The sequence below is a fragment of the Mesoplodon bidens genome, assembly GCF_964165515.1.
Source record: "Mesoplodon bidens genome assembly, contig: HAP1_SCAFFOLD_432, whole genome shotgun sequence".
Classification (NCBI taxonomy): Eukaryota; Metazoa; Chordata; class Mammalia; order Artiodactyla; family Ziphiidae; genus Mesoplodon; species Mesoplodon bidens.
Window position 1 is genome coordinate 10,440 of NW_027671653.1, and position 144,179 is coordinate 154,618.

Genomic DNA, 144,179 nt, shown 5'->3' on the forward strand with positions numbered 1-144,179 from the left:
TTTTGACTTAGCAGAGGGGTTGAGCCTCTGTGTTGGTGAATTCTCCCCAGATGGTGCGTGTGGAGAGGGTCAGGCATATCTCTGTGCTCCTGAAGTTTTCTCTGTGAAACTGTCAACCTCCAATATCAGAAATAACTTCCTTCGTGAGAAGGGATTTTCAGACATGAAAAGTTTTCTCTTAAAGTGCAAGTATTTTTAAACTCTATAAAATATAGAGCATTATAAATTTTCTTTAGTTACTACAAGCTGAATTTTAACTGAGAAGACTGGGAAGTCCATGTATGTGTACATGCATGCATGCATGCATGTTTGTGTGCTACACGTGTGTGTGTGTGTGTGTGTAGGTCTACTGAGGATACAGAACATATTCTGGACATGACAGAGCAGTGGTGTATCAGAAGGGAAAAGAGTATAAAGGACCAGCTTCACCTGCTTAATTTGTCCCCTGACCTGGTGTCGTCTTATTTTCCACCATCCTTTGCTGATCTGTATACTAAATACCCAGGGCTCCTGGGTACCTCCAGGTACCTCTGTAAGTTTTACAAGCCTATCAATATCCCATGTACAGTGGATGGAACCTGGACTTTTTGCCCATATAGTTTTCCTTTCCCTCAGAGTTTTCGTCTGAGCTATGTCATGGGGTAGGTACTGTTGTGAAAATTTGTGCTCACTTGTTAAATAGAAACTACTCATTGAACTGTTTAAACAAATAAACAGTATCTTGAGTCAATTGCAGGGCACCTCCAGTCTCCACAAAGCAGAGTTACTTTGGGACAGGAAGTTCGTTTAGTTTCCCCTTAAATCAAAATACAAAGTTACTGAGCAATTGTAGGACCAACCCTGTAGTTGCAAACTTGGGAAGAGATCACAGGATTCTGTCATCGTCTGCTTATCCCCTTATTGGGACAGCAAATAGCTCAATAGTTCTTATACTGAAGTCAAAACGAAGAATAATACCGGAACAAAGTCTGCATTGAAAGTCTGTGTCTTATTTTTATTTTCTCTTGGCACATAGTAGGTAACTGTTAAATGTTCTCTTGATAAATGTGAAAAACACACAAGGTACTTCATCTACTAGGGGTCATAAAATTTCAACTTTTCTTTTGGTGTAGGGGTTGATGATGAAAAGTTTGGAAACTTCTGATCCATGTTAATGTTCCTGCTTTGAGAACTGCAGGGTGCAGCTTTTAGATGGAAAAAGTTGCCAAGAGGACCAGAAGTAGAATAAAGGCATTTATGTAATTCTTCCTTATAGTTTCATTTATTGGTTTTCAGCATCTAACTTTGAAAAGTTGCCTGAGGCTGCCTAGGGTCTGCAATAAGGATCACAGCTGTGCTGTCCTACCCCCTCCCCACACGTGGGAACAGAACCTACCCAGCAGTGCTAATAGAGGCCCATGGCTTTCCGCCCACCTCCGCCCACTGCTCAAGGCAGTGGCTTTTTTCTACCAGCCTCACCCTTCTCCATGTGAATCTTTTTCTTCTTTCCAGTTTTATTGAGATGTAATTGACATGTAACACTGTATAAGTTTAAGGTGTACAGCATCATAATTTGATACATGTATATATTGCAAAGTGATTACCACAATAAGGTTAGTTAACACATCCATGACCTTACACAATCAATTACCTGTGTGTGTGTGTGTGTGTGTGTGTGTGTGTGATGAGAACATGTAAGATCTACTATCTCGGAAACTTTTGAGTATGCAATAGAGTGTTGTTAACTATAGTCACCATGCTGTACATCAGACTCCCAGGATTTATTCATCTTATAACTGGAAGGTTATACCCTTTGACCAACAACTCCCCATTTCCTCCACTCCCCAGCCCTTGACGGCCACCATTCTACTCGGTTTCTGTGAGAGCAGCTTAGATTACACGTAAAAGTGAGATTATGCAGTGTTTGTCTTTCTCTCTCTGACGTATTTCACTTAGCATAATGCCCTCAAGGTTCATCCAAGTTGTTGCAAATGGCAAGATTCCCTTATTTTTTAAGGCTGAATAACATTCCATTCTACATATGTGCCATATTTTCTTTATTCATTTGTCTGTCAATGGACACTATAGAAACAGAAACTCACTCAGTTCCTACAAGTGTCCAAGGTAACAATAGACAAAATATGGATGTTGGTGGGTGTAGATCCAGGCAGTAGGTTAGACTACATCCCACAGGCAGGAAGGCCGCTATTTTAGGAGGAGCTGCCTTGAATATGAATCAAATAATAATTGATTTATATATCACCAGTTCAGAACTAACTCATCTGTTTTCAACACCTCACCATAGATATGAAATGAGAATGAGTGGAAAAAGAGGCTTCTGAAGGCAAACAGTCATAAAACCCATTATTATTCTGTAAAAAGGAGACTATACAGTCTTACCTTCAGAACCTCAACTCAAACAAAGACATGTAGCAGCCTTAGTAGGATATAATCGCAACAGAAAAAATACAAGCAGAAGGCAGAGGAAAAAGAAGTGCCATTTGGTATGGGAATAAATAGCTCTGTATGTCTCAAAAGCCTCCTATAAACATGTCTGGGTGTCAATATAGTGTAATAATTAATATCCATAAACCCTGAGTCTTAAGAAAAAAGAACTGTATCTTTTGCTTTCTTTTAGAAAGGGACAGAAAGGTAACTATATTTGCTTTAATAAATACAGAGACTTAGTGCACTTAAATATTTGATCAACTAATTTAAAAAATGTTTCTTACAGTATACATCATTTTCTGATGAAACGGGTAAAATAAGGTTCTAGGGTGTGAGGAGGGCATGCGGTATTCTACACATTTTCTTTTCTGTCCTTTTGTAGCTGAATATCCTTTTCCAGGCCTAAAGAAGTAGTAAAATTATGCACCTAAGATTGAATAAAAGGTTTCATAGACATATTTTACATATATGCCATTAGATTTCCACAGAGTTATTTCAGGCTGCTGACAGGTTGCTTGCTTGAGCTGAGACCCCTCTAAACAAAGCCCAGGAAGAAGCTAACAACTGTGAAAGCCAACTTATTTATTCTGTGAGTAACTTGGCTGCAGAGCAGACTAATTACCCCTTTAACCACACTGTTTGAACTCATTGTACTTATCTGGGAATCACTATTCTGAAAGTAGAGAAGGGGACTAGGGAAGTTAAAAGAGACAAAAGATCTAAATATGGTCTCTTTGCAGAATCTCAAAGGTCAGGCAACAGGCTTCTTTCTGATGGTTTTAAAAAGAGAAGATGAGCTGTGGTTTAAAGGTCCACTTTGGAATTCAAATTCTACCTCAGGTGTAGCCTGAATGCTAGTCTCCACCTTGAGTGAATCACTGAAGGATCATTTCTCAGCACATAGTCAGTGTTTGTTAAATTTTCATATTATTTTATCCCAGTGAATAATATTGCTGAGGGATTTTGAAACTATTAAATTCCGCCAAAGGACTTGATTCTGTAATGATACCAAACCTTGGAAAATAAAGGAAGTAGAGATTGGTGAATCCTTGACAAATTATTAGAGTTGTAACTGATTGTTTCATAAGGAAAGATAGGGAATGGATCACTTAGGAAACTGAATGAATACTTTGAATCTCATCTATTTCTGTTAAAACTACAGGTTAGTTGAGCTCAAAAATTGTAGGTATAAAAATTGTGTTTTTTGGTAATAAAATTTGTTTTAACCCTTGTCTCAATTATGCATTTAAATGTTGACCAATTCACAAGTAACTGTTTACAGTCGATGGATTGGCCAGTGGCTTTGGGATCATTCATTTTATAGTCTGGGATTTCCAGTGTGATCTTTATTTTCCCATTTATACTCTATTTCATACATTTTATTAGCAGTAGTAGTAGAAATAGTAGTAGTAGTATCATTATTATTTAGTTAGAGTAGAAATGTTTCTATAACTTCTTACGATCAGACATATACTAAACAACACACATTTTGAAAGCACTGGTGTTGGAGTAAATTCGATGTTGATGAGACTAGTCACTGCCCTTAAAGGAGCTTGTCTTCTAGTTGGAAAGATGTGACATATACAATAATCTGAGGCATTAAGTAAATACATGGGTCTGAGGGCAGAAGATCCTGAAGGAAGCAAGCTACAAAGAACTCATTTTGAATCCTGGCATTAATATTGGCAGATCTCCTCACACCTTTTTACGACAGTTATAGACAAAGCAAGTAAGACTGGAGAATACACTGCAATGGCCCAACTAAGATTTAACGTCATTTCAGCCTAGGGGATTCTTTCTAGGCTTTGAGTATATGATAATTTAAATGCTACCTAAATAGTAAATTTACTTTAATGCTGACAACGTAGAAAAGATACTTTGCTGCAAAAGTATACACAGTAGTAACAGGTGGATTTTGGAAGAAACTAATATTTTGTCTTATACTGGTAACTACACTATTGCCCCAGACCTAGCAGCAGCCTTTACTCTTTGTTGTTTTCTTCTAAGACTGAAGAGCCTCTTTATTGTTTGTGCTGATTTTTTCCCACCAACAGATCTCAGAGCAATCTGAGTGCACTGGCCAGTTGGGACAAAATTATCATTAGAATTCTTGGCTAGAGAAGAAAGCTCCTAATTTAAGAATGGCTTTTTGCCTTCTGAGAGCTCAGAAGAGCACATTGCAAGCCATCTACATTTATAAAACATGTTTTAGTATGGAAAATTTCAAACATCTACAGAAATAAAGAGAAAGAAGTAGAAACTTTCATCCATTGTTCTCATCAAATGTCCATTTCAGGCCAATAGATTGTCTCTGCACCCTCTCTTACTACTACCACCATCATCCCCAGCAATTTTAAAGCAAATCCCAGATTTCTTTTTCTCAGTGAAAACGTCAGTATCCATATTTCTAAAATGCAAGAACTGCCCTTTTTAAGCTCAACTATGTCATTATCACACATCCGCAAATAATAATGATTCCTTAATATCAACAAATAGCCAGTCAGTTCATGTTTCCTTGATTGTCCTCTAAATGTATTTTTATTTTAATAACCATTATTTATTTGATTGCTGATCCAAACACAATTTCTTTTAAAGTATAGGTTTAAAAGAACTCAGTTTGCTCATTTTTCTTGCAAGTATTTGTCCTTGAATTCAAAGCATTCATCCAGTAGGGTTCCCAACTGTCTGGATTATGCTGATTGCATCCCCTTTCTGCTTATATGTTTATCATGCTCCTTTGGTCCATGTATTTACTGTCAGTTGGTAGATAGATCTAGAGCACTGACATAATTCAGGTGTGATTTTTTTGTCAAGTTTACTTCATAGATAATACTGATGAATTCCAAAAGGAACTATAAAGTGTCTGTCTTACTGTGACGTTGCAGCCATTAATGATCAATGTCTAGATCCATTAATTTATTAAGGGTACCAAATGGTGATATTCTACTAACTAGATGATTATTCATTTACTAGCTAGAACATTATTTCATCAACTACTTGGTTGCCCTGAGTTACAGTTTAATTAGGAAAGGAAGAATAAATGTTTCTTTTATTTTATTTACCAGTTTTACAAAAAAAGAAAAAACAAGAGAGAGAAAGGTTGACTCTTCCAAAGATGACTAATGAGGTATTTTCTTGCTTTGTTGTTGTTTTCAGTGAGGTTGTTATAAATATCGATGCAGAGATTGTCCCCTCTTAGGTTCACGGATCCTGTTCAAGTTGGCTCCTGAGTCCTTTCCACACAACCACAGTAGTCTTTGAAGTCTTCCCAGCTCTCTTATATGACAAGAGGTACCAGGAACATCTTGTTCATTTCTTATGCTGGATTTGAAATCAGCTGTTTCTCCAAGGAGACATTATCCACTGTGTTTATTCAAACTTGTGTTCCTTCTAGTTTAACCTTCTCTCGAGACATGATTTTTTTTAAACAAATTACTTACTGAATTTTTCACCTTTTCAAATCTTGCTATTCTCCAATCACTTCATTTCTGAATTTTTCTAATTTCTTTTATGTTTTTCTTAAAACCAGTTTCTATTCCTTTGAAAATTTCTTTTACTTTTTCCGCAATATCAGGCAATAAATTTCATTTGTTCTGTGGACGTGTCTTTCTGTGACGTTTTCAGGATTTGCTGGAACTTTCTTTTCACCCCTCTTTTTTCTTTTTTTTTCTCACTGATTTTCTACAGGATGTGAATGGAATACTCTTCTGTCGCTCATTTTTAAATGAAATAAGTTTCCACTTTAGGAGGGAAACATAGATCAGAATATAATTTCTAGCTTCAGAACTCCAGGGCTCACTATCTTCTATTATTTTCACAACATAATTTTTTTTATTTATTTATTTTTTGCGGTACGCAGGCTTCTCACTGCTGTGGCCTCTCCCGTTGTGGAGCACAGGCTCCGGATGCGCAGGCTCAGCGGCCATGGTGCACGGACCCAGCCGCTCCGCGGCATGTGGGATCTTCCCAGACCGGGGCACGAACCTGTGTCCCAGCAGGCGGACTCTCAACCACTGCGCCACCAGGGAGGCCCCACAACATAATTTTAAAAAATGACCTTAAAATTTCTAAAATCTTCCTCCTCGGCCCTCCTATGCCCATTTACCCAGGCCTCCTCTTTCCTGTCCTTGTTGAGTATGGGGATTTGTTCTGGAATGGTGCTTTGGTTTGATAGGTGTCAAGGTTTCACAGACCCCAGAACACTTGGCATCCTCAGAACATTTCAAAGTTCTTGCACTCAGCTGCAAAGTGGAGCCTGCAACATTCACTCCCGGTTTCTGCCGCTGTTCTCAGTGAGTTTTTCAATCTCAGTGAGTTCGTGAACCATAGTAACCTTTGGCTCTCCTTAAAGAGAGAGAGAGTCCTTCCCTCGTCTTCCTCCCACACACCTTGGGATACACATATGTAGGTCTTTTTCCTGTTGTTGGTTTGTTCCTACCTGGCTGTATGTTGCAGTTAATGTGGACACCTTGTTGTAGATGTTGTCTGTGGGTTTTTGATCTTGCTATCCTAGATGCTTTTCTTTCTTCTTTGTGGGGGTGGGGGGTTGTGTATTTAGGGGAGGGGTGGCATATTCAGGGATAAAAATCTTCTCTGTAGCCACCACCATTTCCCCAGAATCCTCTGCCATTAATATTTAAAACAAAATCATGGGAATCATTATCCGGATCCTTAGGATAATCATTACACTGTATCTGTCTTTTTTCCAGGCTTCAAGCTGCCTGTGGCTCGCCACGTTAGTATACTGACATGACTGGGCAATGCCTAATTTGATGGGCTCTTTCTGTACTACCTTCCTCCTAATCATGACAGTCTTGTACGCTATACATAGTCTTCTTCACTGATAGGGAATTTAGAAAATACAGGAAGCCATGGGTTTAATAGCTGAAAGTGGAATTAATGTGTTCTTTTTCTCAGGTAAAATATCATAAGACTCCTTAGGCCAAAGTTGTAAAATGAAATCGCAACTTTCCTGGAATCATTTTGCAAACGTGAATGCCCACATAAAGTACACTAGGACTTGAATCCAAGGAATAACACATTTTTAGAGCCTCCAAATGTATAAACTTAGTACAATTCTGCATTACTTCTTAAGGCAACTGAAGAAAATAATTTTGTGATCAAATAAATATTGATTTTATTAACAGTTATTTTAAAAGTTTACAAAACTTATAAAAAATGTTAAGGCTCTATCAGCCTCATCAGTTGTTAATTTCTTTTCTAGAATCTTGGATTAAGGAACAGTCGTTTGAGGGGAAACATGGTATAAAATGGGAAGATAATCTAACAGTAAAGATAGTTATATCTCTTCCTGTGTGATGAACTACTCCTAAGCTTGGTGGTTTAAAACAGCAGGCACTTTATCTCCTCACAATTTGTGAATCAGCAGAATGGGCTGGGATCTCCTGGGTGGATCTATCTTGCTTTCACCTGAGGTGACTACTGAGGCTGCCATCATCTGGTTGCTGGACTGGGGCTGGTTGCTTTCACATGTCTGGCCATTGGTGCTGGCTGTGGCCTGTGCCTAGTCTCCACTAGGTTAGCCAGGCTTCCTAACATGTCAGGTTTCCATGAGGACAAGCCCTAAAGCACGAGTGCTCTTCAAGCTTCAGCTCTTGATATGCCATTGGGCCAAAGCAAGTCACGTGACCAAGCCCAGGTCAAGGTGGAACAAAACTACACAGGGTGAGAAAACGGGGGGAGGGGCATTTGCACTGGGGGTCAGTAGTCTAACAAACTGCTGCAATAACTCTATAAAGAAAAACACCCCGGAGGACAACTGGTAAAAAATGAATGTGTGCGGGGTGGGGTGGGGTTTGGCATAGGGGGGCAAAGGCAGTAAACAGAGGCTACCAAAATCTGAAGATTCTGGAATTTTTGGAAAATCCACTGGGATTAAAGGAGTTACACAACCATGTTCTGACACCAGAAGAAAGGTGCCAGTTGAGCATCAGGGAAGTCTAGCGCTCTTCCTCCATCGCATCAATTTTCACGTTTCTTTGACTCAGCATATTTGTAGAATGAATCATGACTTTCTATAAATTTTTAATTCAGTTTTTCAAAGAAATAGTGACCTCGCTTCTATCTGCTGTGCCGCAAAAATGCCGTAGAAAAAAATTCCTTCTGTTAAATCGCTCACTAGGTGAAACTGTATGTGTAACCTAGTACCAAAGAGGTATTAAGAATCGCCACAGCCGAGCCGGCCCTCCGCATCACGCACCCTATAGCAGCCAGTGGGTGAGCCGGGAGTCGAGGAGGTCACCGTGGGAAGGAGGGGCACGGGCAGCGTGGCAGCCTCCTTCCGTCTCCGTGGAGCCACCTCCGGCCTCCGGTACAGGGAGTCGTCTGCAGCAACCAGTGGTGGCCAGCCTTGCAGCGCTGTGTTCTAGGTCAGTAGCTTCCAAGACTCCAGTTGGATTCATTGGAGTAGGCAACGTGGGGAGTCCAGTGGCAAAAGAGCTCATGAAACATGGCTAGCCACTCACCATTGTTGATGTGTTCCCTGATTCATGCAAAGAGCTTCTAGATGCAGATGAACCCTGTAGTGTCTTCTGCAGGGGATGTAGCCGAAAAAGGTGACAGAATTATTACAATGCATCAATGCACTAGAAGCTTATTGTGGAGCAAATGGAATTCAAAAAAAAGTGAAGAAAGACTCACTATTAATAGATTCCAGTACTGTTGATCCTATGGTTTTCGGAGAATTGGCCAAAGAAGTTGAGAAAATGGGAGCGGTTTTCACGGATGCCCCTGTTTCTGGTAGTGTGGGAATGGCTCGATCTGGCCACCTCACACTTAGGATGGGAGGGGTTGAGCTGCTGTGGTGCATGGGCTCCCATGTGGTGCATCGTGGAGCTGTTGGGACTGGCCAGGCTTCGAAGATCTGCAAAAACTTGCTGCTGGCTATTAGTAGGATTGGAACTGCTGAAGCTATGAATCTGGGACTCAGGTTAGGGCTTGACCCAAAACTCTTGGCTAAAATCCTAAATACGAGCTCAGGACAATGTTGGTCAAGTGACACTTATAATCCTGTACCTGGGGTGATGGATGGAGTTCCCTCGGCTAATTACTATCAGGGCGGATTTGGAGCAACACTAATGGCTAAGGATCTGGGATTAGCATGAGACTCTGCTACCAGCACAAAGAGCCCAGTCCTTCTGGGCAGTCAAGCCCATCAGATCTGCAGGGATGTTGTGCGTGAAGGGCTACTCAAAAAAAAAAGACTTCTCATCCGTGGTCCAGTTTTTGCAAGAGGAGGAGACATTCTGAGTTTGCCCTCTGGCTGTGAACACTGAAACATTGAAACCAAACTGTGTCTTGGAGCCCCTTATGGCTCACTCCACAGGAAAATGGGCTTAATCAAAGGTCAGCTGTCTGCTTTTGAGTGTGTAGGTCAGGGGTTCCCAACCCCTTGGCCTTGGACGGGTACCAGTCCACAGCCTCTTAGGAACCGGGCTGCACAGCAGGAGGTGAGTCGCAAGCAAGCCAACTAAGCTTCATCTGCTGCTCCCTATGCCTCACATTACCGCCTGAACCTCACACACCCCGCCCCCCCTCCCTGGAAAAATTTGCTTCCAGGAAACCGGTCCCTGGTTCCAAAAAGTTTAGGCACCTCTGGTCTAGGTCACAGTAGATCCTGGGATTTTTCACCCATTCTAAACTGCTTATTCTTTTTATCTATTTAGCAAACATATCATCTGTAATTTTTTTCTCTGCAAGCCACTGATGGTAACTGCTAGCTAGCTAGCTGATTGGCCTTTTTCAAAAGTTTGATTCCTAAGCATCTTCAGCTAAAACGCTGCCTACTTCACTCAGGATATTATTTACTCCACTTTACAAATAAAACTAAAATTGTTTTCAACAGGATAAAATCTATCCTCGAGGAAAGAAAAGAAATTGGTGTGAGAAAAGATATTAGAGAAAGGGGAAGTATAGTGAGTTACTACCTGTGTCCCTCAGAAAATTTGTCCTGTTAAATAACCCAGTGGTGATATTCTTGCATTGAGATTACTGGTTTATTTTCTAGGAGTTGTTAAAGCAAGAGAACTCCTTGCTGCATGTTATGTAATTTGGACTCTGTTACATTATCTTGTTGTGCCCCTCTTGTAACAACTTCCCATACTCAGCAAACTTGTTTTTTCATATTTTTGCTTCCTTGTCCATTTTTACTGCATATTTTTTGACTTCAAAAGAATGACATCTTTAGAACTGTTTCAGAGCCAACGATGATATGTGCTTTAGATAATTATTACACTATGCTAAATATAACCATATTCTTTTGAATTCAAATAGATTTCTATGCTGATAAAAAAAGAGAGGCACATTTCATCAATGTTTAAATAGTATCCTTCTTCCTCTAAAACTTAAAATAGGATTCAGTCTGATTGCTAAAGGGTTATTTTCTTCAACAACAAGAGCTGACTTAGGCCATTTCTTGGCAGTGGAATCTGAGCATAGAGGTCCCTGTCTGACTGCCCTTTGTTTCTCACTCACAGTATCCTGGGTGAGTGTAATGGACGGGCGTGCCCTTATGACTTAGCCCACTGCTACTGCTCCTGATGAGGGCTAATGGTGTGGGCCACTTTAAATCTTGCCCAGCAAAGTGCTGACATCTGGGGTTTCCTATCAAGTTTACCAGATATTTCACAGTAATTTCATAATTTACACAACATAAAAACACTGATTTTGAGCTTAGGAAAGCATTTCATTTAAACAGATAGAGAACACTACTCTACAAAATGGTTTAAAATTTGTGAGCAATTGCATTAAATAAACTCTAATATAAATTAATCTAATACAAGTAAACTAATAGTTGCAAAGCTACTGGTTGCTTCAGAAGCGGTGGCTACGGATAACTTCAAAGTTGTTTCCTCAATTCATTAAGAGGAGAAACTATTTGCTGTCAGCTTCTTCTTGGGGAAGCTTAGTTTGATGCTGATTCGCGTTATGAATGTATAGGAACCATTACTGGTTCTTCCTTTCCATATTCAGTGCACCATTATACTTCTATCCTCTTAAGATCTGGATATCTGTTACTGCTCCTGTTGGCTGGAGCCTGGGAGGAGGAAAGCTATCAAGAAAAAAGGTCAACAAGTGTTAAAGATTTTTAGCATACCACTGAGCCTTTTTATCAACCATAATCATAAGAAATAATAATTAAAATTACTTATAGCCTGGTCAGTGAGACCTTGAGTAAATTGTGGAAGCATCCATGTTTCATACAGTTTCAGGGGATGGATATTTCCTGTTATTAACTCTATATCCTCTTCAACTGGAACAGAGAGACCTTTCTCTGTTGAAGCAGTTTTGTCTTTTTCCTGGGCATTTTCAGTTTTCTCTTAGGAGAGACTTGTAAAGCTTACATATACAAACTTACACATACACGTATAAAGCAAAGAAGGGATAGGGCAGTCTTGAGAGGACACGGTTTTGTAGCAGGCACACAAGACAGAGCTAATACTCCCTGATTGCATTTGCCTCCCTAGCCCCATCTCCTTTGTGGAAAGCATCAGCATTCTGACTGGTCTCTGCACCCCACTAACTGGACGGAACACTGCATTGGCATTCTTAGGGAGCACTGATGGTCCCTCCGGAAACTGTGGTTAGAGCTTGTGCAGCCAAAGTGCACAGGAAAGAATCAAATATACTTCAGATAACATGCTTACTCTGTTTTGCTTAATTAGCACTTACTCCCTGTAAGAGGCTGATTTCTGCTTTGACAGGGAGTAATCGAACTCGGTATTCACGCAAACCATAAAATTAAAGTTAACATACCTCAGCTTTTCATCCTACTGGAAGAAATGTATGAAATCTAAAGTTATTTTTTAATTGCTGCTGTTTAGAATGCCTGAAGCCCATTTGCTGAACTTGTTAAAGAGCAGTGTTAATGAGGGTATTTTTCGTTTCTTTCTTTTCCGACCACAGCATGAATTCTCAGCCCAAAGTGTGCCCTGTTTCCCACAATAGAGACAGGGGAAAAAGTGCGAGTCTCTCACCACAAAGCATGAGACAACTACAAATACTTCTCTCCCAGAGTTAACATTGATGAGAGTCTTTGTGGAAAAGAACTTCCTCTTTTTGCGGGAATACAGTAGAAATGCAAGATGTATTCTCCACAATTTCACTATTGGAAAAATAATTTCATAGTCTCTCTCTCTCTCTCTCTCTCTCTCTCTCTATATATATATATATATATATATATATATATATATATATATTTTTTTTTTTTTTTTTTTTTTGCGGTACGCGGGCCTCTCACTACTGTGGCCTCTCCTGTTGTGGAGCACAGGCTCTGCACACGCAGTCTCAGCGGCCCTGGCTCACAGGCCCAGCTGCTCCGTGGCATGTGGGATCTTCCCAGACCGGGGCACGAACCCGTGTCCCCTGCATCAGCAGGCGGACTCTCAACCACTGCGCCACCAGGGAAGCCCCATAGTCCATATTTTTTATTGGTCTTCTTAAAAACATACACAGTGTTTACAATAAGGAGTAAAAGAGAAGATTTTCAATGTGATATTTCAAGGAGCATTTTGTAAAGGCAGGATCCAGTGCCAACTTTGGAAAATTAACACACACCTATGAGATCAAAGAGTCACCTGCAAAAAATTTTATTATGTTTTTCTTTCATACTAGTTTCCTAAAGGTGCATTGTTACTTCTTGGTAATGTAATAGTCAGAAAATACAGCAAATAGTTTCTCCTCTTAATGGTGGCCATTTGAGGAAGAAGTAGCTCTTACATAAGTGTCTAGTGACCTTATCTCTTTTGATACAATACCTCTTGGTTTCAGAGGCTTGCACAGATTTCCTCTAAATGAATAAACTTAGTAAGATTTTTCTAACTATCAGTCTAAAAGTAGATTTAGAAATCTACTTCTGAAGCAGTTTTGTTAAGTAATTATTGGTCAGTTCTCTTTCTGATTGGTACTTCTTTCTGCAAAACAAATCCCTGTACTTAGAACAATTAATACCACCATCCCTGGCTCCTTGATTATTACACAGTGATGTTTCTTGAGAAAAAAGCTTACCCTTTTTGGGGGGAAACTTCAGTCCCTGAAGTAATACTTCATTAAAACTAGATCTGCTTCTAATGCCAGTGTGATGCAGATCAGTATCCCCTTTCTTTTGACTTTCCAGGATGTGTGAAGAGAATGGTATGGTTTGGTTTAGGAAGGGTTGTAGCTTAAGAGGATTGCATTATGTTTCTGTGTCACTTTGGGGGATTTTATTTCAATATTATATCCTGTTCTGTAAAAACACCCTAGTCATTCTCTTACTTATTATTAAATAATTAAACGCTGCCCTTTGTTTACTTTCCCCTTCTGATCAGAAGACTCCTCTCCACTCTAGGCCTTGATCTGAGTTCCCATTCATCAGCTTGTAGTAGATACACTTCTGGTTTCTGAAGTCAGACAGATATGGGTCCCATTTCTGTCTTCATCAGTTATAATTTAGCCTCTGATATATGCATACCAGAGCTGGGAGTGACAAACATTTTGCTTCTCCTTATTTTCCCAGGGTTCTGTGCATTTTAATAGAGGATCACAATATTTGAAGTAGAGCTGGGATGGGGTGGAACGAAAGAGCAGGAAAACATGCTTTTAGGAAGGTCTGATATACAAATCACATGGAGGTAACTGCTTGAGGGAAAACCACCCCTACCTGAGTATTGTCAATAAAGTAGCACAGGGAGGCAAACGAATCAATTGTTCACTAAAAATATTCTTCTTTAGAGGAATAAAATTCACAAGAAAGCCTCATTGCAAATAAAATATATTTGTTTTCCTAAAGGAAGATATTTGGAAAGTCGTAGTAAATACCTCTTTTGACCTTCTGTGTCCCTAGTGTTCTATCTCCACTAAGTTTTATGAACACTACATAGAGGAGGAGGCTGAGTCTCAAAGGCCATAAGTAAGAGATGGATTTCAGAGCCTTTGCAAGGTCCTTTATGCCCCATGACTTCCCATTGCTTGTGCTTTTCATCCAGATAGGTGCTTAGGATACCAGAATGAATACATCTCTTTCGAGAGGTTTTTAACAGACATTAGATCTTAAACAAGTACAACACCTAACAAATAGAACAGAATGCTTTATTTAAAGCAGAAACAGAATAAATGCTCACCTAGTATCATTTAAATCCCCATTAAATTATTTTTTGAATCAACATGTTTATATTTGAGGGTATTTTCTTATTTTTTCCTAGTTCCCTTTACTTGCACCTCCTTTCTTTTTCACTTTTCCCAACTGAAATGTTTATGGTTTCAAAAGTAATTACTTCTTGAAGAAAGTTTTCATGTATACTAAGTGCTACCTAATGGAAGCCATAGCATAGAGTCTGCTAGCGTTTAGAGTGGTATAATACATAGCCAGGTTGAATCAAGTGGGAGACAAGGTTCATCATTCTTTTAAACTGGCAGTGTTGCCAGAGGTGGATTAATATGCTCTTTGAATCTCTTATGTGCTGTAAGTCTCCTTGATCACAATCACTGTGTTAATGGTTGAGGTTTTGAATTAGTGGTGTCTCCTGGGCTCAGCTGGGCCAAGTCCCTTCACCTCTCTGGCCATATTAGGTGATGGTTTTCTCATTTCAATACATGATCTATGTTAGAGGGAGTGTTGACTATACCAGACTTTTAACGTGGGCACCCAGAAAGTGGAAGAATCTCTCTACTGGTGATGAATCATAACTCTTTTCATTGTGAATATAGTCCTTCCCTTAGGTAAGGTAGGAACACCATGAGAAATAGAAAGTTCTCGGGTGTCTGTGGAAGCTGGAGTGCTCTCGACCTGTCAGCTCACTGGCAGAGCAGGCTTCGTCCAGACACTAGAGAACAAAATGTGAAATTGGCACCAGCCAGCCTCTCCATTGCACAGGATATCCCTATTTAAATTTGACAATCGGGATATTTTATAATTTGAAATTCTTGTCATCTGGTTTTCTTTAGTTTTTTCTTTGGGTTGAAAAGACTGAGAAGCTTGTTAAAAAATCTGGAATTCTGACGGTGAGGCTTAACCAGATCTATTGAGTCATCAATCAGCAAACATTGACCAATGCTTACCATTCCCTCAGTTACTATACTAAGGACCCAGACACGTCTCAGATAGTGGCCTTGCTCATTCACTGTATTTACAGTACTTTTTTCTAAATGTAACCAGAGCTCAGGTAAAGACAAGACATTGATTTGAGTCTGAAGTAAACAAAGCTGACTGGTCTGACCCCTTCAGTTTCCAGAATTCTTTTGTTTCAGGTAGTAATTTTCCCAGACCAATAGAACAAAGTCCTATCGTCTATTTATTTAATATTTTATCACAATAGTCCTTGCCCCTTTGACCTCTAGTGAGGAAACTTGCATAAGAAACTAAAATATGCTTAGGTTCTATGGGTAAGTGCAGATAATGATATGAATGAAATTGAAAATGAAAGCAAAGGTAGAAAAGCCAGTTCTGAATAGATGAAGTAAGACAGAGGTATTTGAAAAATCAAGTAGAAAAGATACAATAAGGAATGGAGAGCTTCTGGAAGTTTTCCAATAGGTGAGGGGTTGGTACATCATTTTCTTTTAATAACATGTCTGGCAGTTGTATGCCAGAGAAAGTTATAAGGGGGTTGACTATGTGCATGAAGTCCAGTGAGAACACTGTTTCTGTAGGCCACTGACGGTGTTCTGAGTGTACATTCTATAGTACTAGAAATTAAGTTAGGAAACAAAGGGTAATCTGATGTCATTTTAAATGACATTTCACAAATGATTAGAGAGCTAAAAGGTGTCTTTTTTCACTCAGCCAACACGTTGAGCACGTACTATGGGGCAAGCACTGTGCTTATGGGTAAGAGATAAAAGAAAAAATAAAGGCCAGAGGAACTCAAAAGAGAGTGTGAGAGATGCATAAACAACTCATTACAATCAAATAGGGAGAGGCTATTAAATAAATAGATCATAAAAATGTAACTTTGTAAAACAGAACTTAGAGTCACTAACCCTGCTAATAGGGGATATTAAAGAGAATGCCAACAATGAGGGGGTTTGGAATTAGGTTTTGAATGTCAGTAGGAATGTTCCACGTGGAGAGAAGGTCAGGGGCATACCAGGCAGAAGGAACATCCTGGACTTGAGAACCAACACAATATGTTTAAGTGATTGTAACTGAGATTTTTTTGACTAGAGCGTAGGGTATAAGTTGCCAAATGGTAGAAAATAGAGTATAAAAGTTAGGCTGGAATAAAAGTATAAAGTGTCATAATTCTTATGATGAAAGTTAGGTGTTTTCCTACAAAATGGGTTACTTATAAATATTTTAAAAATAGAGACTGCTGTGTAAGGCTTGAAAAAGCACTAAATCAGAGTTGTACAGAGCTCAGGCTTAGTGGTGAAAATTTCTGTATTTTGTTTTCCAGGTTGGATACTGTTACAATTCTTCAACATTTCTTTTTCCTAAGTAAAGGCATCTGGTGAAAATATGGGATCCATTTTATCCTGGGGAAGTTTTGTCTTAACCTTTCTTCTATGTATTTTTCCTATTTAAAATGCTTTTGCAGAATCAAATCGTACGAAGTTCGGATACTTGAAGTACCTGCTCATATTCTCTCTTGGACATAATGGGAATAATTGGGAAGTCTTCTCTAATTTTGAGACTACCATGACTACTCTCTTATGTTGGTTATTCCTGTAGATGAACCAATTTTAGGTTCATCTGAGTGATTAGTTAAACTTACTCCTCACAGATTGATTCAGCAGGTCTGAGAAGATATCTCAGAATATGTATATAGAGAGATAAACAGTAAGAAATTACAGTAAGCACAAAAACAGATAAAGATCATTCATAATTCTTCATAAGATCTTATTTTCTCTCATTTCTCTCTTATTTTTTTCATAACTTTTCTTTAATCATATGAAAAAGAAGGGAATTTACATGGAATAACAAAAGATATGCAAAACTTAAGGAAACACAATTTTCTTAAATTTCTCAAACTTATTTGTATAGGATTCAGAATGCACTTAAAATGATTAAATGACTTAAGCTAAATCTTTTTTATTGCAAACTGTTTTAACCCAATTAACCAAGCAAGAAACTGAGAGTCATTCTTTACTCTTCTCCCCACCCTTAAACTCTGGAACAATCCCTAAGAATCGTCATAATTATACTATATATATATATATATGTGTGTGTATATATATATATATATATATATATATATATATATATACACATACATATATATATACACACACATATATATACACACATATATGTGTGTATATATGTATACACACACACACACACACACACACACACATATGTCCATTCTTCTCTATGTCCATTGTCATATCTTTTACATTTCTTACTCGGATGTAACATCCCAGTTCACTTTTTCCCTGACTCCAGTATTATTTCTGTCTTGTTTATTCTCTGCATTGCAACCTAAATTTCACTCAACGGCTTAGAGCTCTTTGATAGCTTCTCTTTAATTTTGGGGAAAAGGCTTCAAGCACTGTGCTCTTGCCTACTAGTCCACCCTCATCTGCTTTCTCTATCCTTACTTAGCATCTCCTTCTTCCATAAATTTTCAGCAATACTCAGTAGACTTCAGGGTTAGACTTCTCTTACTGATGAACTTTCTCCAGGTAATGTCATCAATTTGTATCATACTTTACTCATTCAATCCTTGGTTAATGCACTCTCATCATACAAGTTTCAAAATAAACATTGAATCTCTGGCTTTTCATGACTTCCATTAGAGATTAAATTCCCTTTCTACGTGTTCTTATAAAACTTGGCTGTCCAGTTACCTATGAGAGGTAAAGTTCTATTTTATAGTTCATTGCCCCTACTACATTGTAAACTGCATGTGAACAATGTCCTTATTTACCAGTGTTGTAGGTACTCAATGAATATTTATTCTGTTAAAAGATTTATTCTGTTAAAAGTTAAGAGACTGTTTATGTTCCATAAATAAGAGAAAATGTAGCTCAGAACCAAGTAGTGGCAAGAGGCTTGAATAAAAGTAGACAATATTGAGAGAGAGTAGGAATTTAGGTTAGAGAGTACTTGGTTACTGAATTAATTGTGAAGGTGAGGGATGATTATACAGCGTCCAGAGTTTTATTATTCCTTTAAATTAATTTTTATTAGAGTATAGTTGCTTTACAATGTTGTGGTAGTTTCTGCTATACAGCAAAGTGAATCAGTTATACCTATACATATATTTCCTCTTTTTAATATTTCTAACCATTTAGGTCACCAGAGAGCATTGAGTAGCGTTCCCTGTGCTGTACCATAGTTTATCATTAGTTATCTATTTTATACATACTGGTGTATATATGTCAAACCAAATCTCCAAATTGATCCCCCCCTTCCCCCCGCCTTGGTATCCATGTGTTTCTTCTCTACATCTGGGTCTCTATTTCTGCTTTGCGAATAAGTTCATCTGTACCATATTTCTAGGTTCCACATATAAGTGATATTATACGGTATTTGTTTTTTTTTGATATTGATCTGCATGAGTTGCTTATCTAGTTTACAAATTTATTTATGTTTATATTTTTTGGAGATGAATCCCTTGTCAGTTGCTTCGTTTGCAACTATTTTCTCCCATTCTGAGGGTTGTCAGAGTCCAGAGTCTTCAGTGTTCCCCCAGTATCCAACTTGGACAAGTGTACAAATAGTGGTGGTCTAAATGATGTAGAGAGATGAATAGTGGAAGTAAGTATTGAAGGTAAAATTAATCGTTCAGTAACATCACATAATTAATTTTAAGTGCCCATGTTATATTTGGGCAGAGTTGTTCAGTTGGCAATTAGTTAAGTTTGTAAGAGACTCAGGAGAGAGAGATGTACGTTTTAGGTCAAGATCTGTGATATATATGGTGGCTGGAATCACAAGAGTAGATGAGACCATCTATCAAGGGCAGAAGAGAGCTTCTGAGAAATACACATCTCTTGGCAGAGGGCAAAGTGAGAGTGCCCAGTGAAAGAGATAAGGATGTCCAGAGGCAGGAGGAAGAAGTAGCAGGTTAAGATGCTACTGTTGTTAAGGTGAAAGATTTTTCTGAGATGACAAGTTTGATCAACAAAATCAAATATTGCTGAAAGGTGACATAATGACCAAACAGCATTCACTCAATTTAATCACAAATTAAATGTTGGTGAATGCAATTCCAGTGCAGATAAGTAAGAAGAAAAGAGCAAAATTGTGTGAGTCACGAGGTACATAAAGATAAGAAAATACAGACAGTGAGAATAAATACAATTTTTGATAAACTGCACTGTGAAATTAGGAAGAGAGAAAAGGTAACTAGAGAATTACTTGGCATCAAGCAAGAGTAATTTTTAATGGGAGGAGGGCAGCTTTTTAATGGGAGGGGGCCAAAATAAAATCGCTAAAGAGGAAAACCTTAACAATCCCAGTGAGGTGGGAAAATGAATGGAAGATACTGAGAAAGTGAGAATAGGTATTGATAAACTATGTCGAAAAGCTATTCATGGACGTAAAGAGAAAAAGTTAGTTTGGGGTGTTTTTGCTTTATAGTCTGTGTTTTCTCTGTGAAATAAAAGTTTGATGGGAGGTGATGTCACCTCGAGATAGCACTCATCAAATATCCTATGTGCTTATCTACATTTTTCATCCTCCTTTGTAGTTCAACTGTTTTCCTTTGATTCGTTGTGGCCAGTGGCAAAGAAGCAGAATCAAGTGTATCACTTCTGAGCTGAGGTCATTAGGAGCCAGTGTCCCTCTTGTCTGGTCCTCTGCTATTGTGACATGGGAGGTCAGATAGTCCAGATGACGTGGCTGCAAGATGGATCAGGACCATGTGATCTGTAAGGGCTTTACTCAGTAGAGAAATAACGTACTCGTATTTTCCACTGAGATTCCTGTGTTCAATAGATCTGCCTGTGAGAGCTCAGAGAGCATAGCGAAGGCTGAAATGACAAAGACAGAGGGAGAGATGTTGGTAACAGATGGAAGGCGCCTGGCAGATAATATATTAAATGGTAAACAAAGCTGCTGGAGTAAGAGAGAGAGTATATAAGAGATGAGAAGAAGGCCAACTGTCTGTAGTATCTAACGCTAAGGAGTGAGGAGAGAAACAACTGAAAAATAAAAATAAAAAGAATGATGAGAAAGAAGCTAGGTGGTATGCCAACAGAAATCATAAGATGGCTATAAAACATAAAGGAAGGTAGTTTTCAAAGAAGCGCCATTTAATGGAGTCAGTTGTTTCCCAAAGGCAAAATGCTATGGGAACTGAAAATAAAGCATCTGATTGGATGGCTAAACTTTTATGAACAAAAGTGGAACCATTTCAGGAAAGTCATGGGAGAAGATGCTGTGTTACAGTGGGGAGAGTAATCAATGTATTGTGAGGAAAGTTGCCTTCATTTGCAAGAAATGCCAATTAAGAAGTGAAGAGAGCCTTTAAAGGGAAGGGATAATGTAAGAAAATCAAAAAAAAATTTAAGGAAACTTGAATAATTCGTAGACAAAGAGGGAGGTATTAGTGAAAGACTGAAAATCAGAGAAAGCTATCTTAAGTTGTTGTTATGGACTGAATTGTGTCCCCCGAAAAATTATATGTTGAAGCCCCTCCTAATTTGACTGTAGAAGATAGGAGATAGGTCCTTTAGGGAGGTAACTGAAGTTAACTGAAGTCATAAGGGTGAGGAAATAATCTGACAGGGACTGATGATGCCTTTATAAGAAGGGGAATAGATTCCAGAGATCTCTCTCCCTCTGCTCGTAGAGGAAAGGCCGTGTGAGGACACTGCAAGAAGACAGCCATCAGCAAGCCAGGAAGATTGTTCTCACCAGGAACCAATTCTCATGGTATTCAATACCTTAATCTTGGACTTCCACCCTCCAGAACTGTGAGAAAATAAATTTCTGCTGTTTAAGTCATTCAGTCTATAGTATTTCACTATAACAGCCCAACCAGACTAATACAGACCTTCATGTACACTGCAATATACAGAAGCTAAACAATGATTGTGAGCCAGAGATTCCATCTTGAACAGAAGTGTAATGACGCTTGAGGTACTCACAACTTCACGAATTTTGTCAGAAAGATGTGAAAAAATGTCAGTCAACCAACGGTTCTGATAGTGGATATTTTCTTTATGTGTTTGACATAAAGCAGTGTCTGACAGCCTCCCTGATACCCATCAGTATCGCAGTTTTGATTCTGTGGCTCCAGTTCCACATGGCACCAAGGTGCTCTGTACTGTCCATTCTTGGGTTTTTGGGTGCTGTACCTATTGCCAATAGGTGGGTCAAACCACTGGGGCTCTTCTGAAGTCCTCCCTAAATTTGGACCCAGCTTCAGCTCCAAATCCGAGTCTTCAGAGAGCCCAGGCTGAGGCTCGCCTGCCACAGTAGACACATTGGCTAACGGGTTGCACTGCAGCACCCGCTCAGACAAGGGCACCATCACGTTGCCACCGTTCTTCTTCTGCAGGGGTGGACCCGTGGACAGTCAGCTTGGCCCCCAGCACAGCCAGCTGCCTGTTCACTCTCTCGGCCCCTGTGAGGAAGGTGTTCAGCCCTGGCTTTGAGGTCAGAGTCGTCTCCTCTCTGGGTTTGTGTGAATGGAGGAGCCGCAGCCCTGGTCTGGGTGGTGTGTTGGCCCTGGGTTTCCGGGTTTGGAGGAGTATCTTACCACCTAGACCCCCACCTAGGGCTGAAGAGTTCAGGGGCTGTGGACCGTGGGTTTTGGGGGCAGAAGATATTTAACCTGGCGTTTGAGGAAATGGAGGGAGAAGAGGCTCAGGTTCAAGGGCTCCTGGTTTGAATCTCTTGCTTTAGGTTTGAGGGCCAGGGCAGTCTCTCACCAGAAGCTGCAGGATATCATCAGGAACATTGCGAGTGTTCTTGCACATACCCCGGGCAGCTGAGTGGGAGAAGATGACCGGTGCCTGTGACACTTGTAGGGCTCGCCGTGTCACAGCATCCGAGACATGGGCCAAGTCCACCATCATGCCCAGGCGGTTCATTTCTGCCACCACCTTCTGCCGGGACAGGATGGGGAGAGGGCATGAGGGCTGCATTTATCTTGTGTGTATTTATCTGTAGGGAACAGGCGGGGCTGTACATCCATGTGGGGCAGGGTATGGAAGCCGGGTCCTTACCTCGCCAAAGCCGGTGAGCCGACTGACATTGCTGTAGAAGGGGTGGATACCCTTTGCTGAGCTCTGTGCCCTGCAGGATGGCCAGGAGGCAGTCTAACTGGTGGCCATGACTTGGCTACAAGAGCGTAGAAAGAGGTTCTGTCGAACCGTCTACACCTGCAGCTCCCTGGTGCAAGAGGAGGGACCCAGACTGGACTGTGCCTGGCAGTAGGAGGGCCCTTCTGGGGATTCAGTCTTGTTCTGCAAACCTCCATTCCCCTCCCGACCCCAGGTTCAGGGCTGGATCCCAGGGGTAAACTTGCTTTGGGCCCAGCGTGATCTTGGGCAGATCCCTGCCTCACTGGGCCCTTACCACCTGCACTGTGCTCACCAGGGCGTGTTGCAGGTGTGGGTGAGTGTCACGTAGTGCACACCCAGCGCATAGAAGGTACGCAAGATGGAGAGGCTCCTGTCCAGTGAGTGGCCGCCCTCCACACCAATGAGGCTAGCCAACTTCCGGGTGTTGTTGAGAGCTGGGGGCAGGTAGGTCAGATGATCATTTTCAGAGGCAGGGGTAGCTAACTGAAGTCCCTAACACCTACCACCACCAGTCTCTTTACCATTTTTTTTTGTTTTTTTGGCCGTGCCGCGCAGCATGAGGGCTCTTAGTTCCCCCACCGGGGATCAAACCCGAGGCCCCTGCAGTGGAAGCGTGGAGTCTTCACCTCTGGACTACCAGGGAAGTCCCCCGTCTACCTTTAACTGAGGTCACAAGCTCCAGCTCAGAATAGGAGGCACACATGAGGCAGATGAGGTGAACTTGCTCCAGGGTGAGGCGCACAGCATCGCGTTCGTGGGTCCGGCATGGGACGTAGGCTCACCAGAAGTGAGGGAAGGCAAGGGCTTAGTTTGGGCTTTGGAGCTCCTTGGGCTTCTCATAGCCTCCTCAGCTGGCACAACACTCACTGTGCCCAGAAGTCACATGTAATGCGTTGCTTTTTCTGTGGTACTTGGATGCCCGTCAGGTTGGCTCACTGTGACCCCTGTTCCCCCAGCATCCATGGCATGGCACTTTCTAGGTCACTATGGTAACTTAGTTCCAATGTGACTAACCTGTGGTCTCTGAGGCCCCCAAACTGCCCCACATTCCCCAGCAGCCATGGTGGCACCTTGTGTGTCCCTTTGGTACATGGGCACCCACGAGATCATTTTTTCAGCCTGTCCAAGCTGGTCTGGCCATGGCTGAAATTGCACAGATTAACATCCTGTAGCCCGTGGTGGTAAAACTGCCTCAGGACCAGGGGCATGTCGTTGTGGCTGGAGGGAGGTCAAGGCAAATAGGTGGGCTCCTTAGGTCTTGGGATCAGGCAGGACACATTGCCTGGCCTGGGCCAGCCTGTGGGTCCCCCACCTCCCACTGTCACACAGACTATACTAGGAGCAGCTGAGGCCTGGGCTGAGGGGTTCCCACCAGGGAGGGGATGACAGAGAAGGGGAAGGGCATCCATAGATGATGGAGAGGACATCCAGGGGTGGTGTGAGGGAGCCTCCCCACTAGCTCTGCATGCTCCGGACCTCCTGCCCTCCCCGGGGCCAGGCTAGGCACCCAGCGGCCCCCAGCAGCCTGCACACACTGCAGCCACCCGTCCACAAGCGCGAAGTCCCGCATCAGGGCCCGCGTGCGCTCCCGCGGACTTGGGGTGCTGGAGGTGCCCGGCGTGGTCTTCACCGGTAACCGGCCGCAGCAGCAGACCCAGCAGGAGCAGCAGACACAGCAGAGGCCGCTGGCTGAGTGCGCGGGGACCATCGAGGCGGGCAGAGGTGGGTCTGAGGGGGCGGGCAGTGGGGTTCTGCCTGTCGACACAGGGCACCCAGCGGCGCGGCCTCGCGAGGGGGGCGGTTTGAGGGAGGGGATACAGAGTCACAGGACCCTGCAACCCGTGCGCAGAGAGCCGCGATCCGGGAAGCCCAGCAGCCACAGGGCGGCAGTGCCCTCCCGCCCCCTGCTCACAGGCAGCTCCTGCGGGCTAAGCTGGCCTCTGCGGAGAGCCCACTCACCTCCCATCGTGGGTTCCCTCCACCCCTGCCTCTCTTCCCACTCTCACTGCTCTGAGGGGGCGCCCTAGGTTGCTCTCCCCGGCCTGTAACCTTCCTGTCCAAGCTGGGGTGCTTCTCTCAGAGGGCCACCTTCAGCCCGAGGCCTCCCGGGAGCACACCTTGTCCCCATCTGCCTGCAGCCGGCCCCGCCCGCCCTGAGGGCTGCGTGCCAGTGTCTCTGTGGCCACAGGTGCTCTGGGCTCCCGGTTTCCCGGGACTGGGCCATGAGGGCTTGTGTGGGGAAAGAGAGAGTTTCTGGAAATGGGGGGGTAACCATGTGAGCTGTGGATTCAGGAAGGGGCCCTCTGCCCCCGACCTTCTCTCTCCACCTACTTGACTCCCCAACCTGCATGACCATTCTCTGGGGACTTCAACCAGCACCTGGGAACTATTAGGAACCTCCCCCACTTCTGTCAGCCAGCCTCAGGAAAGAGCGCCCTCAGGAGCCGCTACACCTCCCCAGGGCCTGAATAGAGGGACTTTGGGGATGTGAACTGAACGACCTTCTGGGGAGAGTCAGCGACCCTTTTACTCAACAGAGCAGGAACCCAGTCAGCAGGCTATTTGACTGGAAGGAAATGAAGTGATTTCCATGGCAGCAGAGCCCCCACCGCAGCAACCTTCCTCCCAGAGCTGCTGGCTGACCTTCTGGCCAGGATCCCTCCTACCTCAGCGTGGAAGGCCCGGCCTCGTGGAGAAGTATAGGTTCTGAGGAAAGACCTGGCACCTGGGTTCTGCTGCTACACTTGCCTTATCTCGTGGCCCTTGTGGCTCTAGCTTTCCCAGAAAGCTCAAGGGCTTAAGTGCCTGTGCTTACTCAGAGGCCACACGCCATTCCCCATTTCCAGCCTCAGGCCCTCCCCCTAGCTGCCTCCTCTAGAGACCCCTTCTCCTCAACACACACTCTCTCTCTCTCTCTCTGTCTCTCTCTCTCTCTCTCTCTGTCTCTGGGGATGTGCCTTCTCACAGAAGCTCAACCACAGAGATGCTTTAGGGACTGTGCCCAAACTCCTTCATCCCCAGCCTCTCAAGTTTTTGCTCTGATCCCTGGCACCCCCTGGAGCTGTTCCACCTTTGGAACCTTTCCCAGGTGGCAGGAGTGCCTAGCACAGGGGTAGTGACCTAAGTCTGAGCACTGGCGACCCTAGAAATCTGTAACACACAAACATTTTATTGAGCAGTAAGGGACCCCAGTGGGGACAGAAAGGGCTGGCAGTAAAGGAGCATGTGAACCTCGGGGCAGGGTGCATGCTGCTTGACTCTCCATCCTGTTCTTGCTTCAGGGAGCAGGTCCACCATGCTCCAATCGCCGGTTTTTGGGTCTGGAGCAGCCCAGCTCTTCGTCCGAACTTTCTGAAGAGTGCTTTCGTTTGGGAGCACGTCTGGGGACTGGCTTCACTGCTTCCACCTTTGCTGGTGGGGCCAAAGGGACATCCCCGTAGGCCCGGTAGCCACCAACCAGGCAGTATGTCTCCCCATGCCAGCCCAACTGCGTTTCTCCACACCCTCGGTAGAGGACATGGTAGTGCCCGGGTGTGGGAGGAGAAACGGGAGCCACTGCTGCTGCAAAGAAAATCAGAACTGATCAGTCACTTGTGCTGTGCACAGTCTCCTGCCACAGTTTCCCCCTCTCATGTCTCTCCCAGTTTCTGGCTGAAGACCTTTAATGTACTTGACATCCAAAACACAGCCTTGGCCCATCACCTCTATGAGTCCCTAGAGAAGGGACACTGGCTGCAAAAGCAACCCCTAGAGCCTACGGCTGCAGCAGATGAGGAAGTCTCTTCACCGTTTCCAGGGAAAACAGTAGAACCCGAAAGAAATTGCACTCATGATGCTCTCCATCTCTGCCTTCCACAACAGAGAAAACATTTCTTGCCGTCTGTCACTTCTGAGGCTTCAATGGAAATGTCTTTCAAGTTTTGGAAAGAAATAATCTAATACAAATCTGTTAAGAACCCCTCTCACTTTGGCAATCCCTCTTGGGCCCCAGTTATACTGCCTGTTTCAACCACACTGAACTCTAGCCCTCTGGTACTTTTATCTAGATGAGAACAAGGCTAAATACTGAGGCCGAGTGATCAGGAGACTCAGAACCGGGGTCTGGGTACCAAGTCTAGGCTCACATCAACGCAGCCTCCTGGGACACCATCCCCTCAGCCCTCCAGTCTCATTAGCACTTCACCACCCCCCCCTTCATTCTTCCGGTCTTCCCATCAATATGGCACCACCCTGTCCCCGAGTACTCAGCAACTCAGTACGGGATGTGTCTGAGGGGACCGCTAGCGATGTCTGCATGACAACACAGAGGTGCCTGGGTTTGAAGGTGTGCTTCTAATTGTGGCCCCTCTTCCTCAAACGGCTCCATTTACCGTCTGCCAACAAAAATGCACTTGTCTTTTGCTGAGAGGCCACTCAGGAAAGGGTCTGAACGGAAGCATCCTGTAGCCCAAAGGGGAAGGCTACTTTATAAAGCTTAGAACTGTCCTGCACACTTGTCCAGGGATGACCTTTCACTTGTCCTCAGCAGTGAGCCCTGTGGGTCCCTGAAGGTGTCCCAGGTCACTGGTATTACTTACATGTGGGAGTGTGCTCAGTTGTACATGGTTGGCAGGCCCCACAAAAACATGTGCCAGCCAGGTGAGGTGGATTGTATCCCACACCTCCTGTGGAGGTGGCCGGTCCGGGTGTACCTGCTGCACTGCCCACCCAGGGAACAGAGCACAGGGTTGAGTATCTATAGCCTATGACGTCAGACATGGGCTCTGACCGTCAGAGAAACTTCCCACCAGTTCTCCACCAGGTACGAATCTGCTCGGTTGTCAGCTACCATGGAATCTGTTACCACGGAATCTGTGAGAAGGCCTGCGAGGGCATCACTACCCAGTGAGGTCATATATGGAACCTGTGACTTGAGGGGCAGGCTTCAGGAGGAGGGGCAGTTTTTTGGAGGAGAACAGGGTAGAGGCAGAGGTACTCTGCCTGGCCCCTCACAGCTGGGCCTCCCCACCAATGCCCTAGTCTAGTAGACACCCCAGGTGGGGCGTGCTGGTGGTCTGGCACAGCCCCAGGGGCCACAGGAGGGCAAGAGAGACCCGCATTCTGTGATTGGCTTGAGAGGCAAGATTAACGTAAGAGACAGCTAGGTTGTATGGCGCTTACCCTAAGAGGCAGAGATTTGTGTGGACTGGGGAATCAGGGAAGGCTCCTTTGCAGTGGGCCTGAAGGACAAGTGAGATTTGGACCCATGGGGAAGAGAGGGAAGACATTCCAGTTTGGAAGAATAAAAGCAAAGACACACTCTTCTCGACCTTGTCCTGCCCCCAATATAAATTCCTAGCACCCTGAAATTTTTACAACTGAGGACTTAAAAAAACCAAGAGGTTAAGGGGCCTTCGCAGTGGTACACAGGTAGTGGAGAGGTGTTCTGCTCAATGGTTAGGTTCATGTCGGGGCTCCAGGTTTACAGCTGATAGGAATGTGAGGACAAGCTCCTGCCATTTCAAACATTTCCAAGTGATACTGAGAGAGATGTTAAAGGTGCAAAATGCGGGTGCTGAATGACCTCACAGAGTGGGAATGGTGGGCCCATTTGAACATGAAATTGAAAACAAATTCATGACAAAAGGACATAATACAAAATGACAACATAATTACTACAGGCCCCTCTCCCCTAGAAGTAAAAGTCATTAGAATCCTCTCTCTCTCCACCATGAAAGAATGAGATAAAGACTCAGCAGCAGCCCCCGTGAGAAACATGGTCAACAGTGTGAAGAGGTGTTACTAAGACGATTTGGTCCACCTCAGAGAAGGAAAGAGACAACTCTGCCCTTAGCCTGATCAGGCCCACAGGAAGCAAGCACATTTGGGGCAGCCTCTGATAGTGTGGCAATGAGAGAGAACCTTCTTTAGGAGGGGACTCCCTGTTGCCGACCCTGAAAAAGCAAAGATGGGACATTCGTTTAATGGGACTGTTGCAGAGGCGTTGTTCCCAGGAGGTAGAGACTGCTTCGACTACCATTTTAGAGGTTGGGCCACCGTGGTTGAGAAGCACAGCACCTTCTCTTCCTAAACTGCTTGAATCAGCGGGTACACGTTAGGACAGACGAAGTCAGGCCTCATTGGAGCGGACTGCCTCTGGGAGTGGTAGAATGTAAGCTGTGAAGGGGCATGCTCTAGAGGAGGTTTGTCATGGCAGGTGGGCCAGCATGAGACCATTCAGATTCTCCACGGCTCCAGAGATCACTTGACTGGGAGCATCCCTGTGATGTGGCGGGGGGACTCCTACCTTAACAGGACCTGGCTGGGCATCTGGGGAAGGCGGAATAAATGGTTTTATTAATTTACGAGAGCGAGAGACTCACAAAAGCACTGAAAAAGACTTGTACCTGGATTCTTGAGCCAACCCTAAGAAAACTTATCTAGATCTGGAGTAGGGCTCTGGAGGCTGCACTTTTAAGCTTCCTGGGCAGTCCCACCACAGTGCTCCATGGATAGAGTGACCAAATTATTGTGTGTTCTCGGTTGCTTTGGGGAGTCAAAGTGGGCAATATTAAAAACTGCAGCAGGCATACGTATAAACGGAATATTCAAGGCAAACAGAGGTGTATAGTTATTCTATGCATGAATCAGGTTTGGGAAAAGCTAGCCTGGTGGTTAAAAAACACAACCCTTACGACAGGCAGACCAGATTCTGTCCTACTTGCTTGTGTGATTTTGACCCAGTTCTTTTATCTTTCTGACTGTTTCTTCATATGGAAAAGAGCTATGGCTGTACATTTAGCACAATATTCTCTTTTGGCAAAAGTTGCTCTGGGTCCATTTGTGTTCTCTGCAACTGAATCCTTTCCAGTGTGCAAGCATTTTTAAGTTGTTTGGTGAAGTATTACATTTGACTTTCAACTGTTCATTACTTTGGGCAAAGCTTATGTAGTGCTGCAGAGACTAGAACCTATGCAGAGATAGTGAGAGGATGTTATAAGCTTATTCTGCCGGTCGATACAAAAGTTTAACCTTTTCTCCTCTTCCTCCACCTGCCGCTAAGACATGAGAAAGAAGGCAGAGCCTGGAAATGCACACCAGGCAATACTTCTGTGTCAGTTTGCCTTTTATTCCTCTGCCAGTACTTCCCAGAGAGATTTCACCAAAAGTGCCTAAGCTTGCCATGGCCATTGTTGGGAAGAAAGTTTCTCTCTATTGCTAGTCACATCCCCTTTTCCTTCTTCTGGGGGCTTAATGGATGTTTGGGGGCAGGAACTAAAATTTAAACTAAACGGTAAAAAAACACAGAAACAAAAAACAAAACAAAACAAAAAACATGTGTTCTTTTTTTTAACATCTTTATTGGAGTATAATGGCTTTACAATGGTGTGTTAGTTTCTGCTTTATACCAAAGTGAATCAGTTATACATAAGTTCCCATAACTCTTCCCTCTTGCGTCTCCCTCCCTCCCACCCTCCCTATCCCACCCCTCTAGGTGGTCACAAAGCACCGAGCTGATCTCTCTGTGCTATGCGGCTGCTTCCCACTAGCTATCTATTTTACGTTTGGTAGTGTGTATATGTCCATGCCACTCTCTCACTTTGTCATGGCTTACCCTTCGCCCTCCCCATATCCTCAAGTCCATTCTCTAGTAGGTCTGTGTCTTTATTCCTGTCTTACCCCTAGGTTCTTCATGACATTTTTTTCTTAAATTCCATATATATATATGTGTGTTAGCATACGGTATTTGTCTTTCTCTTTCTGACTTCCTTCACTCTGTATGACGGACTCTAGGTCCGTCCACCTCATTACAAATAGCTCAATTTCGTTTCTTTTTATGGCTGAGTAATATTCCACTGTGTATCTGTGCCACATCTTCTTTATCCATTCATCCGACGATGGACACTGAGGTTGTTTCCATCTCCTGGCTATTGTAAATAGAGCTGCAATGAACATTTTGGTACATGACTCCTTTTGAATTACGGTTTTCTCAGGGTATAGGCCCAGTAGTGGGATTGCTGGGTCATATGGTAGTTCTATTTGTAGTTTTTTTTTTAAGGAACCTCCATACTGCTCTCCCTAGTGGCTGTACCAATTTACACTCCCACTAACAGTATAGGAGCGTTCCGTTTTCTCCACATCCTCTCCAGCATTTATTGTTTGTAGATTTTTTGATGATGGCCATTCTGACCGGTGTGAGGTGATACCTCCTTGTAGTGTTGATTTGCATTTCTCTCATAATTCGTGCTGTTGAGCATCTTTTCATGTGTTTGTTGGCCATCTTTGGAGAAATGTCTATTTAGGTCTTCTGTCCATTGTTTCATTGGGTTGTTTTTTTGATATTGATCTGCATGAGTTGCTTATCTAGTTTACAAATTTATTTATGTTTATATTTTTTGGAGATGAATCCCTTGTCAGTTGCTTCGTTTGCAACTATTTTCTCCCATTCTGAGGGTTGTCAGAGTCCAGAGTCTTCAGTGTTCCCCCAGTATCCAACTTGGACAAGTGTACAAATAGTGGTGGTCTAAATGATGTAGAGAGATGAATAGCGGAAGTAAGTATTGAAGGTAAAATTAATCGTTCAGTAACATCACATAATTAATTTTAAGTGTCCGTGTTATATTTGGGCAGAGTTGTTCAGTTGGCAATTAGTTAAGTTTGTAAGAGACTCAGGAGAGAGAGATGTACGTTTTAGGTCAAGATCTGTGATATATATGGTGGCTGGAATCACAAGAGTAGATGAGACCATCTATCAAGGGCAGAAGAGAGCTTCTGAGAAATACACATCTCTTGGCAGAGGGCAAAGTGAGAGTGCCCAATGAAAGAGATAAGGATGTCCAGAGGCAGGAGGAAGAAGTAGCAGGTTAAGATGCTACTGTTGTTAAGGTGAAAGATTTTTCTGAGATGACAAGTTTGATCAACAAAATCAAATATTGCTGAAAGGTGACAGAAGGACCAAACAATATTCACTCAATTTGATCACAAATTAAATGTTGGTGAATGCAATTCCAGTGCAGATAAGTAAGAAGAAAAGAGCAAAATTGTGTGAGTCACGAGGTACATAAAGATAAGAAAATACAGACAGTGAGAATAAATACAATTTTTGATAAACTGCACTGTGAAATTAGGAAGAGAGAAAAGGTAACTAGAGAATTACTTGGCATCAAGCAAGAGTAATTTTTAATGGGAGGGGGGCAGCTTTTTAATGGGAGGGGGCCAAAATAAAATCGCTAAAGAGGAAAACCTTAACAATCCCAATGAGGTGGGAAAATGAATGGAAGATACTGAGGAAGTGAGAATAGGTATTTATAAACTATGTCGAAAAGCTATTCTTGGACGTAAAGAGAAGAAGGTAGTTTGGGGTGTTTTTGCTTTATAGTCTGTGTTTTCTCTGTGAAATAAAAGTTTGATGGGAGGTGATGTCACCTCGAGATAGCACTCATCAAATATCCTATGTGCTTATCTACATTTTTCATCCTCCTTTGTAGTTCAACTGTTTTCCTTTGATTCGTTGTGGCCAGTGGCAAAGAAGCAGAATCAAGTGTATCACTTCTGAGCTGAGGTCATTAGGAGCCAGTGTCCCTCTTGTCTGGTCCTCTGCTATTGTGACATGGGAGGTCAGATAGTCCAGATGACGTGGCTGCAAGATGGATCAGGACCATGTGATCTGTAAGGGCTTTACTCAGTAGAGAAATAACGTACTCGTATTTTCCACTGAGATTCCTGTGTTCAATAGATCTGCCTGTGAGAGCTCAGAGAGCATAGCGAAGGCTGAAATGACAAAGACAGAGGGAGAGATGTTGGTAACAGATGGAAGGCGCCTGGCAGATAATATATTAAATGGTAAACAAAGCTGCTGGAGTAAGAGAGAGAGTATATAAGAGATGAGAAGAAGGCCAACTGTCTGTAGTATCTAACGCTAAGGAGTGAGGAGAGAAACAACTGAAAAATAAAAATAAAAAGAATGATGAGAAAGAAGCTAGGTGGTATGCCAACAGAAATCATAAGATTGCTATAAAACATAAAGGAAGGTAGTTTTCAAAGAAGCGCCATTTAATGGAGTCAGTTGTTTCCCAAAGGCAAAATGCTATGGGAACTGAAAATAAAGCATCTGATTGGATGGCTAAACTTTTATGAACAAAAGTGGAACCATTTCAGGAAAGTCATGGGAGAAGATGCTGTGTTACAGTGGGGAGAGTAATCAATGTATTGTGAGGAAAGTTGCCTTCATTTGCAAGAAATGCCAATTAAGAAGTGAAGAGAGCCTTTAAAGGGAAGGGATAATGTAAGAAAATCAAAAAAAAATTTAAGGAAACTTGAATAATTCGTAGACAAAGAGGGAGGTATTAGTGAAAGACTGAAAATCAGAGAAAGCTATCTTAAGTTGTTGTTATGGACTGAATTGTGTCCCCCGAAAAATTATATGTTGAAGCCCCTCCTAATTTGACTGTAGAAGATAGGAGATAGGTCCTTTAGGGAGGTAACTGAAGTTAACTGAAGTCATAAGGGTGAGGTAATAATCTGACAGGGACTGATGGTGTCCTTATAAGAAGGGGAATAGATTCCAGAGATCTCTCTCCCTCTGCTCGTAGAGGAAAGGCCGTGTGAGGACACTGCAAGAAGACAGCCATCAGCACGCCAGGAAGATTGTTCTCACCAGAAACCAATTCTTATGGTATTCAATACCTTAATCTTGGACTTCCACCCTCCAGAACTGTGAGAAAATAAATTTCTGCTGTTTAAGTCATTCAGTCTATAGTATTTCACTATAACAGCCCAACCAGACTAATACAGACCTTCATGTACACTGCAATATACAGAAGCTAAACAATGATTGTGAGCCTGAGATTCCATCTTGAACAGAAGTGTAATGACGCTTGTGGTACTCACAACTTCTCGAATTTTGTCAGAAAGATGTGAAAAAATGTCAGTCAACCAACGGTTCTGATAGTGGATATTTTCTTTATGTGTTTGACATAAAGCAGTGTCTGACAGCCTCCCTGATACCCATCAGTATCGCAGTTTTGATTCTGTGGCTCCAGTTCCACATGGCACCAAGGTGCTGTGTACTGTCCATTCTTGGGTTTTTGGGTGCTGTACCTATTGCCAATAGGTGGGTCAAACCACTGGGGCTCTTCTGAAGTCCTCCCTAAATTTGGACCCAGCTTCAGCTCCAAATCCGAGTCTTCAGAGAGCCCAGGGTGAGGCTCGCCTGCCACAGTAGACACATTGGCTAATGGGTTGCACTGCAGCACCCACTCGGACAAGGGCACCATCAGGATGCCACCGTTCTTCTTCTGCAGGGGTGGACCCGTGGACAGTCAGCTTGGCCCCCAGCACAACCAGCTGCCTGTTCACTCTCTCGGCCCCTGTGAGGAAGGTGTTCAGCCCTGGCTTTGAGGTCAGAGTCATGTCCTCTCTGGGTTTGTGTGAATGGAGGAGCCGCAGCCCTGGTCTGGGTGGTGTGTTGGCCCTGGGTTTCCGGGTTTGGAGGAGTATCTTACCACCTAGACCCCCACCTAGGGCTGAAGAGTTCAGGGGCTGTGGACCGTGGGTTTTGGGGGCAGAAGATATTTAACCTGGCGTTTGAGGAAATGGAGGGAGAAGAGGCTCAGGTTCAAGGGCTCCTGGTTTGAATCTCTTGCTTTAGGTTTGAGGGCCAGGGCAGTCTCTCACCAGAAGCTGCAGGATATCATCAGGAACATTGCGAGTGTTCTTGCACATACCCCGGGCAGCTGAGTGGGAGAAGATGACCGGTGCCTGTGACACTTGTAGGGCTCGCCGTGTCACAGCATCCGAGACATGGGCCAAGTCCACCATCATGCCCAGGCGGTTCATTTCTGCCACCACCTTCTGCCGGGACAGGATGGGGAGAGGGCATGAGGGCTGCATTTATCTTGTGTGTATTTATCTGTAGGGAACAGGCGGGGCTGTACATCCATGTGGGGCAGGGTATGGAAGCCGGGTCCTTACCTCGCCAAAGCCGGTGAGCCGACTGACATTGCTGTAGAAGGGGTGGATACCCTTTGCTGAGCTCTGTGCCCTGCAGGATGGCCAGGAGGCAGTCTAACTGGTGGCCATGACTTGGCTACAAGAGCGTAGAAAGAGGTTCTGTCGAACCGTCTACACCTGCAGCTCCCTGGTGCAAGAGGAGGGACCCAGACTGGACTGTGCCTGGCAGTAGGAGGGCCCTTCTGGGGATTCAGTCTTGTTCTGCAAACCTCCATTCCCCTCCCGACCCCAGGTTCAGGGCTGGATCCCAGGGGTAAACTTGCTTTGGGCCCAGCGTGATCTTGGGCAGACCCCTGCCTCACTGGGCCCTTACCACCTGCACTGTGCTCACCAGGGCGTGTTGCAGGTGTGGGTGAGTGTCACGTAGTGCACACCCAGCGCATAGAAGGTACGCAAGATGGAGAGGCTCCTGTCCAGTGAGTGGCCGCCCTCCACACCAATGAGGCTAGCCAACTTCCGGGTGTTGTTGAGAGCTGGGGGCAGGTAGGTCAGATGATCATTTTCAGAGGCAGGGGTAGCTAACTGAAGTCCCTAACACCTACCACCACCAGTCTCTTTACCATTTTTTTTTTGTTTTTTTGGCCGTGCCGCGCAGCATGAGGGCTCTTAGTTCCCCCACCGGGGATCAAACCCGAGGCCCCTGCAGTGGAAGCGTGGAGTCTTCACCTCTGGACTACCAGGGAAGTCCCCCGTCTGCCTTTAACTGAGGTCACAAGCTCCAGCTCAGAATAGGAGGCACACATGAGGCAGATGAGGTGAACTTGCTCCAGGGTGAGGCGCACAGCATCGCGTTCGTGGGTCCGGCATGGGACGTAGGCTCACCAGAAGTGAGGGAAGGCAAGGGCTTAGTTTGGGCTTTGGAGCTCCTTGGGCTTCTCATAGCCTCCTCAGCTGGCACAACACTCACTGTGCCCAGAAGTCACATGTAATGCGTTGCTTTTTCTGTGGTACTTGGATGCCCGTCAGGTTGGCTCACTGTGACCCCTGTTCCCCCAGCATCCATGGCATGGCACTTTCTAGGTCACTATGGTAACTTAGTTCCAATGTGACTAACCTGTGGTCTCTGAGGCCCCCAAACTGCCCCACATTCCCCAGCAGCCATGGTGGCACCTTGTGTGTCCCTTTGGTACATGGGCACCCACGAGATCATTTTTTCAGCCTGTCCAAGCTGGTCTGGCCATGGCTGAAATTGCACAGATTAACATCCTGTAGCCCGTGGTGGTAAAACTGCCTCAGGACCAGGGGCATGTCGTTGTGGCTGGAGGGAGGTCAAGGCAAATAGGTGGGCTCCTTAGGTCTTGGGATCAGGCAGGACACATTGCCTGGCCTGGGCCAGCCTGTGGGTCCCCCACCTCCCACTGTCACACAGACCATACTAGGAGCAGCTGAGGCCTGGGCTGAGGGGTTCCCACCAGGGAGGGGATGACAGAGAAGGGGAAGGGCATCCATAGATGATGGAGAGGACATCCAGGGGTGGTGTGAGGGAGCCTCCCCACTAGCTCTGCATGCTCCGGACCTCCTGCCCTCCCCGGGGCCAGGCTAGGCACCCAGCGGCCCCCAGCAGCCTGCACACACTGCAGCCACCCGTCCACAAGCGGGAAGTCCCGCATCAGGGCCCGCGTGCGCTCCCGCGGACTTGGGGTGCTGGAGGTGCCCGGCGTGGTCTTCACCGGTAACCGGCCGCAGCAGCAGACCCAGCAGGAGCAGCAGACACAGCAGAGGCCGCTGGCTGAGTGCGCGGGGACCATCGAGGCGGGCAGAGGCGGGTCTGAGGGGGCGGGCAGTGGGGTTCTGCCTGTCGACACAGGGCACCCAGCGGCGCGGCCTCGCGAGGGGGGCGGTTTGAGGGAGGGGATACAGAGTCACAGGACCCTGCAACCCGTGCGCAGAGAGCCGCGATCCGGGAAGCCCAGCAGCCACAGGGCGGCAGTGCCCTCCCGCCCCCTGCTCACAGGCAGCTCCTGCGGGCTAAGCTAAGTGGCCACTAAGAGGCTAAGTGGCCTCTGCGGAGAGCCCACTCACCTCCCATCGCGGGTTCCCTCCACCCCTGCCCCTCTTCCCACTCTCACTGCTCCGAGGGGGCGCCCTAGGTTGCCCTCCCCGGCCTGTAACCCTCCTGTCCAAGCTGGGGTGCTTCTCTCAGAGGGCCACCTTCAGCCCGAGGCCTCCCGGGAGCACACCTTGTCCCCATCTGCCTGCAGCCGGCCCCGCCCACCCTGAGGGCTGCGTGCCAGTGTCTCTGTGGCCACAGGTGCTCTGGGCTCCCGGTTTCCCGGGACTGGGCCATGAGGGCTTGTGTGGGGAAAGAGAGAGTTTCTGGAAATGGGGGGGTAACCATGTGAGCTGTGGATTCAGGAAGGGGCCCTCTGCCCCCGACCTTCTCTCTCCACCTACTTGACTCCCCAACCTGCATGACCATTCTCTGGGGACTTCAACCAGCACCTGGGAACTATCAGGAACCTCCCCCACTTCTGTCAGCCAGCCTCAGGAAAGAGCGCCCTCAGGAGCCGCTACACCTCCCCAGGGCCTGAATAGAGGGACTTTGGGGATGTGAACTGAACGACCTTCTGGGGAGAGTCAGCGACCCTTTTACTCAACAGAGCAGGAACCCAGTCAGCAGGCTATTTGACTGGAAGGAAATGAAGTGATTTCCATGGCAGCAGAGCCCCCACCGCAGCAACCTTCCTCCCAGAGCTGCTGGCTGACCTTCTGGCCAGGATCCCTCCTACCTCAGCGTGGAAGGCCCGGCCTCGTGGAGAAGTATAGGTTCTGAGGAAAGACCTGGCACCTGGGTTCTGCTGCTACACTTGCCTTATCTCGTGGCCCTTGTGGCTCTAGCTTTCCCAGAAAGCTCAAGGGCTTAAGTGCCTGTGCTTACTCAGAGGCCACACGCCATTCCCCATTTCCAGCCTCAGGCCCTCCCCCTAGCTGCCTCCTCTAGAGACCCCTTCTCCTCAACACACACACTCTCTCTCTCTCTCTCTCTCTCTCTCTCTCTCTCTCTCTCTCTCTCTGTCTCTGGGGATGTGCCTTCTCACAGAAGCTCAACCACAGAGATGCTTTAGGGACTGTGCCCAAACTCCTTCATCCCCAGCCTCTCAAGTTTTTGCTCTGATCCCTGGCACCCCCTGGAGCTGTTCCACCTTTGGAACCTTTCCCAGGTGGCAGGAGTGCCTAGCACAGGGGTAGTGACCTAAGTCTGAGCACTGGCGACCCTAGAAATCTGTAACACACAAACATTTTATTGAGCAGTAAGGGACCCCAGTGGGGACAGAAAGGGCTGGCAGTAAAGGAGCATGTGAACCTCGGGGCAGGGTGCATGCTGCTTGACTCTCCATCCTGTTCTTGCTTCAGGGAGCAGGTCCACCATGCTCCAATCGCCGGTTTTTGGGTCTGGAGCAGCCCAGCTCTTCGTCCGAACTTTCTGAAGAGTGCTTTCGTTTGGGAGCACGTCTGGGGACTGGCTTCACTGCTTCCACCTTTGCTGGTGGGGCCAAAGGGACATCCCCGTAGGCCTGGTAGCCACCAACCAGGCAGTATGTCTCCCCATGCCAGCCCAACTGCGTTTCTCCACACCCTCGGTAGAGGACATGGTAGTGCCCGGGTGTGGGAGGAGAAACGGGAGCCACTGCTGCTGCAAAGAAAATCAGAACTGATCAGTCACTTGTGCTGTGCACAGTCTCCTGCCACAGTTTCCCCCTCTCATGTCTCTCCCAGTTTCTGGCTGAAGACCTTTAATCTACTTGACATCCAAAACACAGCCTTGGCCCATCACCTCTATGAGTCCCTAGAGAAGGGACACTGGCTGCAAAAGCAATCCCTAGAGCCTACGGCTGCAGCAGATGAGGAAGTCTCTTCACCGTTTCCAGGGAAAACAGTAGAGCCCGAAAGAAATTGCACTCATGATGCTCTCCATCTCTGCCTTCCACAACAGAGAAAACATTTCTTGCCGTCTGTCACTTCTGAGGCTTTAATGGAAATGTCTTTCAAGTTTTGGAAAGAAATAATCTAATACAAATCTGTTAAGAACCCCTCTCACCTTGGCAACCCCTCTTGGGCCCCAGTTATACTGCCTGTTTCAACCACACTGAACTCTAGCCCTCTGGTACTTTTATCTAGATGAGAACAAGGCTAAATACTGAGGCAGAGTGATCAGGAGACTCAGAACCGGGGTCTGGGTACCAAGTCTAGGCTCACATCAACGCAGCCTCCTGGGACACCATCTGCTCAGCCCTCCAGTCTCATTAGCACTTCATCACCCCCCCCCCCGCTTCATTCTTCCGGTCTTCCCATCAATATGGCACCACCCTGTCCCCGAGTACTCAGCAACTCAGTACGGGATGTGTCTGAGGGGACCGCTAGAGATGTCTGCATGACAACACAGAGGTGCCTGGGTTTGAAGGTGTGCTTCTAATTGTGGCCCCTCTTCCTCAAACTGCTCCATTTACCGTCTGCCAACAAAAATGCACTTGTCTTTTGCTGAGAGGCCACTCAGGAGAGGGTCTGAACGGAAGCATCCTGTAGCCCAAAGGGGAAGGCTACATTATAAAGCTTAGAACCGTCCTGCACACTTGTCCAGGGATGACCTTTCACTTGTCCTCAGCAGTGAGCCCTGTGGGTCCCTGAAGGTGTCCCAGGTCACTGGTATTACTTACATGTGGGAGTGTGCTCAGTTGTACATGGTTGGCAGGCCCCACAAAAACATGTGCCAGCCAGGTGAGGTGGATTGTATCCCATACCTCCTGTGGAGGTGGCCGGTCCGGGTGTACCTGCTGCACTGCCCACCCAGGGAACAGAGCACAGGGTTGAGTATCTGTAGCCTATGACGTCAGACATGGGCTCTGACCGTCAGAGAAACTTCCCACCAGTTCTCCACCAGGTACGAATCTGCTCGGTTGTCAGTTACCATGGAATCTGTTACCATGGAATCTGTGAGAAGGCCTGCGAGGGCATCACTACCCAGTGAGGTCATATATGGAACCTGTGACTTGAGGGGCAGGCTTCAGGAGGAGGGGCAGTTTTTTGGAGGAGAACAGGGTAGAGGCAGAGGTACTCTGCCTGGCCCCTCACAGCTGGGCCTCCCCACCAATGCCCTAGTCTAGTAGACACCCCAGGTGGGGCGTGCTGGTGGTCTGGCACAGCCCCAGGGGCCACAGGAGGGCAAGAGAGACCCACATTCTGTGATTGGCTTGAGAGGCAAGATTAACGTAAGAGACAGCTAGGTTGTATGGCGCTTACCCTAAGAGGCAGAGATTTGTGTGGACTGGGGAATCAGGGAAGGCTCCTTTGCAGTGGGCCTGAAGGACAAGTGAGATTTGGACCCATGGGGAAGAGAGGGAAGACATTCCAGTTTGGAAGAATAAAAGCAAAGACACACTCTTCTCGACCTTGTCCTGCCCCCAATATAAATTCCTAGCACCCTGAAATTTTTACAACTGAGGACTTAAAAAAAACAAGAGGTTAAGGGGCCTTCGCAGTGGTACACAGGTAGTGGAGAGGTGTTCTGCTCAATGGTTAGGTTCATGTCGGGACTCCAGGTTTACAGCTGATAGGAATGTGAGGACAAGCTCCTGCCATTTCAAACATTTCCAAGTGATACTGAGAGAGATGTTAAAGGTGCAAAATGCGGGTGCTGAATGACCTCACAGAGTGGGAATGGTGGGCCCATTTGAACATGAAATTGAAAACAAATTCATGACAAAAGGACATAATACAAAATGACAACATAATTACTACAGGCCCCTCTCCCCTAGAAGTAAAAGTCATTAGAATCCTCTCTCTCTCCACCATGAAAGAATGAGATAAAGACTCAGCAGCAGCCCCCGTGAGAAACATGGTCAACAGTGTGAAGAGGTGTTACTAAGACGATTTGGTCCACCTCAGAGAAGGAAAGAGACAACTCTGCCCTTAGCCTGATCAGGCCCACAGGAAGCAAGCACATTTGGGGCAGCCTCTGATAGTGTGGCAATGAGAGAGAACCTTCTTTAGGAGGGGACTCCCTGTTGCCGACCCTGAAAAAGCAAAGATGGGACATTCGTTTAATGGGACTGTTGCAGAGGCGTTGTTCCCAGGAGGTAGAGACTGCTTCGACTACCATTTTAGAGGTTGGGCCACCGTGGTTGAGAAGCACAGCACCTTCTCTTCCTAAACTGCTTGAATCAGCGGGTACACGTTAGGACAGACGAAGTCAGGCCTCATTGGAGCGGACTGCCTCTGGGAGTGGTAGAATGTAAGCTGTGAAGGGGCATGCTCTGGAGGAGGTTTGTCATGGCAGGTGGGCCAGCATGAGACCATTCAGATTCTCCACGGCTCCAGAGATCACTTGACTGGGAGCATCCCTGTGATGTGGCGGGGGGACTCCTACCTTAACAGGACCTGGCTGGGCATCTGGGGAAGGCGGAATAAATGGTTTTATTAATTTACGAGAGCGAGAGACTCACAAAAGCACTGAAAAAGACTTGTACCTGGATTCTTGAGCCAACCCTAAGAAAACTTATCTAGATCTGGAGTAGGGCTCTGGAGGCTGCACTTTTAAGCTTCCTGGGCAGTCCCACCACAGTGCTCCATGGATAGAGTGACCAAATTATTGTGTGTTCTCGGTTGCTTTGGGGAGTCAAAGTGGGCAATATTAAAAACTGCAGCAGGCATACGTATAAACGGAATATTCAAGACAAACAGAGGTGTATAGTTATTCTATGCATGAATCAGGTTTGGGAAAAGCTAGCCTGGTGGTTAAAAAACACAACCCTTACGACAGGCAGACCAGATTCTGTCCTACTTGCTTGTGTGATTTTGACCCAGTTCTTTTATCTTTCTGACTGTTTTTTCATATGGAAAAGAGCTATGGCTGTACATTTAGCACAATATTCTCTTTTGGCAAAAGTTGCTCTGGGTCCATTTGTGTTCTCTGCAACTGAATCCTTTCCAGTGTGCAAGCATTTTTAAGTTGTTTGGTGAAGTATTACATTTGACTTTCAACTGTTCATTACTTTGGGCAAAGCTTATGTAGTGCTGCAGAGACTAGAACCTATGCAGAGATAGTGAGAGGATGTTATAAGCTTATTCTGCCGGTTGATACAAAAGTTTAACCTTTTCTCCTCTTCCTCCACCTGCCGCTAAGACATGAGAAAGAAGGCAGAGCCTGGAAATGCACACCAGGCAATACTTCTGTGTCAGTTTGCCTTTTATTCCTCTGCCAGTACTTCCCAGAGAGATTTCACCAAAAGTGCCTAAGCTTGCCATGGCCATTGTTGGGAAGAAAGTTTCTCTCTATTGCTAGTCACATCCCCTTTTCCTTCTTCTGGGGGCTTAATGGATGTTTGGGGGCAGGAACTAAAATTTAAACTAAACGGTAAAAAAACAAAGAAACAAAAAACAAAACAAAAAACATGTGTTCTTTTTTTTAACATCTTTATTGGAGTATAGTGGCTTTACAATGGTGTGTTAGTTTCTGCTTTATACCAAAGTGAATCAGTTATACATAAGTTCCCATAACTCTTCCCTCTTGCGTCTCCCTCCCTCCCACCCTCCCTATCCCACCCCTCTAGGTGGTCACAAAGCACCGAGCTGATCTCTCTGTGCTATGCGGCTGCTTCCCACTAGCTATCTATTTTACGTTTGGTAGTGTGTATATGTCCATGCCACTCTCTCACTTTGTCATGGCTTACCCTTCGCCCTCCCCATATCCTCAAGTCCATTCTCTAGTAGGTCTGTGTCTTTATTCCTGTCTTACCCCTAGGTTCTTCATGACATTTTTTTCTTAAATTCCATATATATATATGTGTGTTAGCATACGGTATTTGTCTTTCTCTTTCTGACTTCCTTCACTCTGTATGACGGACTCTAGGTCCATCCACCTCATTACAAATAGCTCAATTTCGTTTCTTTTTATGGCTGAGTAATATTCCACTGTGTATCTGTGCCACATCTTCTTTATCCATTCATCCGACGATGGACACTGAGGTTGTTTCCATCTCCTGGCTATTGTAAATAGAGCTGCAATGAACATTTTGGTACATGACTCCTTTTGAATTACGGTTTTCTCAGCGTATAGGCCCAGTAGTGGGATTGCTGGGTCATATGGTAGTTCTATTTGTAGTTTTTTTTTAAGGAACCTCCATACTGCTCTCCCTAGTGGCTGTACCAATTTACACTCCCACTAACAGTATAGGAGCGTTCCGTTTTCTCCACATCCTCTCCAGCATTTATTGTTTGTAGATTTTTTGATGATGGCCATTCTGACCGGTGTGAGGTGATACCTCCTTGTAGTGTTGATTTGCATTTCTCTCATAATTCGTGCTGTTGAGCATCTTTTCATGTGTTTGTTGGCCATCTTTGGAGAAATGTCTATTTAGGTCTTCTGTCCATTGTTTCATTGGGTTGTTTTTTTTGATATTGATCTGCATGAGTTGCTTATCTAGTTTACAAATTTATTTATGTTTATATTTTTTGGAGATGAATCCCTTGTCAGTTGCTTCGTTTGCAACTATTTTCTCCCATTCTGAGGGTTGTCAGAGTCCAGAGTCTTCAGTGTTCCCCCAGTATCCAACTTGGACAAGTGTACAAATAGTGGTGGTCTAAATGATGTAGAGAGATGAATAGCGGAAGTAAGTATTGAAGGTAAAATTAATTGTTCAGTAACATCACATAATTAATTTTAAGTGTCCGTGTTATATTTGGGCAGAGTTGTTCAGTTGGCAATTAGTTAAGTTTGTAAGAGACTCAGGAGAGAGAGATGTACGTTTTAGGTCAAGATCTGTGATATATATGGTGGCTGGAATCACAAGAGTAGATGAGACCATCTATCAAGGGCAGAAGAGAGCTTCTGAGAAATACACATCTCTTGGCAGAGGGCAAAGTGAGAGTGCCCAATGAAAGAGATAAGGATGTCCAGAGGCAGGAGGAAGAAGTAGCAGGTTAAGATGCTACTGTTGTTAAGGTGAAAGATTTTTCTGAGATGACAAGTTTGATCAACAAAATCAAATATTGCTGAAAGGTGACAGAAGGACCAAACAACATTCACTCAATTTAATCACAAATTAAATGTTGGTGAATGCAATTCCAGTGCAGATAAGTAAGAAGAAAAGAGCAAAATTGTGTGAGTCACGAGGTACATAAAGATAAGAAAATACAGACAGTGAGAATAAATACAATTTTTGATAAACTGCACTGTGAAATTAGGAAGAGAGAAAAGGTAACTAGAGAATTACTTGGCATCAAGCAAGAGTAATTTTTAATGGGAGGGGGGCAGCTTTTTAATGGGAGGGGGCCAAAATAAAATCGCTAAAGAGGAAAACCTTAACAATCCCAATGAGGTGGGAAAATGAATGGAAGATACTGAGGAAGTGAGAATAGGTATTTATAAACTATGTCGAAAAGCTATTCTTGGACGTAAAGAGAAGAAGGTAGTTTGGGGTGTTTTTGCATTATAGTCTGTGTTTTCTCTGTGAAATGAAAGTTTGATGGGAGGTGATGTCACCTCGAGATAGCGCTCATCAAATATCCTATGTGCTTATCTACATTTTTCATCCTCCTTTGTAGTTCAACTGTTTTCCTTTGATTCGTTGTGGCCAGTGGCAAAGAAGCAGAATCAAGTGTATCACTTCTGAGCTGAGGTCATTAGGAGCCAGTGTCCCTCTTGTCTGGTCCTCTGCTATTGTGACATGGGAGGTCAGATAGTCCAGATGACGTGGCTGCAAGATGGATCAGGACCATGTGATCTGTAAGGGCTTTACTCAGTAGAGAAATAACGTACTCGTATTTTCCACTGAGATTCCTGTGTTCAATAGATCTGCCTGTGAGAGCTCAGAGAGCATAGCGAAGGCTGAAATGACAAAGACAGAGGGAGAGATGTTGGTAACAGATGGAAGGCGCCTGGCAGATAATATATTAAATGGTAAACAAAGCTGCTGGAGTAAGAGAGAGAGTATATAAGAGATGAGAAGAAGGCCAACTGTCTGTAGTATCTAACGCTAAGGAGTGAGGAGAGAAACAACTGAAAAATAAAAATAAAAAGAATGATGAGAAAGAAGCTAGGTGGTATGCCAACAGAAATCATAAGATTGCTATAAAACATAAAGGAAGGTAGTTTTCAAAGAAGCACCACTTAACGGAGTCAGTTGTTTCCCAAAGGCAAAATGCTATGGGAACTGAAAATAAAGCATCTGATTGGATGGCTAAACTTTTATGAACAAAAGTGGAACCATTTCAGGAAAGTCATGGGAGAAGATGCTGTGTTACAGTGGGGAGAGTAATCAATGTATTGTGAGGAAAGTTGCCTTCATTTGCAAGAAATGCCAATTAAGAAGTGAAGAGAGCATTTAAAGGGAAGGGATAATGTAAGAAAATTAAAAAAAAATTAAGGAAACTTGAATAATTGGTAGACAAAGAGGGAGGTATTAGTGAAAGACTGAAAATCAGAGAAAGCTATCTTAAGTTGTTGTTATGGACTGAATTGTGTCCCCCGAAAAATTATATGTAGAAGATAGGAGATAGGTCCTTTAGGGAGGTAACTGAAGTTAACTGAAGTCATAAGGGTGAGGTAATAATCTGACAGGGACTGATGGTGTCCTTATAAGAAGGGGAATAGATTCCAGAGATCTCTCTCCCTCTGCTCGTAGAGGAAAGGCCGTGTGAGGACACTGCAAGAAGACGGCCGTCAGCACGCCAGGAAGATTGTTCTCACCAGAAACCAATTCTTATGGTATTCAATACCTTAATCTTGGACTTCCACCCTCCAGAACTGTGAGAAAATAAATTTCTGCTGTTTAAGTCATTCAGTCTATAGTATTTCACTATAACAGCCCAACCAGACTAATAGAGACCTTCATGTACACTGCAATATACAGAAGCTAAACAATGATTGTGAGCCTGAGATTCCATCTTGAACAGAAGTGTAATGACGCTTGTGGTACTCACAACTTCTCGAATTTTGTCAGAAAGATGTGAAAAAAGTCAGTCAACCAACGGTTCTGATAGTGGATATTTTCTTTATGTGTTTGACATAAAGCAGTGTCTGACAGCCTCCCTGATACCCATCAGTATCACAGTTTTGATTCTGTGGCTCCAGTTCCACATGGCACCAAGGTGCTGTGTACTGTCCATTCTTGGGTTTTTGGGTGCTGTACCTATTGCCAATAGGTGGGTCAAACCACTGGGGCTCTTCTGAAGTCCTCCCTAAATTTGGACCCAGCTTCAGCTCCAAATCCGAGTCTTCAGAGAGCCCAGGCTGAGGCTCGCCTGCCACAGTAGACACATTGGCTAATGGGTTGCACTGCAGCACCCACTCGGACAAGGGCACCATCAGGATGCCACCGTTCTTCTTCTGCAGGGGTGGACCCGTGGACAGTCAGCTTGGCCCCCAGCACAACCAGCTGCCTGTTCACTCTCTCGGCCCCTGTGAGGAAGGTGTTCAGCCCTGGCTTTGAGGTCAGAGTCATGTCCTCTCTGGGTTTGTGTGAATGGAGGAGCCGCAGCCCTGGTCTGGGTGGTGTGTTGGCCCTGGGTTTCCGGGTTTGGAGGAGTCTCTTACCACCTAGACCCCCACCTAGGGCTGAAGAGTTCAGGGGCTGTGGACCGTGGGTTTTGGGGGCAGAGGATATTTAACCTGGCGTTTGAGGAAATGGAGGGAGAAGAGGCTCAGGTTCAAGGGCTCCTGGTTTGAATCTCTTGCTTTAGGTTTGAGGGCCAGGGCAGTCTCTCACCAGAAGCTTCAGGATATCATCAGGAACATTGCGAGTGTTCTTGCACATACCCCGGGCAGCTGAGTGGGAGAAGATGACAGGTGCCTGTGACACTTGTAGGGCTCGCCGTGTCACAGCATCCGAGACATGGGCCAAGTCCACCATCATGCCCAGGCGGTTCATTTCTGCCACCACCTTCTGCCGGGACAGGATGGGGAGAGGGCATGAGGGCTGCTGCATTTATCTTGTGTGTATTTATCTGTAGGGAACAGGCGGGGCTGTACATCCATGTGGGGCAGGGTATGGAAGCCGGGTCCTTACCTCGCCAAAGCCGGTGAGCCGACTGACATTGCTGTAGAAGGGGTGGATACCTTTACTGAGCTCTGTGCCCTGCAGGATAGCCAGGATGCAGTCTGACTGGTGGCCATGACTTGGCTACAAGAGCCTAGAAAGTGGTTCTGTCGAACCGTCTACACCTGCAGCCGTCTACACCTACCACCCGCCCTGGTGGCCAGCAGGCCCGGGGAAGCGGCCCCGGCCCCCGCTCCCACTCCCGCCCCCGGCCATGGCGAAACGGCGGAGGGGGGCCTTCATCCGGAGGGAGCTGTGGAGAGCCACACCGGCGGACAGGTGGCGGCGCCGGGGCAGGGAGCCGGAGGGGGCGGCCAGGTGCAGGTCGAGGGGCTCGCGGGCCGCACGGACGGCACCCGGGCCCGCGGCGGAGTCTGGGTCCGGGTCAGCCACCCCGGGAGCGTCTGGGGTGCGGCCGCCTTTCAGGGCCGCCTTCTGGCCGCATAGAGCGCCCCCTCTGGCGCGCTGTGGTGGGAGGGGCCGGAGGAGGTGGGGCCTGCAGCGGTGCCCGTCGGGGGGCCGGAGCTGGCGGCCACCGCCACGGGCGACTAAAGGAGAAGGCGGAGCCGCAGCGGGAGGCAAAATGCCTATGGCACCCGGTGTTCCCAGGCGGTCTCCCATCCAAGTACTAACCGGGCCCGACCCTGCTTAGCTTCCGAGATCAGACGAGATCGGGCGCGTTCAGGGTGGTATGGCCGTAGACGGGGGCGGGGGATCATTTGAAGGGGGTCTTGAAAGGTAAGAGTTCCACAGTGGCGACAGGGCATTCTGTGCAGAGGAAACAAGACAGACAAAGATCTCTATCCATTGACCTTGCTCTATTTTCTTCCAGCATTTAGCACCATCTGAAATTATATTTTTGTCTAGCTTCTCGTTGTTTATTTTCTGTCTCCCCCATGCACTCTAATTCTCCGAGTGCAGGAAGCAGGTCTATCCTATGTGCCCAAAAGAATTCCTGGCACATGGTGGGTGCACAGTACATATTTGTAGCATGGATGAATCAGTAGGCAGTCCAAGCAAAAGGGAGAGAACGGGATTTGATGAGATCTATAAGTACTTATGTGGTTTCATTTCAACCTCACAATTCTCCTTCCTAAGAAAGATGTCATTATCTCCGTCTTACAAATAAGGAAACTGAGGTAAGACAAAGGCAAGCAACTTGACAAAGGTCACACACCCAGTAAAAGGTAAAGCTGGCATTGAAGCCTAAGCTAGCAGGTTCCAAAGTCTGGACTGTACCACAGGAAGAGGCTAACAAAGGCCTGAACTAAGTAAAGCCGTGGGAAGGGAGTCAGAGAGAAGAGTTCATGCTTAAGAGTTGCTGGGCTTAATAAAATGGACCAGACGTGGCCACAGACTGAAAGAATCCCCTGCAGATTCATCTCCATCTGAGCCGCTAGTCCTGACCTCCTTCTCAATCTCATGGGGATGACAGAAAAAACATGCAGCATTGGCCGCTAACTAGCTGTTTAACTTTGGAAGCCTTAGATATCTAATTTCTCCAAGCATGTTTCCCCCACATGAAAAAAATGGTGACAGATACTAGGTTTATGGTTGTTATGAGATGATGCAGATGAAGCACCCAGGACAGTTCCTGGCCCATAGTAGGTGTTCAATAAATATTAACTTACTTCTCTTTCCCCATGGCCTCCTGCTATCTTTTGGTCTGGGAAATACTATTCCCAGGAGGAGGACCAAAGAGGGAGGAAGTGTTAGGAGGGCATCTGCTCTGGGGCAGGTATGGAAATGGATAGTCTCAAGAAGGTAGTGAGTGACAAGCCAGGCCTGGAAGAGGTGGGTGGATAAGAGGCTAGGAAAGTACCCAGCAGTTTTCTCTGTGAGGAAAACTCTGACCCCCCCCCCCTATAATGAAGGTTCAGACAAGCAACCAGAATTCCAAGTCATGTGCCCAGTCTTTTCTCTGCACAAAAGGTGTAGCCAGAGCTTGGTGAAGGGGAAGCAGGGGACCATTTGACTTGGGCCTCATACGTACAAATTTGGTTGGATTCCCAAAGGAAGTTATTCATCAAGTTATTATAATTTGGGGTGTTTAAAATGTTAATTTTTAACAGTTATCTGTGAGTTTAATTATGGATTGCACCTAGTAGTGATTTTCCATTTCTTAAAACATAATGTACACTGCTCTATACAAACTGTTTCCTGAAATAAACATGTTATTTGTGGACTCATTTTTAAAAGGGGTTAACTTATAAACAATTAAATTATACCACAAGTTTTTGTAACTGTCTTTGAATTTTCACATTTCCTATGTGTTGGAATTGTTTCAAAAAGAAGAAGAAGAGAAAAAGAGGCTTGGGTTTCTGGGTCTCTTCAGCTCAAGAGGGCACAGGGCAGTGGCAGCCCAGAGGCAGCCAGAGGGGAGGTGAAGAGCCTGTTACTGAGCTTGTTTACAGCACCACCTGGTGTTTATAACTCATTAAAATGTCACACTTCCTTGTCCTTAAGCCCTGGAATTTGCTGAGTAAAATCCCCACAGCTATTTTCTGAAGCCCTCTCTCTCAAAATTTCTTTTTCACTCACTTAAAAAGAATAAGGCTTATAGACAAGAATAACCCAAAACAGAAGTTGATGCCCCACGACTTTCCTTTGTTTTCTTTTAGCTTTGTGCTGTGGGACGGAAGGTCTGTATGTAATACTAGTTCAGACTGACTGAGCAGTGACTATGTGCCAAGCAGTTCTAAGTACCCTGCATGGATTAAGTAACTTAATTATTATAACAACTCTAGAGACAGGTATTACTATTACCATAAGCCCATTTTACAGATGTGGCTGCTGAGACACAGAGAGTTAAAGGAATTTCATAAAAATCACTAGAAAGTAGCAAAGCAAAGATTTGAACCCAGGCCTGAAGCCTTGCTTCAGTGTCCATGATTTTAAACACTGTTATGCTGCTTTTCCGTGTAGGTGCATGTTTCAAGAAAAGGTATCTTCTTAATTTTTATTTGGCCTGATATTAAGAATTTAATTTCCCTGGGTAAAGCTCGATGGACCAAGGATAAACAGAGCAGCAAACAAGTTAAAAATATGCCTTCAATAATCATCTGCTATATGAGGCATTAAGCTTCTCAGAAGCCTAGACCGCCCTTTAGAATGTCATACAATCCAGAAGGATGGCATACAAAACAACTTAGTGTTTGTTTATAACAAGGCTACCACCACCAAGAAAGCATTATAATCCTCTGTCTTTTTAAGAGTTCAACAATTTCAGATCTCTCCTTTTAAAGGGGTAGTAATAATAATGGCTACAATCTATTGAGTGCTTTTTTGTTTTTGTTTTAGAGAAGCATCAACTAGTGAAAAACAATGTGGGTTTGGGGGAATCATACTACCTGGGTTCAGATCCTGTTATTTTTTTTAATGAATTTTTATTGGCATATAGTTGCTTTACAATGTTGTGTTAGTATCTGCTGTACAGCAAAGTGAATCGGCTATACATGTACATATATCTCCTTTTTTGGATTTTCTTCCCATTTAGGTCACCACACAGCAATGAGTAGAGTTCCTTGTGCTATACAGTATGTTCTCATTAGTTATCTATTTTATACATAGTATTAATAGTGTATATATGTCCAATGGAATATTACTCAGCCATAAAAAGAAACGAAACTGAGTTATTTGTAGTGAGGTGGATGGACCTAGAGACTCATACAGAGTGAAGTAAGTCAGAAAGAGTAAAACAAATACCGTATGCTAACACATATATATGGAATCTAGAAAAAAAATTTTTTTAAATGGTTCTGAAGAACCTAGGGGCAGGACAGGAATAAAGACACAGGCATAGAGAATGGACTTGAGGACATGGGGAGGGGGAAGGGTAAGCTGGGATGAAGTGAGAGAGTGGCATGGACATATATACACTACCAAGTGTAAAACAGATAGCTAGTGGGAAGCAGCCGCATAGCACAGGGACATCAGCTCGGTGCTTCGAGACCACCTAGAGGGGTGGGATAGGGAGGGTGGGAGGGAGACGCAAGAGGGAGGAGCTATGGGGATATATGTATACATACAGCTGATTCACTTTGTTATACAGCAGAAACTAACACACCATTGTAAAGCAATTATACTCCAATAAAGATGTTTAAAAAAGTATTAAAAAAATAGTGTATATATGTCAATCCCAATCTCCCAATTCATCCCACCACCACCCCTTCTCCCTTGGAACCATACATTTGTTCTCTACATCCGTGTCTCTATTTCTGCTTTGCACATAAGATCATCTATACCATTTTTCTAGATTCCACATATGTTAATATATATTTGTTTTTCTCTTTCTGACTTACTTCACTCTGTATGATAGTCCTGTTTTTATTTTTAACATCTTTATTGGAGTACAATTGCTTTACAATGTTGTTAGTTTCTGCTGTATGACAAAGTGAATTAGCTATTCATATACATATATCCCCATATCCCCTCCCTCTTGCTTCTCCCTCCCACCCCTCTAGGTGGTCACGACGCACTGAGCTGATCTCCCTCTCAGAGACAACCTATAGGCGACTCAGGGGTCAAGCAGCAGATTGGACCACAAGACCTCTAAGTTGCTGCCAAACTGGGGATCTGGACCCATTTCCTAGTTTTGCTTTGAAATACACCTGAAGAAATGAAAAACAGGTGGTCGCCAACTTTCAGAGAATTGAAGTCTGTTTTCTTGCCAGTTATTTTTCTGCCACCATCAGTTTCCATAAACCCTATGAGGAGACATATGTCCTCCCTCATTCTTACAGATCCAGTTGGGTTGGAGATGACGGAAGTGATGGCACAAAGCCAGACACGTCTTAGCGCTCACTCCGCACTGTCACCAAATGGCCAGGCGTCAACCTTGAAGCACAGTCTCTATGCTGGTTCCTGCAGAGACAAGAAGAAAGAAGAAAGAATAGGCAGAGCCTTTGGACTTCAGGACTTGTGATCCCATTTTTGTCCTCTGTAGCCGTTAGGACTTGGCAATACAGCCTGAGGCCAACAATACTGCCTGGCCTCAGTGGCTGAAACAAATGAGGGATTTAGGTTTTCACAGAAAAGTGTGAAGAGAGACCATGCAGAGCTGGGATGCAGCTTCAGGATATGACCTGAGAGCCAGGCTCCTTCTGCCCTTTGGCTCCACCATCACTTCTGTGTTGCAGGCAGGAAAAAGGGAAGAACAAGAGGAAAAAGTGGTGTTCCTACCAGTTTCAAAGAGCTCTCCTAAGAGTCTGCCCCAAGGTTAGTGCTCTTTTCCCTGGCCACACCCTACCGCAAGGGGGACTGGGCACTTTGTCACCCAATAAAATCCAGGGTCCTCTTACTAGGGAAGTAGGAGGCGAGTACAGGGCAAACAACAGCAGTCTCTTCTACTTTCTCTCATGTCCCTCTGTCAGGATAGTGGAGATTGTACCCCGCTTTCTAAAGATGAGAAAGCTGAGAGGTGGCCAGGAGGACCTGCACAGAGCCACAGTGGGTTGGTGGTAATGTTGGTGTCAGCACCCAGCTCAGGGCCGGTTTTGAAAAATGATGAACACAAAAGGCAGAAATCCATGAACCTCTGTGGGCAAACAGCAGCTGTGAGCCCAGGGCCATCTCTGTGGGGAGTCAAACTGACAGATGAGAGGGGCTGCAGGGTGCAGTGAGAATGAGGGCTGCAGGACACAGGGCTCCATGTCATTCCCTGGGTTGGCAAGAGCTAGACAGCTTTGGCCTTGGCTCAGTTGGGAGAACAGATGGGCAGGAATTCGGCACAGCTTCCAAATCAGCCAAGCAGCAAAGACTGCCTTCTTTGCCCTTGTCAGCTGAGGCTACAGCTCCCACCAGTCCCAGCCAGCTGCAGAGGCCCAAGCCTGAAGACCATGACAACTTGGCCCGGCCTGTGCCATGCCCCGCCCACTGTGGGAGCCAGGAGGACAAGCAAGTGCAGGTGTTCCGCCCAGCAGTGAGGGTGACACCTAGGTGGAGCTGCCCACCAGGTTCAGATTTCTCTGTGCAGGGCGAGCAAGCCTTGTAGCAATCCAGTCTCAGCCCTGACTCCTTTGGCGCATAGGACTCTTAACTATTGAGACAGCCAGCCCGTTTGATTGACGTCCAGACCTCTGTTCTTTCTCATGCTCTCACCTCCCACAGGAATGATGGCAACGTGGCCAGAGGTGAAAGGCAAATCCAGGAATTATACCGAAATGCAAGCAATGCAGAGAGAACTCCTTCCCACATCTGAAGAAAGGAGGGTCCTCACAGAAACAAGGCAATCGATGAGGGGATAGGAACGCGTGTTCAGCTCAGAAACAGGACATAAAATACATAGAATTTTACTGCAGCTCTGGCTAGAGCATATGGTATAAGAGGAAGAAATACAAGTCTTTAGAAAGAAATGCACCTTGTGCTGTCAGCTAGACGTGGTAGGTTCATTCTCTCTTTCTCCCTCCAAAGACTACATGAATCTTGGATTATCTGTGTATCTACTCCCAATTCACTGACTCTGGTATTAAAAGCAGACTGAAATTTGTTTAGAATTCTACTTAGCTAGAAAAGTTCTTTTTTTGAATGAGACTGAAATTTGTTTAGAATTGTTTAGCTAGAAAAGCCAGAAAAGCTTTTTGTGAATGGTGCAAGGATGACTACCATGACTCCTTTAAAGAGAGAAGCTGGGAAAGAGATGGGAAGGAGAGGCCGGGCCGGCTGTGAGGGCCCCACCCCCAGGAGGATGCTCCCTGAAAGCAGCAGTCTGTGCAGTGCCCACCACACCCCTCCTCCGTGAGGCTCTGGCGCCCTGCAGCCACCTGCAGGTTACACGATGAGGCTCTTCCAATGAGTATAAAGAACCCCCAACCCTGCTCCCTTACCCCAGGACTTCTATAATCTTGAGACCCTAGACTCATCAAAGCTACACTCTGCAGCCTGAAGATCTGTCCACACAGCCAAGGGAAGGCTGGGCAGGAGGCAGCCAGCAGGCTCTCACACCACCTGCCTCCCCTCCTTCCTCAGTGGCTCCCACGAGGGCACAATCAGGGCGGGGAGGCTTCATGAGCCCCCCTTGGCCCTCTGGGATGTGAGGAGTCAGCAGGGATTCATACCCATCCTGCCGGGACCATCTGCACTCAATTATAAGCCCTTTGGAAGCCAGCAGAGGGCTGTTAAGCTGCCGCTGGTTCTCTATGATTAGCTAGTTCTTGTCTTTTGAATACTGTATATGGTGCAGCCAGCTGCAGAAAGCATTCATGACTCAAAGCTTTTTTCCCCTCAAAGAGAAAAGTGCTAAGTTGTTATTACTATGGGAAGAAAAAAAAAAGTTTAAAACTCTTACTTTCTGGTTAAGTTCCTCTTCCTACCTTAAAATTCTACCTCTTCCCAGGATTGGGACCATTCCTTTGTCTGTTTTCTACCAGCACTATATAGGTACTTGCTTGCTGAAGATGAGCCTTGCTAAGAAATATCAAGATTGTGTATAATTCCAGCTCAGGTGTTGTTATCCGTGGTCCAGTAGACCCTCTTCTCTCCCTTATTTTGTGTGAGAGACCTGACGTTAAGGCATGCTTTTGATGAAACCACTCCAAAAAGTCAACTCTTTGCAATCAACTCAGGAGCCAGCGCCACTGCTGAGGCTTACCTTCTTTCCCAGGTGCTGAGCCAGGAACAGAAGCAATACTGCTTGGTTCGCACTTGAAACCCTCAGTGTTCTCTGTAGGCGAGAAGCAGTTAGCTGGCTACAAGCTAGCATTAAAATCAGTAGGGATGCTTAAAAAAAAACATGTATTTCTGGGGCTATACATAGACTTGAAATCCAGGCTCACATGTGAGTGGAGGTCCAGAGAAGATGGAGATTTGAGAGTCTTGTGAATAGTGATAATGAAAGCCATGAATTAGCTACAATTCACAGGGAAAAGAATATGGAAATAGAAGATGGGGGTAATCAGAGTCCCTTCTTCCTCATATCTCTGAACTAGGCAAATAACTCGTTTCTTTTCTCATAATACACAGGCTCTATGGTAAACACAGCACAAATATGCCAATAACCACAGGGCACTCTATGGATAAGACAATTCTTTGTAGAGTGGATACATGTATAACTGATTTGCTTTGCTGTACACCTGAAACTAATGCAACATTGTAAATCAACTATACTCCATTTTAAAAATATATATTTAAGAAAATGTTCTTTGTACCATGAGTTTGGCTGGCTTAAGCCTATAAATTTGCAAAACTTTAGGAACCCATCTATATATGGAATGAATAGTTCTACTCTCCATGTTGAGAGACAAATAAAAATGCCTATTTAAATATCTAGCAGGAAAAGTACCCCAAAAGTGATTTCACTTTTTTTTTTTTGATGAGCAATTTTAAGCATGTCCAAGAGGAAGAAAATCTGTACCAATATGGGTTGTTCCACTGAGCCTAATGGGAGCCACATGTCTATCTGACAAGGGAGTTACAAGTTTGGAAAGGGAGAAAACAAAAGGAACCCTGTGTTGTTAGTCTGAAATTGGAGGTAAGGTATAAATTCATGGTTTTCAATATATGGATACAGAAATAAATTTAGATGTCATGGGCACATAGGTATGTGTATACATATACACACATGCAGATATTCCCAAACTCTGACCACTGAGATGGCCTGGGACCAGTGGCTCCACAACAGTACTGGGTACACTTAGCACTCAAATCTTCGCTTTAAGATAATTTTCCACTAAAGCAAGCAGGGCTGGAATAGGGAAAGTACAAGACAAACTTGGAATGTCTTATAGTGTCAGAAAATAAAGAAATGCCCAAGTTAAAGGGGGATGTGTCAAGACGACACAGGAGCCAGCTTGAAGGTGTTCCTGCTGGCCACATCTGAGACCATTTAAGCATCTAAAGGAATAACGATAATAACCAATTACAACCCACTGAATAAAAACTGAAGAATCCATACTTGTAATATTAATATAAATTAATAAAGGGGGAATAAGTGATTCTATAGTGGAAAAGTCTGGCAAGCACCACCTTAAACAAGTGGTCAGTTAGTGTCATAACGATGGGACAGGTGGAAATCATGCACCGCTTGAAGAGATGCAGCGAGGAAGACGCAGCATTGCTTCTATGCTGCTCCTGCCAAAGATGCATAAACTAAACCTAACCTAACCTAATCTGACAGGAAACACCACCCAAAGTAACTGGCCTGTAATCTTCTAAAGTGTCAACGTCCATTACTCAGCCATGAAAAGAAATGAAATTGAATTATTTGTAGTGAGGTGGATGGACATAGAGACTGTCATACAGAGTGAAGTAAGTCAGAGAAAAATACCGTATGCTAATGCATATATATGGAATCTGAAAAAAAAAAGGTTCTGAAGAACCTAGGGGCAGGCTAGGTAGACGGAGGCATAGAGAATGGACTTGAGGACACGGGGAGGGGGAAGGATAAGCTGGGATGAAGTGAGAGAGTACCATGGATTTATAATACACTACCAAGTGTAAAATAGATAGCTAGTGGGAAGCAGCCGCATAGCACAGGGAGATCAGCTCGGTGCTTTGTGACCACCTAGACGGGTGGGATAGGGAAGGTGGGAGGGAGACGCAAGAGGGAGGAGATACGGGGATATATGTATAGCTGATTCACTTTGTTATAAAGCAGAAACACACCATTGTAAAGCCATTATACTCCAATAAAGATGTTTAAAAATTTTTTTTAATTTAAAAATTAAAAAAAAGGTCAAGAAAGCCAAGAAAAAGCTGAGGTACCATTCAGAATAAAGGCCACTACAGAGATATGACAACTCAAAGCAGTATGTAACTCTGAACTGCATCCTTTTGCTATAAAGGTTATTATTGGGACATTTGGCAAAATCTGAATGGGGCCCAAGGATTAGTGGCAATTTCCTGATTTGACGGTTGTTTTGAGGTTACATAGAAAAATGTCCTTGTTTACATGAAATACATACTAAATTCAGGAGTGATTTTTAGGAGTGACAGGCCCAGCAACTTGGCAATTTATTTTCAGATGATTCAGGTTCTGAATTGGTAATTTTTCTGTCTGAGAATAGTTCAATTTTTTTTTTTTTTTGGCCACGCTGTGCAGCTTGCAGGATCTTTGTTCCCTGACCAGGAACTGAAACTGGGCCTCGGCAGTGAAAGCGCCGAGCCCAAACCACTGGACCGCCAGGGAACTCCCTAAAAATGTTTTTAAAAGTGTAACTTCTTTTCCTTTTTATGTTATATGACTTAAAAAATGACTATAGCAATGAAGACAGTGGTGTTGACGATGAATTTGCGACATCAAGAATTTCATAAAATTATTTCTTGAAATAAGGTAGAAATTCATGTTATTTTATATAATGTGACTTTTAAGTATATATTTTCATTAAAACATTTAGGAGTTAAAAAAAGATCAGTGAACGAATGTGCTCTTCTAGGTTGAATTAAAATAGAATATTTAAGGTTTAAAAAAGTTTGGCTGGGGAAAAATAACAGTTTTGCAAAACCTTTGCGATCCAAAACTAAGATGATATTCAACAGCAAGAAGTATTCCAATTTCTCATAACCAGTTCTCACAAGCAAAGAAATGCATGCTTCACTTTAAGAAGGTGTCAAATAGAAACAGGCAAATCTGAAAGAGTTCACCAAGTGTAATAAATTAGAGGTGAAATCACAACAAAAGAATTTATGGTGTACAAAAAAATTCACAAGTAGAAGATTCCTTCTATCAACTTCTCAGAGTTCCATGAGCTCTCCCCTGACCTCTGAAAGATGGGTTTTACCAAAATCTGGTTTACACGGAACTTTTCAGGTATATATGGTCTGAAAAGAAAGGAGTATCTGCTAAGAACCTGCCTGGTGCTCCTTCCTTGTTGCAGCCCTTCTTTGTGTAAGTGATCAGAATCAGGTCCAAGAGACACAGAATCAAGCATGACATATCACACCAAACACCATTTCCTGTCCAACCAATTCTCATCTCTCTCCAGTAATGAAAAGGTGGACGTTCTTCTTGGACTGCAGCATCTGTGCAGCCTGCTCCACCCCGACCACAGCAGACAGCCTCTGGGCATCGTACTTGGAGTAGGGGACAGTGCAGGTCCAGGCAGCTTCCTCTCCTCTGGTGGTGGCTTGCAGCATGTTACAGACTTCACTGTAGAAGTGGGGATATGTTGGCAGTTCATAGAAAATTAGGTTCCTGATGCCTTTTATTGTGTATCTGTTAGAAGGAGAAAGAGAGGCTATGTCTACATGAGAAAGTTTATGGAAAAGCCACCGAAGAGTTTTACAGGGACATAGTCACTCTCGCTGTTTCATGCAAGGAGAAAGACCATGGCACAAATAACACACAGACCAAAAGTTACTCTAATTTGAGCTGGAGGGGCTCATTTTTTGTGACAGTGTATTTGAATTCCTAATGTTTGGCTTAAGATAATGATAAAATGAATTTGCACTTCTTGAGCCTAATCTGAGCAGACTGAGGTAGGGTGGGGAAGAATAGTAGACAAGGATTAGAAATCTGTCGCAGAAAATTTGAAAAGCAGGCATTTCCAATTTAACATTATCCTAATTATAATCAGGCAAAACAGTGTTCTGTAATGGAGCTGAGGTCAGACCAGACCCAGTACATAAAATAAACAGCATAAACTGTAAATGCACTCCCATTAGTCTTTTCTTGTCATTCTGTAGACATGTTAACTCCATGGCAGATGTCCCAAGTTCACCCATTTACAAAATCCTGCCCGAGGACCCATTAGGCATTATGGGAAGGCAATTAATTTCAACAGCTTCCTCGCTTCTTTCCCTGCTGCACAGGGCTGCATGGTGTGGGGGGTTGCAGACCCTAGGGACGCGCCTTACGGTTCGGGTTGAGGTCAATCATTCCCTCTTGGGCTCCATGACCAAAGATTTTATACGTTGACAAGTTTCTGATTTTTCCTGTTAAGACTCTCATACAGGGCTGATGTCAGACTCCCTCGGGAATTTTATTTTATTCATGGACGGTAAGTTTTCCTTGTCTTTTTATCCCTTGGCTCATCCTGATCTCTCTGGAGACCCTCCTCTCCCAAAATATAACTGCAGTCCATTACTTGGATCAGCTTTCCACATCCTCTTTCCATAAAGGAATTTTAATGGCTAATGATGTTGAAAAAACACAGTTCTGCCTCAGTAGTTATCAAAACAGACACAGAGTTCCATTTCTGCTTAGTATGTAGAAAACTCAAGAGAATACTGCTCCCATGCTAACAAGAAAAAGATAATCTACAACAGTGTTCCTTTTCCTGAGCCTAGACAGCTGATGTCACAGGGCAACCAAGTGAACTGATTCAACGGTGCCCTGGTGTGTGTTTAACAACTGATTCTCAGTGGGGGAGGATAGGTGCTGATTTGAAGCATTTGCCAATTTCTGTGGTGTAAATACTCCATTTCAAGCTACCAGTGTCATGTTGCTGAACTTGGAACTGGGAAGAGATGTGCAACCATACCTTAAGAGCTGGTATGAGCCAGCTTCAGCCCATCACTGACTGAATTCCAAAGAGTGACACGATGGTCTGAAGAAAGACAGGACATATGAACCACTTCACCTTCGGCAGAGCACAGTGGGGAAGAGGGCAGCTGCTAAGAAAGTGGGTAGGAAGAAAAAAGCTACACTTTTAACAAGTTCTTAAAGGGCAATTATGGGCTTGCATGACAGTTCAGAATCCCTGGGATTCCCGGACACTCCTTTACTTCACAGTCATGATGGCTTTTCCAAAGGTCTCCACTGGGAGCCCTGGAAAGACTGGACGCAAGGCAGAAGACCTGAGAGACCCCGATGGTGGTGCAGACATGAAAACTCACTCTCTTCCCAGAGCCATGTTGTATATGAAGCTAAAGCCTGAAGCCAGTGAGGGGGCAAAGGTCAACTGCCAGGGTGGAGTCAGAAGCAGCAAAACTGTGTGCCCTAAGGGAGGAGCATTAACCCCTCACCCCATCCCTCCCCACCACAGGACTTACATCCAGTAGAAAGAGCAGTCTGGGGAAAGGGGAAAGGGCATGAAGACTGGGGAAAGGGCGTGAAGCCTGTTCAGCCCAAGATCCTGCACTGATGTAAGCAGATGTTTGCCACCACTGCAGAGATGCAGGGAACTCTTTCCCACCAAGACCCCTCGTAGAACAAGGCAGAGGCTGGCCACCATGGAGGGTGGTGCAGAAGCCCTGAGAAAGCGCCAGCTCCAAAGCCCAGGATGGACAGAACCTGCCTGCATCTGAGCTGGACCAGGAGGAGAACAACTGCCCCACTTCAAGCCTTACGGGAGGAGCGAGCAGGAGCAGCCTGCTACTGGGGGAGGGGCCGGAGCATGGGAGAGGCTCTCCCTCGGCACAGGGGTGCAGGGCATGGTGAAAGCTGAGAGGGGAGCAGGACACTGAGACAAGGCCCTCCAGCACTGGGCCCCACAGTGGGCCACTGTCTGCTGGAGGAACTGGCAGTTTGTGGTAACTAGAAGGCAACGACGGTAACAACCAAATCCTAACTAGATTCACAACTGCCACGCTAGTGGCCTGACAGAAGAGGCGTCCAGGCCAGCTACTTACTCAGGCACTACGTTCAACTGACAATTACAAAAAACACAGAAAAGCAAGAAGAAGACATTAAAACCATGAGGTATCATTTTGACTATCAAGTCACTGGAAAAAAGGAGAATTTACAGAAATATTTACAGAATTTACAGAAATAGGCTAATGGAGTATAAATTATTGTGAGTGTGTATTTCACCGGGGAGGGGAGAAGATGGGAGTGGCAACACACAGCAAATTTTAAACTGGGTACAGCTTTTGAACACATAAGTTTTCCTTTCCAAATTTATCCTAAGGAAATGCCTAGGCAACTATGCCATCAACTACGCATATGGATGCTCTTGGCATTATTGTATATAATAACAGAAAACAACAAATCAATATGCCCATTAAAAGGAAACTGGGTTAATTATATACCCATACAATGTAACACTATGCAACCATTAAAAAGGATGCTATACACACCTTAAAAGATTACTTATAATTACACAGAAAAGGTATTTTTACAATGTAAAGATTTAGCAGACCTACCTTGACCAAGTGATTACATTTAGTATCACCAAAAACGGGACAAACTGACACCCTGGGCCTCTTGAGGAGATGCAGGGGGAAGTACACAATATCCTCTATGTAGAATTCTTACTAAAATAATGTTTAAATCTTTGGTCCCCGAACTCTAATGCTCACTGAATCACCTATTTGTTTTTTAAACATACCTGTAATTGGTCCCCATCCCCAAACACCATGATTTAATTGATACTGGGGTATGACCAGGGCATTCAGATTTTTAAAAGCTCCCCAAGGGGATTCTAATATGTAGCAAAGTTTGGGAACACTGATCTAAATAATAAGAAAACAGCCAAATCCAGATGTGGGACATTCTACAGGAAACTGGACTGGACTCTTCAAAACATATCAGTATCACAGCAAGAAACAAAGGCAGAGACTTATTCTAGATCAGGGTTTCTTAACCCTGGCACTACTGCCATTTTAAGCCAGGTAATTCTTTGTTGTAAGGGCTGTCCTGTGCACTGTAGGACGTCTAGCAGCACCCAGGCCTTGACCCGCTTGAACCACTAGACCACTAGAATAACCCTCCAACTGTACCAACCAAAAATGTCTCCAGATATTTCCAAATGTCCCTTGGGGAGCAAAACTGCTCCTGCTTGAGAACTGCTAAAATAGACTAAAGAAACATGTCACGCAAATGCAGTGTAGGATTCTTAACTAAATCCTGGATTGGGGTGGGGGGGGTGGTGAGAAACAGCTGTAATAGTCATTTTGGGAACAACTAGGAAAATTTGCATACAGACTAAATACTAGATGGTATTACTGCAGTAATGTCAAGTGGTATGTTAATGGTGTTGTGGTTAGATAAAAGAATGTTGTTTTTAAGCTCTACAGGCTGAAAGATTTAGGAGTTAAGTGTCATGAAGCCTCCCATAATTTACTCTCAAATGGTTCAGGAAGAAAAAATAAGAGATGTGAGTGGAAAGAGAGAAGGAGAGACAGAGAATGTGGGTGCATGAGAATGTGGCAAAATGCTAACAGCTGGTGAAGCCTAAGTGGAAGGAGTTAGAGATGTTCACTGGGATAGTCTTACAATGTCTTTTGAAATGAAATCTTCCCAAATAGAAAGTTGGAGCGGGGGCAGGATATAGTAGAACTATATATATATATAAACTAAAAAATACATCCATAACATACAAGTATATACCAAAATGCTAACTTATTTAAGCTTTTTTTCAATAAGCACATAAAACATTCAAGATAAAAGAAAAAAAAATCCAAATGTGTACACTGTGATCCCAATGTTGGTGTCGTTTTTAAAATGCCTGTGTCTGTGTGTGTGTGCACGTGCACATGTTTTTTACATCAAAGAGACAGGAAAGAAATACACCAAAATGGGTGTTTATATCAGTAAGATGACAGGTGATCCCATTTTTTTAACCTAGATTTTCTAGGTTCTCTACAATAATTGTGTAATACTCTTATAATGAGAGTATTTTTAAAGCAAAATAAAACAACAAAACCAATTCCAATAGGTATTATATTTAAAACCCAAGAAAATCTCTCTTAGTACCAATTCGTGCACAGTAGAGACTAGGCATCTCCTGGAAATAAGAGCACGTGACCAGAACCTCTTCAGAGGGGCAGTTAGTAACAATTCCCATGGTCTTCTGCACCTCTTCCCCTGCCTTCCTCCTCTCCTGTATGTGCTTTGGGTCTTCGGTGACCCCTACAAATATGGCGTAACACTGTGACAGGACCCAAAACTAAGGACATTCCCGATGTCTATGTTACCTGACAACTGTTAAAGATAAATGAGGCAACCACAACTGACTTGCAAGGCTGGCTCCTGCATACAGTCTATAAAGACGAGGTCTGTTACTTCTATAACTGGGGTTCTCCCTGGGGCAGGGAGCACTCAGAAACACCCCACTAGCGTTTCCCACCTCCAGAAATCCTACCTCCAGAGTTTCTGATTGCCCCCTGCTTAAGAATCCTTCCTGTGCTAACCCACTGATGATGCTCAGAGAAAGAACTGTGAACTGTCCTCCCCTCAGGAGGGCCATCATGACCAAATGCCCATCCCATCCTAAGATTCTACTGGTTTCATCCCCCCAAAGAAAACAAATCCTCAGGATGAAAGTTTTTTGCTAGCTCACAAATGAACTGCAATATGTCTAACACGGCCTACTTCCATAGAGAATATAAATACAGAATTTTAAAGCTGGATACTAAAGTGTAAAATACATGTACTTTTCCCAAGGTCAAATGAAAAAATCAAATCACAAAGACACTGCAGATCAAAATACCCATCATCACCTTGGTGACCTCTCAAGCAAAAAAATCTATAGCTGGGAACCTTGAGATAATTGGCAGTTGCAGATTATCTCCATTCAACTTAAACACCCACTAACCTGGTCCAGGGTACAAAGCTAATGGCACGTGTTCGGTTTGTCTTTATAGTGACTTTGGGGACAAAACAGTTTGGTCAATAAATGAACAGTGTAAGACAGAAGACTGTCCTGCCTACTTAAGAGAAAGGGCTCCTTTGACATCATGCCCTCTCCTTGAAAAGCTGCTACTTGAGAGCAGTCCTCATCCCAGCTTAGTTCACACTTGCTACAGACAATCACGCTGGGAAGTTTTCCAATCCATCCACTTCATTTAAAGGACTTGCTTTGACGTATCAAGCTTTTGGAAAACTAAGGGCTCTTTAGACCTGCTGAGTGCAAACTCCCCCAAAATACCATTTCCAACATGAATGAAAACAACAACTCACTGGAACAAAGCAAATAATGATGCCAGCAAGAAGCAAACCCTGAAGCCCTTAAATATTCACCTCTAAGCCCCTCACCTTTTGCTTCTCCTAAACTTCAAGGAGCCCCTTAGTCCTGGTTCTCCTTGGTGCAGAAGTGTGTGTGCACTGCCTCAGGACAAATGAGAGCTTTCTGAACACTGACCCTGTACTCAACTTCCATCTCCACAGACCACACAGTCCCCAGGTGTTTCATCTGTGCTTCTACGACAGGTTCCTCCCTTTCCTGTATTCAGTTGAGAGCTGCTCAGCTCTGTAATGTCCTTCTTGAGGGGTATACCCACAGCTACAGGAGGTACCCTAAGTATGGACCCACTCCAGATCTATATACAGGTTATGCTGTAGTCACTCATTCGTTTCTACCACCTTTTCCAACAATGCCCATTTTGAAAGAAAACCAACCAACCAATCAACAAAAGTCTGTCCAGCCCCCCAAACTCTGGCTTGTCTGCAGGAGGTGAAGCAAGGGAGGACCTTATAACACAGCAAAGCCCACCATGCACTTGGAAGCAGACCCTCCAGAGAGGACACTTGAAACCTGGCCCTATTTTACCTTTTGTAGAAATGGAAGCGCTCTGTGAGGAGCAGGAACTGCTTCTCTCCTTGAAGGAAGAAGCGTCTGGCCCTGGAGACACCAGACTTCTGGGTGTACTCGCAGATATGAGTGAAGTTCAGTTCCTCCTTCTTGAGGTAATTTCGGAGACGCACGAAATCAAAGTAGGAGGGGACATAGATAAGCGTGTGAGACATGACTGCATCACGATACTGAGGCAAAATCTTGTTGACGAAAAAGTCAAACCTGATTCGGAAAGGCGAAGGGCAGAGTCAGTGGTCTAGAGGTGAGCCATAGTGTCACTGCCAACTGCATGACCCTGGGCAAGTCACAATCTCCTTCTACCTCCCCTAAGAGGCCAATTTGGCCTACCTCATTGCAAAGAGATTCTGTAGGGATAAAACTTGTTAAGCGCATCAAAAAGTAAGTGCCAACACTATTCATCATAAAGAATAGATGTGATGCTGGTATATCCCAGAGAATTATTCTAGGAAGTACGTAACTGTATCATTCATTCATTCAGTTGTCAGTCAGTCAGTCAACAAATAATTACTGAACACCTACCACGTGTTAAGCACCATTCTGCTACCATGGGTCCCCTGACTAAACACAAGGAGAAGACGGGGAAATTACATAGAGAATTAGGAAAACAGTTCTTGCCCTGAAGGGCTTAGAATTAAGTTGTTGACATGAGGCATTAAAAAATTAATGTAATTAAAAAATGCCACAGTCTAGGGGAAAGTACCCTTGATTTACTAACCCTGGCACTATTGGAACTAGGACAACACACCATTTCTCTGGCCTTCAGTGTCCTCCTCTGTCAATGGCATGATTGGATTCAGTTATCTCATTTCATTTCGTAAATGGTAACTAAGAAAGCCAACGTGGAATACAATTCTAAATTTGAATGCCCAAGTAAAATCCCTCTCTGTGACCCCCAGGGATCCAATGGGACAGGGGAGGGTACCTGGCATCAATCACTGAAGCTAGGTTTTCAGGTTCCATCCTCGGGAAGACATGTGGGAGCTGCACCAGGACATGACTGATGCAGCCTGTCATCGGGACGTTCCTCACAGCCACCTGCCAGGTGTCAGTGAGAACATTAGGAAGTGAGCTATCCCCATTGTTGACCAAATGCTGTCCTCTCCTTCTGCCTCATGACCCAAACAATACACAATACTTCATGAAAATTCAGAGAAAGAAGGAGAGAACCCACCTGGCCTTGCACATTGACGCAGTACTTGTTGAACACAGAGTTGATCTGGGCATCCTGCAGGGCCCCAAACAGCAGCGTCTGACGATAGTACTTGGACCGATTATTGAGGTTCCACATGCGCACTCGAGAAAAGTCCACCCCATGTGAGTCCAAGGGCAGTAGGTTCATGTGGCTCATCAAATGCTTTGAGCAGAAGTAATACTCCATTAATACTTATTGAACACTTACCTGCTGGGCGTTGCTAACCTCTCTATAAGCCCATCATCTTATTTAACCCCATGAAGTAGATACTATCATCTCCCAAATTACAGCAAGAAAACAGGCTCAGATGGGTGAGTGACTTGCCCAGAGTCAAGCGAACAAGAAGAAAAGCTCAAACTGGCCACCTTGTGGATCTCTCAAAAAGGATCAAGATGCGACCTATACAGAGTATTTCTTTTCAAGGAAATTCTGAAATGCCACTCTGGTCACTCTGTAAGCAACTCAGTTCCAGACTTGGACAAGAAGGGAAATGACACGGAAAACAGAGCTGCTGTCCTTCCATGACTTGGTTCCCAAAACGTTAGAAAATTCCCTGAGTGACTACATGTGCCTTTTGCTCAAAATAAAGATGACTCAACCATCGACATGCCTGTTCTATTTTAATCATATTTTTACCTTGTAATGTATATTGAAGGGTCACAAGTACCATAAGTTTATTCCCTACTTTATAAATAAGTACTCCCCTTTATCTGTCCCAAACTTACTCCAAGTCCTGGGGTTGTAGAAAAGGTAAATGCTCACATGCCTTATAAAAATAAACCTATAGTTCTGTGATGAGGATTGTTCCAAAGCACAATCCTAAACCCCAAAACATTGCAGAGTATGTTGAGAGGGAGAAAAAAAATTATAGTACAAATTACAGTAGGGGGACAAAAACATCTTACGTTTCTCTGTAAAACATCACAAATTAAGAAATCATGAGCAATGTTTTCCCATCTCCACTGAAGACCAAACAAAAGAGAACGAGCATAAATAGGAGGAACTATTTTAGATAAAAACATTCCTGGTGAGGAGGGATTTCAGTCAGTCAACCAACCAACCAACCAACCAACCAACCAACCACACTAAACTGGTCTATTACTAGAAGCAACTTTTAAGGGGAAGAAATCTTTTCTGGAGATTTGAAAATGTTGACAAGAATTTTAATCTTTCTGGATACTTTACTGACCAACTTGTGGGTAGAAGAGGGGACAACATTTCCCGTTTTCAAATTGGAAAATGTGGAATATTTCCATTTCCAAGCTGAGTTTTAATCTGGACTTTAATAACCATTTCAGACTCAAACCACTGAGCTTCTTGTCTCTAAATGTTAATGACCAGCATTACCAAGACATGCTCCCAGTTCTGCATCAGGTAAATGTCAGCTTGATCAATGATGAGAAGCTCAATACAAGACAAAAAGTCAAAATCTCTCTTCTTCTCTCCTTCTCCACCAATGATGGTCCTCAAGCCCAGGGGGGAGGCAATGAGGATGTCTGACGAATAGAAGGGGGCATAAAGTCAGATGCTTCTCTGCAGTATTGCCACCCCTATACACAAAACAGCCAAGCACACATCAGTTCATGAGTCACCACCAAGCCATTAGCTTCCACCCTCTCCAACTGCAGCCTCCCCTTGTACCTTCCACATCTTCCCCTTTGCATGTAATTGTGCTCAAACTGCTTTAATTATTAAAATCATCATCGTCATCATCATCATCCCTCCTTTGCATCTACGGTCCCTTCTAGCTCCCACCCTCTTCTTTTCCTTCACTGGCAAACCTTCCAAAAAATTATCTCTACTTTAAAATCCCCCACTGACTCCTTAATGTACTGCAATCTGCCTCTGAGTCTCAGGACACCACTGAAATGACTCTTGCCAAGGTCACCAACAGCTCTCAGTTACCAATTCAATGGCACTTTAGTGTTTCTTGTCACGAATGCATAAGCACACCCTCCTTGAAATGTTCTTTTCCTTACTGGTGGTTTCTATCACTTTAACACTTACTTCTATTACTGACCTGGTTCTTATCTATTTTTCCATATTCAAAGAGCTCTTCAACAAATCCCTGGATTCACCCACAAGTTCTCTTTCACTCTACATAAAGCTTTGGATAAATATATTCACTAATTATGGCTTTAACATTATCATCACAAAAATTTATATTTCCTGCCCACATCTCTTTCCTAAGCAACAAGTAGCAGTCTGTAAAGAGCCCAGATCATATGTGAAGGAGATTCACTTGCTAATCTTAAAGCATCTACCAGAGGGGCAGAAGTTGGCTGGGACTCTCTCTGGGGACAGAATGCTGGCAGATGCCATTTTTACAAATTCCCTCTACCTTGATGGCACTGGTGGGTGCCACTTTTTTGCACTCTCACTCTAAGTTGCTAACAGTGGTGGTGGGTGAGTACCCCCTACCCCACGGCCCTGCACTGCCTGTGTGCAGCACTGACAAACATGGACAACGAGCAGCCACGCCTACCCCATCTCATGCCACTCGCGGGACATGACCTGAGGCAACAATCGCATGTAGCCCACACAGGGGACACTCCTTGAGCACCAGGCTCAGGCAGATGGGGGTGGGACTGCATTTCTAGACTCCATGGGAGTGAAACAAACAGAGAGAGTTTATAAGATGACCAAGAACTAGGAAAAAGTTAAAAATACAGTTCATCTCCCACACAGGGCCACTCCTTCAAGACGGGGCAGTAACTGTTTTGCATAATACACAGAAACAAAGACGGAGAGTCAAGCAAAATGAGGAAGCAGAGGAACATGTTCCAAATGAAGGAACAAGATAAAACCCCAGAAAAAATATTTAATGAAACAGATGTAAGTGATTTATCCGATAAAGAATTCAAAGTCATAGTCCTAAAGATGCTCACCAAACTTGGAAGATGAATGAACGAACACAGTGAGAAACTCAAGAAAGAGACAGAATATAAGCAAGTTCTAAACAGAACTCACACAGCTGAAGATTATAATAATTGAACTGAAAAATACACTAGAGGGAATCAACAGCAGACTAGATGGTAGAAAAGAACAGATCAGTGACCTGGCAGACAAGGTAGCAGAAATCACCCCAACAGAACAGCAAAGAGAAAAAATATTTTTAAAATATGAGGACAGTTTAAGGGAACTGTGGGACAACATCAAGTGTACTATCATCGGTGTTAAGGGGTCGCAGAAGAAGAGAGAGAAAGGGGCACTAACACCCACATTATAGGGGTCCCAGAAGGAGGACAGAGAAAGAAAGGGGCAGAAAACTTATCTGAAGAAATAATGGCTAAAAATGTCCCTAACCTGGTGAAGGAAACAGACATTCAGGTCCAGCAAGAACCAAGAGTCCCAAACAAAATGAACCCAAGGAGATTCATACCAAGACACATTATAATTAATACGTTAAAAGTCAAAGGTAAAGAGGGAATCTTAAGCAGCAAGAGAAAAACAACTAATTACAGACAAGGGAATCCCCATAAGAATATCAGCTGATTTTTCATCAGAAACTTTGTGGTCCAGAAGGAGATGGCATGATATGTTCAAATATGCTGAAAGGAAAAAACTTCCAACAAAGAAGGAAGGAAATAATAGAAGTCAGATGAGAAATACTGAATAAATGAAATGGAGACAAAAAAAAAGATCAATGAAACTAAGAGCTGGTTCTGTGAAAAGATAAACAAAATTAACAAACCTTTAGTCAGACTCAATAAGAAAAAAAGAGAAGGGGCCCAAATAAAATCAGAAATGAAAGAGAACCTATAACTGACACTACAGAAATACAAAGTATCATAAGAGACTACTACGAACAATTATACACCAACAAGTCAGATAACCTAGAAGAAATACATAAATTCCGAGAAACACACAATCTTCTAAAACTGAATCATGAAGAAAAAATGTGAATAGATCAATTACTAGTAATGTGATTGAATCAGTAATCAAAAAGCTCCCCAAAAACAAAAGACCAGGACCAGAGAGCTTCATGGTGAATTCTACGAAATACTTAAAGAAGATTTAATACCTATCCTTCTCAAACATATTTCAAAAAACTGAAGAGGCGGAAACACTTCCAAACTCATTTTATGAGGCCAACATAACCCTGATACTGAAACACCACAAAAAAAGAAATGTACAGGCTACTATGCCTGATAAACACAGATGCAAAAATCCTTGACAAATTATTAGCAAACTGAATCCAACAATACATTAAAAGGACCATACACTATAATCAAGTAGAATTTATTCCAGGGATGCAAGGATGGGTTGACAAAGTGGGTATAGAGGGAACGTATCTCAACCTAGCAAAGGCATATACGATAAACCCACAGCTAACATCATATTCAGTGGTGAAAAGCTGAAAGCATTTCCTCTAAAATCAGGAAGAAGACAAGGATGCACACTTCTGCCACTTTTATTCAACATATTATTGGAAATCCTAGCCACAGCAACTAGGCAAGAAAAAGAAATAAAGGATACCCAAATTGGAAAGGAGGAAGTAAAACTGACTATTTGCAGATGACATGATACTTTATGGAGAAAACCCTAAAGACTCCACCAAAAAACTGTCAGAACTAATAAATAAATTTAGTAATGTTGCAGGATACAAAATTAACAAAAATCTGTTGTGTTTATATACATTAATAAGGAACTATTAGAAATTAAGAAAACAATCCATTTACAATAGCATCAAAAAGAATAAACTACCTAGAAAAAATCTAACCAAGAAGGTAAAAAACTTGTACTTGGAAAACTACAAGGTATTGATGAAAGAAATTAAAGATGACAGAAACATGAAAAAATACACCATGCTCATAGATGGGAAGACTTAGTACTGTTAAAATGTCCATACTGGACACCAAGGGGGGAAAGTGGGGGTGGGGGTGGGGGTGTGATGAATTGGGAGATTGGGACTGACATGTATATACTAATATGTATTAAATGGATAACTAATAAGAACCTGCTGTATAAAGAAATAAATAAAATTCAAAAACAAAGTCCATACTACCCAAAGAAATCTACAGATTTAATGCAATCCTTATCAAAATACCCATGACATTTTTCATAAAACTAGAATAATCCTAAAATTTGTACAGAGGATCCTGGGGATTTGTGCAAAGGATCCTGAATAGCCAAACTGATTATGAGAAAGAAGAACAAAGCTGAAGGTATAACACTCCCTGATTTTAAACTACACTACAAGTCTACAGTAATCAAAATTGTACGGTAATAGCACAAAAACAGACACAGATCAACAGAACAGAGAGCCCAGAAATAAATCCATATTTATATGGTCACTTCATCTATGACAAAGGAGACAAGAATATACAATGCAGAAAAGACAGTCTCATCAACAAATGGTGATGGGAAAACTAGACAGCTACATGCAAAAGAATGAAACTGGACCACTAGCTTACACCATCTACAAAAATCAACTCAAAATGGATTAAAGACTTGAACATAAGACCTGAAAACCACAGAACTCCCAGAAGAAAACATAGGCAGTAACTTCCCTGACAACAGTCTCAGCAATATTTTTTTGGATCTGACTCCACAGGCAAGGGCAATGAAACCAAAAATAAACAAATGGGACTACATCAAACTAAAAAGCTTGTGCACAGCGATGGAAACCATCAATGAAACAAAAAGGCAATCTACTGAATGGGAGAGGATATTTGCAAATCTAGTAAGGGGTTAAGATCCAAAATATATAAAGAACTCATGTAACTCATTATCAAAAAACCCCAAACAGGGCTTCCCTGGTGGCACAGTGGTTGAGAGTCCGCCTGCCGATGCAGGGGATATGGGTTCGTGCCCTGGTCCGGAAAGATCCCACGTGCCGCGGAGCGGCTAGGCCCGTGAATGGCCTGGGGAGGGAGACACGATAAAACACATTTGGTCAATCAGTCTTACTGAACAGAAGTCCAGTTTTTCGTCTCACTGACACCCAATGATCCTGTATCCCCAGATAACTCATTTTTCTGAAGTCAACACATTCTCCATTGCTCGTGGAGATCGCCCTGCCCCTAGCCCTGTGCCAGGAGCTCCTGACTTACAGGAGTTCCTGTCTGGCCTGCGCCTTGCTGCCCTCAAGGACTTGACTGAGGCCTGGAGAGAATGATTTACAGGAGGAAACAAAAAGCCGATAATAGCAGTGAGAAGCCCTCCCATCCACACAGCACTTGTCCAATTTCAGAGAGCTTTCATATCCACGATCTCATATCATAGCCATAGATAATCAAAGGATAGGTAGTTTGGTGCTGACCAAAGTCAAAATCAGGACACTGCTCTGTCCCAACAGGGAAACATATTTGAAATCAGGACTATGAACCCTCACGCTCATGGTACTTGTAACTTCTTGTTTGTCTCTTTTATCTGCAGGTCCAGTGACAACTTTCTTTGCCAGGGGAGATGGAAGTGGGCTGTTAGATTGGTGCTGAAGGGAAGAAGTTTGGAGGGAGGGCCCCAGGTGGGCAGCGTACTTCCAAGGGAGTTACTGAGCCTTCTTTTTCCTCCTCCTCCTCTTATACAGATCCAAGTTTGGAATAAAGAAAGCTGCTTCTCTGAGAACACTTACCAGTGCTCAGCTTGGTCCAAGGATAAGAAGAGAGTCAGAAACAAGTAATTCTGAACATGTTAGTGGAGAATTCTCCTAAAGTCCCAAGCCAAAGTCTGTTTCATTGTCTGGGTTGGAAAGTGAGATAGATTCATTTATGGATTTCTGCCAGCACTCTCAGGAAGAGGCTGGATGGCTTTGGGGTGTATACAGACATGTATGCATACATGTGGTGGAGGAGACTGTCTGATTTGAGGCATCTAGGAGGAGACAGATGTGTGGGTGCACACACACCTTCCCCAGAATCTTCCCAAATCAGTAGCTGAGGTGTCGGAGCTTTCATAATTAGAGAGTCATACCTTTGGATTATTTATGGCTCCCTGTCAACATATCTTGAATACATGTGCCCTTGTTACCACGTATATTATCACATAAATTTCAAAACTCAAACTTCCCCAGCATCTGATCTGTATCCTCAAATTGTGCTCCTTCCCCACCTTCCCATTCCTGCTCTGTTGAGAATCTCAGATAGACTCCCGTTTACTTTCTGTGGTTTGTATTAGGACATAGTTTGTCTTTTCAAATACATCACTATATGTCAAATAAGCTCTTTCCAATCATGTACACCATAATATTTGCAAGGGATTAAAACACATCAATTTGTGTAATTCCATGAGTTCATAATGATACTAAAAATTAAAAAAAAGTTGATTGGTCAACATTAGAAGATCCAGTGAATTGACTCCTTGTGTTGAAAATTAGTAAATGAAGGGAGAGAATCAAGCATTTCTTCTGCTTTTCCTATACAAACAGTACCACTGGGTAAGCAAAATTTAGGGGAAGGAAAAGCTTGCTTTCATAGAAATAGTCCAGCAAGTAAGTGAAGAAGAAATGATAGAATTAGAATATCACCTCATGATAGAATTAGAATGTGACCTCTAATGAATTAACGAATTTAGACATTGACTACCAATGACTGGTAACATCACAAAATGAAAGGCAACCAGATGGTATACGCCTCCTGATGGAAGTATAAAATATCAGCTATCATGAAATCTGATCAAAGTTCTAAATCCCACAATGTATTCGCGAGAAACACAGAGAATAGCAGAACATGTTCAACTAACAGTGTAAAAAAAAAAAGACGACATTTATGAGACAATCAGAAATCTGAATACTGACTGGTTACATGATGATATTAAATAATTGTTATCATCTTTTTTTTAGGTGAAATAGTGCCATTGTAGCTATGTTAAAGAAAGAACCCTTATCTTTTAGATATTTAGAAATAAGTATTTACAGATAAAATAATACAATGTCTGGGATTTGCTTCAAAAATAATACAGGGGCGGGAGTTAGGGGTAGTGGGTGGGCATATAAATGAAACAAGATGGCCTTGCATTGAAGCCAAGGGATGGGAACATGGGAGTGCATTATACTCTTTTGTCTACTTTTGTATATACTTGAAATTTTCCAAAGAAAAAGTTTTTAATAAAGAAAAACTAACACTTTTCTGAATATTCTGACCATCTTGTCTTAAGGGACAGCCACCGCCCTCCCACCCCTTGAGATCGTTATCCTAGGGAGTCTCCCTGAATTGAAATACCCAAGTAACATTAATTCATCAGCCTCTCTTTACAAACTAGTATAAAAGATTATTTCCTGGATTGTTTTTACCCCTGAAAATACTGAGTCCCTGAGGGCAAAGGGCAAAGAAAACCCTGCAGGATGGAAAAGGAAGGGCTGAGCATGGGAAGAAGAAAGGGAAGAACAAATTTTGCCTTTATTACAATTTTCCCAGGGCCTTCACTAGTTGGCACATGCATCTTCTTTGTGTGGGTTTTACTAAGAGAACTTTCACTGGAGGCATGAAAAATATGTTTAAATTGCGAAGTCTCAGGTTAAAATTTCACAAAGCATCCCCTTTTATGTTGTCAAAGGCTAATATAAATATTTTCAGAAGCGGGCTCAGTGAGCCAATGATGAGACCACTTGGGTGGAGCTAGGGCACAGTTGTGTCTGAACCTGGGAACAGTCTAGACCTGTCCATAGGACTACAATGACATGGAAAGCAGGAGAGAGTAAAGAGTCACATCAAGTGCTCATGAGTATAGCTTTTTATAGCAGATCTCTGGAAGAACACCAAGAAACTGGTTGCCTCTGGGGAGGGAAGCTGGGGCACTTGGAATAGGGTGGGAGGAGAAAAAACATTGTAGGACTTTATTGTCATAGCCAGGTTATACTGTGGTTAGTGCCTTAGTATGTATGATGAGATTTGCAAGCAGCCTTTTGTTTACGTAAGTGACTGTACTTTTTATGTTGAAATGAGACAGAAGACAGATGTGTGTTTGTTTCTGGGTTCCTTGGCTGGGCCATCAGCTGGCACTACCTGCTGTTTGCATATTTTCTTGATCCTCCCTCCCCCTTGCCTCCCTCCCCCACCCTAAGCTCCCAGAATCTAATTAGGAGTAGATGGTCCCCAGAAGGAGAAAACTAGGATTTGAATAGTTGTAGTGTGACTTGTATAGGTGTGACATGGTATTGGACAAAGGTCCAGTTCTCTCACAGACGCTCGTCTAATAGCAGAGGCAGTGAACACTATCTTTGATGGCTCCTATTTTACCTTAAATATTCAGGTGAATTCTGTGGTTTATGATTGACATTGTAAGTTACTATTAGAAACAAAGTGCCTCTGTGTTTATGCTGTGGTTTTTGTTTTGTTTTGTTTTTTCGGTACGCGGGCCTCTCACTGTTGTGGCCTCTCCAGTTGCGGAGCCTTGCGGAGCCCAGGCTCCGGACGCACAGGCTCAGCGGCCATGGCTCACGGGCTTAGCCGCTCCGCGGCATGTGGGATCTTCCCAGACCTGGGGCACGAACCCGGGTCCCCTGCATCGGCAGGCGGACTCTCAACCACTGCGCCACCAGGGAAGCCCTATCCTGTGGTTTTTAAGTATCCCTGCACACTCTGCCTGTCTCTAGAGTATTAAGTCCAGTTGCGCTGTTTTTTCCCTCTTTTGTTTATTGAGGTTATTATTTACTTGCATTAAAATGTACCAATTTTAAAGGTACAGTTTGATTAATTTCGGTAATTGTATACAAGGTGTAACCACCACCACGACCCAGATATAGAAAAGTTACTTACCCTTTAAAAGTTTTCCATCCCAATTTGCCCCAATTCAGTTTTGAGACACTTTATTGAGTTTTACTGCTTTCTGTAACATCGACTCTCCAGGTGATTTAGGAAAGTCACTTTACCTCTCTGGATGTGTTTTTGCTTTTATAACATGAAAAGTGCCAGAACAAATTTGTTACCAAGGGCCCTTGCAATCCTTTCAGAAAGTGAGGGGGTAGGGTAAAGGGCGGGAATCTCAGCCTTGCGTCCTCATTCTTCACATGGCACACGCATGTGGCAGATCCTAGTGGGAAAAGCCTGTGCTCGCATCAGAGAGAATTAGGTTTCCATCTCCTCTCTTGCTAGTGTGTATGTAACCTTTTGTAAGCATCAGCTTTCTCATCTCCAATATCAGGCTTATTAACAAGGCCTATTTGTTTACTGTTGTTGTGAGGATGAACTGAGATGCACCGGCAGCCTTAAATGTTAGTTGGTATTTGTATTATGGCATAATATAAAGGCACTGCATTCAACCATCTCAGTCACTACACGTTTATGCAGGCTGATTCTCACAGCCAAAACAGACGCACAAAGTACACCCACCCATTTACCCACCTGGGGAAGCCCGAAGCCTCCCTGCCTGCCTGCCTGCCTGCCTTCCTTACGGGGCTCAGAGAAAAGCTGCGCATGCGTGCACGTGCTTCCAAAGAGCCTCGCTAGGGGGCGGAATGGGAAACAGGAAGTTCTAACGCCTGTCGTACAAGCGCGACGTAAAGCGGGTCTGCTTTATGGCACCCTGCTTCCGCCGTAAAGCGCCGTTGGCAAGCCCGCGTGAGTGGGTTGACGAGACTACTTCCGGGTGCAAAACGCGATTCTTGGAGGTTGGCTGAATTGCCGTCTTCCCCATGGGCAAACGCGGGAGCCGGAGCCGGAGCCAGAGCCAGCTGCTCAGCTCCCTAACTAAAAAGCAGAAGAAGCATCTAAGGGATTTCGGCGAGGAGCATCCCTTCTATGACACGTATGGAGAGGCAAGGCTGGGACCGGCGCTGCCGGCGTCCTTTCCCGGTGGGAGCCCGCGTGTCCCCGCGTTTGGTCCACCGGTGCCCCGGGGGTAGTGACAGGGCAGCTCCCGCCGCGTCCCACGCTGCCCCGGCGCCGGCCTAGCTCGCCCGGGGATCCTGACGGCTTCCCGCCTGAGATGGGGTTCTTCACCGGACTTCCTACCCTTTGTTGAGCCTGTAGTTTTATGCTAGACGGCACGCCTCCCGTGTGGCGACTGGGCGGAGATTTTATAAGCTTGTTTTCGTTTTATATGCTTTTAAAGAATTGCTTGGGGGGCTTCCCTGGTGGCGCAGTGGTTAAGAATCCGCCTGGCAACGGAGGGGACAGGGGTTCGAGCCCTGGTCCAGGAAGATCCCACATGCCGCGGTGCAAGTAAGCCCATGCGCCACAACTATTGAGCCTGCACTCCAGAGCCCGCGAGCCACAGCAGCTGAGCCAGGGTGGTGCAACTACTGATGCCCGCGAGCCTAGAGCCCCTGCTTTGCAACAAGAGAAGCCACCGCTCGCCGCAACTAGAGAAAGCCCGGGCGCAGCAACGAAGAGCCATAGCAGGCAAAAATAAATTAATTAAATAAGTTAAAAAAAATAGAATTGCTTGGGACCCTCGACATCACCTATGTATTCAGTGACCATGAGGAAACTAATGTTTGGGTAGTTGTGGGTTCCTCTATAAGTGTCCAGACTCTCAGTTATGATCTTAGTGCTCATCCCACCCCTTTGGGCTGCTTTATCAACAGTTAGAGGGATAATCTACTTAAGAAATTTGCTAGAAAAGGTGAACCCCGAGGGCTTGTATTTGCCAAAATTTCCCATCTTTTGGATGAGAGCCTGTTACTGTGTGACTGTAGTATTTGTCATGTGGTCTTGTTAGACCTTTTCATTCGTCTATTATTATCTATTTGGCATATCCTTACAAAACCTGTCCAAATGCATATGGAGTTTTTAACTTGACAATAGATATAATGTATTTATAACGGTATAGTCTGCCGTGTTCATTTAAAGTTGTATCATTAGGCTTTTCCTAATTGCTACATACTAGCAGTTAAAGTTTAACATTGCCTGTTTCTTCTCAGGGTTTCCAGAAAGGAAGCAAAACCACAGACTTGTCAACTGGTAATGCTTTATACCTTCTTTATGATAGTAGATTCTGGACGGTTACTTTTAAGATTATATATGGTAATAATGTTTGGCTACATTTCCACTCTTTCTGATTTTAGATGTAAGCTATATTTTAGTAATATTGCTTAGTTTTAAGTGCAGATGTCTGTTAAGATGCCATTGTGATAACTAATATAGTATAGAGTAGGAAACTGTCCTGAGAGAGTAGCCTGTTAGAACCTGTTAAGGAGGCTTACCAGAGGGCTCTTGGTGAATCCTAAGAGGGAATGTTATGTTTGCTTAACATAAAATAGAGTGCAAAATCATCAAAGGTCTTATTTCATTACCACGGACTCAGAAATAAAGTACACTTTTTTGTTGTAAGTTTTCCTGTTGCTCCTTTAAAGGTGCCAAGTGGCTGACACATAGGTTAGATCGCCTTATAACCTAAAGCTCCATGTGTTTAGTTTGCTGTCTTCCCACGTAGAACATTAGCAGTTCAAAGAAGAGGAAGAGCTTCTAGAATCATAGCTAGATTAGCTGTTTTAAACAAATTTGGTGCTAGGTTTGGTTGAATAGATAGGATTGCATATTTGCAGAAAAGCTGGTTTTTATTTAGAAAAGTCTGAACTTGGTTCCACTGTGGGCCTGATGATAGTCGTGGGGTAGCAACAAGAACAATATAATTTTTGTTTTTAAAATCCCCATTTTCCTTTTAGTCAGAGGGTTTAGATACTTCCAAGTTCTGAAAGTGAAGCATAGAGTGAACCAGAACAAGTTTCTGGTTACAACAGACTACTTGCCACGTTAAAGGATGTTTCCAAGGAAGATGAGGAGGAAGAAGAGGAAGAAGACAGTGTTATAGATGAGACAGAAATGAATCTTGAAGACGGCGATAGTGACATCGTTGTGGAGGAAGAGACGGCAGTAGAGTCTACTGACATGCGGAAGAGTAAGTGTCTTTGATGTGGGTTTATCATCTTTGCAGGGACCACAGACAGATTGCCCCAGGGGCAGGGTGCCTTGTACCATAGAGCTGGGTGAAAGCACATGGATTCAAAGCAGAGATTCTTAACATTGTTGGGCTCTGTGATATCTTCAAGAATCTGATGAAAACACAGGACCCTCTGGCCATAAAAATGCAGAAATGACGTTTTTGCTTATGATTTCCAGGATTTCATCAATCCTACTTCAAATTCCCCTGATTGAGAGGAAAGGGAACATAATTATGTTTTTGTAATGGTCTCAATTTATGAAAGAGATGATTGTTCCTGCCTTAGAGGAACCAAGTTTAGTGGAAGATAGACATAAAATATACAAAACTTTTCAAGCATCAAATCTGAATGGAACCGATAAATATAAGGTGTTAAAGACGTGCAAAGTGGTCACATGCTGCCAGGGTACATGAGGGGAGGCTTCAGAGAAGAGCTGGGATTGAAAGCTTAAAGGAACTCTGTCTCACTCGAACATCTAGGTGACTTTTTTTTTTTTTTTTTTTTTTTGCGGTATGCGGGCCTCTCACCTCTGCGGCCTCTCCCGTTGCGGAGCACAGGCTCCGGACGCGCAGGCTCAGCGGCCATGGCTCACAGGCCCAGCCGCTCCGCGGCATGTGGGATCTTCCCGGACCGGGGCACGAACCCGTGTCCCCTGCATCGGCAGGCGGACTCTCAACCACTGCGCCACCAGGGAAGCCCCTAGGTGACTATTTTTTAAAAAATTATTATTAATTCATTTATTTTTGGCTGCATTGTGTCTTTGTTGCGGTGCGCCGGCTTCTCACTGTGGTGGCTTCTCTTGTTGTGGCGCACGAGCTTAGTTGCTCTGCGGCATGTGGGATCTTCCCAGACTAGGGCTTGAAACCACGTCCCCTGCATTAGCAGGCGAATTCTTAACCACTGTGCCACCAGGGAAGTCCCCATAGGTGACTTTTTAATTTAACTTTAAAATCAACTTTATTGAAGTATGAATTACATTCAACAAGGTGTACCCATTTTAAGTATGTAATTTGATGAGTTTTGACAGATGTGTCTGTCTATATTGTCATCGCCAAAGTCAAGATACAGAACACTTCCAATACCTGCAAAAAGTTCCTTCTTGTCCTTTTACAGTCAGTTTCCCAGGCCTGGCATCAGGCAACCACTGACATGCTTTCTTTCACTATGTATTAGTGTTTTCTATTCTAGAAATTCATTTGAATGGAAGCACACAATAAGTACCCTTTTGCATGTGGCTTCTTTGGCTCCTCATGTTGTTGTGACTCATCCGTGTAGTTCATATTAGTAATTCATTTCTTTTTATTACTGGAATAGTAGTCCATTGTCTGAATATATCTGGGTAACTTTTTATATTCTGTTATCTTAATGCCTATTTGCCTTACTGTATTTTTGTCTCTACTTTAAGGTGTCACACACCATTCTTAGTATTTTCATTCATCACTTGTACTCGGATAAAAAAAATCGTTGCCTCAGACTTAGGGACTTTTAAAATTTTGTTGGTTTTCCATTTTTCTTTCATGTTTTAGGTTTTTAAAAATGAAAAGTTTGGTTTTTTAAATTATAAAAGTAATATATATTTACTGTAAAAATTTAAGAGGGTAATATAGTTAACGTATATCTCCTCCACCCTGGGATGAACACCTTTAACATTTTATAGAACCTTCCAGGCTACTTTTTTATGGATATATGAGTGAATATATATTTGTGTGTATGTGCATAATGGCCTCATACATTTCTGTAAGTTACTTTTTTCTTTAATGATATAACGTGTGTAACTGTGGGTTCACATTAGCTTAATCACATAGTATTCCATTGTAAATAATATGTGGTAATTTAATTAGTACCCCTTCGATAGAAATGACGAAATCATTTTTTCTAGTTATTTGTTATATCAACGCTGATTTGAACATCTTTACATGTACTAGGTCAGCAGTCAAGCTCAGTTTTGAAACTTATGTCTTCTACCTGAATTTGCTTAAAAGTAAATGATAGCCTAAGGAATTAGATTTCATTTGTCAACAGAAGTGTAATTATATTTATGAGTAGTAAATAATTTCACAAAATGTTTTATCAAAACTGCAGATGCGGCCTTACCTGCTGACCCTAAGGGAAAAGATGGGCACGGGCCACCTGGCACAGCAGAGGAATCCCCAGAGGAGTTTACAGATGCAAAACATGAGTCACTCTTTAGCCTAGAAACCAAGTTTCTCGAAGAGGAAAGAGGAGGCAACTGTTCTCTGAAAGCATCACAAGGTCAGAGCACAGCTCATGTTGTTTGAATTCAGCTGGTGCTTAGTATGGGTGGTTGTGGTCTAATACCTGTTAAATCTCTTGTTATTGGAATGAGCAGTAATAGAAACAGATAGTTTAGCAGCTAGATGTAGAGCTGGAAAGAAATGCTTCTCCGAGATCTTTTGTGTTTTTCAGGGTTAGGCAGTGTTGCGAGTGGGCGCGGCTGTTCATGAGGACAAACAGTTGAACAATGATAGCAGGGAAGGCCAGTTCCTCAAAGCTCACGATCCACAGCTGGGGTCAGGGGAAGACTTCTGATTTTTTTCCCCAAGCAGGGAAGGGAGAGAAAGAGGAGAAAAGTACTTTGCATTTTTCTGTCTATCCTTCACTTGCTCTTCCTTACTGGAGCGGTAATTTTACAGATTTGTGAGACCTGGCAGTGGCTAATCTGATTGGTCCTTATTACTAGGAAGCACCTCAGAAGCCAGAAAGCTCCACCCTGTCTCCCCAGTCTCTCTCTTTATTTTTGGCTGCATTGGGTCTTTGTGGCAGTGTGTGGGCTTCTCACGGTGGTGGCTTCTCTTGTTGTGGAGCGCAGGCTCTAGGCACGCGGGCTTCAGCAGTTGTGACACGCAGGCTCAGCAGTTGTGACACATGGGCTCAGTAGTTGTGGCTCACTGGCTCTAGAGCTCAGGCTCTGTAGTTGTGGTGCATGGGCTTAGTTGCTCCACGGCATTGGCAGGCGGATTCTTTTTTTTTTTTTTTTTTTTTGCGGTACGCGGGCCTCCCACTGTTGTGGCCTCTTCCGTTGTGGAGCACAGGCTCTGGACACGCAGGCTCAGTGGCCATGGCTCACAGGCCCAGCCGCTCTGCGGCATGTGGGATCTTCCCCGGACCGGGGCACGAACCCGTGTCCCCTGCATCGGCAGGCGGACTCTCAACCACTGCACCACCAGGGAAGCCCGGCAGGCGGATTCTTAACCACTGTGCCACTGGGGAAGTCCCCATAGGCGACTGTTTAATTTAACTTTAAAATCAACTTTATTGAGGTATGAATTACATTCAACAAGGTGTACCCATTTTAAGTATATAATTCGATAAGTTTTGACAAATGTGTATATTTATATTGTCATCGCCAAAGTCAAGATACAGAACACTGGGCCATGCCTCTGTCCCCATGACTGTTACTTAGACAAGCCTGTGGTAGGCTGAGGCAGGGCTCTGCTGTCTCTCAGGTCCTGTGTCTTAGCCTGTGCCTGGGTGGGCACGTCAGGTTGGTCTCATTCTGGGTCCTGACTGCCTTTTTTGGTCCCAGTGCCATTCTTCAACCAGCGGTGCCACTGAAGTTGAAATTTTAATCCTCATTTGGTTCTGTTAGCTATTCTAGACAAGAGGAAGAAGTAGCAGGTAGAATTTGGGCAAAAACCACGTTCTGAACTCAAAAGAAGTTAAAAAAAACCCTGGAGGAAACATTAGGAGGCTTGACTATCCTAAAGTTTCTCTGGTTGTTTGGTCTGTACTGATATATTATCACCTAGAATTCTTATTTCCTATTGTTCACCTTTATCTTAGGTCTTAATATAAGGTGCACTGCATTTGAAGTTTTACTACCTGGGTCCCTGAATGGGTCATTTAACTTTGCTTCTTACATGAGTGGGGCTGGAAGAGAAGGTTGGGTGGCCAGTGCAGAGCACTGACCCTGCCATTTTGATCATTTGTTCACCTCAGTTGAGTGTTGAGCATTTACATTTGTCTTCCAGTGCAGGTTAAATCAGACGTGGTACCTGCCCTCAGGGATCTTGCAGTCTAGTTAGGTGAGGTAGTACATGCACATATATGTGTTGGTGTGGATAACTGAGGGCAGGGTGGGGCGCTTGAGAGAAAGTGATGACTGTCTATAGGGGACCAGAGATGGCTTCTTTGGAGCCAGAACTGTGCCTGACACAGTAGGCTCTTGGGAAATAGTTATTTATTGTGAGTCAGGGGGTAACATTCAACAGATACTATTTGGATATATAGAAATGCGGTGAACAAGAGGATAGAATTTTCAGTTAAAGGAAGGAAAGCCACAGTGGCAGAAGAATTTGAGAGCCATGTAATTCAAAAATTACATTAGAGAGGTAGGTTAGAGGTGTATGTTGAATTTCAGTCCAAGAAGTTTCTTCAAAGGTTTTTGAGGTGGGGAATAATGTGATTAAAGAAATGCTTTAGGGAGATGAACCTGTCAGAAACTTTTAAGCTCTGGACTGGGATAAATGATGGGGAAAGTTGATGGGGAAAAAGATGAGTTAACATCATGAAAACAGGATGTCATTCATAGGGGAAGACTGGAAAATCCCTGTCATTTGCCCTAAGTGTTCTAATATTCTTTATTTCTGAATTAGATCCATTTGCACAACATGTAAACAAAGAACTGAAAGAAAAAGAAATCCAGGCTGTTGCCACAAATCCCAAAACTACCCACCAGCTAAAAGTAAGCAGTGGTCTTGGGTTTTAGTGGTCTCCCTGAATGTATGATACACACCCGTGGCAGATGGCTTGATAGGGAGCAAGATAGAGGAAGACTGGAAGAGCCCAGTAAGGCACAGGCATAGCTAGAAAAGGCACTGGGAAGCTGGAAGGTGGGGACCAATAAGATAAGAATGCTTTGGAGACAGGTACACCAGGGTTTAGACCAACGTCTGCAAGGGGCTATCTCATGACCTAAGGCAAGTTAATCTACCTTTTTAATCTTCACTGTTCTCATCTGTTAGAGGGGGACAGTAATGCCTGCATCAAAATAAAGTAATTTAGTTTACTGGAAGACATGTACAAAGTGTTCAGTCAGACAGTAGCTACTGCTGTTCATTTGTTTGAAATATCTGAGATAAGTTCACACCTAAATTATTCAGTATGGAGCAGTTTTTGCTTCTTTTTTCGGTGATTTTTTTTTCACCACTGATGCTATTCATAAGAATTGGTCATCCTTGTTTCATTGAAATTTTTATTGAGGTAATAATTATAGATGCAGTTGTAAGAAATAATACAAGGGTATCCCATGTGCCCTTTGCCCGGTTTCCCCCAATGGTAGCATCTTACAAAACTGTAGTACAATATCACAAGTAGGAAATTTCCACTGATACAACCTACCTGTCTTATTCAGATTTCCTCACTTTTGCTCCTGCTCCTTTGTGTTATTTAGTTCTATACTGTTTTATCACGTGTAGGTTGCCCTGGCCACCACCACAGTCAACATACAGAGCATTTCCAGCACCATCAAGATCCCTCCTCTTCCCTGGTGCCATTTTATAACCACACCCACCTCCCTTCCCCCATTCCTAACCCTTGGTAACTGCTAATCTGTTCTCCATTTCTATAATTTTGTTATTTCAAAAGCGTTATATAAATAAAATCATACAGGTTGGCTTTTTTCACGCAGCATAATTCCTTGGAGATTCATCCCAGTTGTTGGCATATATCAATAGTTAATTCTTTTTTATTGCAGAGGTCATCCTTTCTTTATTGCTAAGATCAGCAGTTTTGTTACAGTGCAAAAATTCCCAAACTGGTATTCCACAAAATACTATTCTTTTCAATTCTAATATATGTCTCCCCCCCAAAAAAATATCCAAAACAACAACAAAAACCTTGTTCCACGTCCAAGTAAATTTGGAAAACTCTGGGTCAAACGAAGTGGAACGGAGTCCTTGTTACAGGACTCAGCAGAACCTTTAGTGTCCGATCTGCATGTGACTCTCCCTGAGGGGGATTAGGTTTTGTGGTGGTTACCGAAGTTATTTGACCGTTGGGCCCCCTTTTCTTTTGTCTAGAGTAAATTTTGACTTCCTACAGTGTGGTCCACAGGACAGTTTGTGACCCACTGATCTAGTGAAGAGCTCACAAGGTTTCTAAAGTCAGAAACCTTGGGGTCTAACCCTTAGTTCTGTTCTCCTGTTTGTCTGAATCCTATAACCTCTGAACCTCAGCATTTCCTAAACTGCAAGAAGAGCATTATAGTGTTTAGCTTGTAAGGTTGTTGTGAGGATAAAGTGAGAGGATCTGTAAAAGGATCTGTGAAAGGCCTTGGTAAATTATAAAGCACTATATGAATGTAAGGTAGTATAATTCATTTCTAACTTAGTTCTTGATCATTTCTCCCACAGTGGCCCATCCTGGGCCAGCTTGCCTTTTCATCCAGGTTTCAACAGTTGGAAACCTTTAAACCCCCAAAGGACATTGACTTAAAGTCACTTCATCTCCAGAAGCCTCTGGAATCCACCTGGATCAAGACCAACAGCCAGTTCCTCTCTGGTCCCCCAAATTCAAGTAGCCCCTTCACACCCCTCCAGAAAGAGCTCTTCTTAATTATGAATTCTTACCGGGACCTGTTCTACCCAGAAAGGACTGCCCTGAAGAAAGGGGAAGAGATCCGCCACGTGTACTGCCTGCATGTGATAAATCACGTTCTCAAAGCCAATGCCCAGGTGCTTGCCAACAACAGCAGATGCCGAAGCCAGAAACTTGGGTTGGGTGATGATGATGACTTCAGGGACCAAGGGCTAACGAGGCCCAAGGTGAGTGGCAGCAGCAGAACTTTGCCCTCAAGGAGGCTGTAAGGCTCTAACATATGGGTCCTGGCACTTAGCAGGTTCTCAGACGGTTTAATGATTGGAATCATGAATGAGTCCAAGAATGAGCATATTAGATGGGCCAGGTAATGTCACAGCAGTGCTGCAGACAGCTCAGTGGACCGTCTGTAACAGCAGATGTAACTGGAAAGTGGAGTAGGAGGTACCTCCATGATAATTCTCTCCTTAAAGATAAACCCTGATCCTACATAAGTAACACTCCACTATAAATGTCTTCTTTGTGATTGTCAGAGCTGGATGGGACCTTAAGGAGCCTTTTATTCAATCCCTACATATTACACCTGTGGACAGAGACCCAGATTCTTAGAGGACCTTGCTAAAGAGAACCAGAGAAAAAGTAGCAGAGACAGGACTAGAACCAAGGATTCTCTTCACTAAGCCACATAAATATGTAAACCTTGGAAAACAAAATCCCTGTTTTGGCATTGTATCCTTATTACTGCTTAAAGTGATGATTACATTTATGTGGCTCATAAGCCTAAGCTCCAGTGGACTGGGAGCTTACGTCGTTGAATTCTGTCTACATTTTTCATGATGTGCTGGAGCTAGATACTGTGCCACCCATACCCCCTTACCCCTTAGCCTCTGTGTCTATATTGAAGAAGCCTCATCTTCTTAGATTCTTCTCATTGGGCTTAATAGGATTTTAGGATTTTGATACTGATATGGCTCTTAGAGATTTCTTAGTCCAACCCTCTTGTTTGATAGTTGGGGAAACCAAAGCCTAGACACTTACTTAGTGTGACAGCCGGGACAGTAACTTGGCCCTCTTCAAAACTGATCCATCATCCCTGCACTGTACCAAACTGAATCACTACACCCCTCTGGCTGTGCTGGTTGCCTTTCTGAGAAACTATCTCAGAATCTTGAACATCAGGATAATAAGATTATCTGTTTCCATTTAGAATTGCAAAATAGAATATGAGGTAGATTACCCATGAATCACATTCAGAATTTGGTGAACTGCCTGATCTGACTGGGGTTATATCCATTGACTGTATTGTTTACACAAGGGTAGTTAGAAGGTAATCATTTGTTAAGCATCTTCTGTTTTTTTCCTCAACAGTTAAAATTGAGCACTTTTGGAAATGTTTGGAAAACTGAATCCTGTATTTCCCATTGAAATATCATCTTATTTCAGAAATCCTTTATCATCATTTCTGAAAAATGTACTAGGAAATGTACTAGAAAAGTAATGATGCTTTAGTCCTTTCCTTACTAACTTTATTCTCTACTTAATACATCTAATTCATTTGTTCAGCATATTCCTTGGGTCTTACGGATCAAAATACTGAACTAAGTTCTGTGGGAGACAGAAATGAGTAACATTTCTTGTCCTCAAAGAGCTTTGTGTGTTTATGCCCTTGGGTTTTTGCTAATGGACACCTCTGTTAACGGCATTGACTTACCTCAAAGAGTATTTCTGGGCTTCCCTGGTGGCGCAGTGGTTGAGAGTCCGCCTGCCGATGCAGGGGACACGGGTTCGTGCCCCGGTCCAGGAAGATCCCACATGCCGCGGAGCGGCTGGGCCCGTGAGCCATGGCCGCTGAGCCTGCGCGTCCGGAGCCTGTGCTCCGCAGCGGGAGAGGCCACAACAGTGAGAGGCCCGCGTACCGCAAAAAAAAAAAAAAATTCTACATTCTGCTTAAGAATTAACCCCCCCCACCCCAAGGAGCCATGAGATTGAAGTCCATAGGACATGGTGCTGTGGGTCGGAAAGATGCTCAGCCTTCAGTACTGAGCCAGGTCCTATGTAAAGGGGGTGACACGGATGTGGTCCTTGGCCAGGGGCTGTGGAACGGAGGGCTCCTTAGGTCCCCAGCAGGCTCACCTCGAGCTGTCCTTCCTTCCCCTTGCCCCTCCAAGGCTGCCCATCACTCCCTCCACAGGTGCCGATAGTGGTGCCATTCCAGGAAGCTGCTTTGCGGGTGGTACAGCTCTTCATCAGTCTTCTTGAGGGCGACAGCAAGAAGAAAATAATTGTAAGCAACAAAAAGAGGTTTAATGGAGAGTATGGCTCAGATCCCAAGGAGAGACCACCCAACCTGAAGAGGCCTGAGGATTATGAAGCTGTATTTGTCGGCAACATCGATGACCACTTCAGGACTGGTAATTCCTCCTTGTCAAAACTGAGACCCTGAGGGACCTGAGGTGTGAGGTGCACATAGCTGGAAGCTAGAAGCCTGGAATTAGGCATTCTTTCAGAGGGTCACTGTCTCAGCCTCCTAGCAGAACCAGGACGCATTTGAGACCACTCGTCTGCCAGGGGAGAGTCTTGCCTTGGCTAATGGGGTACATACTTGGCTAATGGGATGGAGTGTCTGTGAAGGCATGTATGAAAGGCACCTGCATGTTTATAACAAATGTCTCAGCATGCCTATAGCTGGTAGCTCACAGTCAATGCTACAGGGCTTCTTGGGGGAGTTGGAGCTGATGGGGCTGGGTGGGTCAGTCTGGGGAAGATGAATAAACTAGAGCATCTGTACGTAATGGACTTCCCTCCTGCCTGCCATGTGGAGTGCCCACACCTGAATTATCTCCACTCTGGACTTACTGACTCCCACCCAGCTTTGCACATTTTTGCTTGTTTGTCATTCAGCTCCCATGTACTTGGTTGCTTGTTCATTGAAAAAGTTCCTGGAAAATATTTATTAGTCACGTATGCCCATTTACCACTTATTAAGCATCTACTATGTGCCAGGCACTGTTAAGCTGGAGATATGGAATTAAAAGTTACTGTTAAGCAAGTCCAGCCTTAAGACAAATCAGACAGTATGGGATGAGATGTCTTACTGTTAGAGGATAGTGGGTGTTCTAGTTAAAAGTATTTAAAGCAAATATCCTTACTCAAAATGGGCTCAGGACTGTTAGGGAAGGCCTTCTGTTGGAGGTACCATCCATACTAAGTTGAAACCTGAGTCAGATTTAGCCAGGTACAAAGTGGAGCGATGAGAGTGGAAGAAAAAGTTTCAGACAGGAAATGGCAAGTGTGGAGGCATCAGGGTGAATAAACCGGCATGACTTAGGATTCAGAGGCTTTAGCATGGCCAGAGTGTGCAGTGCAAGGGGATTAGAGCTTGTGGTTAGTTTTAAACATGCAGGCGGCCAACAAGGAGCTGATAAATCAGTCTTTTGTTTAATTGATATATAATTGACATATTAGTTTCAGGTGTACAACATAGTGATTCAATGTCTATATACCTTACAAACTTATCACAACAATAAGTAAAGTTACCGTTTGTCACCATACAAAGTTAATGCAATATTATTGACTATATTCCCCATGGCATACATTGGATCCCTGTGACCTGTTCACTTTATAACTGGAAGTTTTATACCTCCTGATCTCCCCCATCCATTTTGCCCACCCTCCAACCCCGCCCTCCCTGCTGGCAACCACCAGTCTGTTCTCTGTATCTATCCGTCTGGTTTTTTGTTTTTTAGATTCCACATATAAGTGAAGTCACATGCTGTGGATATTTGTCTTTGTCTGACTTATTTCACTTACTGTGATACCCTCAAGGTCTATCCTTGTTGTCGCAGATGGCAAGATTTCATTCATTTATGGCTGAGTAATATTCGTGTGTGTGTGTGTGTGTGTGTGTGTGTGTGTGTGTGTGTGTGTGTGTGTGTGTGTGTGTGTGTGTGTGTGTGTGTGTGTGTGTGTGTGTGTGTGTGTGTGTGTGTGTGTGTGTGTGTGTGTGTGTGTGTGTGTGTGTGTGTGTGTGTGTGTGTGTGTGTGTGTGTGTGTGTGTGTGTGTGTGTGTGTACCCACCACATCTTTATCCATTTGTCATCTGTGGACACTTAGGCTGCTTCCATATTCCATATTTTGGCTATTATAAATGTTGCATTGAACGTAGGAGTGCATATATCTTTTTGAATTAGTGGGTTTTTTCTTTGGATAAACACCCAGAAGTTGAATTGCTCAATTGTATGGTGATTCTATTTTTAATTTTTGAAGAACATCCATACTGTTTTCCATAGTGGCCGCACCAATTTACATTTCCACTAACAATGCACACGGGTTCCCTTTTCTCCACATCTTTGCCAGCATTTGTTATTTCTTGTCTTTTGGATAAGACCTATTCTGACAGGTTTGAGGTGATATCTCATTGTGGTTTTTTTTCTCTCTGTGCTTTGGTTAATAGCAACTTATAATACATGGTGGCTGTAAGAATTTATAACTCCAAAATCACAGCCTATCATTTTATATTATTTCATTTTGATCACAGCACTTACTAGCCACCTGATACATTCTTCTTTTTTTTTTTAATTGGAGTAGGTATAGTTGATTTACAATGTTGTGCTCATTTCTGCTGTATGGCAGTGACTCAGTTATACACATATATACATCCTTTTTTATATTCTTTTGCATTACGGCATATCCCAGGAGATTGGATATAGTTCCCTGTGCTATACAGTAGGACCTTGTTGTTTACCCATTCTAAAGGTAATAGTTTGCATCAACTAACCCCAGACTCTCAGTCCATCCCTTTCCCCACCCCTGACCTTGGCAACCACAGGTCTGTGAGTCTGTTTCTGTTTTGTAGATAGGTTCATTTGTGCCATATTTTAGATTTCATATATACGTGATATCATATGGTATTTGTCTTTCTCTTTGACAGACTCCTCTTAGTATGATAATCTGTAGTTGCATCCATGTTGCTGCCAAATGGCATTATTTTGTTCATGTTTATGACTGAGTAGTATTCCATTGTATATATGTATCACATCTTTATCCATTCATCTGTCAATGGACATTTAGGTTGTTTCCATGTCTTGGCTATTGTGAATAGTGCTTCTGTGAACATAGGGGTGCATGTATCTTTTTGAATTATAGTTTTGTCCAGATATATGCCCAGGAGTGGGATTGCTGGATCATATGGTAATTATATTTTTAGTTTTCCAAGGAAACTCCATACTGTTTTCCATAGTGACTGCACCAACTTACATTCCCACCAACAGTGTAGGAGGGTTCCCTTCTCTCCACACCCTCTCCAGCATTTGTTATTTGTAGACATTTTAATGATGGCCATTCTGACCAGTGTGAGATGGTACCTCATTGTAGTTTTGATTTCTCATTGTGATTTTGATTTGCATTTTCCTGATGACTGATGTTGAGCATCTCTACATTTGACTGTTGGCTATCAGTACGACTTCTTTGGAAAAATGTCTATTCAGGTCCTCTGCTTTTTTTTTTTTTTTTTTGCTGTACGCGGGCCTCTCACTGTTGTGGCCTCTCCCGTTGCAGAGCACGGGCTCTGGACGCGCAGGCTCAGCGGCCATGGCTCATGTGCCCAGCCACTCCACGGCATGTGGGATCCCCCCGGACCGGGGCACGACCCCGTGTCTCCTGCATCGGCAGGTGGATTCTCAACCACTGCGCCACCAGGGAAGCCCCCTCTGCTATTTTTTAATTGGATTGTTTGGGGGTTTTTTTTTGCGGTTTTTCTTTTTTTTTTTGCAGTACGCGGGCCTCTCACTGTTTTGGCCTCTCCCATTGCGGAGCGCAGGCTCCGGACACGCAGGCTCAGCGGCCATGGCTCATGGGCCTAGCCGCTCCGCGGCACGTGGGATCTTTCCGGACCAGGGCACGAACCCATATCCCCTGCATCGGCAGGCGGACTCTCAACCACTGTGCCACCAGGGAAGCCCTGTTTGGGGTTTTTTGATAATGAGTTACATGAGTTCTTTATATATTTTGGATCTTAACCCCTTACTAGATTTGCAAATATCCTCTCCCATTCAGTAGATTGCCTTTTTGTTTCATTGATGGTTTCCATCGCTGTGCACAAGCTTTTTAGTTTGATGTAGTCCCATTTGTTTATTTTTGGTTTCATTGCCCTTGCCTGTGGAGTCAGATCCAAAAAAATATTGCTGAGACTGTTGTCAGGGAAGTTACTGCCTATGTTTTCTTCTGGGAGTTCTGTGGTTTTCAGGTCTTATGTTCAAGTCTTTAATCCATTTTGAGTTGATTTTTGTAGATGGTGTAAGCTAGTGGTCCAGTTTCATTCTTTTGCATGTAGCTGTCTAGTTTTCCCATCACCATTTGTTGATGAGACTGTCTTTTCTGCATTGTATATTCTTGTCTCCTTTGTCATAGATGAAGTGACCATATAAATATGGATTTATTTCTGGGCTCTCTGTTCTGTTGATCTGTGTCTGTTTTTGTGCTATTACCGTACAATTTTGATTACTGTAGACTTGTAGTGTAGTTTAAAATCAGGGAGTGTTATACCTTCAGCTTTGTTCTTCTTTCTCATAATCAGTTTGGCTATTCAGGATCCTTTGCACAAATCCCCAGGATCCTCTGTACAAATTTTAGGATTATTCTAGTTTTATGAAAAATGTCATGGGTATTTTGATAAGGATTGCATTAAATCTGTAGATTTCTTTGGGTAGTATGGACTTTGTTTTTGAATTTTATTTATTTCTTTATACAGCAGGTTCTTATTAGTTATCCATTTAATACATATTAGTATATACATGTCAGTCCCAATCTCCCAATTCATCACACCCCCACCCCCACCCCCACTTTCCCCCCTTGGTGTCCAGTATGGACATTTTAACAGTACTAAGTCTTCCCATCTATGAGCATGGTGTATTTTTTCATGTTTCTGTCATCTTTAATTTCTTTCATCAATACCTTGTAGTTTTCCAAGTACAAGTTTTTTACCTTCTTGGTTAGATTTTTTCTAGGTAGTTTATTCTTTTTGATGCTATTGTAAATGGATTGTTTTCTTAATTTCTAATAGTTCCTTATTAATGTATATAAACACAACAGATTTTTGTTAATTTTGTATCCTGCAACATTACTAAATTTATTTATTAGTTCTGACAGTTTTTTGGTGGAGTCTTTAGGGTTTTCTCCATAAAGTATCATGTCATCTGCAAATAGTCAGTTTTACTTCCTCCTTTCCAATTTGGGTATCCTTTATTTCTTTTTCTTGCCTAGTTGCTGTGGCTAGGATTTCCAATAATATGTTGAATAAAAGTGGCAGAAGTGTGCATCCTTGTCTTCTTCCTGATTTTAGAGGAAATGCTTTCAGCTTTTCACCACTGAATATGATGTTAGCTGTGGGTTTATCGTATATGCCTTTGCTAGGTTGAGATACGTTCCCTCTATACCCACTTTGTCAACCCATCCTTGCATCCCTGGAATAAATTCTACTTGATTATAGTGTATGGTCCTTTTAATGTATTGTTGGATTCAGTTTGCTAATAATTTGTCAAGGATTTTTGCATCTGTGTTTATCAGGCATAGTAGCCTGTACATTTCTTTTTTTGTGGTGTTTCAGTATCAGGGTTATGTTGGCCTCATAAAATGAGTTTGGAAGTGTTTCCGCCTCTTCAGTTTTTTGAAATATGTTTGAGAAGGATAGGTATTAAATCTTCTTTAAGTATTTCGTAGAATTCACCATGAAGCTCTCTGGTCCTGGTCTTTTGTTTTTGGGGAGCTTTTTGATTACTGATTCAATCACATTACTAGTAATTGATCTATTCACATTTTTTCTTCATGATTCAGTTTTAGAAGATTGTGTGTTTCTCGGAATTTATGTATTTCTTCTAGGTTATCTGACTTGTTGGTGTATAATTGTTCGTAGTAGTCTCTTATGATACTTTGTATTTCTGTAGTGTCAGTTATAGGTTCTCTTTCATTTCTGATTTTATTTGGGCCCCTTCTCTTTTTTTCTTATTGAGTCTGACTAAAGGTTTGTTAATTTTGTTTATCTTTTCACAGAACCAGCTCTTAGTTTCATTGATCTTTTTTTTTGTCTCCATTTCATTTATTCAGTATTTCTCATCTGACTTCTATTATTTCCTTCCTTCTTTGTTGGAAGTTTTTTCCTTTCAGCATATTTGAACATATCATGCCATCTCCTTCTGGACCACAAAGTTTCTGATGAAAAATCAGCTGATATTCTTATGGGGATTCCCTTGTCTGTAATTAGTTGTTTTTCTCTTGCTGCTTAAGATTCCCTCTTTACCTTTGACTTTTAACGTATTAATTATAATGTGTCTTGGTATGAATCTCCTTGGGTTCATTTTGTTTGGGACTCTTGGTTCTTGCTGGACCTGAATGTCTGTTTCCTTCACCAGGTTAGGGACATTTTTAGCCATTATTTCTTCAGATAAGTTTTCTGCCCCTTTCTTTCTCTGTCCTCCTTCTGGGACCCCTATAATGTGGGTGTTAGTGCCCCTTTCTCTCTCTTCTTCTGCGACCCCTTAACACCGATGATAGTACACTTGATGTTGTCCCACAGTTCCCTTAAACTGTCCTCATATTTTAAAAATATTTTTTCTCTTTGCTGTTCTGTTGGGGTGATTTCTGCTACCTTGTCTGCCAGGTCACTGATCTGTTCTTTTCTACCATCTAGTCTGCTGTTGATTCCCTCTAGTGTATTTTTCAGTTCAATTATTATAATCTTCAGCTGTGTGAGTTCTGTTTAGAACTTGCTTATATTCTGTCTCTTTCTTGAGTTTCTCACTGTGTTCGTTCATTCATCTTCCAAGTTTGGTGAGCATCTTTAGGACTATGACTTTGAATTCTTTATCGGATAAATCACTTACATCTGTTTCATTAAATATTTTTTCTGGGGTTTTATCTTGTTCCTTCATTTGGAACATGTTCCTCTGCTTCCTCATTTTGCTTGACTCTCCGTCTTTGTTTCTGTGTATTATGCAAAACAGTTACTGCCCCGTCTTGAAGGAGTGGCCCTGTGTGGGAGATGAACTGTATTTTTAACTTTTTCCTAGTTCTTGGTCATCTTATAAACTCTCTCTGTTTGTTTCACTCCCATGGAGTCTAGAAATGCAGTCCCACCCCCATCTGCCTGAGCCTGGTGCTCAAGGAGTGTCCCCTGTGTGGGCTACATGCGATTGTTGCCTCAGGTCATGTCCCGCGAGTGGCATGAGATGGGGTAGGCGTGGCTGCTCGTTGTCCATGTTTGTCAGTGCTGCACACAGGCAGTGCAGGGCCGTGGGGTAGGGGGTACTCACCCACCACCACTGTTAGCAACTTAGAGTGAGAGTGCAAAAAAGTGGCACCCACCAGTGCCATCAAGGTAGAGGGAATTTGTAAAAATGGCATCTGCCAGCATTCTGTCCCCAGAGAGAGTCCCAGCCAACTTCTGCCCCTCTGGTAGATGCTTTAAGATTAGCAAGTGAATCTCCTTCACATATGATCTGGGCTCTTTACAGACTGCTACTTGTTGCTTAGGAAAGAGATGTGGGCAGGAAATATAAATTTTTGTGATGATAATGTTAAAGCCATAATTAGTGAATATATTTATCCAAAGCTTTATGTAGAGTGAAAGAGAACTTGTGGGTGAATCCAGGGATTTGTTGAAGAGCTCTTTGAATATGGAAAAATAGATAAGAACCAGGTCAGTAATAGAAGTAAGTGTTAAAGTGATAGAAACCACCAGTAAGGAAAAGAACATTTCAAGGAGGGTGTGCTTATGCATTCGTGACAAGAAACACTAAAGTGCCATTGAATTGGTAACTGAGAGCTGTTGGTGACCTTGGCAAGAGTCATTTCAGTGGTGTCCTGAGACTCAGAGGCAGATTGCAGTACATTAAGGAGTCAGTGGGGGATTTTAAAGTAGAGATAATTTTTTGGAAGGTTTGCCAGTGAAGGAAAAGAAGAGGGTGGGAGCTAGAAGGGACCGTAGATGCAAAGGAGGGATGATGATGATGACGATGATGATTTTAATAATTAAAGCAGTTTGAGCACAATTACATGCAAAGGGGAAGATGTGGAAGGTACAAGGGGAGGCTGCAGTTGGAGAGGGTGGAAGCTAATGGCTTGGTGGTGACTCATGAACTGATGTGTGCTTGGCTGTTTTGTGTATAGGGGTGGCAATACTGCAGAGAAGCATCTGACTTTATGCCCCCTTCTATTCGTCAGACATCCTCATTGCCTCCCCCCTGGGCTTGAGGACCATCATTGGTGGAGAAGGAGAGAAGAAGAGAGATTTTGACTTTTTGTCTTGTATTGAGCTTCTCATCATTGATCAAGCTGACATTTACCTGATGCAGAACTGGGAGCATGTCTTGGTAATGCTGGTCATTAACATTTAGAGACAAGAAGCTCAGTGGTTTGAGTCTGAAATGGTTATTAAAGTCCAGATTAAAACTCAGCTTGGAAATGGAAATATTCCACATTTTCCAATTTGAAAACGGGAAATGTTGTCCCCTCTTCTACCCACAAGTTGGTCAGTAAAGTATCCAGAAAGATTAAAATTCTTGTCAACATTTTCAAATCTCCAGAAAAGATTTCTTCCCCTTAAAAGTTGCTTCTAGTAATAGACCAGTTTAGTGTGGTTGGTTGGTTGGTTGGTTGGTTGGTTGGTTGACTGACTGAAATCCCTCCTCACCAGGAATGTTTTTATCTAAAATAGTTCCTCCTATTTATGCTCGTTCTCTTTTGTTTGGTCTTCAGTGGAGATGGGAAAACATTGCTCATGATTTCTTAATTTGTGATGTTTTACAGAGAAACGTAAGATGTTTTTGTCCCCCTACTGTAATTTGTACTATAATTTTTTTTCTCCCTCTCAACATACTCTGCAATGTTTTGGGGTTTAGGATTGTGCTTTGGAACAATCCTCATCACAGAACTATAGGTTTATTTTTATAAGGCATGTGAGCATTTACCTTTTCTACAACCCCAGGACTTGGAGTAAGTTTGGGACAGATAAAGGGGAGTACTTATTTATAAAGTAGGGAATAAACTTATGGTACTTGTGACCCTTCAATATACATTACAAGGTAAAAATATGATTAAAATAGAACAGGCATGTCGATGGTTGAGTCATCTTTATTTTGAGCAAAAGGCACATGTAGTCACTCAGGGAATTTTCTAACGTTTTGGGAACCAAGTCATGGAAGGACAGCAGCTCTGTTTTCCGTGTCATTTCCCTTCTTGTCCAAGTCTGGAACTGAGTTGCTTACAGAGTGACCAGAGTGGCATTTCAGAATTTCCTTGAAAAGAAATACTCTGTATAGGTCGCATCTTGATCCTTTTTGAGAGATCCACAAGGTGGCCAGTTTGAGCTTTTCTTCTTGTTCGCTTGACTCTGGGCAAGTCACTCACCCATCTGAGCCTGTTTTCTTGCTGTAATTTGGGAGATGATAGTATCTACTTCATGGGGTTAAATAAGATGATGGGCTTATAGAGAGGTTAGCAACGCCCAGCAGGTAAGTGTTCAATAAGTATTAATGGAGTATTACTTCTGCTCAAAGCATTTGATGAGCCACATGAACCTACTGCCCTTGGACTCACATGGGGTGGACTTTTCTCGAGTGCGCATGTGGAACCTCAATAATCGGTCCAAGTACTATCGTCAGACGCTGCTGTTTGGGGCCCTGCAGGATGCCCAGATCAACTCTGTGTTCAACAAGTACTGCGTCAATGTGCAAGGCCAGGTGGGTTCTCTCCTTCTTTCTCTGAATTTTCATGAAGTATTGTGTATTGTTTGGGTCATGAGGCAGAAGGAGAGGACAGCATTTGGTCAACAATGGGGATAGCTCACTTCCTAATGTTCTCACTGACACCTGGCAGGTGGCTGTGAGGAACGTCCCGATGACAGGCTGCATCAGTCATGTCCTGGTGCAGCTCCCACATGTCTTCCCGAGGATGGAACCTGAAAACCTAGCTTCAGTGATTGATGCCAGGTACCCTCCCCTGTCCCATTGGATCCCTGGGGGTCACAGAGAGGGATTTTACTTGGGCATTCAAATTTAGAATTGTATTCCACGTTGGCTTTCTTAGTTACCATTTACGAAATGAAATGAGATAACTGAATCCAATCATGCCATTGACAGAGGAGGACACTGAAGGCCAGAGAAATGGTGTGTTGTCCTAGTTCCAATAGTGCCAGGGTTAGTAAATCAAGGGTACTTTCCCCTAGACTGTGGCATTTTTTAATTACATTAATTTTTTAATGCCTCATGTCAACAACTTAATTCTAAGCCCTTCAGGGCAAGAACTGTTTTCCTAATTCTCTATGTAATTTCCCCGTCTTCTCCTTGTGTTTAGTCAGGGGACCCATGGTAGCAGAATGGTGCTTAACACGTGGTAGGTGTTCAGTAATTATTTGTTGACTGACTGACTGACAACTGAATGAATGAATGATACAGTTACGTACTTCCTAGAATAATTCTCTGGGATATACCAGCATCACATCTATTCTTTATGATGAATAGTGTTGGCACTTACTTTTTGATGCGCTTAACAAGTTTTATCCCTACAGAATCTCTTTGCAATGAGGTAGGCCAAATTGGCCTCTTAGGGGAGGTAGAAGGAGATTGTGACTTGCCCAGGGTCATGCAGTTGGCAGTGACACTATGGCTCACCTCTAGACCACTGACTCTGCCCTTCGCCTTTCCGAATCAGGTTTGACTTTTTCGTCAACAAGATTTTGCCTCAGTATCGTGATGCAGTCATGTCTCACACGCTTATCTATGTCCCCTCCTACTTTGACTTCGTGCGTCTCCGAAATTACCTCAAGAAGGAGGAACTGAACTTCACTCATATCTGCGAGTACACCCAGAAGTCTGGTGTCTCCAGGGCCAGACGCTTCTTCCTTCAAGGAGAGAAGCAGTTCCTGCTCCTCACAGAGCGCTTCCATTTCTACAAAAGGTAAAATAGGGCCAGGTTTCAAGTGTCCTCTCTGGAGGGTCTGCTTCCAAGTGCATGGTGGGCTTTGCTGTGTTATAAGGTCCTCCCTTGCTTCACCTCCTGCAGACAAGCCAGAGTTTGGGGGGCTGGACAGACTTTTGTTGATTGGTTGGTTGGTTTTCTTTCAAAATGGGCATTGTTGGAAAAGGTGGTAGAAACGAATGAGTGACTACAGCATAACCTGTATATAGATCTGGAGTGGGTCCATACTTAGGGTACCTCCTGTAGCTGTGGGTATACCCCTCAAGAAGGACATTACAGAGCTGAGCAGCTCTCAACTGAATACAGGAAAGGGAGGAACCTGTCGTAGAAGCACAGATGAAACACCTGGGGACTGTGTGGTCTGTGGAGATGGAAGTTGAGTACAGGGTCAGTGTTCAGAAAGCTCTCATTTGTCCTGAGGCAGTGCACACACACTTCTGCACCAAGGAGAACCAGGACTAAGGGGCTCCTTGAAGTTTAGGAGAAGCAAAAGGTGAGGGGCTTAGAGGTGAATATTTAAGGGCTTCAGGGTTTGCTTCTTGCTGGCATCATTATTTGCTTTGTTCCAGTGAGTTGTTGTTTTCATTCATGTTGGAAATGGTATTTTGGGGGAGTTTGCACTCAGCAGGTCTAAAGAGCCCTTAGTTTTCCAAAAGCTTGATACGTCAAAGCAAGTCCTTTAAATGAAGTGGATGGATTGGAAAACTTCCCAGCGTGATTGTCTGTAGCAAGTGTGAACTAAGCTGGGATGAGGACTGCTCTCAAGTAGCAGCTTTTCAAGGAGAGGGCATGATGTCAAAGGAGCCCTTTCTCTTAAGTAGGCAGGACAGTCTTCTGTCTTACACTGTTCATTTATTGACCAAACTGTTTTGTCCCCAAAGTCACTATAAAGACAAACCGAACACGTGCCATTAGCTTTGTACCCTGGACCAGGTTAGTGGGTGTTTAAGTTGAATGGAGATAATCTGCAACTGCCAATTATCTCAAGGTTCCCAGCTATAGATTTTTTTGCTTGAGAGGTCACCAAGGTGATGATGGGTATTTTGATCTGCAGTGTCTTTGTGATTTGATTTTTTCATTTGACCTTGGGAAAAGTACATGTATTTTACACTTTAGTATCCAGCTTTAAAATTCTGTATTTATATTCTCTATGGAAGTAGGCCGTGTTAGACATATTGCAGTTCATTTGTGAGCTAGCAAAAAACTTTCATCCTGAGGATTTGTTTTCTTTGGGGGGATGAAACCAGTAGAATCTTAGGATGGGATGGGCATTTGGTCATGATGGCCCTCCTGAGGGGAGGACAGTTCACAGTTCTTTCTCTGAGCATCATCAGTGGGTTAGCACAGGAAGGATTCTTAAGCAGGGGGCAATCAGAAACTCTGGAGGTAGGATTTCTGGAGGTGGGAAACGCTAGTGGGGTGTTTCTGAGTGCTCCCTGCCCCAGGGAGAACCCCAGTTATAGAAGTAACAGACCTCGTCTTTATAGACTGTATGCAGGAGCCAGCCTTGCAAGTCAGTTGTGGTTGCCTCATTTATCTTTAACAGTTGTCAGGTAACATAGACATCGGGAATGTCCTTAGTTTTGGGTCCTGTCACAGTGTTACGCCATATTTGTAGGGGTCACCGAAGACCCAAAGCACATACAGGAGAGGAGGAAGGCAGGGGAAGAGGTGCAGAAGACCATGGGAATTGTTACTAACTGCCCCTCTGAAGAGGTTCTGGTCACGTGCTCTTATTTCCAGGAGATGCCTAGTCTCTACTGTGCACGAATTGGTACTAAGAGAGATTTTCTTGGGTTTTAAATATAATACCTATTGGAATTGGTTTTGTTGTTTTATTTTGCTTTAAAAATACTCTCATTATAAGAGTATTACACAATTATTGTAGAGAACCTAGAAAATCTAGGTTAAAAAAATGGGATCACCTGTCATCTTACTGATATAAACACCCATTTTGGTGTATTTCTTTCCTGTCTCTTTGATGTAAAAAACATGTGCACGTGCACACACACACAGACACAGGCATTTTAAAAACGACACCAACATTGGGATCACAGTGTACACATTTGGATTTTTTTTTCTTTTATCTTGAATGTTTTATGTGCTTATTGAAAAAAAGCTTAAATAAGTTAGCATTTTGGTATATACTTGTATGTTATGGATGTATTTTTTAGTTTATATATATATATAGTTCTACTATATCCTGCCCCCGCTCCAACTTTCTATTTGGGAAGATTTCATTTCAAAAGACATTGTAAGACTATCCCAGTGAACATCTCTAACTCCTTCCACTTAGGCTTCACCAGCTGTTAGCATTTTGCCACATTCTCATGCACCCACATTCTCTGTCTCTCCTTCTCTCTTTCCACTCACATCTCTTATTTTTTCTTCCTGAACCATTTGAGAGTAAATTATGGGAGGCTTCATGACACTTAACTCCTAAATCTTTCAGCCTGTAGAGCTTAAAAACAACATTCTTTTATCTAACCACAACACCATTAACATACCACTTGACATTACTGCAGTAATACCATCTAGTATTTAGTCTGTATGCAAATTTTCCTAGTTGTTCCCAAAATGACTATTACAGCTGTTTCTCACCACCCCCCCCACCCCAATCCAGGATTTAGTTAAGAATCCTACATTGCATTTGCGTGACATGTTTCTTTAGTCTATTTTAGCAGTTCTCAAGCAGGAGCAGTTTTGCTCCCCAAGGGACATTTGGAAATATCTGGAGACATTTTTGGTTGGTACAGTTGGAGGGTTATTCTAGTGGTCTAGTGGTTCAAGCGGGTCAAGGCCTGGGTGCTGCTAGACGTCCTACAGTGCACAGGACAGCCCTTACAACAAAGAATTACCTGGCTTAAAATGGCAGTAGTGCCAGGGTTAAGAAACCCTGATCTAGAATAAGTCTCTGCCTTTGTTTCTTGCTGTGATACTGATATGTTTTGAAGAGTCCAGTCCAGTTTCCTGTAGAATGTCCCACATCTGGATTTGGCTGTTTTCTTATTATTTAGATCAGTGTTCCCAAACTTTGCTACATATTAGAATCCCCTTGGGGAGCTTTTAAAAATCTGAATGCCCTGGTCATACCCCAGTATCAATTAAATCATGGTGTTTGGGGATGGGGACCAATTACAGGTATGTTTAAAAAACAAATAGGTGATTCAGTGAGCATTAGAGTTCGGGGACCAAAGATTTAAACATTATTTTAGTAAGAATTCTACATAGAGGATATTGTGTACTTCCCCCTGCATCTCCTCAAGAGGCCCAGGGTGTCAGTTTGTCCCGTTTTTGGTGATACTAAATGTAATCACTTGGTCAAGGTAGGTCTGCTAAATCTTTACATTGTAAAAATACCTTTTCTGTGTAATTATAAGTAATCTTTTAAGGTGTGTATAGCATCCTTTTTAATGGTTGCATAGTGTTACATTGTATGGGTATATAATTAACCCAGTTTCCTTTTAATGGGCATATTGATTTGTTGTTTTCTGTTATTATATACAATAATGCCAAGAGCATCCATATGCGTAGTTGATGGCATAGTTGCCTAGGCATTTCCTTAGGATAAATTTGGAAAGGAAAACTTATGTGTTCAAAAGCTGTACCCAGTTTAAAATTTGCTGTGTGTTGCCACTCCCATCTTCTCCCCTCCCCGGTGAAATACACACTCACAATAATTTATACTCCATTAGCCTATTTCTGTAAATTCTGTAAATATTTCTGTAAATTCTCCTTTTTTCCAGTGACTTGATAGTCAAAATGATACCTCATGGTTTTAATGTCTTCTTCTTGCTTTTCTGTGTTTTTTGTAATTGTCAGTTGAACGTAGTGCCTGAGTAAGTAGCTGGCCTGGACGCCTCTTCTGTCAGGCCACTAGCGTGGCAGTTGTGAATCTAGTTAGGATTTGGTTGTTACCGTCGTTGCCTTCTAGTTACCACAAACTGCCAGTTCCTCCAGCAGACAGTGGCCCACTGTGGGGCCCAGTGCTGGAGGGCCTTGTCTCAGTGTCCTGCTCCCCTCTCAGCTTTCACCATGCCCTGCACCCCTGTGCCGAGGGAGAGCCTCTCCCATGCTCCGGCCCCTCCCCCAGTAGCAGGCTGCTCCTGCTCGCTCCTCCCCTAAGGCTTGAAGTGGGGCAGTTGTTCTCCTCCTGGTCCAGCTCAGATGCAGGCAGGTTCTGTCCATCCTGGGCTTTGGAGCTGGCGCTTTCTCAGGGCTTCTGCACCACCCTCCATGGTGGCCAGCCTCTGCCTTGTTCTACGAGGGGTCTTGGTGGGAAAGAGTTCCCTGCATCTCTGCAGTGGTGGCAAACATCTGCTTACATCAGTGCAGGATCTTGGGCTGAACAGGCTTCACGCCCTTTCCCCAGTCTTCATGCCCTTTCCCCTTTCCCCAGACTGCTCTTTCTACTGGATGTAAGTCCTGTGGTGGGGAGGGATGGGGTGAGGGGTTAATGCTCCTCCCTTAGGGCACACAGTTTTGCTGCTTCTGACTCCACCCTGGCAGTTGACCTTTGCCCCCTCACTGGCTTCAGGCTTTAGCTTCATATACAACATGGCTCTGGGAAGAGAGTGAGTTTTCATGTCTGCACCACCATCGGGGTCTCTCAGGTCTTCTGCCTTGCGTCCAGTCTTTCCAGGGCTCCCAGTGGAGACCTTTGGAAAAGCCATCATGACTGTGAAGTAAAGGAGTGTCCGGGAATCCCAGGGATTCTGAACTGTCATGCAAGCCCATAATTGCCCTTTAAGAACTTGTTAAAAGTGTAGCTTTTTTCTTCCTACCCACTTTCTTAGCAGCTGCCCTCTTCCCCACTGTGCTCTGCCGAAGGTGAAGTGGTTCATATGTCCTGTCTTTCTTCAGACCATCGTGTCACTCTTTGGAATTCAGTCAGTGATGGGCTGAAGCTGGCTCATACCAGCTCTTAAGGTATGGTTGCACATCTCTTCCCAGTTCCAAGTTCAGCAACATGACACTGGTAGCTTGAAATGGAGTATTTACACCACAGAAATTGGCAAATGCTTCAAATCAGCACCTATCCTCCCCCACTGAGAATCAGTTGTTAAACACACACCAGGGCACCGTTGAATCAGTTCACTTGGTTGCCCTGTGACATCAGCTGTCTAGGCTCAGGAAAAGGAACACTGTTGTAGATTATCTTTTTCTTGTTAGCATGGGAGCAGTATTCTCTTGAGTTTTCTACATACTAAGCAGAAATGGAACTCTGTGTCTGTTTTGATAACTACTGAGGCAGAACTGTGTTTTTTCAACATCATTAGCCATTAAAATTCCTTTATGGAAAGAGGATGTGGAAAGCTGATCCAAGTAATGGACTGCAGTTATATTTTGGGAGAGGAGGGTCTCCAGAGAGATCAGGATGAGCCAAGGGATAAAAAGACAAGGAAAACTTACCGTCCATGAATAAAATAAAATTCCCGAGGGAGTCTGACATCAGCCCTGTATGAGAGTCTTAACAGGAAAAATCAGAAACTTGTCAACGTATAAAATCTTTGGTCATGGAGCCCAAGAGGGAATGATTGACCTCAACCCGAACCGTAAGGCGCGTCCCTAGGGTCTGCAACCCCCCACACCATGCAGCCCTGTGCAGCAGGGAAAGAAGCGAGGAAGCTGTTGAAATTAATTGCCTTCCCATAATGCCTAATGGGTCCTCGGGCAGGATTTTGTAAATGGGTGAACTTGGGACATCTGCCATGGAGTTAACATGTCTACAGAATGACAAGAAAAGACTAATGGGAGTGCATTTACAGTTTATGCTGTTTATTTTATGTACTGGGTCTGGTCTGACCTCAGCTCCATTACAGAACACTGTTTTGCCTGATTATAATTAGGATAATGTTAAATTGGAAATGCCTGCTTTTCAAATTTTCTGCGACAGATTTCTAATCCTTGTCTACTATTCTTCCCCACCCTACCTCAGTCTGCTCAGATTAGGCTCAAGAAGTGCAAATTCATTTTATCATTATCTTAAGCCAAACATTAGGAATTCAAATACACTGTCACAAAAAATGAGCCCCTCCAGCTCAAATTAGAGTAACTTTTGGTCTGTGTGTTATTTGTGCCATGGTCTTTCTCCTTGCATGAAACAGCGAGAGTGACTATGTCCCTGTAAAACTCTTCGGTGGCTTTTCCATAAACTTTCTCATGTAGACATAGCCTCTCTTTCTCCTTCTAACAGATACACAATAAAAGGCATCAGGAACCTAATTTTCTATGAACTGCCAACATATCCCCACTTCTACAGTGAAGTCTGTAACATGCTGCAAGCCACCACCAGAGGAGAGGAAGCTGCCTGGACCTGCACTGTCCCCTACTCCAAGTACGATGCCCAGAGGCTGTCTGCTGTGGTCGGGGTGGAGCAGGCTGCACAGATGCTGCAGTCCAAGAAGAACGTCCACCTTTTCATTACTGGAGAGAGATGAGAATTGGTTGGACAGGAAATGGTGTTTGGTGTGATATGTCATGCTTGATTCTGTGTCTCTTGGACCTGATTCTGATCACTTACACAAAGAAGGGCTGCAACAAGGAAGGAGCACCAGGCAGGTTCTTAGCAGATACTCCTTTCTTTTCAGACCATATATACCTGAAAAGTTCCGTGTAAACCAGATTTTGGTAAAACCCATCTTTCAGAGGTCAGGGGAGAGCTCATGGAACTCTGAGAAGTTGATAGAAGGAATCTTCTACTTGTGAATTTTTTTGTACACCATAAATTCTTTTGTTGTGATTTCACCTCTAATTTATTACACTTGGTGAACTCTTTCAGATTTGCCTGTTTCTATTTGACACCTTCTTAAAGTGAAGCATGCATTTCTTTGCTTGTGAGAACTGGTTATGAGAAATTGGAATACTTCTTGCTGTTGAATATCATCTTAGTTTTGGATCGCAAAGGTTTTGCAAAACTGTTATTTTTCCCCAGCCAAACTTTTTTAAACCTTAAATATTCTATTTTAATTCAACCTAGAAGAGCACATTCGTTCACTGATCTTTTTTTAACTCCTAAATGTTTTAATGAAAATATATACTTAAAAGTCACATTATATAAAATAACATGAATTTCTACCTTATTTCAAGAAATAATTTTATGAAATTCTTGATGTCGCAAATTCATCGTCAACACCACTGTCTTCATTGCTATAGTCATTTTTTAAGTCATATAACATAAAAAGGAAAAGAAGTTACACTTTTAAAAACATTTTTAGGGAGTTCCCTGGCGGTCCAGTGGTTTGGGCTCGGCGCTTTCACTGCCGAGGCCCAGTTTCAGTTCCTGGTCAGGGAACAAAGATCCTGCAAGCTGCACAGCGTGGCCAAAAAAAAAAAAAAATTGAACTATTCTCAGACAGAAAAATTACCAATTCAGAACCTGAATCATCTGAAAATAAATTGCCAAGTTGCTGGGCCTGTCACTCCTAAAAATCACTCCTGAATTTAGTATGTATTTCATGTAAACAAGGACATTTTTCTATGTAACCTCAAAACAACCGTCAAATCAGGAAATTGCCACTAATCCTTGGGCCCCATTCAGATTTTGCCAAATGTCCCAATAATAACCTTTATAGCAAAAGGATGCAGTTCAGAGTTACATACTGCTTTGAGTTGTCATATCTCTGTAGTGGCCTTTATTCTGAATGGTACCTCAGCTTTTTCTTGGCTTTCTTGACCTTTTTTTTAATTTTTAAATTAAAAAAAATTTTTAAACATCTTTATTGGAGTATAATGGCTTTACAATGGTGTGTTTCTGCTTTATAACAAAGTGAATCAGCTATACATATATCCCCGTATCTCCTCCCTCTTGCGTCTCCCTCCCACCTTCCCTATCCCACCCGTCTAGGTGGTCACAAAGCACCGAGCTGATCTCCCTGTGCTATGCGGCTGCTTCCCACTAGCTATCTATTTTACACTTGGTAGTGTATTATAAATCCATGGTACTCTCTCACTTCATCCCAGCTTATCCTTCCCCCTCCCCGTGTCCTCAAGTCCATTCTCTATGCCTCCGTCTACCTAGCCTGCCCCTAGGTTCTTCAGAACCTTTTTTTTTTCAGATTCCATATATATGCATTAGCATACGGTATTTTTCTCTGACTTACTTCACTCTGTATGACAGTCTCTATGTCCATCCACCTCACTACAAATAATTCAATTTCATTTCTTTTCATGGCTGAGTAATGGACGTTGACACTTTAGAAGATTACAGGCCAGTTACTTTGGGTGGTGTTTCCTGTCAGATTAGGTTAGGTTAGGTTTAGTTTATGCATCTTTGGCAGGAGCAGCATAGAAGCAATGCTGCGTCTTCCTCGCTGCATCTCTTCAAGCGGTGCATGATTTCCACCTGTCCCATCGTTATGACACTAACTGACCACTTGTTTAAGGTGGTGCTTGCCAGACTTTTCCACTATAGAATCACTTATTCCCCCTTTATTAATTTATATTAATATTACAAGTATGGATTCTTCAGTTTTTATTCAGTGGGTTGTAATTGGTTATTATCGTTATTCCTTTAGATGCTTAAATGGTCTCAGATGTGGCCAGCAGGAACACCTTCAAGCTGGCTCCTGTGTCGTCTTGACACATCCCCCTTTAACTTGGGCATTTCTTTATTTTCTGACACTATAAGACATTCCAAGTTTGTCTTGTACTTTCCCTATTCCAGCCCTGCTTGCTTTAGTGGAAAATTATCTTAAAGCGAAGATTTGAGTGCTAAGTGTACCCAGTACTGTTGTGGAGCCACTGGTCCCAGGCCATCTCAGTGGTCAGAGTTTGGGAATATCTGCATGTGTGTATATGTATACACATACCTATGTGCCCATGACATCTAAATTTATTTCTGTATCCATATATTGAAAACCATGAATTTATACCTTACCTCCAATTTCAGACTAACAACACAGGGTTCCTTTTGTTTTCTCCCTTTCCAAACTTGTAACTCCCTTGTCAGATAGACATGTGGCTCCCATTAGGCTCAGTGGAACAACCCATATTGGTACAGATTTTCTTCCTCTTGGACATGCTTAAAATTGCTCATCAAAAAAAAAAAAAGTGAAATCACTTTTGGGGTACTTTTCCTGCTAGATATTTAAATAGGCATTTTTATTTGTCTCTCAACATGGAGAGTAGAACTATTCATTCCATATATAGATGGGTTCCTAAAGTTTTGCAAATTTATAGGCTTAAGCCAGCCAAACTCATGGTACAAAGAACATTTTCTTAAATATATATTTTTAAAATGGAGTATAGTTGATTTACAATGTTGCATTAGTTTCAGGTGTACAGCAAAGCAAATCAGTTATACATGTATCCACTCTACAAAGAATTGTCTTATCCATAGAGTGCCCTGTGGTTATTGGCATATTTGTGCTGTGTTTACCATAGAGCCTGTGTATTATGAGAAAAGAAACGAGTTATTTGCCTAGTTCAGAGATATGAGGAAGAAGGGACTCTGATTACCCCCATCTTCTATTTCCATATTCTTTTCCCTGTGAATTGTAGCTAATTCATGGCTTTCATTATCACTATTCACAAGACTCTCAAATCTCCATCTTCTCTGGACCTCCACTCACATGTGAGCCTGGATTTCAAGTCTATGTATAGCCCCAGAAATACATGTTTTTTTTTAAGCATCCCTACTGATTTTAATGCTAGCTTGTAGCCAGCTAACTGCTTCTCGCCTACAGAGAACACTGAGGGTTTCAAGTGCGAACCAAGCAGTATTGCTTCTGTTCCTGGCTCAGCACCTGGGAAAGAAGGTAAGCCTCAGCAGTGGCGCTGGCTCCTGAGTTGATTGCAAAGAGTTGACTTTTTGGAGTGGTTTCATCAAAAGCATGCCTTAACGTCAGGTCTCTCACACAAAATAAGGGAGAGAAGAGGGTCTACTGGACCACGGATAACAACACCTGAGCTGGAATTATACACAATCTTGATATTTCTTAGCAAGGCTCATCTTCAGCAAGCAAGTACCTATATAGTGCTGGTAGAAAACAGACAAAGGAATGGTCCCAATCCTGGGAAGAGGTAGAATTTTAAGGTAGGAAGAGGAACTTAACCAGAAAGTAAGAGTTTTAAACTTTTTTTTTTCTTCCCATAGTAATAACAACTTAGCACTTTTCTCTTTGAGGGGAAAAAAGCTTTGAGTCATGAATGCTTTCTGCAGCTGGCTGCACCATATGCAGTATTCAAAAGACAAGAACTAGCTAATCATAGAGAACCAGCGGCAGCTTAACAGCCCTCTGCTGGCTTCCAAAGGGCTTATAATTGAGTGCAGATGGTCCCGGCAGGATGGGTATGAATCCCTGCTGACTCCTCACATCCCAGAGGGCCAAGGGGGGCTCATGAAGCCTCCCCGCCCTGATTGTGCCCTCGTGGGAGCCACTGAGGAAGGAGGGGAGGCAGGTGGTGTGAGAGCCTGCTGGCTGCCTCCTGCCCAGCCTTCCCTTGGCTGTGTGGACAGATCTTCAGGCTGCAGAGTGTAGCTTTGATGAGTCTAGGGTCTCAAGATTATAGAAGTCCTGGGGTAAGGGAGCAGGGTTGGGGGTTCTTTATACTCATTGGAAGAGCCTCATCGTGTAACCTGCAGGTGGCTGCAGGGCGCCAGAGCCTCACGGAGGAGGGGTGTGGTGGGCACTGCACAGACTGCTGCTTTCAGGGAGCATCCTCCTGGGGGTGGGGCCCTCACAGCTGGCCCGGCCTCTCCTTCCCATCTCTTTCCCAGCTTCTCTCTTTAAAGGAGTCATGGTAGTCATCCTTGCACCATTCACAAAAAGCTTTTCTGGCTTTTCTAGCTAAACAATTCTAAACAAATTTCAGTCTCATTCAAAAAAAGAACTTTTCTAGCTAAGTAGAATTCTAAACAAATTTCAGTCTGCTTTTAATACCAGAGTCAGTGAATTGGGAGTAGATACACAGATAATCCAAGATTCATGTAGTCTTTGGAGGGAGAAAGAGAGAATGAACCTACCACGTCTAGCTGACAGCACAAGGTGCATTTCTTTCTAAAGACTTGTATTTCTTCCTCTTATACCATATGCTCTAGCCAGAGCTGCAGTAAAATTCTATGTATTTTATGTCCTGTTTCTGAGCTGAACACGCGTTCCTATCCCCTCATCGATTGCCTTGTTTCTGTGAGGACCCTCCTTTCTTCAGATGTGGGAAGGAGTTCTCTCTGCATTGCTTGCATTTCGGTATAATTCCTGGATTTGCCTTTCACCTCTGGCCACGTTGCCATCATTCCTGTGGGAGGTGAGAGCATGAGAAAGAACAGAGGTCTGGACGTCAATCAAACGGGCTGGCTGTCTCAATAGTTAAGAGTCCTATGCGCCAAAGGAGTCAGGGCTGAGACTGGATTGCTACAAGGCTTGCTCGCCCTGCACAGAGAAATCTGAACCTGGTGGGCAGCTCCACCTAGGTGTCACCCTCACTGCTGGGCGGAACACCTGCACTTGCTTGTCCTCCTGGCTCCCACAGTGGGCGGGGCATGGCACAGGCCGGGCCAAGTTGTCATGGTCTTCAGGCTTGGGCCTCTGCAGCTGGCTGGGACTGGTGGGAGCTGTAGCCTCAGCTGACAAGGGCAAAGAAGGCAGTCTTTGCTGCTTGGCTGATTTGGAAGCTGTGCCGAATTCCTGCCCATCTGTTCTCCCAACTGAGCCAAGGCCAAAGCTGTCTAGCTCTTGCCAACCCAGGGAATGACATGGAGCCCTGTGTCCTGCAGCCCTCATTCTCACTGCACCCTGCAGCCCCTCTCATCTGTCAGTTTGACTCCCCACAGAGATGGCCCTGGGCTCACAGCTGCTGTTTGCCCACAGAGGTTCATGGATTTCTGCCTTTTGTGTTCATCATTTTTCAAAACCGGCCCTGAGCTGGGTGCTGACACCAACATTACCACCAACCCACTGTGGCTCTGTGCAGGTCCTCCTGGCCACCTCTCAGCTTTCTCATCTTTAGAAAGCGGGGTACAATCTCCACTATCCTGACAGAGGGACATGAGAGAAAGTAGAAGAGACTGCTGTTGTTTGCCCTGTACTCGCCTCCTACTTCCCTAGTAAGAGGACCCTGGATTTTATTGGGTGACAAAGTGCCCAGTCCCCCTTGCGGTAGGGTGTGGCCAGGGAAAAGAGCACTAACCTTGGGGCAGACTCTTAGGAGAGCTCTTTGAAACTGGTAGGAACACCACTTTTTCCTCTTGTTCTTCCCTTTTTCCTGCCTGCAACACAGAAGTGATGGTGGAGCCAAAGGGCAGAAGGAGCCTGGCTCTCAGGTCATATCCTGAAGCTGCATCCCAGCTCTGCATGGTCTCTCTTCACACTTTTCTGTGAAAACCTAAATCCCTCATTTGTTTCAGCCACTGAGGCCAGGCAGTATTGTTGGCCTCAGGCTGTATTGCCAAGTCCTAACGGCTACAGAGGACAAAAATGGGATCACAAGTCCTGAAGTCCAAAGGCTCTGCCTATTCTTTCTTCTTTCTTCTTGTCTCTGCAGGAACCAGCATAGAGACTGTGCTTCAAGGTTGACGCCTGGCCATTTGGTGACAGTGCGGAGTGAGCGCTAAGACGTGTCTGGCTTTGTGCCATCACTTCCGTCATCTCCAACCCAACTGGATCTGTAAGAATGAGGGAGGACATATGTCTCCTCATAGGGTTTATGGAAACTGATGGTGGCAGAAAAATAACTGGCAAGAAAACAGACTTCAATTCTCTGAAAGTTGGCGACCACCTGTTTTTCATTTCTTCAGGTGTATTTCAAAGCAAAACTAGGAAATGGGTCCAGATCCCCAGTTTGGCAGCAACTTAGAGGTCTTGTGGTCCAATCTGCTGCTTGACCCCTGAGTCGCCTATAGGTTGTCTCTGAGAGGGAGATCAGCTCAGTGCGTCGTGACCACCTAGAGGGGTGGGAGGGAGAAGCAAGAGGGAGGGGATATGGGGATATATGTATATGAATAGCTAATTCACTTTGTCATACAGCAGAAACTAACAACATTGTAAAGCAATTGTACTCCAATAAAGATGTTAAAAATAAAAACAGGACTATCATACAGAGTGAAGTAAGTCAGAAAGAGAAAAACAAATATATATTAACATATGTGGAATCTAGAAAAATGGTATAGATGATCTTATGTGCAAAGCAGAAATAGAGACACGGATGTAGAGAACAAATGTATGGTTCCAAGGGAGAAGGGGTGGTGGTGGGATGAATTGGGAGATTGGGATTGACATATATACACTATTTTTTTAATACTTTTTTAAACATCTTTATTGGAGTATAATTGCTTTACAATGGTGTGTTAGTTTCTGCTGTATAACAAAGTGAATCAGCTGTATGTATACATATATCCCCATAGCTCCTCCCTCTTGCGTCTCCCTCCCACCCTCCCTATCCCACCCCTCTAGGTGGTCTCGAAGCACCGAGCTGATGTCCCTGTGCTATGCGGCTGCTTCCCACTAGCTATCTGTTTTACACTTGGTAGTGTATATATGTCCATGCCACTCTCTCACTTCATCCCAGCTTACCCTTCCCCCTCCCCATGTCCTCAAGTCCATTCTCTATGCCTGTGTCTTTATTCCTGTCCTGCCCCTAGGTTCTTCAGAACCATTTAAAAAAATTTTTTTTCTAGATTCCATATATATGTGTTAGCATACGGTATTTGTTTTACTCTTTCTGACTTACTTCACTCTGTATGAGTCTCTAGGTCCATCCACCTCACTACAAATAACTCAGTTTCGTTTCTTTTTATGGCTGAGTAATATTCCATTGGACATATATACACTATTAATACTATGTATAAAATAGATAACTAATGAGAACATACTGTATAGCACAAGGAACTCTACTCATTGCTGTGTGGTGACCTAAATGGGAAGAAAATCCAAAAAAGGAGATATATGTACATGTATAGCCGATTCACTTTGCTGTACAGCAGATACTAACACAACATTGTAAAGCAACTATATGCCAATAAAAATTCATTAAAAAAAATAACAGGATCTGAACCCAGGTAGTATGATTCCCCCAAACCCACATTGTTTTTCACTAGTTGATGCTTCTCTAAAACAAAAACAAAAAAGCACTCAATAGATTGTAGCCATTATTATTACTACCCCTTTAAAAGGAGAGATCTGAAATTGTTGAACTCTTAAAAAGACAGAGGATTATAATGCTTTCTTGGTGGTGGTAGCCTTGTTATAAACAAACACTAAGTTGTTTTGTATGCCATCCTTCTGGATTGTATGACATTCTAAAGGGCGGTCTAGGCTTCTGAGAAGCTTAATGCCTCATATAGCAGATGATTATTGAAGGCATATTTTTAACTTGTTTGCTGCTCTGTTTATCCTTGGTCCATCGAGCTTTACCCAGGGAAATTAAATTCTTAATATCAGGCCAAATAAAAATTAAGAAGATACCTTTTCTTGAAACATGCACCTACACGGAAAAGCAGCATAACAGTGTTTAAAATCATGGACACTGAAGCAAGGCTTCAGGCCTGGGTTCAAATCTTTGCTTTGCTACTTTCTAGTGATTTTTATGAAATTCCTTTAACTCTCTGTGTCTCAGCAGCCACATCTGTAAAATGGGCTTATGGTAATAGTAATACCTGTCTCTAGAGTTGTTATAATAATTAAGTTACTTAATCCATGCAGGGTACTTAGAACTGCTTGGCACATAGTCACTGCTCAGTCAGTCTGAACTAGTATTACATACAGACCTTCCGTCCCACAGCACAAAGCTAAAAGAAAACAAAGGAAAGTCGTGGGGCATCAACTTCTGTTTTGGGTTATTCTTGTCTATAAGCCTTATTCTTTTTAAGTGAGTGAAAAAGAAATTTTGAGAGAGAGGGCTTCAGAAAATAGCTGTGGGGATTTTACTCAGCAAATTCCAGGGCTTAAGGACAAGGAAGTGTGACATTTTAATGAGTTATAAACACCAGGTGGTGCTGTAAACAAGCTCAGTAACAGGCTCTTCACCTCCCCTCTGGCTGCCTCTGGGCTGCCACTGCCCTGTGCCCTCTTGAGCTGAAGAGACCCAGAAACCCAAGCCTCTTTTTCTCTTCTTCTTCTTTTTGAAACAATTCCAACACATAGGAAATGTGAAAATTCAAAGACAGTTACAAAAACTTGTGGTATAATTTAATTGTTTATAAGTTAACCCCTTTTAAAAATGAGTCCACAAATAACATGTTTATTTCAGGAAACAGTTTGTATAGAGCAGTGTACATTATGTTTTAAGAAATGGAAAATCACTACTAGGTGCAATCCATAATTAAACTCACAGATAACTGTTAAAAATTAACATTTTAAACACCCCAAATTATAATAACTTGATGAATAACTTCCTTTGGGAATCCAACCAAATTTGTACGTATGAGGCCCAAGTCAAATGGTCCCCTGCTTCCCCTTCACCAAGCTCTGGCTACACCTTTTGTGCAGAGAAAAGACTGGGCACATGACTTGGAATTCTGGTTGCTTGTCTGAACCTTCATTATAGGGGGGGGGGGTCAGAGTTTTCCTCACAGAGAAAACTGCTGGGTACTTTCCTAGCCTCTTATCCACCCACCTCTTCCAGGCCTGGCTTGTCACTCACTACCTTCTTGAGACTATCCATTTCCATACCTGCCCCAGAGCAGATGCCCTCCTAACACTTCCTCCCTCTTTGGTCCTCCTCCTGGGAATAGTATTTCCCAGACCAAAAGATAGCAGGAGGCCATGGGGAAAGAGAAGTAAGTTAATATTTATTGAACACCTACTATGGGCCAGGAACTGTCCTGGGTGCTTCATCTGCATCATCTCATAACAACCATAAACCTAGTATCTGTCACCATTTTTTTCATGTGGGGGAAACATGCTTGGAGAAATTAGATATCTAAGGCTTCCAAAGTTAAACAGCTAGTTAGCGGCCAATGCTGCATGTTTTTTCTGTCATCCCCATGAGATTGAGAAGGAGGTCAGGACTAGCGGCTCAGATGGAGATGAATCTGCAGGGGATTCTTTCAGTCTGTGGCCACGTCTGGTCCATTTTATTAAGCCCAGCAACTCTTAAGCATGAACTCTTCTCTCTGACTCCCTTCCCACGGCTTTACTTAGTTCAGGCCTTTGTTAGCCTCTTCCTGTGGTACAGTCCAGACTTTGGAACCTGCTAGCTTAGGCTTCAATGCCAGCTTTACCTTTTACTGGGTGTGTGACCTTTGTCAAGTTGCTTGCCTTTGTCTTACCTCAGTTTCCTTATTTGTAAGACGGAGATAATGACATCTTTCTTAGGAAGGAGAATTGTGAGGTTGAAATGAAACCACATAAGTACTTATAGATCTCATCAAATCCCGTTCTCTCCCTTTTGCTTGGACTGCCTACTGATTCATCCATGCTACAAATATGTACTGTGCACCCACCATGTGCCAGGAATTCTTTTGGGCACATAGGATAGACCTGCTTCCTGCACTCGGAGAATTAGAGTGCATGGGGGAGACAGAAAATAAACAACGAGAAGCTAGACAAAAATATAATTTCAGATGGTGCTAAATGCTGGAAGAAAATAGAGCAAGGTCAATGGATAGAGATCTTTGTCTGTCTTGTTTCCTCTGCACAGAATGCCCTGTCGCCACTGTGGAACTCTTACCTTTCAAGACCCCCTTCAAATGATCCCCCGCCCCCGTCTACGGCCATACCACCCTGAACGCGCCCGATCTCGTCTGATCTCGGAAGCTAAGCAGGGTCGGGCCCGGTTAGTACTTGGATGGGAGACCGCCTGGGAACACCGGGTGCCATAGGCATTTTGCCTCCCGCTGCGGCTCCGCCTTCTCCTTTAGTCGCCCGTGGCGGTGGCCGCCAGCTCCGCCCCCCCGACGGGCACCGCTGCAGGCCCCACCTCCTCCGGCCCCTCCCACCACAGCGCGCCAGAGGGGGCGCTCTATGCGGCCAGAAGGCGGCCCTGAAAGGCGGCCGCACCCCAGACGCTCCCGGGGTGGCTGACCCGGACCCAGACTCCGCCGCGGGCCCGGGTGCCGTCCGTGCGGCCCGCGAGCCCCTCGACCTGCACCTGGCCGCCCCCTCCGGCTCCCTGCCCCGGCGCCGCCACCTGTCCGCCGGTGTGGCTCTCCACAGCTCCCTCCGGATGAAGGCCCCCCTCCGCCGTTTCGCCATGGCCGGGGGCGGGAGTGGGAGCGGGGGCCGGGGCCGCTTCCCCGGGCCTGCTGGCCACCAGGGCGGGTGGTAGGTGTAGACGGCTGCAGGTGTAGACGGTTCGACAGAACCACTTTCTAGGCTCTTGTAGCCAAGTCATGGCCACCAGTCAGACTGCATCCTGGCTATCCTGCAGGGCACAGAGCTCAGTAAAGGTATCCACCCCTTCTACAGCAATGTCAGTCGGCTCACCGGCTTTGGCGAGGTAAGGACCCGGCTTCCATACCCTGCCCCACATGGATGTACAGCCCCGCCTGTTCCCTACAGATAAATACACACAAGATAAATGCAGCAGCCCTCATGCCCTCTCCCCATCCTGTCCCGGCAGAAGGTGGTGGCAGAAATGAACCGCCTGGGCATGATGGTGGACTTGGCCCATGTCTCGGATGCTGTGACACGGCGAGCCCTACAAGTGTCACAGGCACCTGTCATCTTCTCCCACTCAGCTGCCCGGGGTATGTGCAAGAACACTCGCAATGTTCCTGATGATATCCTGAAGCTTCTGGTGAGAGACTGCCCTGGCCCTCAAACCTAAAGCAAGAGATTCAAACCAGGAGCCCTTGAACCTGAGCCTCTTCTCCCTCCATTTCCTCAAACGCCAGGTTAAATATCCTCTGCCCCCAAAACCCACGGTCCACAGCCCCTGAACTCTTCAGCCCTAGGTGGGGGTCTAGGTGGTAAGAGACTCCTCCAAACCCGGAAACCCAGGGCCAACACACCACCCAGACCAGGGCTGCGGCTCCTCCATTCACACAAACCCAGAGAGGACATGACTCTGACCTCAAAGCCAGGGCTGAACACCTTCCTCACAGGGGCCGAGAGAGTGAACAGGCAGCTGGTTGTGCTGGGGGCCAAGCTGACTGTCCACGGGTCCACCCCTGCAGAAGAAGAACGGTGGCATCCTGATGGTGCCCTTGTCCGAGTGGGTGCTGCAGTGCAACCCATTAGCCAATGTGTCTACTGTGGCAGGCGAGCCTCAGCCTGGGCTCTCTGAAGACTCGGATTTGGAGCTGAAGCTGGGTCCAAATTTAGGGAGGACTTCAGAAGAGCCCCAGTGGTTTGACCCACCTATTGGCAATAGGTACAGCACCCAAAAACCCAAGAATGGACAGTACACAGCACCTTGGTGCCATGTGGAACTGGAGCCACAGAATCAAAACTGTGATACTGATGGGTATCAGGGAGGCTGTCAGACACTGCTTTATGTCAAACACATAAAGAAAATATCCACTATCAGAACCGTTGGTTGACTGACTTTTTTCACATCTTTCTGACAAAATTCGAGAAGTTGTGAGTACCTCAAGCGTCATTACACTTCTGTTCAAGATGGAATCTCAGGCTCACAATCATTGTTTAGCTTCTGTATATTGCAGTGTACATGAAGGTCTCTATTAGTCTGGTTGGGCTGTTATAGTGAAATACTATAGACTGAATGACTTAAACAGCAGAAATTTATTTTCTCACAGTTCTGGAGGGTGGAAGTCCAAGATTAAGGTATTGAATACCATAAGAATTGGTTTCTGGTGAGAACAATCTTCCTGGCGTGCTGACGGCCGTCTTCTTGCAGTGTCCTCACACGGCCTTTCCTCTACGAGCAGAGGGAGAGAGATCTCTGGAATCTATTCCCCTTCTTATAAGGACACCATCAGTCCCTGTCAGATTATTACCTCACCCTTATGACTTCAGTTAACTTCAGTTACCTCCCTAAAGGACCTATCTCCTATCTTCTACAGTCAACTTAGGAGGGGCTTCAACATATAATTTTTCGGGGGACACAATTCAGTCCATAACAACAACTTAAGATAGCTTTCTCTGATTTTCAGTCTTTCACTAATACCTCCCTCTTTGTCTACCAATTATTCAAGTTTCCTTAATTTTTTTTTAATTTTCTTACATTATCCCTTCCCTTTAAATGCTCTCTTCACTTCTTAATTGGCATTTCTTGCAAATGAAGGCAACTTTCCTCACAATACATTGATTACTCTCCCCACTGTAACACAGCATCTTCTCCCATGACTTTCCTGAAATGGTTCCACTTTTGTTCATAAAAGTTTAGCCATCCAATCAGATGCTTTATTTTCAGTTCCCATAGCATTTTGCCTTTGGGAAACAACTGACTCCGTTAAGTGGTGCTTCTTTGAAAACTACCTTCCTTTATGTTTTATAGCAATCTTATGATTTCTGTTGGCATACCACCTAGCTTCTTTCTCATCATTCTTTTTATTTTTATTTTTCAGTTGTTTCTCTCCTCACTCCTTAGCGTTAGATACTACAGACAGTTGGCCTTCTTCTCATCTCTTATATACTCTCTCTCTTACTCCAGCAGCTTTGTTTACCATTTAATATATTATCTGCCAGGCGCCTTCCATCTGTTACCAACATCTCTCCCTCTGTCTTTGTCATTTCAGCCTTCGCTATGCTCTCTGAGCTCTCACAGGCAGATCTATTGAACACAGGAATCTCAGTGGAAAATACGAGTACGTTATTTCTCTACTGAGTAAAGCCCTTACAGATCACATGGTCCTGATCCATCTTGCAGCCACGTCATCTGGACTATCTGACCTCCCATGTCACAATAGCAGAGGACCAGACAAGAGGGACACTGGCTCCTAATGACCTCAGCTCAGAAGTGATACACTTGATTCTGCTTCTTTGCCACTGGCCACAACGAATCAAAGGAAAACAGTTGAACTACAAAGGAGGATGAAAAATGTAGATAAGCACATAGGATATTTGATGAGCGCTATCTCGAGGTGACATCACCTCCCATCAAACTTTCATTTCACAGAGAAAACACAGACTATAATGCAAAAACACCCCAAACTACCTTCTTCTCTTTACGTCCAAGAATAGCTTTTCGACATAGTTTATAAATACCTATTCTCACTTCCTCAGTATCTTCCATTCATTTTCCCACCTCATTGGGATTGTTAAGGTTTTCCTCTTTAGCGATTTTATTTTGGCCCCCTCCCATTAAAAAGCTGCCCCCCTCCCATTAAAAATTACTCTTGCTTGATGCCAAGTAATTCTCTAGTTACCTTTTCTCTCTTCCTAATTTCACAGTGCAGTTTATCAAAAATTGTATTTATTCTCACTGTCTGTATTTTCTTATCTTTATGTACCTCGTGACTCACACAATTTTGCTCTTTTCTTCTTACTTATCTGCACTGGAATTGCATTCACCAACATTTAATTTGTGATTAAATTGAGTGAATGTTGTTTGGTCCTTCTGTCACCTTTCAGCAATATTTGATTTTGTTGATCAAACTTGTCATCTCAGAAAAATCTTTCACCTTAACAACAGTAGCATCTTAACCTGCTACTTCTTCCTCCTGCCTCTGGACATCCTTATCTCTTTCATTGGGCACTCTCACTTTGCCCTCTGCCAAGAGATGTGTATTTCTCAGAAGCTCTCTTCTGCCCTTGATAGATGGTCTCATCTACTCTTGTGATTCCAGCCACCATATATATCACAGATCTTGACCTAAAACGTACATCTCTCTCTCCTGAGTCTCTTACAAACTTAACTAATTGCCAACTGAACAACTCTGCCCAAATATAACACGGACACTTAAAATTAATTATGTGATGTTACTGAACGATTAATTTTACCTTCAATACTTACTTCCGCTATTCATCTCTCTACATCATTTAGACCACCACTATTTGTACACTTGTCCAAGTTGGATACTGGGGGAACACTGAAGACTCTGGACTCTGACAACCCTCAGAATGGGAGAAAATAGTTGCAAACGAAGCAACTGACAAGGGATTCATCTCCAAAAAATATAAACATAAATAAATTTGTAAACTAGATAAGCAACTCATGCAGATCAATATCAAAAAAAACAACCCAATGAAACAATGGACAGAAGACCTAAATAGACATTTCTCCAAAGATGGCCAACAAACACATGAAAAGATGCTCAACAGCACGAATTATGAGAGAAATGCAAATCAACACTACAAGGAGGTATCACCTCACACCGGTCAGAATGGCCATCATCAAAAAATCTACAAACAATAAATGCTGGAGAGGATGTGGAGAAAACGGAATGCTCCTATACTGTTAGTGGGAGTGTAAATTGGTACAGCCACTAGGGAGAGCAGTATGGAGGTTCCTTAAAAAAAAACTACAAATAGAACTACCATATGACCCAGCAATCCCACTACTGGGCCTATACGCTGAGAAAACCGTAATTCAAAAGGAGTCATGTACCAAAATGTTCATTGCAGCTCTATTTACAATAGCCAGGAGATGGAAACAACCTCAGTGTCCATCGTCGGATGAATGGATAAAGAAGATGTGGCACAGATACACAGTGGAATATTACTCAGCCATAAAAAGAAACGAAATTGAGCTATTTGTAATGAGGTGGATGGACCTAGAGTCCGTCATACAGAGTGAAGGAAGTCAGAAAGAGAAAGACAAATACCGTATGCTAACACACATATATATATATGGAATTTAAGAAAAAAATGTCATGAAGAACCTAGGGGTAAGACAGGAATAAAGACACAGACCTACTAGAGAATGGACTTGAGGATATGGGGAGGGCGAAGGGTAAGCCATGACAAAGTGAGAGAGTGGCATGGACATATACACACTACCAAACGTAAAATAGATAGCTAGTGGGAAGCAGCCGCATAGCACAGAGAGATCAGCTCGGTGCTTTGTGACCACCTAGAGGGGTGGGATAGGGAGGGTGGGAGGGAGGGAGACGCAAGAGGGAAGAGTTATGGGAACTTATGTATAACTGATTCACTTTGGTATAAAGCAGAAACTAACACACCATTGTAAAGCCACTATACTCCAATAAAGATGTTAAAAAAAAGAACACATGTTTTTTGTTTTGTTTTTTGTTTCTTTGTTTTTTTACCGTTTAGTTTAAATTTTAGTTCCTGCCCCCAAACATCCATTAAGCCCCCAGAAGAAGGAAAAGGGGATGTGACTAGCAATAGAGAGAAACTTTCTTCCCAACAATGGCCATGGCAAGCTTAGGCACTTTTGGTGAAATCTCTCTGGGAAGTACTGGCAGAGGAATAAAAGGCAAACTGACACAGAAGTATTGCCTGGTGTGCATTTCCAGGCTCTGCCTTCTTTCTCATGTCTTAGCGGCAGGTGGAGGAAGAGGAGAAAAGGTTAAACTTTTGTATCAACCGGCAGAATAAGCTTATAACATCCTCTCACTATCTCTGCATAGGTTCTAGTCTCTGCAGCACTACATAAGCTTTGCCCAAAGTAATGAACAGTTGAAAGTCAAATGTAATACTTCACCAAACAACTTAAAAATGCTTGCACACTGGAAAGGATTCAGTTGCAGAGAACACAAATGGACCCAGAGCAACTTTTGCCAAAAGAGAATATTGTGCTAAATGTACAGCCATAGCTCTTTTCCATATGAAAAAACAGTCAGAAAGATAAAAGAACTGGGTCAAAATCACACAAGCAAGTAGGACAGAATCTGGTCTGCCTGTCGTAAGGGTTGTGTTTTTTAACCACCAGGCTAGCTTTTCCCAAACCTGATTCATGCATAGAATAACTATACACCTCTGTTTGTCTTGAATATTCCGTTTATACGTATGCCTGCTGCAGTTTTTAATATTGCCCACTTTGACTCCCCAAAGCAACCGAGAACACACAATAATTTGGTCACTCTATCCATGGAGCACTGTGGTGGGACTGCCCAGGAAGCTTAAAAGTGCAGCCTCCAGAGCCCTACTCCAGATCTAGATAAGTTTTCTTAGGGTTGGCTCAAGAATCCAGGTACAAGTCTTTTTCAGTGCTTTTGTGAGTCTCTCGCTCTCGTAAATTAATAAAACCATTTATTCCGCCTTCCCCAGATGCCCAGCCAGGTCCTGTTAAGGTAGGAGTCCCCCCGCCACATCACAGGGATGCTCCCAGTCAAGTGATCTCTGGAGCCGTGGAGAATCTGAATGGTCTCATGCTGGCCCACCTGCCATGACAAACCTCCTCCAGAGCATGCCCCTTCACAGCTTACATTCTACCACTCCCAGAGGCAGTCCGCTCCAATGAGGCCTGACTTCGTCTGTCCTAACGTGTACCCGCTGATTCAAGCAGTTTAGGAAGAGAAGGTGCTGTGCTTCTCAACCACGGTGGCCCAACCTCTAAAATGGTAGTCGAAGCAGTCTCTACCTCCTGGGAACAACGCCTCTGCAACAGTCCCATTAAACGAATGTCCCATCTTTGCTTTTTCAGGGTCGGCAACAGGGAGTCCCCTCCTAAAGAAGGTTCTCTCTCATTGCCACACTATCAGAGGCTGCCCCAAATGTGCTTGCTTCCTGTGGGCCTGATCAGGCTAAGGGCAGAGTTGTCTCTTTCCTTCTCTGAGGTGGACCAAATCGTCTTAGTAACACCTCTTCACACTGTTGACCATGTTTCTCACGGGGGCTGCTGCTGAGTCTTTATCTCATTCTTTCATGGTGGAGAGAGAGAGGATTCTAATGACTTTTACTTCTAGGGGAGAGGGGCCTGTAGTAATTATGTTGTCATTTTGTATTATGTCCTTTTGTCATGAATTTGTTTTCAATTTCATGTTCAAATGGGCCCACCATTCCCACTCTGTGAGGTCATTCAGCACCCGCATTTTGCACCTTTAACATCTCTCTCAGTATCACTTGGAAATGTTTGAAATGGCAGGAGCTTGTCCTCACATTCCTATCAGCTGTAAACCTGGAGTCCCGACATGAACCTAACCATTGAGCAGAACACCTCTCCACTACCTGTGTACCACTGCGAAGGCCCCTTAACCTCTTGGTTTTTTTAAGTCCTCAGTTGTAAAAATTTCAGGGTGCTAGGAATTTATATTGGGGGCAGGACAAGGTCGAGAAGAGTGTGTCTTTGCTTTTATTCTTCCAAACTGGAATGTCTTCCCTCTCTTCCCCATGGGTCCAAATCTCACTTGTCCTTCAGGCCCACTGCAAAGGAGCCTTCCCTGATTCCCCAGTCCACACAAATCTCTGCCTCTTAGGGTAAGCGCCATACAACCTAGCTGTCTCTTACGTTAATCTTGCCTCTCAAGCCAATCACAGAATGTGGGTCTCTCTTGCCCTCCTGTGGCCCCTGGGGCTGTGCCAGACCACCAGCACGCCCCACCTGGGGTGTCTACTAGACTAGGGCATTGGTGGGGAGGCCCAGCTGTGAGGGGCCAGGCAGAGTACCTCTGCCTCTACCCTGTTCTCCTCCAAACAACTGCCCCTCCTCCTGAAGCCTGCCCCTCAAGTCACAGGTTCCATATATGACCTCACTGGGTAGTGATGCCCTCGCAGGCCTTCTCACAGATTCCGTGGTAACAGATTCCATGGTAACTGACAACCGAGCAGATTCGTACCTGGTGGAGAACTGGTGGGAAGTTTCTCTGACGGTCAGAGCCCATGTCTGACGTCATAGGCTACAGATACTCAACCCTGTGCTCTGTTCCCTGGGTGGGCAGTGCAGCAGGTACACCCGGACCGGCCACCTCCACAGGAGGTGTGGGATACAATCCACCTCACCTGGCTGGCACATGTTTCTGTGGGGCCTGCCAACTATGTACAACTGAGCACACTCCCACATGTAAGTAATACCAGTGACCTGGGACACCTTCAGGGACCCACAGGGCTCACTGCTGAGGACAAGTGAAAGGTCATCCCTGGACAAGTGTGCAGGACGGTTCTAAGCTTTATAATGTAGCCTTCCCCTTTGGGCTACAGGATGCTTCCGTTCAGACCCTTTCCTGAGTGGCCTCTTAGCAAAAGACAAGTGCATTTTTGTTGGCAGACGGTAAATGGAGCAGTTTGAGGAAGAGGGGCCACAATCAGAAGCACACCTTCAAACCCAGGCACCTCTGTGTTGTCATGCAGACATCTCTAGCGGTCCCCTCAGACACATCCCGTACTGAGTTGCTGAGTACTCGGGGACAGGGTGGTGCCATATTGATGGGAAGACCGGAAGAATGAAGCGGGGGGTGATGAAGTGCTAATGAGACTGGAGGGCTGAGGAGATGGTGTCCCAGGAGGCTGCGTTGATGTGAGCCTAGACTTGGTACCCAGACCCCGGTTCTGAGTATCCTGATCACTCTGCCTCAGTATTTAGCCTTGTTCTCATCTAGATAAAAGTACCAGAGGGCTAGAGTTCAGTGTGGTTGAAACAGGCAGTATAACTGGGGCCCAAGAGGGGTTGCCAAGGTGAGAGGGGTTCTTAACAGATTTGTATTAGATTATTTCTTTCCAAAACTTGAAAGACATTTCCATTAAAGCCTCAGAAGTGACAGACGGCAAGAAATGTTTTCTCTGTTGTGGAAGGCAGAGATGGAGAGCATCATGAGTGCAATTTCTTTCGGGCTCTACTGTTTTCCCTGGAAACGGTGAAGAGACTTCCTCATCTGCTGCAGCCGTAGGCTCTAGGGATTGCTTTTGCAGCCAGTGTCCCTTCTCTAGGGACTCATAGAGGTGATGGGCCAAGGCTGTGTTTTGGATGTCAAGTAGATTAAAGGTCTTCAGCCAGAAACTGGGAGAGACATGAGAGGGGGAAACTGTGGCAGGAGACTGTGCACAGCACAAGTGACTGATCAGTTCTGATTTTCTTTGCAGCAGCAGTGGCTCCCGTTTCTCCTCCCACACCCGGGCACTACCATGTCCTCTACCGAGGGTGTGGAGAAACGCAGTTGGGCTGGCATGGGGAGACATACTGCCTGGTTGGTGGCTACCAGGCCTACGGGGATGTCCCTTTGGCCCCACCAGCAAAGGTGGAAGCAGTGAAGCCAGTCCCCAGACGTGCTCCCAAACGAAAGCACTCTTCAGAAAGTTCGGACGAAGAGCTGGGCTGCTCCAGACCCAAAAACCGGCGATTGGAGCATGGTGGACCTGCTCCCTGAAGCAAGAACAGGATGGAGAGTCAAGCAGCATGCACCCTGCCCCGAGGTTCACATGCTCCTTTACTGCCAGGCCTTTCTGTCCCCACTGGGGTCCCTTACTGCTCAATAAAATGTTTGTGTGTTACAGATTTCTAGGGTCGCCAGTGCTCAGACTTAGGTCACTACCCCTGTGCTAGGCACTCCTGCCACCTGGGAAAGGTTCCAAAGGTGGAACAGCTCCAGGGGGTGCCAGGGATCAGAGCAAAAACTTGAGAGGCTGGGGATGAAGGAGTTTGGGCACAGTCCCTAAAGCATCTCTGTGGTTGAGCTTCTGTGAGAAGGCACATCCCCAGAGACAGAGAGAGAGAGAGAGAGAGACAGAGAGAGAGAGAGAGAGAGAGAGAGAGAGAGAGAGAGAGAGAGAGAGAGAGTGTTGAGGAGAAGGGGTCTCTAGAGGAGGCAGCTAGGGGGAGGGCCTGAGGCTGGAAATGGGGAATGGCGTGTGGCCTCTGAGTAAGCACAGGCACTTAAGCCCTTGAGCTTTCTGGGAAAGCTAGAGCCACAAGGGCCACGAGATAAGGCAAGTGTAGCAGCAGAACCCAGGTGCCAGGTCTTTCCTCAGAACCTATACTTCTCCACGAGGCCGGGCCTTCCACGCTGAGGTAGGAGGGATCCTGGCCAGAAGGTCAGCCAGCAGCTCTGGGAGGAAGGTTGCTGCGGTGGGGGCTCTGCTGCCATGGAAATCACTTCATTTCCTTCCAGTCAAATAGCCTGCTGACTGGGTTCCTGCTCTGTTGAGTAAAAGGGTCGCTGACTCTCCCCAGAAGGTCGTTCAGTTCACATCCCCAAAGTCCCTCTATTCAGGCCCTGGGGAGGTGTAGCGGCTCCTGAGGGCGCTCTTTCCTGAGGCTGGCTGACAGAAGTGGGGGAGGTTCCTGATAGTTCCCAGGTGCTGGTTGAAGTCCCCAGAGAATGGTCATGCAGGTTGGGGAGTCAAGTAGGTGGAGAGAGAAGGTCGGGGGCAGAGGGTCCCTTCCTGAATCCACAGCTCACATGGTTACCCCCCCATTTCCAGAAACTCTCTCTTTCCCCACACAAGCCCTCATGGCCCAGTCCCGGGAAACCGGGAGCCCAGAGCACCTGTGGCCACAGAGACACTGGCACGCAGCCCTCAGGGTGGGCGGGGCCGGCTGCAGGCAGATGGGGACAAGGTGTGCTCCCGGGAGGCCTCGGGCTGAAGGTGGCCCTCTGAGAGAAGCACCCCAGCTTGGACAGGAAGGTTACAGGCCGGGGAGGGCAACCTAGGGCGCCCCCTCGGAGCAGTGAGAGTGGGAAGAGGGGCAGGGGTGGAGGGAACCCGCGATGGGAGGTGAGTGGGCTCTCCGCAGAGGCCACTTAGCCTCTTAGTGGCCACTTAGCTTAGCCCGCAGGAGCTGCCTGTGAGCAGGGGGCGGGAGGGCACTGCCGCCCTGTGGCTGCTGGGCTTCCCGGATCGCGGCTCTCTGCGCAGGGGTTGCAGGGTCCTGTGACTCTGTATCCCCTCCCTCAAACCGCCCCCCGCGCGAGGCCGCGCCGCTGGGTGCCCTGTGTCGACAGGCAGAACCCCACTGCCCGCCCCCTCAGACCCGCCTCTGCCCGCCTCGATGGTCCCCGCGCACTCAGCCAGCGGCCTCTGCTGTGTCTGCTGCTCCTGCTGGGTCTGCTGCTGCGGCCGGTTACCGGTGAAGACCACGCCGGGCACCTCCAGCACCCCAAGTCCGCGGGAGCGCACGCGGGCCCTGATGCGGGACTTCCCGCTTGTGGACGGGTGGCTGCAGTGTGTGCAGGCTGCTGGGGGCCGCTGGGTGCCTAGCCTGGCCCCGGGGAGGGCAGGAGGTCCGGAGCATGCAGAGCTAGTGGGGAGGCTCCCTCACACCACCCCTGGATGTCCTCTCCATCATCTATGGATGCCCTTCCCCTTCTCTGTCATCCCCTCCCTGGTGGGAACCCCTCAGCCCAGGCCTCAGCTGCTCCTAGTATGGTCTGTGTGACAGTGGGAGGTGGGGGACCCACAGGCTGGCCCAGGCCAGGCAATGTGTCCTGCCTGATCCCAAGACCTAAGGAGCCCACCTATTTGCCTTGACCTCCCTCCAGCCACAACGACATGCCCCTGGTCCTGAGGCAGTTTTACCACCACGGGCTACAGGATGTTAATCTGTGCAATTTCAGCCATGGCCAGACCAGCTTGGACAGGCTGAAAAAATGATCTCGTGGGTGCCCATGTACCAAAGGGACACACAAGGTGCCACCATGGCTGCTGGGGAATGTGGGGCAGTTTGGGGGCCTCAGAGACCACAGGTTAGTCACATTGGAACTAAGTTACCATAGTGACCTAGAAAGTGCCATGCCATGGATGCTGGGGGAACAGGGGTCACAGTGAGCCAACCTGACGGGCATCCAAGTACCACAGAAAAAGCAACGCATTACATGTGACTTCTGGGCACAGTGAGTGTTGTGCCAGCTGAGGAGGCTATGAGAAGCCCAAGGAGCTCCAAAGCCCAAACTAAGCCCTTGCCTTCCCTCACTTCTGGTGAGCCTACGTCCCATGCCGGACCCACGAACGCGATGCTGTGCGCCTCACCCTGGAGCAAGTTCACCTCATCTGCCTCATGTGTGCCTCCTATTCTGAGCTGGAGCTTGTGACCTCAGTTAAAGGTAGACGGGGGACTTCCCTGGTAGTCCAGAGGTGAAGACTCCACGCTTCCACTGCATGGGCCTCGGGTTTGATCCCCGGTGGGGGAACTAAGAGCCCTCATGCTGCGCGGCACGGCCAAAAAAACAAAAAAAAATGGTAAAGAGACTGGTGGTGGTAGGTGTTAGGGACTTCAGTTAGCTACCCCTGCCTCTGAAAATGATCATCTGACCTACCTGCCCCCAGCTCTCAACAACACCCGGAAGTTGGCTAGCCTCATTGGTGTGGAGGGCGGCCACTCACTGGACAGGAGCCTCTCCATCTTGCGTACCTTCTATGCGCTGGGTGTGCACTACGTGACACTCACCCACACCTGCAACACGCCCTGGTGAGCACAGTGCAGGTGGTAAGGGCCCAGTGAGGCAGGGATCTGCCCAAGATCACGCTGGGCCCAAAGCAAGTTTACCCCTGGGATCCAGCCCTGAACCTGGGGTCGGGAGGGGAATGGAGGTTTGCAGAACAAGACTGAATCCCCAGAAGGGCCCTCCTACTGCCAGGCACAGTCCAGTCTGGGTCCCTCCTCTTGCACCAGGGAGCTGCAGGTGTAGACGGTTCGACAGAACCTCTTTCTACGCTCTTGTAGCCAAGTCATGGCCACCAGTTAGACTGCCTCCTGGCCATCCTGCAGGGCACAGAGCTCAGCAAAGGGTATCCACCCCTTCTACAGCAATGTCAGTCGGCTCACCGGCTTTGGCGAGGTAAGGACCCGGCTTCCATACCCTGCCCCACATGGATGTACAGCCCCGCCTGTTCCCTACAGATAAATACACACAAGATAAATGCAGCCCTCATGCCCTCTCCCCATCCTGTCCCGGCAGAAGGTGGTGGCAGAAATGAACCGCCTGGGCATGATGGTGGACTTGGCCCATGTCTCGGATGCTGTGACACGGCGAGCCCTACAAGTGTCACAGGCACCGGTCATCTTCTCCCACTCAGCTGCCCGGGGTATGTGCAAGAACACTCGCAATGTTCCTGATGATATCCTGCAGCTTCTGGTGAGAGACTGCCCTGGCCCTCAAACCTAAAGCAAGAGATTCAAACCAGGAGCCCTTGAACCTGAGCCTCTTCTCCCTCCATTTCCTCAAACGCCAGGTTAAATATCTTCTGCCCCCAAAACCCACGGTCCACAGCCCCTGAACTCTTCAGCCCTAGGTGGGGGTCTAGGTGGTAAGATACTCCTCCAAACCCGGAAACCCAGGGCCAACACACCACCCAGACCAGGGCTGCGGCTCCTCCATTCACACAAACCCAGAGAGGAGACGACTCTGACCTCAAAGCCAGGGCTGAACACCTTCCTCACAGGGGCCGAGAGAGTGAACAGGCAGCTGGCTGTGCTGGGGGCCAAGCTGACTGTCCACGGGTCCACCCCTGCAGAAGAAGAACGGTGGCAACGTGATGGTGCCCTTGTCTGAGCGGGTGCTGCAGTGCAACCCGTTAGCCAACGTGTCTACTGTGGCAGGCGAGCCTCAGCCTGGGCTCTCTGAAGACTCGGATTTGGAGCTGAAGCTGGGTCCAAATTTAGGGAGGACTTCAGAAGAGCCCCAGTGGTTTGACCCACCTATTGGCAATAGGTACAGCACCCAAAAACCCAAGAATGGACAGTACACAGCACCTTGGTGCCATGTGGAACTGGAGCCACAGAATCAAAACTGCGATACTGATGGGTATCAGGGAGGCTGTCAGACACTGCTTTATGTCAAACACATAAAGAAAATATCCACTATCAGAACCGTTGGTTGACTGACATTTTTTCACATCTTTCTGACAAAATTCGTGAAGTTGTGAGTACCTCAAGCGTCATTACACTTCTGTTCAAGATGGAATCTCTGGCTCACAATCATTGTTTAGCTTCTGTATATTGCAGTGTACATGAAGGTCTGTATTAGTCTGGTTGGGCTGTTATAGTGAAATACTATAGACTGAATGACTTAAACAGCAGAAATTTATTTTCTCACAGTTCTGGAGGGTGGAAGTCCAAGATTAAGGTATTGAATACCATGAGAATTGGTTCCTGGTGAGAACAATCTTCCTGGCTTGCTGATGGCTGTCTTCTTGCAGTGTCCTCACACGGCCTTTCCTCTATGAGCAGAGGGAGAGAGATCTCTGGAATCTATTCCCCTTCTTATAAAGGCATCATCAGTCCCTGTCAGATTATTTCCTCACCCTTATGACTTCAGTTAACTTCAGTTACCTCCCTAAAGGACCTATCTCCTATCTTCTACAGTCAAATTAGGAGGGGCTTCAACATATAATTTTTCGGGGGACACAATTCAGTCCATAACAACAACTTAAGATAGCTTTCTCTGATTTTCAGTCTTTCACTAATACCTCCCTCTTTGTCTACCAATTATTCAAGTTTCCTTAAATTTTTTTTTGATTTTCTTACATTATCCCTTCCCTTTAAAGGCTCTCTTCACTTCTTAATTGGCATTTCTTGCAAATGAAGGCAACTTTCCTCACAATACATTGATTACTCTCCCCACTGTAACACAGCATCTTCTCCCATGACTTTCCTGAAATCGTTCCACTTTTGTTCATAAAAGTTTAGCCATCCAATCAGATGCTTTATTTTCAGTTCCCATAGCATTTTGCCTTTGGGAAACAACTGACTCCATTAAATGGCGCTTCTTTGAAAACTACCTTCCTTTATGTTTTATAGCAATCTTATGATTTCTGTTGGCATACCACCTAGCTTCTTTCTCATCATTCTTTTTATTTTTATTTTTCAGTTGTTTCTCTCCTCACTCCTTAGCGTTAGATACTACAGACAGTTGGCCTTCTTCTCATCTCTTATATACTCTCTCTCTTACTCCAGCAGCTTTGTTTACCATTTAATATATTATCTGCCAGGCGCCTTCCATCTGTTACCAACATCTCTCCCTCTGTCTTTGTCATTTCAGCCTTCGCTATGCTCTCTGAGCTCTCACAGGCAGATCTATTGAACACAGGAATCTCAGTGGAAAATACGAGTACGTTATTTCTCTACTGAGTAAAGCCCTTACAGATCACATGGTCCTGATCCATCTTGCAGCCACGTCATCTGGACTATCTGACCTCCCATGTCACAATAGCAGAGGACCAGACAAGAGGGACACTGGCTCCTAATGACCTCAGCTCAGAAGTGATACACTTGATTCTGCTTCTTTGCCACTGGCCACAACGAATCAAAGGAAAACAGTTGAACTACAAAGGAGGATGAAAAATGTAGATAAGCACATAGGATATTTGATGAGTGCTATCTCGAGGTGACATCACCTCCCATCAAACTTTTATTTCACAGAGAAAACACAGACTATAAAGCAAAAACACCCCAAACTAACTTTTTCTCTTTACGTCCATGAATAGCTTTTCGACATAGTTTATCAATACCTATTCTCACTTTCTCAGTATCTTCCATTCATTTTCCCACCTCACTGGGATTGTTAAGGTTTTCCTCTTTAGCGATTTTATTTTGGCCCCCTCCCATTAAAAAGCTGCCCTCCTCCCATTAAAAATTACTCTTGCTTGATGCCAAGTAATTCTCTAGTTACCTTTTCTCTCTTCCTAATTTCACAGTGCAGTTTATCAAAAATTGTATTTATTCTCACTGTCTGTATTTTCTTATCTTTATGTACCTCGTGACTCACACAATTTTGCTCTTTTCTTCTTACTTATCTGCACTGGAATTGCATTCACCAACATTTAATTTGTGATTAAATTGAGTGAATGCTGTTTGGTCATTATGTCACCTTTCAGCAATATTTGATTTTGTTGATCAAACTTGTCATCTCAGAAAAATCTTTCACCTTAACAACAGTAGCATCTTAACCTGCTACTTCTTCCTCCTGCCTCTGGACATCCTTATCTCTTTCACTGGGCACTCTCACTTTGCCCTCTGCCAAGAGATGTGTATTTCTCAGAAGCTCTCTTCTGCCCTTGATAGATGGTCTCATCTACTCTTGTGATTCCAGCCACCATATATATCACAGATCTTGACCTAAAACGTACATCTCTCTCTCCTGAGTCTCTTACAAACTTAACTAATTGCCAACTGAACAACTCTGCCCAAATATAACATGGGCACTTAAAATTAATTATGTGATGTTACTGAACGATTAATTTTACCTTCAATACTTACTTCCACTATTCATCTCTCTACATCATTTAGACCACCACTATTTGTACACTTGTCCAAGTTGGATACTGGGGGAACACTGAAGACTCTGGACTCTGACAACCCTCAGAATGGGAGAAAATAGTTGCAAACGAAGCAACTGACAAGGGATTCATCTCCAAAAAATATAAACATAAATAAATTTGTAAACTAGATAAGCAACTCATGCAGATCAATATCAAAAAAAAAACAAATACCGTATAATATCACTTATATGTGGAACCTAGAAATATGGTACAGATGAACTTATTCGCAAAGCAGAAATAGAGACCCAGATGTAGAGAAGAAACACATGGATACCAAGGCGGGGGGAAGGGGGGGATCAATTTGGAGATTTGGTTTGACATATATACACCAGTATGTATAAAATAGATAACTAATGATAAACTATGGTACAGCACAGGGAACGCTACTCAATGCTCTCTGGTGACCTAAATGGTTAGAAATATTAAAAAGAGGAAATATATGTATAGGTATAACTGATTCACTTTGCTGTATAGCAGAAACTACCACAACATTGTAAAGCAACTATACTCTAATAAAAATTAATTTAAAGGAATAATAAAACTCTGGACGCTGTATAATCATCCCTCACCTTCACAATTAATTCAGTAACCAAGTACTCTCTAACCTAAATTCCTACTCTCTCTCAATATTGTCTACTTTTATTCAAGCCTCTTGCCACTACTTGGTTCTGAGCTACATTTTCTCTTATTTATGGAACATAAACAGTCTCTTAACTTTTAACAGAATAAATCTTTTAACAGAATAAATATTCATTGAGTACCTACAACACTGGTAAATAAGGACATTGTTCACATGCAGTTTACAATGTAGTAGGGGCAATGAACTATAAAATAGAACTTTACCTCTCATAGGTAACTGGACAGCCAAGTTTTATAAGAACACGTAGAAAGGGAATTTAATCTCTAATGGAAGTCATGAAAAGCCAGAGATTCAATGTTTATTTTGAAACTTGTATGATGAGAGTGCATTAACCAAGGATTGAATGAGTAAAGTATGATACAAATTGATGACATTACCTGGAGAAAGTTCAGCAGTAAGAGAAGTCTAACCCTGAAGTCTACTGAGTATTGCTGAAAATTTATGGAAGAAGGAGATGCTAAGTAAGGATAGAGAAAGCAGATGAGGGTGGACTAGTAGGCAAGAGCACAGTGCTTGAAACCTTTTCCCCAAAATTAAAGAGAAGCTATCAAAGAGCTCTAAGCCGTTGAGTGAAATTTAGGTTGCAATGCAGAGAATAAACAAGACAGAAATAATACTGGAGTCAGGGAAAAAGTGAACTGGGATGTTACATCCGAGTAAGAAATGTAAAAGATATGACAATGGACATAGAGAAGAATGGACATATGTGTGTGTGTGTGTGTGTGTGTGTATACATATATACACACATATATGTGTGTATATATATGTGTGTGTATATATATATGTATGTGTATATATATATATATATATATATATATATATATATATATATATATACACATACATATATATATATATATATAGTATAATTATGACGATTCTTAGGGATTGTTCCAGAGTTTAAGGGTGGGGAGAAGAGTAAAGAATGACTCTCAGTTTCTTGCTTGGTTAATTGGGTTAAAACAGTTTGCAATAAAAAAGATTTAGCTTAAGTCATTTAATCATTTTAAGTGCATTCTGAATCCTATACAAATAAGTTTGAGAAATTTAAGAAAATTGTGTTTCCTTAAGTTTTGCATATCTTTTGTTATTCCATGTAAATTCCCTTCTTTTTCATATGATTAAAGAAAAGTTATGAAAAAAATAAGAGAGAAATGAGAGAAAATAAGATCTTATGAAGAATTATGAATGATCTTTATCTGTTTTTGTGCTTACTGTAATTTCTTACTGTTTATCTCTCTATATACATATTCTGAGATATCTTCTCAGACCTGCTGAATCAATCTGTGAGGAGTAAGTTTAACTAATCACTCAGATGAACCTAAAATTGGTTCATCTACAGGAATAACCAACATAAGAGAGTAGTCATGGTAGTCTCAAAATTAGAGAAGACTTCCCAATTATTCCCATTATGTCCAAGACAGAATATGAGCAGATACTTCAAGTATCCGAACTTCGTACGATTAGATTCTGCAAAAGCATTTTAAATAGGAAAAATACATAGAAGAAAGGTTAAGACAAAACTTCCCCAGGATAAAATGGATCCCATATTTTCACCAGATGCCTTTACTTAGGAAAAAGAAATGTTGAAGAATTGTAACAGTATCCAACCTGGAAAACAAAATACAGAAATTTTCACCACTAAGCCTGAGCTCTGTACAACTCTGATTTAGTGCTTTTTCAAGCCTTACACAGCAGTCTCTATTTTTAAAATATTTATAAGTAACCCATTTTGTAGGAAAACACCTAACTTTCATCATAAGAATTATGACACTTTATACTTTTATTCCAGCCTAACTTTTATACTCTATTTTCTACCATTTGGCAACTTATACCCTACGCTCTAGTCAAAAAAATCTCAGTTACAATCACTTAAACATATTGTGTTGGTTCTCAAGTCCAGGATGTTCCTTCTGCCTGGTATGCCCCTGACCTTCTCTCCACGTGGAACATTCCTACTGACATTCAAAACCTAATTCCAAACCCCCTCATTGTTGGCATTCTCTTTAATATCCCCTATTAGCAGGGTTAGTGACTCTAAGTTCTGTTTTACAAAGTTACATTTTTATGATCTATTTATTTAATAGCCTCTCCCTATTTGATTGTAATGAGTTGTTTATGCATCTCTCACACTCTCTTTTGAGTTCCTCTGGCCTTTATTTTTTCTTTTATCTCTTACCCATAAGCACAGTGCTTGCCCCATAGTACGTGCTCAACGTGTTGGCTGAGTGAAAAAAGACACCTTTTAGCTCTCTAATCATTTGTGAAATGTCATTTAAAATGACATCAGATTACCCTTTGTTTCCTAACTTAATTTCTAGTACTATAGAATGTACACTCAGAACACCGTCAGTGGCCTACAGAAACAGTGTTCTCACTGGACTTCATGCACATAGTCAACCCCCTTATAACTTTCTCTGGCATACAACTGCCAGACATGTTATTAAAAGAAAATGATGTACCAACCCCTCACCTATTGGAAAACTTCCAGAAGCTCTCCATTCCTTATTGTATCTTTTCTACTTGATTTTTCAAATACCTCTGTCTTACTTCATCTATTCAGAACTGGCTTTTCTACCTTTGCTTTCATTTTCAATTTCATTCATATCATTATCTGCACTTACCCATAGAACCTAAGCATATTTTAGTTTCTTATGCAAGTTTCCTCACTAGAGGTCAAAGGGGCAAGGACTATTGTGATAAAATATTAAATAAATAGACGATAGGACTTTGTTCTATTGGTCTGGGAAAATTACTACCTGAAACAAAAGAATTCTGGAAACTGAAGGGGTCAGACCAGTCAGCTTTGTTTACTTCAGACTCAAATCAATGTCTTGTCTTTACCTGAGCTCTGGTTACATTTAGAAAAAAGTACTGTAAATACAGTGAATGAGCAAGGCCACTATCTGAGACGTGTCTGGGTCCTTAGTATAGTAACTGAGGGAATGGTAAGCATTGGTCAATGTTTGCTGATTGATGACTCAATAGATCTGGTTAAGCCTCACCGTCAGAATTCCAGATTTTTTAACAAGCTTCTCAGTCTTTTCAACCCAAAGAAAAAACTAAAGAAAACCAGATGACAAGAATTTCAAATTATAAAATATCCCGATTGTCAAATTTAAATAGGGATATCCTGTGCAATGGAGAGGCTGGCTGGTGCCAATTTCACATTTTGTTCTCTAGTGTCTGGACGAAGCCTGCTCTGCCAGTGAGCTGACAGGTCGAGAGCACTCCAGCTTCCACAGACACCCGAGAACTTTCTATTTCTCATGGTGTTCCTACCTTACCTAAGGGAAGGACTATATTCACAATGAAAAGAGTTATGATTCATCACCAGTAGAGAGATTCTTCCACTTTCTGGGTGCCCACGTTAAAAGTCTGGTATAGTCAACACTCCCTCTAACATAGATCATGTATTGAAATGAGAAAACCATCACCTAATATGGCCAGAGAGGTGAAGGGACTTGGCCCAGCTGAGCCCAGGAGACACCACTAATTCAAAACCTCAACCATTAACACAGTGATTGTGATCAAGGAGACTTACAGCACATAAGAGATTCAAAGAGCATATTAATCCACCTCTGGCAACACTGCCAGTTTAAAAGAATGATGAACCTTCTCTCCCACTTGATTCAACCTGGCTATGTATTATACCACTCTAAACGCTAGCAGACTCTATGCTATGGCTTCCATTAGGTAGCACTTAGTATACATGAAAACTTTCTTCAAGAAGTAATTACTTTTGAAACCATAAACATTTCAGTTGGGAAAAGTGAAAAAGAAAGGAGGTGCAAGTAAAGGGAACTAGAAAAAAATAAGAAAATACCCTCAAATATAAACATGTTGATTCAAAAAATAATTTAATGGGGATTTAAATGATACTAGGTGAGCATTTATTCTGTTTCTGCTTTAAATAAAGCATTCTGTTCTATTTGTTAGGTGTTGTACTTGTTTAGGATCTAATGTCTGTTAAAAACCTCTCGAAAGAGATGTATTCATTCTGGTATCCTAAGCACCTATCTGGATGAAAAGCACAAGCAATGGGAAGTCATGGGGCATAAAGGACCTTGCAAAGGCTCTGAAATCCATCTCTTACTTATGGCCTTTGAGACTCAGCCTCCTCCTCTATGTAGTGTTCATAAAACTTAGTGGAGATAGAACACTAGGGACACAGAAGGTCAAAAGAGGTATTTACTACGACTTTCCAAATATCTTCCTTTAGGAAAACAAATATATTTTATTTGCAATGAGGCTTTCTTGTGAATTTTATTCTTCTAAAGAAGAATATTTTTTAGTGAACAATTGATTCGTTTGCCTCCCTGTGCTACTTTATTGACAATACTCAGATAGGGGTGGTTTTCCCTCAAGCAGTTACCTCCATGTGATTTGTATATCAGACCTTCCTAAAAGCATGTTTTCCTGCTCTTTCGTTCCACCCCATCCCAGCTCTACTTCAAATATTGTGATCCTCTATTAAAATGCACAGAACCCTGGGAAAATAAGGAGAAGCAAAATGTTTGTCACTCCCAGCTCTGGTATGCATATATCAGAGGCTAAATTATAACTGATGAAGACAGAAATGGGACCCATATCTGTCTGACTTCAGAAACCAGAAGTGTAGCTACTACAAGCTGATGAATGGGAACTCAGATCAAGGCCTAGAGTGGAGAGGAGTCTTCTGATCAGAGGGGGAAAGTAAACAAAGGGCAGCGTTTAATTATTTAATAATAAGTAAGAGAATGACTAGGGTGTTTTTACAGAACAGGATATAATATTGAAATAAAATCCCCCAAAGTGACACAGAAACATAATGCAATCCTCTTAAGCTACAACCCTTCCTAAACCAAACCATACCATTCTCTTCACACATCCTGGAAAGTCAAAAGAAAGGGGATACTGATCTGCATCACACTGGCATTAGAAGCAGATCTAGTTTTAATGAAGTATTACTTCAGGGACTGAAGTTTCCCCCCAAAAAGGGTAAGCTTTTTTCTCAAGAAACATCACTGTGTAATAATCAAGGAGCCAGGGATGGTGGTATTAATTGTTCTAAGTACAGGGATTTGTTTTGCAGAAAGAAGTACCAATCAGAAAGAGAACTGACCAATAATTACTTAACAAAACTGCTTCAGAAGTAGATTTCTAAATCTACTTTTAGACTGATAGTTAGAAAAATCTTACTAAGTTTATTCATTTAGAGGAAATCTGTGCAAGCCTCTGAAACCAAGAGGTACTGTATCAAAAGAGATAAGGTCACTAGACACTTATGTAAGAGCTACTTCTTCCTCAAATGGCCACCATTAAGAGGAGGAACTATTTGCTGTATTTTCTGACTATTACGTTACCAAGAAGTAACAATGCACCTTTAGGAAACTAGTATGAAAGAAAAACATAATAAAATTTTTTGCAGGTGACTCTTTGATCTCATAGGTGTGTGTTAATTTTCCAAAGTTGGCACTGGATCCTGCCTTTACAAAATGCTCCTTGAAATATCACATTGAAAATCTTCTCTTTTACTCCTTATTGTAAACACTGTGTATGTTTTTAAGAAGACCAATAAAAAATATGGACTATGGGGCTTCCCTGGTGGCGCAGTGGTTGAGAGTCCGCCTGCTGATGCAGGGGACACGGGTTCGTGCCCCGGTCTGGGAAGATCCCACATGCCACGGAGCAGCTGGGCCTGTGAGCCAGGGCCGCTGAGACTGCGTGTGCAGAGCCTGTGCTCCACAACGGGAGAGGCCACAGTAGTGAGAGGCCCACGTACCGCAAAAAAAAAAAAAATATATATATATATATATATATATATATATATATATATATAGAGAGAGAGAGAGAGAGAGAGAGAGAGAGAGAGAGACTATGAAATTATTTTTCCAATAGTGAAATTGTGGAGAATACATCTTGCATTTCTACTGTATTCCCGCAAAAACAGGAAGTTCTTTTCCACAAAGACTCTCATCAATGTTAACTCTGGGAGAGAAGTATTTGTAGTTGTCTCATGCTTTGTGGTGAGAGACTCGCACTTTTCCCCCTGTCTCTATTGTGGGAAACAGGGCACACTTTGGGCTGAGAATTCATGCTGTGGTCGGAAAAGAAAGAAACGAAAAATACCCTCATTAACACTGCTCTTTAACAAGTTCAGCAAATGGGCTTCAGGCATTCTAAACAGCAGCAATTAAAAAATAACTTTAGATTTCATACATTTCTTCCAGTAGGATGAAAAGCTGAGGTATGTTAACTTTAATTTTATGGTTTGCGTGAATACCGAGTTCGATTACTCCCTGTCAAAGCAGAAATCAGCCTCTTACAGGGAGTAAGTGCTAATTAAGCAAAACAGAGTAAGCATGTTATCTGAAGTATATTTGATTCTTTCCTGTGCACTTTGGCTGCACAAGCTCTAACCACAGTTTCCGGAGGGACCATCAGTGCTCCCTAAGAATGCCAATGCAGTGTTCCGTCCAGTTAGTGGGGTGCAGAGACCAGTCAGAATGCTGATGCTTTCCACAAAGGAGATGGGGCTAGGGAGGCAAATGCAATCAGGGAGTATTAGCTCTGTCTTGTGCGCCTGCTACAAAACCGTGTCCTCTCAAGACTGCCCTATCCCTTCTTTGCCTTATACGTGTATGTGTAAGTTTGTATATGTAAGCTTTACAAGTCTCTCCTAAGAGAAAACTGAAAATGCCCAGGAAAAAGACAAACTGCTTCAACAGAGAAAGGTCTCTCTGTTCCAGTTGAAGAGGATATAGAGTTAATAACAGGAAATATCCATCCCCTGAAACTGTATGAAACATGGATGCTTCCACAATTTACTCAAGGTCTCACTGACCAGGCTATAAGTAATTTTAATTATTATTTCTTATGATTATGGTTGATAAAAAGTCTCAGTGGTATGCTAAAAATCTTTAACACTTGTTGACCTTTTTTCTTGATAGCTTTCCTCCTCCCAGGCTCCAGCCAACAGGAGCAGTAACAGATATCCAGATCTTAAGAGGATAGAAGTATAATGGTGCACTGAATATGGAAAGGAAGAACCAGTAATGGTTCCTATACATTCATAACGCGAATCAGCATCAAACTAAGCTTCCCCAAGAAGAAGCTGACAGCAAATAGTTTCTCCTCTTAATGAATTGAGGAAACAACTTTGAAGTTATCCGTAGCCACCGCTTCTGAAGCAACCAGTAGCTTTGCAACTATTAGTTTACTTGTATTAGATTAATTTATATTAGAGTTTATTTAATGCAATTGCTCACAAATTTTAAACCATTTTGTAGAGTAGTGTTCTCTATCTGTTTAAATGAAATGCTTTCCTAAGCTCAAAATCAGTGTTTTTATGTTGTGTAAATTATGAAATTACTGTGAAATATCTGGTAAACTTGATAGGAAACCCCAGATGTCAGCACTTTGCTGGGCAAGATTTAAAGTGGCCCACACCATTAGCCCTCATCAGGAGCAGTAGCAGTGGGCTAAGTCATAAGGGCACGCCCGTCCATTACACTCACCCAGGATACTGTGAGTGAGAAACAAAGGGCAGTCAGACAGGGACCTCTATGCTCAGATTCCACTGCCAAGAAATGGCCTAAGTCAGCTCTTGTTGTTGAAGAAAATAACCCTTTAGCAATCAGACTGAATCCTATTTTAAGTTTTAGAGGAAGAAGGATACTATTTAAACATTGATGAAATGTGCCTCTCTTTTTTTATCAGCATAGAAATCTATTTGAATTCAAAAGAATATGGTTATATTTAGCATAGTGTAATAATTATCTAAAGCACATATCATCGTTGGCTCTGAAACAGTTCTAAAGATGTCATTCTTTTGAAGTCAAAAAATATGCAGTAAAAATGGACAAGGAAGCAAAAATATGAAAAAAACAAGTTTGCTGAGTATGGGAAGTTGTTACAAGAGGGGCACAACAAGATAATGTAACAGAGTCCAAATTACATAACATGCAGCAAGGAGTTCTCTTGCTTTAACAACTCCTAGAAAATAAACCAGTAATCTCAATGCAAGAATATCACCACTGGGTTATTTAACAGGACAAATTTTCTGAGGGACACAGGTAGTAACTCACTATACTTCCCCTTTCTCTAATATCTTTTCTCACACCAATTTCTTTTCTTTCCTCGAGGATAGATTTTATCCTGTTGAAAACAATTTTAGTTTTATTTGTAAAGTGGAGTAAATAATATCCTGAGTGAAGTAGGCAGCGTTTTAGCTGAAGATGCTTAGGAATCAAACTTTTGAAAAAGGCCAATCAGCTAGCTAGCTAGCAGTTACCATCAGTGGCTTGCAGAGAAAAAAATTACAGATGGTATGTTTGCTAAATAGATAAAAAGAATAAGCAGTTTAGAATGGGTGAAAAATCCCAGGATCTACTGTGACCTAGACCAGAGGTGCCTAAACTTTTTGGAACCAGGGACCGGTTTCCTGGAAGCAAATTTTTCCAGGGAGGGGGGGCGGGGTGTGTGAGGTTCAGGCGGTAATGTGAGCCATAGGGAGCAGCAGATGAAGCTTAGTTGGCTTGCTTGCGACTCACCTCCTGCTGTGCAGCCCGGTTCCTAAGAGGCTGTGGACTGGTACCCGTCCAAGGCCAAGGGGTTGGGAACCCCTGACCTACACACTCAAAAGCAGACAGTTGACCTTTGATTAAGCCCATTTTCCTGTGGAGTGAGCCATAAGGGGCTCCAAGACACAGTTTGGTTTCAATGTTTCAGTGTTCACAGCCAGAGGGCAAACTCAGAATGTCTCCTCCTCTTGCAAAAACTGGACCACGGATGAGAAGTCTTTTTTTTTTTGAGTAGCCCTTCACACACAACATCCCTGCAGATCTGATGGGCTTGACTGCCCAGAAGGACTGGGCTCTTTGTGCTGGTAGCAGAGTCTCATGCTAATCCCAGATCCTTAGCCATTAGTGTTGCTCCGAATCCGCCCTGATAGTAATTAGCCGAGGGAACTCCATCCATCACCCCAGGTACAGGATTATAAGTGTCACTTGACCAACATTGTCCTGAGCTCGTATTTAGGATTTTAGCCAAGAGTTTTGGGTCAAGCCCTAACCTGAGTCCCAGATTCATAGCTTCAGCAGTTCCAATCCTACTAATAGCTAACAGCAAGTTTTTGCAGATCTTCGAAGCCTGGCCAGTCCCAACAGCTCCACGATGCACCACATGGGAGCCCATGTACCACAGCAGCTCAACCCCTCCCATCCTAAGTGTGAGGTGGCCAGATCGAGCCATTCCCACACTACCAGAAACAGGGGCATCCGTGAAAACCGCTCCCATTTTCTCAACTTCTTTGGCCAATTCTCCGAAAACCATAGGATCAACAGTACTGGAATCTATTAATAGTGAGTCTTTCTTCACTTTTTTTTGAATTCCATTTGCTCCACAATAAGCTTCTAGTGCATTGATGCATTGTAATAATACTGTCACCTTTTTCGGCTACATCCCCTGCAGAAGACACTACAGGGTTCATCTGCATCTAGAAGCTCTTTGCATGAATCAGGGAACACATCAACAATGGTGAGTGGCTAGCCATGTTTCATGAGCTCTTTTGCCACTGGACTCCCCACGTTGCCTACTCCAATGAATCCAACTGGAGTCTTGGAAGCTACTGACCTAGAACACAGCGCTGCAAGGCTGGCCACCACTGGCTGCTGCAGACGACTCCCTGTACCGGAGGCCAGAGGTGGCTCCACGGAGACGGAAGGAGGCTGCCACGCTGCCCGCGCCCCTCCTTCCCACGGTGACCTCCTCGACTCCCGGCTCACCCACTGGCTGCTATAGGGTGCGTGATGCGGAGGGCCGGCTCGGCTGTGGCGATTCTTAATACCTCTTTGGTACTAGGTTACACATACAGTTTCACCTAGTGAGCGATTTAACAGAAGGAATTTTTTTCTACGGCATTTTTGTGGCACAGCAGATAGAAGCGAGGTCACTATTTCTTTGAAAAACTGAATTAAAAATTTATAGAAAGTCATGATTCATTCTACAAATATGCTGAGTCAAAGAAACGTGAAAATTGATGCGATGGAGGAAGAGCGCTAGACTTCCCTGATGCTCAACTGGCACCTTTCTTCTGGTGTCAGAACATGGTTGTGTAACTCCTTTAATCCCAGTGGATTTTCCAAAAATTCCAGAATCTTCAGATTTTGGTAGCCTCTGTTTACTGCCTTTGCCCCCCTATGCCAAACCCCACCCCACCCCGCACACATTCATTTTTTACCAGTTGTCCTCCGGGGTGTTTTTCTTTATAGAGTTATTGCAGCAGTTTGTTAGACTACTGACCCCCAGTGCAAATGCCCCTCCCCCCGTTTTCTCACCCTGTGTAGTTTTGTTCCACCTTGACCTGGGCTTGGTCACGTGACTTGCTTTGGCCCAATGGCATATCAAGAGCTGAAGCTTGGAGAGTACTCGTGCTTTAGGGCTTGTCCTCATGGAAACCTGACATGTTAGGAAGCCTGGCTAACCTAGTGGAGACTAGGCACAGGCCACAGCCAGCACCAATGGCCAGACATGTGAAAGCAACCAGCCCCAGTCCAGCAACCAGATGATGGCAGCCTCAGTAGTCACCTCAGGTGAAAGCAAGATAGATCCACCCAGGAGATCCCAGCCCATTCTGCTGATTCACAAACTGTGAGGAGATAAAGTGCCTGCTGTTTTAAACCACCAAGCTTAGGAGTAGTTCATCACACAGGAAGAGATATAACTATCTTTACTGTTAGATTATCTTCCCATTTTATACCATGTTTCCCCTCAAACGACTGTTCCTTAATCCAAGATTCTAGAAAAGAAATAACAACTGATGAGGCTGATAGAGCCTTAACATTTTTTATAAGTTTTGTAAACTTTTAAAATAACTGTTAATAAAATCAATATTTATTTGATCACAAAATTATTTTCTTCAGTTGCCTTAAGAAGTAATGCAGAATTGTACTAAGTTTATACATTTGGAGGCTCTAAAAATGTGTTATTCCTTGGATTCAAGTCCTAGTGTACTTTATGTGGGCATTCACGTTTGCAAAATGATTCCAGGAAAGTTGCGATTTCATTTTACAACTTTGGCCTAAGGAGTCTTATGATATTTTACCTGAGAAAAAGAACACATTAATTCCACTTTCAGCTATTAAACCCATGGCTTCCTGTATTTTCTAAATTCCCTATCAGTGAAGAAGACTATGTATAGCGTACAAGACTGTCATGATTAGGAGGAAGGTAGTACAGAAAGAGCCCATCAAATTAGGCATTGCCCAGTCATGTCAGTATACTAACGTGGCGAGCCACAGGCAGCTTGAAGCCTGGAAAAAAGACAGATACAGTGTAATGATTATCCTAAGGATCCGGATAATGATTCCCATGATTTTGTTTTAAATATTAATGGCAGAGGATTCTGGGGAAATGGTGGTGGCTACAGAGAAGATCTTTATCCCTGAATATGCCACCCCTCCCCTAAATACACAACCCCCCACCCCCACAAAGAAGAAAGAAAAGCATCTAGGATAGCAAGATCAAAAACCCACAGACAACATCTACAACAAGGTGTCCACATTAACTGCAACATACAGCCAGGTAGGAACAAACCAACAACAGGAAAAAGACCTACATATGTGTATCCCAAGGTGTGTGGGAGGAAGACGAGGGAAGGACTCTCTCTCTCTTTAAGGAGAGCCAAAGGTTACTATGGTTCACGAACTCACTGAGATTGAAAAACTCACTGAGAACAGCGGCAGAAACCGGGAGTGAATGTTGCAGGCTCCACTTTGCAGCTGAGTGCAAGAACTTTGAAATGTTCTGAGGATGCCAAGTGTTCTGGGGTCTGTGAAACCTTGACACCTATCAAACCAAAGCACCATTCCAGAACAAATCCCCATACTCAACAAGGACAGGAAAGAGGAGGCCTGGGTAAATGGGCATAGGAGGGCCGAGGAGGAAGATTTTAGAAATTTTAAGGTCATTTTTTAAAATTATGTTGTGGGGCCTCCCTGGTGGCGCAGTGGTTGAGAGTCCGCCTGCTGGGACACAGGTTCGTGCCCCGGTCTGGGAAGATCCCACATGCCGCGGAGCGGCTGGGTCCGTGCACCATGGCCGCTGAGCCTGCGCATCCGGAGCCTGTGCTCCACAACGGGAGAGGCCACAGCAGTGAGAAGCCTGCGTACCGCAAAAAATAAATAAATAAAAAAAATTATGTTGTGAAAATAATAGAAGATAGTGAGCCCTGGAGTTCTGAAGCTAGAAATTATATTCTGATCTATGTTTCCCTCCTAAAGTGGAAACTTATTTCATTTAAAAATGAGCGACAGAAGAGTATTCCATTCACATCCTGTAGAAAATCAGTGAGAAAAAAAAAGAAAAAAGAGGGGTGAAAAGAAAGTTCCAGCAAATCCTGAAAACGTCACAGAAAGACACGTCCACAGAACAAATGAAATTTATTGCCTGATATTGCGGAAAAAGTAAAAGAAATTTTCAAAGGAATAGAAACTGGTTTTAAGAAAAACATAAAAGAAATTAGAAAAATTCAGAAATGAAGTGATTGGAGAATAGCAAGATTTGAAAAGGTGAAAAATTCAGTAAGTAATTTGTTTAAAAAAAATCATGTCTCGAGAGAAGGTTAAACTAGAAGGAACACAAGTTTGAATAAACACAGTGGATAATGTCTCCTTGGAGAAACAGCTGATTTCAAATCCAGCATAAGAAACGAACAAGATGTTCCTGGTACCTCTTGTCATATAAGAGAGCTGGGAAGACTTCAAAGACTACTGTGGTTGTGTGGAAAGGACTCAGGAGCCAACTTGAACAGGATCCGTGAACCTAAGAGGGGACAATCTCTGCATCGATATTTATAACAACCTCACTGAAAACAACAACAAAGCAAGAAAATACCTCATTAGTCATCTTTGGAAGAGTCAACCTTTCTCTCTCTTGTTTTTTCTTTTTTTGTAAAACTGGTAAATAAAATAAAAGAAACATTTATTCTTCCTTTCCTAATTAAACTGTAACTCAGGGCAACC

At 43.9% G+C, this 144,179-nt stretch overlaps 1 protein-coding gene and 3 pseudogenes across 4 annotated transcripts; 2 read left to right on the forward strand and 2 right to left on the reverse strand.

The window, feature by feature from the left end:
• Positions 1-5,542: 5,542 nt before the first annotated feature.
• Positions 5,543-9,973, forward strand: LOC308611218 (3-hydroxyisobutyrate dehydrogenase, mitochondrial-like; annotated as a pseudogene). Its single transcript has 2 exons — positions 5,543-5,554; positions 8,655-9,973. The product of its transcript is annotated as a 3-hydroxyisobutyrate dehydrogenase, mitochondrial-like (transcript).
• Positions 9,974-56,274: 46,301 nt separating this feature from the next.
• Positions 56,275-67,571, reverse strand: LOC308611219 (U3 small nucleolar RNA-associated protein 25 homolog; annotated as a pseudogene). The gene is made up of 6 exons: positions 67,514-67,571; positions 66,597-66,799; positions 65,229-65,411; positions 64,980-65,092; positions 64,013-64,258; positions 56,275-57,795 (listed from the first exon to the last, which is right to left on the reverse strand). The product of its transcript is annotated as a U3 small nucleolar RNA-associated protein 25 homolog (transcript).
• An 8,194-nt stretch (positions 67,572-75,765) lies between these two features.
• LOC308611221 (U3 small nucleolar RNA-associated protein 25 homolog) lies at positions 75,766-105,316 on the forward strand. Its single transcript, XM_081260091.1, is given in 15 exon segments — positions 75,766-75,935; positions 77,053-77,092; positions 77,797-77,817; positions 77,819-77,836; positions 77,840-78,029; positions 80,155-80,325; positions 82,689-82,777; positions 84,447-84,857; positions 86,822-87,041; positions 94,792-94,817; positions 94,821-94,994; positions 96,180-96,362; positions 96,499-96,611; positions 97,333-97,578; positions 103,796-105,316. Coding segments are annotated over 15 exon segments (2,259 nt in total). The 5' UTR covers positions 75,766-75,822; the 3' UTR covers positions 104,040-105,316.
• A 32,901-nt stretch (positions 105,317-138,217) lies between these two features.
• On the reverse strand, positions 138,218-144,063 carry LOC308611217 (3-hydroxyisobutyrate dehydrogenase, mitochondrial-like; annotated as a pseudogene). Its single transcript has 2 exons — positions 144,052-144,063; positions 138,218-140,952 (listed from the first exon to the last, which is right to left on the reverse strand). The product of its transcript is annotated as a 3-hydroxyisobutyrate dehydrogenase, mitochondrial-like (transcript).
• Between the last annotated feature and the right edge of the window lie 116 nt (positions 144,064-144,179).